This window comes from Parus major, chromosome 2 (assembly GCF_001522545.3).
Source record: "Parus major isolate Abel chromosome 2, Parus_major1.1, whole genome shotgun sequence".
In the NCBI taxonomy this organism is placed as follows: Eukaryota; Metazoa; Chordata; class Aves; order Passeriformes; family Paridae; genus Parus; species Parus major.
Window position 1 is genome coordinate 111,190,142 of NC_031769.1, and position 121,896 is coordinate 111,312,037.

The window sequence follows — 121,896 nt, forward strand, 5'->3', positions numbered from 1 at the left end:
GACACCCAGATCCTCCTCATGCAGGGTGAAGTGGTCAGATGAGGCATCCTTGGGTAGGTCGTGGCTCATGAAACACTTCTGCAGTTTCTCAGTTAATATCTCTGGTTCCACCACGTGAAATCTTTACATATGTAATGGCTACAAAACTGCTGCACACTGTGCCCATTAGGCAATGAACTGTGAAGAGCAGTTTTCAGCTGCTCCAGCAGCACTTTGCAAGTAAAGAAATGCACAAAACTCCACAAGTAGAAATAATTAATGAAGACAATTATAATAAATTTGAAGTTTTTTCAATTACAAGGGTTGAATCCAATTACTATGTTGTAACAGATAGTTAAACCAGTTTTGTTCTCTAGCCAGAAACCAGAATGGCAGCCTTTTTTCTAAAAACACAGCTCTTCTATAAATAAATAAATAGAAATAAATATTAATTAGCCACTTAGCAGGAGAACTAATTTCTACTAAAGACTAGTTAATAACCTTCCTAGGGCTATAGAAACAGACTTGTGTCACTAGTGAGTAACAAATTTGTTTAAACTTGTTTTGCTATTCTGGATGCAATTTTGAAGGTGTCAAAAATTCCCATCAGGTTTATAAGTTTATCTGTATTCCTCAGCCCACCATCCCTATCTTTTTCTTTTTTTTCCTCCAAATTTTGGTTGTCCTTCTTTTTTTCAAAAGTATTGTCTTAAACTCCCAAACTTCATTTTTATGGTAAGCAAGGCACTGTTTATAGCATACAAGGAAACTATATATCAAAGTTAGAAAATTACACTGTTACATCATGTGGAAGCTACTTAAACCAAGGATAGCCAGCTTTAACAGAACATCAAATTCAAAAGGCAGTGCTTTCCCTAAGATCTCTCTGGCTTTGGTTACTGGTATGAAATACCTGTGCCATTTTAACATTACTTCAAAAAAGATTAAGCAATAAAACTAGGTGTTAAAAAACCCAAAAAAATCCCAGCTACCAATAAAACAAAATGTAAATGTTTGTTCTAATTTTTGTTTTATAGAGAACAGTGAATTTTTTTTAATATGAGGTAACAACTAGCTGCAACCCACTTTCTGTATACTGAATATAAATTATTTTTTTAAAACCATACAAAGCTTGTGAGTATAAACCTAATTAAAACCTTTCAGAAAAGATTTTAACATGTAAGAAGAGGATTTTTGTATATGTCTCATTGGAAAATGATGAATCTTTATTAGTTCACTACAACAGGAATTAATTATCCTGAGTTTATAGCAGTCAGGTATTCAACATACATGGACCCATTTTTCTAGAGCACACTCTCACTCCAATTCATGGAATCAGAAAGCCTTGGCTTGGAAGGGACCTTAAAATCATCTAGTTCTAACCACTGATGTCCCTGCCATGAGCTAGGACACCTTCCACTAGGCCAGGTTTGTGCAGAGCCCCCATCCAACCTGGCCTTGAGCACTTCCAGCAGTACGACAGCTCCCCTGAGTGAATTCATCCCAGCCCAAAGAAAAGAACCCAACAAAAGTCTTGCCTGACAGACTGAGAGCAAAGGCTGGGCCTCCAGGAAACAATAAGATCTGTTCCTCACATAGCCCCAGTAACATCTTTGCAGCCAGGCAGTTCCTCTCTTAGGAGATACTTAGGAAACTAGTGGAGTTTTTTGGTTGACAGTTCACAATTTTGGAAATAACTGCAGGTTTAGACATTATGTAAATGCTTTCCCAACAAAGTAAAAGCAGGAAACAGAAAGGAATTTAATTCAAGATGAGGTTAACAAATCACTATATATTAAAGCAAGACTGAGGTAAAATATAATAGAGAATACCATGAAGTATTATGACAAATTATTTATAAGCCACTTTGTTAAGAATTTTTTTATGTTTTATAACCATTTTATTTACACCATCTTCATTCTCATCCTCAGAGATTATTTCCTCCTGAAACATCTCAATAAGCAATAAACACATGATAAATGAAAGTTACTGCAGCTGAAACTGTAGAAAAGTTGGTGCTTTAAAAAGCTGCCAGTCATAGTGAATAACTTCACACAACATGCATTGATTAATGTTTCTGTCAGAAGAGACTATTCCAAGGTTTGCTTTACCATCCAGCAGAGATCAGAAGACACTCTATGGTCTTTTAAAATATAGTAGGATGAGTTGAACTATGTCAAATGTTAAAATGAAAACTTAAAAAGCCACTAGAGATTAAAACAAATACTCTGAATGCTGTACTGTCCTTGGCATCAGCAGGAATTATGCATGTGAAATTTGCAGAATAAATTATTTGCACAGTTTTCAAACTGACTGCAACAAAGTACCAAATTACTAACATAAAATCATGAAAGGGGGCAAAATAAAGTTGTGATACCACTAAAAGTGGTAACTTTTAGTTCAATTAACTTCATCAGAACATGATGTTTTCTGAAATATGTAATCACCATGATTCAAAAGCTAGAAAATGAAGCAACAGATGTACTAAACTAGAATACAATGTAGTGTAATTGCAACTCACATATATGGCATACAAGAAAACTATATATCATATCTGCTAATTGACATATATTTTCAAAAATATTAGTATAGAAATTCAAGTAATGTGTCTGGAAATATTTCAATCAGTTCAATGTAACTGTATTTTATATAAATCTATTTTATTTATACATTTTAAATGGTATTTTAATGCTGTATAACATACTTTTTTGATGAATAAATGTGTTTCATGAAGATTTTCTTTTCAGTATATAATTATTCAGATAGCTTTCAGTAACAGTACCTCTATCTCAATCAAGTGTTAATGTTTCTATTCATACCTGCCAAGTACCTGGTCTGGCTGAAAATCTTACTGGAGTCAAACATAGTTCACAACTGATGAAAGAAGAGGAATGAAAAGAAAATAACCCCAAGCAATAAAACACAAAACTAGTCCTATCCTCTTGATTTTTCCTCATTAAACCTTTTAGACTGCCAAGAAAATTCTGTTTTTCTACTCTGATGACATTGCAGTAACAATAAAGTAAACACAACATAGATTAAATTCACCTTGGAGTGCATTCTTTGCACTTACTTGTATTTGCAAGCACCAGGGGATTTTATTGCCAACAAAAGAAAATTTTACTTTTCATGACACTAAAGCAAATCTGCTAAAGCTTGAAAGGAATATTACTTGATGAATCTGCCAATTTCATAGTTCAGTTATTTGTCCTTTTTCAATTGTAGTAGATGCAATTTGTGTCCATGAAGTTCTGTGCAATTCTATTTCACTCTCCTTCCAAATTCCTTATTCCTCTCAGTCTCGAAGTACTTTTTTGCATGTTCCCAAAGGAACATGAAAAGTTCCAAATTCCTTTGAAAATTCAATGTTGACAAACTAAACTTGATTATCTTGATTCTTTCTTGATATTTCAAAGACAGGTATGCTCCTAACACACAATAAATAAAAATGACACAATACATTTGGGTTGTTTTTTTAAAAAAAAACCCATTCTTTTTACCCAAATAAAAGGGTCTTACATTGTTTCAGAAGTCAGAACACTTACAAAAATGTAATCTTTTCTGAACAAGAATATTGGTGCTGTGGTAGTCTGTAATACAGAGATCTAACAGGATTCATTATCCCCAGGTCCAGTCCAATATTTTTGTACATTAATGTACAGCTTCAGAGGCATGATAAAATCATGCTTATTAAACTTTTCTATATAAAACCTATGATTTATCACACAGATTTATTTCCACCTTGAAATTGTATTGTCACAGAGAAAAAAAGTTCTCTTCTTCAACAACCAGATAGTGAATTAGAGAGCAGATGAGTTCAGCTGAGAATCAACCCTTGCAGCTCACTTTTATTAGCTGCACTAAAGACTGAAAGTGATGCTGTCAGCTGAGGAGGTTAATTGCACTGATAACAACTGTCTTCTGAGGCTTCCTAACATAGATATATTTTCTAGTGCTTCTTGAAGACTTACAGGGAGATTGCTAAAACTTGGCAACCAATATATAGCCTCCTTTACTGCATAATTTGATCCCTATCTTGCTTGGATTCTGCTTTATTCGACCCACTAAACTATTCAGTGCAATATTAGACATATTTAAGTATCACAAGCTCTTTGAACCCTACTGAAAAACTAAAGGAGAACTTTTTTTGAAGCGTCACAGATGGCCCAAAAGGCAAAGGTTTGTAAATAACAGCCCTTCTAAAAGCTGATGCAGTAGCTGTGTAGTTTCACCCACTCAGAAGCTAGTAATCATCTCCTTTGTGAATTGCTGTTCATTTCTAATACAGGGCTGATAGATATATATGTGAAAAAACTTTGTTTTTCCAAACAAAAGCTTTATAAGGCAAGCATGAAGCTAAGTGCCATTAGCATGAAGTGGGTGTGAAAACAGAGAAATTCCAATTCTAGTGAAATGGTTGTGTAGAGAAATGTATCACGTGACTTAATGACTTTGCCAAGAAGTTTCACAAATTTTAGACCTGCAACTGGAGTGGAATAGTACAATTTTTAAGGAATATTCCAGTTTAAGTTCAAAATAAACCCCAAACATCTGGTGCTTTTATCACATAGCCAGAGAGTTATAACAGGTCACAAACTGTAGGGAAAGGATGCCATTCAGAGGGACCATGGCAAACCTCATAAAGTTCAACAAAGCAAAGTGCCAAGGTCCTACACCTCGTTGTGGCAATCCCAGACACACCTTGAGGTTGGGCAGAGAAGTGATTGAGAGCAGCCCTGCAAAGATGGACTTGGGCACGGTGGTTGGTGGAAAATTCAGCATGAGCTGGCAGCATGAGCTCACTGCCCAGAAAGCCAAGGGAATCCTGGGCTACATCCAAAGGAGTGTGGCCAAGCAGCTTGAAGGAGGTGATTCTTCCCTTCTACTCTGCTCTTGTGAGACCCCACCTGGTGTCCTCAGAAGAAGGACATAGAACTGCTGGAACAACTCCATAGGGAGGCCAAAACATTGGTTTGAGGACCAGAGCACCTCTCTTACAAGGGCTAAGAAAACTGAGACTGTTCAACCTAGAGAAGAAAAAGTTGTGTGGAGACCTCACAGCAACTTTCCAGTGTCTGAAAGGGTCTTACAGAGAGGCCAGAGAGGGACTCTTCTTCAGGAACTGCAGCAATAGGACATGGAGTAATGGGTATAAAATGAAAGAAGGCAGGTTTAGGTTAGATATTAGGAAAAAATTATTTACTGTGAAGGTGATGAGAAACTGGAACTAGTTACCCAGGGAGATTGTGGATGCCCCAAACCTGGCAATGTTCAAAGCCAGGTTGGATAAGGCCTTCAGCCACCTGGTCTAGAGGAATGTGTCCCTGCTCCTGTCAGGTGAGGTTGGGACTAAATGATCTTTAAGATCCCTTCTAACCCTTAGCATTCTGTGGTCTAGACTAGATAAAGTGTTTTTCAAAGGATATGGAAATACAGAGTAGGTGAAAATTCTTCTGATGGGATTTATTCTTGAGGGATAATGAGAGATTTATGCTTGAAAGTTATTCTAACTTGCTTTTCTTTTGTAATGATTATAATATTTTTTAAAAGGCAAGTAAACCCATGCTTTCAAGTGTTACTTCAGTTGGAGTGATCTCTTTAGTAAACCTGACTTTTCACTGTGCTCATTTTACACTTTTTCTTAGCTTTGCATGTCTGTAATTAAGACAAGGCAAAAGAACAGTAAATGATACTGGGTTATTTTAATAAACTATGTATTTTTCACCAGTGCTGCTCAAATCAGACCCATTCACTGATTTGCTGTAGCTGTTCCTTCACATGCTTATTGGAAGGAAACCCTCTGAATTTATTAAAATCTGTCTAATTCACAACTTTAGTCTTTGTAAAGAGGTTCACTGCAGTGACAACCTTTATCCTTTTTATGCAGCAAGTGTACACAGACAAATCATGCTCATCAGAAGATGACCCTAACACCTTCAAACATATTCTTATGACTGAGATTAGAAGAATTCATAATTGTCTGGATGTAGATAAAAATCATGGTTTTTGTCATGAAATATCCATACATCTACAATAAACTAATTTTATGGAGGAACACTTCTGCTTCCCTGCCTTTTTAACCAAAAAGTTGTTTACTATTCCATTAACTGTAGGTCAGAGAACATTATGCAGTCATTAAGAAGCTACACCTCAGACATGTTTCTAATGGGCCTGTATTTATAGACAATAAGTTGGGCCAGTGTTTTGTCACAGTAAATTATACATGAAACAGTCTAGCCATGGGAGAAAAAAAGATGTGTCACAAATTGCTAGTAAAACTGCCAGAGCTCACAGCCTGCATTTTAATCAAGGCATACTTAATTTCATTACAAAAATCAAGTAAAAATGTGCAACTGAATGTTTTGAAAAAAATATTTAAACTGCTGCTATAAATGTGTTTTGGAACACAGATGGGAAATAAAAACAACTTTTAATTTCACCTTTGCCAGAGAAGACCATGTTTTAAGTTAACAGTACTCAGTAACCTGCAGTCCAACTAGAATAAAACAGTCCCTGAGAGCTAGCAAATTAGTATTTTGTTTCAGATAAGGTTTGTCAACAAAAATAAAGTGTAGAATGATGGTCCACTTTTATGTAAGTATCACAAGATGTCTCTGCTATTCAAGATGTTTTCAAATGTGCACAAAAGCACATACTTGAAAAATTATTTCAATATTTTTCAATAATATAATATTTCAATAAAGATTTTAGAATAGATGCTAATATGCACATTCGTTACTTCTGAAGCAGAAACCACCAGAATCCACTGAAAAAATCACAGCCTTTCTCTGACCTGTACAAACATTGAATTTAGCTCTTATATTTGACTTTGGCCTTGCAGTCAGGTCCACCAACCTCCCTTCCTTCAGCATATGGAATAGCAAAGTATACTGGTGAAGAAGAAACAAAAGTTACAGATATTACCAATACACCACTACAATCTTCTTGCCTGGAATAACTCATCCTGCTTTTTGATGCTTGTGGAAGCTGTTTTATGGTTTGTATTGCCATCCTTAAAATGGCATAGCTATAAAGTGTTACTACTAGTGGTGAAATTACGTCCTTCTATTCTCCTGAGGCAGTATGAGTAGTCTGTAGAACCTCAATTCACTAGATCTCACCATTAAGGCTGAAGAGTTGTCACTCCATGACTTTGGAAGTATTACAAAGCTATAACCTGCCAAGAATAAACCACTACGGAGTTGAGAGTAATACACAAAGACTGAAAAGATGCATTTCTTGCACTTTGTTAACACTGTGCATAAAGAATTGTCATTTAGTCCACATGCCAGTTGTAAGGGGCAATTACACACAGTTCTTGCTCCTAGTTCCTCTAGGAGTTGTCAAACAAGAGTCTCTTCTCCACGGCAAGGTAAGGCAAGCCTTGCCATCTGTCACCCTGCACTATCTTCTTTCCATTCCACTTCAGTGTGTTTTTTCTCTGCTGCTGATTTACACTGATTTTTTTTTTCCTGCTGGTACTGCTTTCTACCTCATTTTCAAAAGAGGTAGAGCACTCTCAGCTAAGGTATATCAGTGATCCCACTGGGTACCTTCCAACTTAGCAGATTATGTGGTTCTGTAATATGACAAACAATCCTTTCTACCCTTACTTTTTATCCTAAGAATTACATTGATCTTGGAACTTCATAAAATGTGTGGGAAATTCTCTCAGACTTAAAACCTAAACTCAAGAAGAATTTCCATCATGTTTCAGAGAAATGTTCAAGTTCAAGTGATTTAGACTTTGCTCTAATAATACTTTGAAGGTTCATGTATGTTTGAATTAATATACTAGTTGACCATACAGAAATACTAGTCTGTAAGAAGGACATTTTGCTGGAAAAACGTGTTCCCTCAAAGATTCCTCAAATGATTTAAATTGAAAGCCTTGATTGACCTCAGAGTTCCTTAAGGAAAATAACATTTATTAATATTACCAAGATTTGTAATGAACTATTTAATTCCAGAACTTTAAGTAAAGACTTTTCCCCCTCAGACCACAAAATCTGTTCTTCAATATCAGAGGCATCAGAGTTGGTTAGGCAAGCATATAAGAGGGAGAAAAAAGAAACAGAAAAAAAAGTTTCTACTCAACATGTGCTCAGAGTAGAACTGCAGGGCAAACTCTTTGTTGTAGGTTCTCCAAGTTTCTTGGAAAACAAGGGAGGAAGTTGACAGCTTTAATTTTTCATACGTTGGCCTCAATTCTCATCATACTGTAAGACAAGGGAAGCCCCTTTTCCCTATGCAGTCAATTGAAAACTTCCTGAAAAGGGGCATAAATGAGTGTGCAAATCCCTGTGCTGCTGAAAGAAACCACTGGCCAGTCAAACCAGGAAGGGATAAGAGGGCTTTTGGCAACACCTCCTTCTCCAATTTCTTCACTGTGGGCAAGTAAGAACCTTGAAAATTTCAGTGTCCTGCTGCAGCTAATTAAGTACACCAGTATATTTTCCGAAATGGTGTTTACAATTATGTTATGCCTACATTTTCAGTGGAAACCTTGCTTGCCTCCTGCTGTCCATGGTGACTCAGATACTTCAGGGTTATCTTCTAAAATCTCCTTAGAGGCATTTTACTGTTGAAGTCAAAGAAAATATAGTTCACTGAGAATTCAGAAGAGAGTGAGACAACATCTGGTCTTGAAATATGAGTATTTTTGATACCAGAGGAAGTTATTTTAGCTTGGCTTAATTTTGTTTTTAAATATATTTCCACTGTGGACTTTCTGTACTTGTGTACACATATATGTGTTTGTACATGCAAAGACACTTGTTTTTCCTATCTGGTGTGATTTAATTGTAGGATATGGGCAAATAAAGATGGCTTAAATGATAATTCAATGTTTTTTTAACACTTTTAAATTCTGATACTGCATAGAGTCATCCATATAAAACTCCACCAGTTATTCACATGATGCACATAACAATCTTTTGGTTGATTCTATTTATAACAAGAGTTGTGAAGAACATAAAATACAAAAGAAACATTACAATAGAGATCAGAAATTTTTTTCAAGGGGATTGCCATATATTTGTACCCATCAGCTATACACAGAAATTAGAATGAATTATGTTTATAGCTGCCTTTGAAGGTCACAATGTGAATATTTAAATGAGTTATTATTGTCACTCTCCTGATGTAAACTGACAATTAGTTTCCTAACAAAGCATTAAACATTTATCAACCAATAGAAATACAAGTTATTATGCACAGCAGTTCATCTTCTACTGGATGGGTTGGAACAACATTTTTGAGCTTATTATTTTTCTGTACTTGGAGAGTAAAATAAATAAAATAATGTATCAAAATCTACAAGGGATTATTACAATGAATTCTGTTACAGGGAAATTATTATAGGAATTATTATAGGAAAACTTCAATCTCATTCATGCACCCATTCAGTCAAACTGACCCTCTGTATGTCAATTTTTTTATCATCAGATGCTAAAGTTGTGCTCTGTACTGACACAGTTGAAATAAACAGCCTAGAAGTTCCAACTGTACAGGTAGATAATTGTTCATCAGTGTCATGAACAAACTACTTCATACAGGGTGACTGACTTCAAAATACAGAATCCCCATCTGGTGAGACCTAATGAGCAATGGAAAGGTTTGAAAGTAATGAAGCAAGCCCCTTTTTGGCAGATGTTACTTGACAGCTGCATCTTGGGATCCTAGCAACACTCCTGCTGGCTCATATTAATATATTCTTGAAGATATAATGATGAAACTTGTGGAAAAGAGAGGATCCTTTTCTCTTCAATGGGCTGCATTTTATGTCTCTCCTCTTCTATCTAATCCACTCAGTAAATTTAGATTTCAATAGACTGTTTGAAGTTCATTGAACTGTGTTTTTTCAAATGCTTTAGCTCATGCTTTAGCTCACATGCTGCAGGCTGAATCCCTGCAGAAAATAAAATTGACCTAACAGGCACATCAAGGTGTTTGTTTTTATTTTTTCCCCAAAGGCAAGAGAGAAGAAACATGATTCTGGGTCACTGCTCTTCGCATGCATCTTGTGGCATACACATGCCACACAGGGTCCCCAGCGAGCTCGACAAAGCTCTGTTCTCTCGACATCCTGTTCAGCAGATCTCCACTCTTCCAGGAGGAAAAGAATCCTGATACTGCTACTTGAATTGCATACATAGAACAAACACCTACAGAAAAAAGTCAACATCAATAGTTTTGCTTGTCCTGTAATGAGTATAAGATGAATACAAAGTTCCTAGCTTGATCGAAACTCTTGGAGCTAAAGTGGAATTTAAGAAAGAGGCAGTCTAAGCTGTAAGACTGCTAGAAGAGTTGTTATCCTTGGTAGTAATGAAAAAAGCAATAGGAAGGAAACACTGCTGGAGGCCAGGGACATTCAGAAGCTGTAGAATTTCCTGTTTAAAAAAGCAGAACTTTATATTTACTCAAAGGAACTGTGGTGTTAACTCATTCTATACCTGTGGAAAGGCTTTTTGGTGTAATACCCAAAGCTAATTCAAGAATTCTTGATGAGAGGAGCCTCTCAAAAGCCAAACCTTTTCCTTACAATGGAATTTGCCAGCTATCTTTATATATTATAGCTAAAAGACTTTTTTTTAGAAGAGGCATTCATTTTTACTTTAGGCTCCTTACATAATTTCTCCTCCTACTGATCTTTGAGCAGCTCTTTTCTATTCTTTCTGCATATAAGTTGGTCTTCAAGGACCTGTTTTTTTCTATCTATTTACATGATATCCTATGGAACTGCAGTTATCTGCTTCTCTAAGAAACTTGAAAATTGTTTTACATGTATTCTAAAGGAGATTATTCAATTATTTTTATTTTTTATAAAGACCAGTTTTGTGTTTCACTACAATGCAAGATGCACAGAATTAACAAAATAAATATTAGCTTTGTAAGCTTTAAAAGTGGTGACACTCCTGGATGTGGCTGTGGAGATATGGTTTAGTGGTGAACACAATGGTGCTTTGTTCATGGTTGGACTCAATAACCTTAAAAGTCTTTTTCAAGCTGAATGATTCTATGATTCTATGAGATACCAGTGAAGAGAATTGTGAAACCAAAGCCTCTCAACAAGCTGACTTTCATAAATACATAATTTACATGAAATTATGTTAATATTATGTTAATTAAAACAAAAGCATGAAACTGTCAGAGGAGGTTTAGGTTAGATATTAAGAAGAGGTTCTTCACCCAGATGGTGGCTGGGCACTGAAACAGGTCTCGTTGGGAAATGGTCATATATTAATATCATCAAGTTCATGGAAGTTGTCTTGAACAGTTTAGTTTTTCATCTTTATAAAAATCAAAGAGTCAAAAAATACACCTGGATTGTTCAGATGGAAATGATTATGCTTAGGCTAAGTTATGCTAAGTTACCATCCTCTCCATGGGAAAATTCCCTGGTTTTTTTTTAGATACACAGTCTTCTGGACATATCAGAATGTTTTTGATGATTTCTTGATTAATGGCCAACAGGGAACAGAAAGAGGGTCAGTATATGTTTGTACTTTCCCAACCTAGAACATGGCCAGGAACACCAGCTTCAGACAGCCATAGAAATATCACTCAAGAGCCCTGGAAGAGGCCAACACAAACTAAAAGAATGAGCAAAGCATCTCCTGAAAGCTAATGGTCCAGTTTCCCACAAGGAAAATTCACTTACTGCTTACTGGTGTGCAGGTGGCCACATCTCACACTGCACCATTTAGCAGCTTTAGGTCTACATCCTTCTCAGCTTCTCTGACCACAACTACCACCAGTTGCTGCCTTTGCTCAGACAAGAGGAGAAATTTCTAATTAGTCTTACAACACTTTTCATGAAAATCTGCAAATGGTGCCAAAAGTCCCATGCCAGGTAATACCATACAACAAAGAAAAAATCCTTCATAAGAGAAATGTTTTCTCATAGCCACCTAGAGATGGAACAGAGAATTGAGAACTATTCTGGATTTTACACCTGTTGATATCTCCTTTAGAACAAAGGGAGAATAAAAGACATGTTTCTAATGTATGACCTCACTTCTGTCCCAAATTATCTGCAAGATGAAATGATGGCTCGGTTGAAAAGATCTGATGATTTATTGCATTTCTTTTCTGATACCATCCTTTACTTAGACAACTATTTGCCTCTTAATCTATCAAGGGAATTCCAATGAGAACATTCAGTTCCTTTATTTTATTCCAGCACCTTCATAACAATACGCATGAATCATTGCACACATTACATTGCAGCCCTGCAACTTCGAGTCCATTTTTTTCACTTTGTTTTCAATGTGAGTCTACAAGGAAGTATTCTCTAAGTGCTGTCTCACAAATTAATAGCTACCAGAGACCTGCTTTGTTTCTATGCCTTTTTCTCTTCAGAATTCAGCTTTCTGCTTTTGAAGCGTTTTATGAGAAGGATCGTTTAACATTAAAATTCAACATATCCAAGTTAATTCTGACTCAGGGTGTATTAAATTCAGTGCACATTTCTACTGATGTGAATGTGTTTTAGGCCCACTCATTACTCTTTGAGGCAATTATGAGTTTTACAAGACGGTATAATCACGAATTCAAAAAACTTTACAGGTTTTGTAGTCCATTAAAACTTTCCTGCTGATCCCCATCTGTTCTAAAGATAATGAATACACCTTTCTTTCAAGCACTCTGCTTTATCAGCATAATATCTTTTTGCCTAAGCAGATTTTATCTTGGATTTCTGGAGAGACATGGTTTGGTTTGGAGTTTTTTGGTTAAGGAAAGGGAAGAAAAATAGCCCCTGCACCAAGGCTTATCTGTTGCTTGCTTTATCTTTCCCAAGCCAAGCATCTACTCAATAAAAAATAAAAAAACCCCCAAACTTAGGTTGTGTTGGCACTGTCAGTGTCAGAACTAATATGGTGACAGCTTAAATGACCTATGGCTGACAGTGTCTTATAAATCTACTTCATTTCCTGCAGCCCTCATTGCAAACCAAAGCAGACTCAGTTGCTCCAGTCCTGCTGGATTCACCAGATCAGGAGGAGCATCATGTCAGTGAGTTCTTGCCATCCTCAAACTTCTGCAGTCATCAAGCCCTGCTGGGCTGGCTGCCTGCAGATCACTTCAGAGCCTCATTGAATTTCTCTTCATGCAACTGCTGGGCCAGGCAGTACCAGAGCACAATCCAGCTCAGGTCAGGCACAGCAGATGCTGCACTAGACCAGGCTGGATAAGCCCATCCAGACCCCCGCTGGCTTCATGTAGGACCACTTGGATGTGGCTGCATCACTCTGCCCAGCACCTGTGAAACAGAATATTGCCTAAAGTTGGTGAGAAGCCTACAGCTGCAGCAGGACAGGCATCAGTTGTGCTCCAGTGCTAGCATTGTTTTGTAGTGCTGTCCTGTAGAGAACATTTGTCTCATGGGATTGCTCTTCTGACAGCAGGAAACAGGGCATGAATAACACAACACTTCTGCAGCAGATGCAAGGTTCTGCACTCTCCACGACCTCCATCCTCAGTTATCATGTAATTTAAGATGTTCCTGGGGAGATGATCTGAAGATGACACACTTGAACTATTACAGATCAAAGAAAAGAATATATTCCTTAGGGAAATGATTCTAGAAAAATAGACTGCTTTGTTAGCTGTTCTTTCCACTTTATGCCAGCCATGAATAAACAGACCTAGTCAGTTCTGTTTCCACAATTAGTAAAAGGTACATCTATACCAAAAAGTATGTTACAAACCTGAATTTCAAAGTTCTCAATAAAAGGCACATAGCCTGTCTCATTGCTGCCTAAATTAAAATGAAATACCTTGTTCAGCACTGAGAAAAAAAAAATACGAGTGGCAGAGAGAGAACTTTTTCAGATTCAGAGTGAAGTGCTCCATCCACTGAACCATGCCACATGCATCAGCTTGCTTTATTTCTGATACACTTGACCACTCAGCTGTTTCTGGTTTGTCATTTCCTTAGGAGACAAACAGAAATGGAGGGAAGAAAACAGCTGAGGAATAAAGCAGGCAGTAGCAATATAAAACTCAGGGTGAGCTGTGCTCTGAGAAGAAAGGTTAAGTAAGGAAAGAAAACAAATACTGGATGGATGTGAGGGAAATATTTTTGCTGTAACAGCTCTAGCTATACACAGAATACATTAGCCTGGCCAAAGCTCAGGGCTTATGCCATTAGCTTGCTTTCAGAGCCCAAAATAACAATGTATTTTGGAGACACTAAGGAAAAGCGCATCACCTAACAGCCCTCTGTTAATTGTTAACAAAGGCCATCCACCTGTGCTGTCCTGATAAAAAGCACTGCCGTTTCCTACCGTCTCAACACTTGTGTGTCAATGCAAAAAAGCTGACAAGCAAGTGTTTCTGGGCTCCTGGAAGCGTTCAGTCATGCATACATAAGTGTATCTTTAGAGAAGAGTCTTCTGCTTGCTCTGCTTGAATAGAGGAATATGGGAATTATCCGTGAAGATAACAGGAATACAAGATCAGCTCTAAATTTCCCAAGTATTCTCACCATGGTGACTGTGTAAATTTATTACAAGTTTCAGTAGTATCTTCATCCTTCAAGTAGCACTTAATTTAATATCCTGATTCATTACCTGAAACAAGAAGGAGAAGGCAGATTTTAAAGAAATACAGCTCACAGATGGTAGTAAAAAATGACAGTCTCAGTAGATTTTTCATGTCTAGGCCTCATAATTTAATTTTTAAAAAAGACTAAAGGAGACTTGATATCCAAATAAATCAAGAGGAATACTGAAGAGACCATGAACATTTTGGTGGTCAATGAACAACCCAAACAATTCAACTAATCAACCAACCAACCAACCAATGAAAGGAAAGTAACCATAGGAGCAGAGAAAATAAATTTCTATACCCCATAAATTTACTCCAGCTTTTCATTCATATTAAAAATATATTGACCAAGTTAAATTGAAAAGCACTGTTCTATCAATCTAATGAATCTGTTACTTTGAGTTATCTTCAGAAGTTTGATTTCCACAAAAATCTCCAAAACTACAGCAAAAAAAGACCCCAAACCTTGATATTTACTTTTGATCCAGTGAAAAACATACACACAAGCTTCATTTTCTATTAAGAATTCTTTTCCTAGATCAACAGATCCTAAAGTAAGAGACAAAACCCAAAAGTGATAATTAGAAGTTGAAAGATACATCAGCAAAGAAGAGTAAAATAATACCATTAGAAGAATTAACATAATTTTTTAAATGGAGCTTGTATTGTAGGCTCATTTTCAAACTACTTTGTATTGTGATTATTTTCAAGTAAAGATAAAAAGAAAGAAGCTTGACCAGGGCTTTGGCAAGATATGATTCTAAGTTTTGACTTAATAGGAAGTATTTTTGCAGCTGTCATACCTGCAATGGACCAGGCATGCAGCAGATACATTTGCACTCACCATTTAAATAAGCAAAATACAAGTTAGAAATCTTACCTTGGAGTTTTCTTGCTCAAGGCTTATAGTAGCTACAACATCATTTATTTGTCCCAGAAATACCAAGGTGCCTGAGATGATAATGGTGATGGTGGTTTTCTTATATTCCCTATTACTTGACCACATTCATGAACATACAAATTACTATTTTTTCAGTGGCACCTAAAATACTTTCTTGATTATAAATTAAAAACTGAGAACATAATTTAGCTATACCATTACATAGATATATGGTAATCTCAAAAATTGGAAAACCTGTAAAGTCATCTGAAATGTGTTCATCAACAGTCAGATAATTTGAATCTAATTTAAATCATACAAGTTAATCTAATTTTTTGATGCCTAAGGTTAGCAAGCCCATTAGTAAAACAGAGTTGGGAATCAGAACTGATTCAGGTAGTGTAATTTTTAAATGGGTCACAGGAAATCATTAACTACTTTTACCTTTCTGTAGCAGATAAGCCATGAACTGACACACATGAATCAGAGGAAAAAAAAAATAAAATCATGTTCTAAAATGGAAACAGATTATCTCCACTGACTCTTCCAGGCATACTTCCCTGCATTTGGAGAAATATTTTGTTATCTCTTTAATTCCTAGGAAAGTATTTTTCTCTAAACTGGCATATACAATATATGTTTACTATATATACAATATATATACAATATATATGCTATATATATATACACATATATATACATATACAACTATGTATATACAGTTGGCTTAGCTCATGAAAATGTCAATTGTAGATGCCCTGACAAAGGCTACAAAACCTGGACTTCAGAGCAATTAGACACATCACAGGTGACATACTTGGCTCTGGGAAGAAGAAAATTACATTTGTTCAACAAATAATCACTTTAGGCCAACTAGTTAATTCATATGCATTTCCCGCCAGAAAGCCTGAAAGGTGCTTTTTGTGCCACTTTGAAAAAGTTTGGGTTGCAGGATAGGAAGACAAAATAAAACAGAAATAAATATTATACTCTAAACTGAGAACCTTTGCTAAACTTGCATGGCTACTGATAGATTCTTGTGGTTTAGGAATGGTGCTCCAATGTAGTGTTCCAACAGAAACCAGTCCAAACCATGCACCACTCTCTCACTCCTCCCTCACTCTCCCTCTTTCCTGCAGCTGAGGAGAGGAGAATTGGAGGCAGAAAAGCTGAAGATCATGGGTTGAGACATGAACAATTTACTGGAAACAACGAGAGGAAAAAACAAACAGTAACAGCAGCAATATTAATAAAAAAAGTATTATTTTATGAATAAAGATAGGAGGCAAGCAATTCACATGCAAATGGTGACGGTGGAGCCTGAGCCCACTGTCATCATGCTCGCCCCAGCCTGGGAGAGACCCCTTCCACCTGCCCCCATAAAGTGAAGTGAGGTGGTATAGAAGAGACTGGGTTTCAGCCACTTCCCCTCCTGGCTACTGCAGAAATTGTCCTGGCCAGAGCCAGGGCGTAAACACAGGGTACAGGGCATACCTGAAAGACAGAAAATGGCATAAGAAGAGTTTTGTCACCTTGACAACTTCTTGTTTATTTCTGACAGTCCCACTTGAAAGAGAGCAGTCACAGAAATATTACTGCTGAAAAACTTCACACAGGTTTGAAGTCTTGAGCTCAAAACCACCCCACAGAGGAACACACACCCTTCAACAGCAATCTAGAGAGAAAAACAAAAAAATCTTCTAGCTCTCTGAACGTTTTTGACCCTGTCAAGGAAAAGAAACATGTTTTCAATTCTGTGACTTAAGAAAGTAACATTTTTGTCATCAGTGAAAGAAACTTCTCTGCTAACAGAAAATCTTGCTCTGCAGGGAGCAGCAAGATCGTAGCCAAAAGATTCCTGGGAAGGAAACTGCTCACTCTTGAGCACTGAAGCAGCAGGGATCAGAGAAAACCCCTTAGACATATTTTCTAACCAACAAAACTCAAACTGCAAACAGCAATTGCTTTCTGAGCTCTATTTTATCCTCATATAACTCCAGAAGTCTATGTAGTAAGTTCTGTAGTCTCAAATGTACATCCTACAGGTGTTTTGTGGTCAGTACACAAAGGAGCAAGAAAAACAGAAAAGTATGGCTAGGAAAGCCTCCACTGCCTCCCCACACACCACCCCATGAAAAGAAGAGGGAATTAAACCTCTTCTCAGTATAGTTCCAGTGAGTTCCCTGGATACATTTGCTGTCTGTTCAAACCACACAACTCTGGCCTGACTGTAGGGATCCCCAGCAGTCATTGTTCACCTTGCCTAGGACAATTCCTGAACTCCCTGGTAAGGGGACTTGGCAGTGTAGGTCTCAGATTGAGCAACATCACTTTACAGAGCCCACAGCTTCCTGAGATCTGGCATTAGGATATGAAATGCCACCGTTGTCCGCCATGGGTTGAAACTGCTATGTTTATATAATATACTGGGAAGAATGGTAGCTTAGATTAAAAAAGTCTCATGAAGATGTTTATGTGAACTAAAATGTGCAGAAAAGACAACAGTATACAAAATTTAAAACTTGGATTGCCAGCATACACATTACCAGAAGCTTATATTATACTTGAAAAGAAAGACCTGGAGCAAAGCTCAGGCCTCTGAATAAGCACCATTAAATAATTAAATAGCCAGTCTGGGTTTTGAGGGTTTGATTTTGTTGTTTTGGATTTTTTGTTGTTGTTGTTTTTTGTTTGTGTGGGCATTATTGGGGATTGGGTAATGTTAGGGAATCAGACTTGCTATTTTATTTGCAGACATACAGCTGCAACGGAGAAATCTCTTGGTTAGCAACAGAAGCTTAGAACCCTAAATTTTATGGGGTTTTTAATATAACTAATGATTATTCAGTGGAAACAGATCTGGAAACCTCTCGGGTTTATAGCGTACTGGAAAAAAAGCAACAAAACCAAAACCCAAAAGGGTAAAGTGACTGCAACAAAAACCCTCATTAGATTTGCTTAACCTCAACAGCAGCCACTACTTCCCTTGTGCATATGGAAAGAGCACAAACTACAGAGGGAAATTTCATTAAGGGAGGCACTGGGCTGTCCTTGACAGAGAAGCAGGTGGTGGCTGCAGACAACCCTCTGATCACATCTCATCAGGATTTATCTTTGAATTTAAGGACTCATACAACTCAAAAATGGCATGTACAAGATTAGAGGGCTTCAGAGCCATCCTTGTCTGTTTACAGTTCCAACAAAGAGATATTATATATATATATATATGTGTGTGTCCTAACTGTGCAGGAACCCTCCCCAACAATATACAGCTTTGAATCATTGAAACATCTCAGGGAAATGTTTTAAGATAATTGATTTCTCATTTTTGTTTGCATAAGTCTTTTTTGCCAAGCTTGTTAGCAAGGTACTCTGTGAATATAAAGGGAGACTGCATGGGAGTCATGGCTGTTTATGGGAAGGTTAATAATGGAACTGATCATGTCATCACTGACATTTTTCCTGTCTTTATTCATTTAACATATGGGAAGAAAGCCAAGGACAGAAAATGAAATAGGAAAAGAATAGCTGAGCTCCTTCCTTCTTTGTACTTAGATGAGCTGAATAATATAGAGTCATTCACTGTGAAACAGGGCAAAAAGTCAACAAATGCTAATGAGTCTCCATAGGTTTTATAACATTCAATTCTCTATAGTCTTTATTGGTGTCTCTTCTGAAGCCTCGTGCTAGCAGTAAAGAGAGAAAACAGCAGTTTGAAGCAGTAATAGAGGTTGGAGCCTGCTGTGTTGAACTTCTCAAATTGCTGGGAATGAGAGAGCTTTAGTAGTTCCTGTACAAAATTTAAATCTATATTTCAAGTGGCATTTCAATTGCCACTGAGCTGCTGCATGGACTGAGTGGACAGAACATGAATGCTTCATCTCCTTGATTATTTCCTCAATGGCCTTTGAGACATTCTGTGGAGTATAGCTGAACATTTTCAACCTGTGGGCAAAACTGAGTACATAAATAAGAATATAACAGTGAACAAACATTGCCAACAGACCGTGTTTGTGAACATGCTCAGTCACAAGGACAGAATGCTTCTTAGAGGAGAAATAAGTTAAACTGAAATTGGAAGGGAACCTCAGACAATGCTCACTGGTGTGTGTGGAGAACAACTTCTTTAGAAATCTTGATCATGTACCCGATGACCTCAAGGAGGGGTGTAGTAACCCTGCTGCCCAAGGTCTGCAGTGAGCATCTGGGCCTGACAGTGTGCAGCTGCCTGCACCACGCAGCTGCAGGAGCACCTTTTAGGATGGAATCCTTCACCTCTGCCAAGACAGTCTGGTGTCTCCTAAAATTGCACTCCACTAGTTCTGCACCTGAGCAAAACAATGCTGAAAAATCAGCTGCTTAGAAAATAGGTTCTTAAGATACACACGGTGACCTAAATTTCACAAGATGAGACAAACCATTTAAATCTTCAGCTCTAAACCTGTTTTAACTCTTCAGCAAGAACTCCATTTTCTGAAGAATCTCCATAGTCCTTGGTCCTTACACTGGGGGAAAACTACCACGCTGTGTTCAGCAGGTTCTCCTAACCATTTTCTAGTCAAAATTCCTATTCAAATTTCCTTTGGGAATCTGGGATTGGTAGACAAGACTAGCAGACCTATTTCACAACAGGAACAATTTAATTTTTTTAAAAGTGACACTAGCAGTCAGCCTACATGCATTAATTTTTCATCTCCCTGTATGCTCTGCCATGAGACCAAAGAAATATCTCTCCTGTGGGGATAAGGGAGGAAAATAGCATTTATCTTCCTAAAACCTACTCTAACTTGCACATGCACAACTGTCCTCATGCCAAATTTTTTGTTTCAAACTGTTTTGGTGACTCATCTGGACAGTGGGACAGGATAAATGAAGATATCTGATTTCCCTAAGGATTTTACTCCACATAGAGAGACAAAGTTCAAAAATCACTGAGCATATGCTGAATGATAATACATGCAGAGCATACAATTCAGCCTCACAGAGGTAGCCAGTCATACATTCCAAAAACTATAAGGCTATGTTTTAAAGGTGATGTGCATAAGCTAATAAGCTCAGCTGCTCCCTTGCTTATTAGAAGTTAATTCAAGCATCTATGCTGTGCTCCTGCTGAGCTGCAACATTTGCCTGATTAATGTTTTTTCAGTATGAGCTAGTAGGGAGTGATTACTTTCCTCTGTTTCCTTAGGCAGCAAGTCTACCTCTGCAACCAAGACATCTGTAAGTGTTTAAGGAACATTTCATCTCAGGGAGAGGATCCAGGCAATCTGTTCATCAGAGTGCTGTTAGATTATGGCCTCAAGGTCCCACTTACCAGCTCAGGTTAAAATTCAAGCTGTCCCAATGTTACTTAGATCCAGACTTGTGTTAACGCTACCTTGAGAAAGAAAAAGGAAAAAAAAAGTAGTCATTTATGTTACATAACCACCCCTTAGCTCCAACTCTGAAACACCAGGAATGAATGCTGATCACAACTTCCTAGCAATGGCTCCTACTTTGAGCAGAGGAAAAGCAATCCTTCCAGTGGCAGCAGCTACCTGAGTACCCTGGAGCTACCTGGGTACTCTGTAGTGATCCAGGGTTTCAGGGCTCCAGTTCCACTGTAGGAGGTTATGGTCCCCAGGTACAAAACTTCAACAACTATTGGTGAGACACTGTCCTTCAGGACTGGAGTCACCCAACACACAGAGATTTCCATAGTTTCCCACTGCTCTTCAGCTTTCCTCCTCAACTTTAATTTCATTGGCTATCTACACAAGCTTTCCAACTCCTCAGTCTGATTTCAGTACAAGGATTTAACAAGAATTCAAACAGACACAGTATGTTTTACCTCAGACCACATACTCCTATGATTTATCTACTCTCTTGAAAGGAAACCCAGCACAGTCTCAACAATCCTTTGTGAGGGAAAAAAATCTAAGAGAAGAATGTGATATTGTCCATAAAGCTCAGAGAAGAAAAATAGAACACATAAAAATATTATGGAAAAAAAGCATTAAAAAAAATAATGTTCCCAAAACATACTGCAGTACATTTTGTTCTTCATATATTAGGACCAGAAAGTTAAAAGCATAACACTAAAACTACATAAACACCTGGTTTATAGAATTTACCTTGCTTTAATTTTAGCAATATATTCCAGTACTAACAATTATTAGGAAAAAAAAAGAAAAAAAAAAAAAAGAAAAGATAACTGTAGACTGGAAGCATTTCAAAATTAAAGGGAAACTTGGTCTTTATTTGTTGGAGGGTGCTGGCAAGAAAATATAGCATTAATGAACAAAACTGCTTTGCATTAGACAGCAATTTCTGCTACAAACACAAATTAAAGCATTTGTTTCTAGTGTAGAAATCTATCCTATCAATTTTTCCTCAGGCTCTGTTTACTCACTCCTCAGGGTGTCTGGCTGTTGGGAAAGAAAAAGCATTGATTTAAGACTCAGCTCTGCAACACTGTTAATTGTGTGAGTGGATCTTACCCACAAGTCATCCCTATGAAGCAAATGGAAATGCTTTTATGCATAGGAATTAGAGCTGGGAATCTCTTCCTCTTCTCTTCCTTTCCCCTTGGAAACAATTTTTTTGCATAGATACTGCAACTTTTGATGAAGTATATGAGCTTGGCTTGTGTCTGCTTCTTTCACAGGCTTGGAAAGGGATTTTCCATGCAGATTTGCACATAGAAGCTTGGAGTCAGAAGACAGCTTTTGTATTGCACTCACATAGTGCACACAGTCCAGCAAAGGTCTCCTCCTGGGACTAACATTGCTGCCCTAGGAAAACCAGTTACATGCCATTTCTGTAGGGTCAAGAATAGGAAATTTTCTAGGACAAGAAGTTCTGCTTGCTCCAAAATAAAATTTTAAATTATGGTGAAGAGTAAAATACATCCATTCCTGCTCTGATCATTCTCTTGAGTCAGCACCTGCAATATGTTTTTCCATGCCTGTGTGGCAGGCACAAAAAGCCAGACCACCGCTCTTCAGCAGCAAGTTCTTCAGTGGCTGAAACACCCTTCCACTGATAAACCCAACTCTGTAAATTCCTTCTCCTTGCTTGGAAAGATGGTGACATTTACTATTTGACTCTAATCATATAAACAGACATTTATTTTACTGTTTGTCACTAAACTGCTTGGGATTTGACCTCCCTTATACCCGCAAAACAGCTTCATACGTAATCAGCAGAGAGAGGTTCCATAAAACAGTGACTGTAATTGTGAGCCAGAGAAAAATTCAATTTCATTTTGTATTACTATGTACTGTCAGACAACTTTACTGTTGCCCTTACTTATTATGTACTGGTCCAAAACATGCTCAGTTTGAGATGTAGCACAGCATTGACAAACCAGGTGTAACCTAATTTATTATAACATGTTTGTGGGCTCAGCCACAGAACTAAGAGCACACCAGAAGTCCAAAATCTTTCTCTGCTGCTCCAGCAAGTCTTGCAGGCTGAGCTGGTCCAGGTCTTCCAGCTGTGCCCAAGCCAGTTAGATTAAAAATAGGAAAGTCTCAGTATTGTGCTAAGTCCTGCATGTATATATATATACCTGTATGTACACATACAGATTAATAACATGGCTTTGGGGATTTTTTCTTGAATTACCAACCCATGCAGGAAGCGAAATTTTAGTACAATTGGAATTTTTCTGAAGATACGTTCATCTTTTAATATTTTATCATTAAAGTTAAAAGGTCTCTTTGCAACCAGATTAAACTAAGCCCTTGTATAAGTACAGATTTTTTGTGGGGAAAAAAAAATTAGGATTACCCCGCTGTTCCTTTTATAAGTCAATTCACTGTTCAATGTTATGTTAGAGTGGCTTTAGAAGCAAAGTACATTTCTATAAGCCTGGCACACAGTGATAAACTGAGTCCTATTCAAGGAGAAACACAACTTCATCAGCAAGGACTTGGATCAATGCTAGTACAATCAATCCCTTGGCAGGAGAACCAGGGGGTTGTTATGACCATCACACACATATACTTCATACAGATGAGGTTTCCTATCGATGTCTGTTGCAGAGGAAAAGGATTGGTCTAATTAAAGCTGAGAACCTGGGAGAGATATATTCAAGTCTCCTCATCTGGGATAGATTTGCTGCGGAACCTGGCCTATGGCAAAGTCCTGTGCTTAAGATTCCCATTTATAGAAAGTGCAAAAGTAGCTTTTTCTTTTCTTTCAGGGATTTTGTGCAGATAAATATGTGGTACTTACAAGCACCATGTTAGAATGTAAAACAGAATCTGAACAACAGCCTCAAGAAGATGAGCATGATACTTATTATTTTAAAGCAAGGGTATTAAACCAGCCAAGCAGAAGTATATCACTAAACTATTCTTCTTCCCAAGGTTGTAAGTAAGCTCATTCCCCTGATTTGCCAGGAACACATGCATTTTCTGTAAGATACTGATCTCTACTTGCAGTTTGTTAAATATTACTGGGAATAGAATTAAGGCATTTATGCCTACAAATGTGGTATTCTCAATGGCTACACACAGAATCAACTACCTGTCCAATTTCCCCACCTTGCACCAAGAAGAAATAAGTTAAGAGGAATGGGATTTTTCTTCCCTAATCTAATAGCACAGACATTTAAATCTAAGCTAGTCACCCCAGGCTCCCTCTAAAGTTCATGTTGTGAATACATTCCTTCTAGCAGGTGATTCATCTCATCCTAAAGCAGACAACTAAAAATAGGTTGGGCTTCTACTCCTGTCAACTGCAGCAGCAGATTAACATGAGAAGCTTACCTAAAAAGGTCTATACAGTGTCCCACCATGTATCAATTTTCTGCCTTTGTATTGTGTAGGCTTTTTCTCATTTCTGTGGTGTGTCCTTAGAAAGTCTTTTAGCATAGTCTAAAATAACAGTTTCACAAAATAAAGCATGTTTAGAAGGAGTGTTAAATCCAAATTGTACCTCTTACATCCTGTGAGATGAACACTTGTCCTGAAAATTAATTGCACTAAAATTTTCTGAAGCTTAAGTTTGTTATCTACAGCTAGGTGAAGAGTAAAGGAAGCTAAAACTCTCACTAGTCTTTTTCTTTCTCCTAAAATAGTAGACATTCCTGTTTCCACAAAAAATGTGAAGCTTCATACATCTAGGCCATACAAACTATGGGAGAAGAAAAGAGTATCTGTCAACCCAATATGATTTGATTTGTTTTTTAACATATCTTTTTCTAAGTTCCTTAAAAATATATCAGTGATTTCTCTTCAGAGGACTTACATGTGTATATCTTGAACCTGTTGTGCAATAGGAAAGTTCCTTCACCATTCTGCAAGGGAAAGCACAGCTTACCTGCTGGATCAGTCCCACATAGGATTCAAAGTCTTGCTCAAAAATTTCATAAGCAGCAAAAAGATACTTACACAAGAATAAAGCTCCAGTAATTAAGAATAAGGTGATAGTTTAAAAAAAAACTAATGCATATATTTTGCCCATGAACAGCAGGATTTAAGACAGCATTTGTGCCTTAAAAAAAGAACAGCTTCCAGAAGCTTCTAGATAAATTTTCCTAATTTGTTTTCAGTGATCAATAACGTGTTCAGCAGAGGCGTCTTGGGAAGAGTTACTAAATGATCAGTCACATTCACCAGATATACTCTCTTATTAGTGGTTACTTTAAAAAACATTGCTTCTGAAATGAAAGATGAGTAAAATTACATTTAAACTATTGCCTTTAATACACCAAAGGGGACCTTAAAATGAACTGAAGAGGAAAGATATTGTTTGATTTTGTGGCTTTTTCACACAGCACTAATACAAGAAAGAAAACAGAAGTGCAGTTACAGAGCAGAATTACAGATCATCTTGTTGTTTTTATGGTATCAAAAGGATGAGAAAAAAAAGTGTTTCTAAACCACTTCAGAATAGAAGTGAGAAAAGGAATGGATCAGATTTTTATTATCCTTGTTAAATGTACAATTTATCCTTTTACTCTCAACCCTCTTCCATTGCTCAAGAGATCATTGGGACTTGCGAGCTTCCAAGAAAAAGCAATGTCACATCCTGAGCTGCATTAAAAAGACCATTACCACCATTTTTAATAGCCAGATGCAAACAGCTGAATTTTATCTCTAGAATTCAGGCCACATCAGGAGGTGAGGACCTGACACATGACACCCTGGGCAGAGGAGGCACCCGGCATGTGGAGATCGTTCCCCATGCATCCCAGATGTGCTCCAGATGTGCTACTGACTGCAGGTGCCCAGGTGCTGGCAGTCAGGAGCAGCAGAGGTGGCTTCTGTGAGGAGAGGCCAAGGCTGTCCAATGCCAGGCACTGCCATCTCCAGGAGACCTACTGCAGGGCACAGCTGAGCCCATCAACAACACTGCTGGCTTCTCTCCTGTGACATTTCAGGCGGTAAAAATGCTGCAGAGCATCTGTGAGAGAGGAGCAAGAAACATGTGAGAAACAGCTCTGCAGATGCCAAGGCCTGAGAAGAGGGGAAGAGGATGCTGCAGATCCCCCTGCAGCCCCTGCAGGACCCACACTGGAGTCAGTGGACATTCCTGAATGTCTGCAGCTGATGGACAGTTCATTCTGGAGCAGGGGAAAACAGTGGAGAGTAAAGAGCAGCTGTTGTGAACTGAGCTGCATTGTGAACCTGCTGCATTTCTGTACTGCTGGCTAAGAGCTGATACCACATGGAAATTTCAGTTCATGACTCAAACTTTGACCATCACCATTCATTAATTTAGGATTTGGTCCTTTCAGTCTTGAGTAATAGGAGTAGTACTCATTAAAGTCCATGTCCACAGGCTGTGGTAAGATAATAGATACAGTACTTTGAACAAACCCTGTACAAATGGCACAGAGCAGAGAGGTAAAACAGTGTCTCTATCACTAAAACTTCATCCAGGCCCTTCAGTTAAAAGAAATCTCAAAGGTCATTTTGGTCAAGGAACATTTTCCAGAGCTTAAGAGCACACTGTTCACTTACAATTTTTCTACAGTGCTACAGAAGAGGCAATAGAGGTATCAACCTGGGAGACTTCTACCTTTTGTGCTCCACCAAAAAGCAGTCAGTGAGGTGGGCTTAGTAGTGGCCCCACTGGAAAATCCATAATAGAATATTGTATACTGAAAAGATGTAATTATATCAGCATTAAAACAAAAGCAACAGAACCTTTCTTCTTGAAAAGTCTGGTGTTTTCATGGTGTGAAGACACATGAGGATGCAGAAAAGGATTCAGACATAGATATCTTTTTAAGAACCCAGTGCTCTGGTCCAGTATTTCACAAAAAATAAGTCTCATAAACATGCACAAACATCCACAGGCCTTGTACATTTGTTGATCTCTAATTTCTTTTTCCTCTTAACAGAGCTTATAATAAATCAGAAAGGGTAACAGGCAGAATTACCACACAAGAGAAATGAACTGGAAAAAATGGATAATAGTGTTTATGTTCATAATTTACATTCCATTTGCAGCTTCATTCAGAACTGCAGCCCAGTAGCCAGTTTTAGTCTATTCAAGTGAGTCAAATAAAAGACTTTTATTATTTTTGTTGAACAATCTCTCGGTTTGCCTGTAAATAAAATTATTTTTGTTAAGAACTATTGAATTTGCTCTAGGTAATGAATCATTTGTGGCACACTCTGAGCACACTAATACAGAGAGATGCCTGGTCAGGAAATTTTTATCAGAATTGGTAGGAGAGCAGCATCAGTTCTGACACTTCTCAAGTTTGCAATTATGAAAAAGACTTTGTCTGGGAAAAAACCTTTCAAAGTTAAATTTAATAAAACTGAAGAGAGAAAGAAAACAAAACTCAACACACACCTCCACTCTCTTACAGAGTAAAAAAGAATTTCTGGATGATTTCAACTAGGTTTCAAAATGCACTTTGGTAATTTGTTACCAAGAAATGTGCAATACTCCTAAGCGTATACAGCACATTACCAAATAAATAGGTTTTCTGACAGTTTTTCAGGCAAACAGATGTATTGATCTATGAAAAAACATAATAAGTTATGTCAGATATTAAAATGTGAACAAAATATAATTTGTCATGAAGCTACATGGCAAGTTTTGATCTCAGCTGGTTTTAAAATGAAACCTTTTTCAGAAAGAGCCATGGGCAGCAAAAATCCTGAAACTGTAAACTATACTGCAGCCGGGGTTTGTCATAAATACCTGTGTTGCAGAAGCAGCACACAACTCAGCTCACTAGCTGACCAGCCTTGAGAAACTTTTGTCGTTTCCATTGTATTTTCTTGAGAAGTGAGACTGAAAACTCTTTTGCCTCACAAAGTTCCTGATGATTTCCACAGCCAAGCCACAGAAGATACAGTCAGGTGTCCTGCACCCTCTGCAGTTCGACTACAGTACAATTCTAGAAAATCTAATTTTCAATTCTCTTAGGGGAAAAGAAGCCAATACTGTCAATCAAAATTTCAGTTTGAGAAAATATGCATTAATGCCTAGCATTCCAATGGAAAATTTTTGTTCAGTTTCACTTTTCATCCGAAAACATCTGTGGGAAAACCTTCCTCCCTTAATTGCCAGAGAGATTCATAGGGCCCCTTAACCCACTGCTATCTTTCCACCCCACACACAAGGGGCAGACACACAGACTGTAATCCTCACCTTTGCAAAACATTCCTGGTTTTTCAGAAATTCCTTGGACTTTGAAACTGCTCCTTTAGCTTTCCTTCCAGACCCATCATCTGCAGCAATGGGAATACAAAAAGCTCTTGCTCACAATGAGCCATACATTTCACTCCACATCTTCTGCCTGGAGATCCCCTGTTCCTCTCTTTCCCCTTAGCTTCCTTCCCACATTTTTGTTCTTCTTCAACAATAGGCCAAGCCATAAGTGACACATTTTCACTATTGAGAAGCCATTTTCTAGTGAAATTTTAGCTAAGAAAACTTTACCATTCAGCCACTTAGAGCGGTGGTGGGACCTAAACAGGTGCTTGCTGCCCATGAAGTCTACACTTTCTGTTACATACAATATTTTATCACAAAAGAAAGCATTTTGCTTCAGCTGTAGTCATGAATCTGTAATAAAGGGCTCAGTCAAGCTGTGAATATGCTACATTAGCTACAAATTATTCCTGATCTTCATACATTCTCAGGTGTAGCACTCAGTAGATAGGGAATTTGTCATATCTCCCACATAACTGTGCAGCTAATGTATTCAAAAAAATGTTGCCTTTCTGCTCCAGAGACAGCCTGTAGGGTGTTCAAAAACATGTGAATATATCTAAAACTTGGACAAGAGCTATAAACATAAGTGGAGAAGTGGTTGGTTGGAGCACAGTGATAAAAAGGTTGTGGGTTCCATCCCTGTATGGGCCATTCATTTAGGAGCTGGACTCCATGATCCTTGTGGGTCCCATCCAACTCAGACCATTCTGTGATTCTCAGGTGAGATTGCTAAAAGTAAGAGTTAGGTGAACAAAACTTCCTCATTTCCTGAGAACTTATTCTGGCAAAACATTTTCTTGCAAGTGTGAACAGCAGGCCTAAAGCTAACTCTCAGATCTCACTGCCCATGTGACACATGAGAATGAGCTCAGATACTCTGCATAAAAGCCAGATCCATTTTCCATCCCTTACACAGAAATACAAAGCTACTCATACTCCAAAAGCCGAAGCTCTAAATGATCAAATCCAGCAAATTGTCAGTGGTCCTAAAGCAGCTTCACTAAATCCACTTCAGTAACACAAAACTTGCCCTGAAGTTCAGCTCCCAGCAACAGCTACGCAGCAGAGCCCTGTATGTACTTATCTGGGGAAAACATATTGCATATAGCACATTGCTATCTCATGGTCTAATTAAAGGAATGCAAATATACCTGCAATCTTGCCCTAGAGACCAAATCATTTGCATTTTTTCCTCATAGACTCATTTTGACTTATTGGCATGAGTGTAAGTTATCTGAAACATGAGGTGATATCATGAACTCTTCCTCAAAATTGCTTTCAGAAACTAGAAGAACCTTTGATTTGCCCCATTACTAAGTACCTGCTATGCAATCCACAACCATCAATTTAGAGCAAAATTCTGGACCTGAGGTGAAAATTTATTTTTTCCGCCATTCATCTGAGGAGTGCACTTCACCATACAATTTTCTTGAGGTCAAAAAGAGCATACTTGTAAAGGCAAAGCTTTTAAAGAGATGCCTTCTATATGTTAGTATGAATTCAAGAATTTATTTATAAAATTTTAATGTTAATTTTATACTTTAGGGTCAAATTAGAATCTTCTCTGTATAAGAAAGATACATCTTATATCGTTCGGTCTTAATTTGTATTTTAACATACAATCCTTCATAAATTGACTTCAAAATTTGACTTTAAAAGAAGAGTTCACTTTATAGTGCATTAAACATTCTTGTGGCTTTTCCAGCCCATGTTTAAATTTTTAACATTGGTCAAACTTGGAAAACATCTTAGTTTTTCATCATATCAGAATTAAAGTTACTGGATACTGCAGTTCAAAGGCAGCACCCTTCAGACCAAAATTAAAGGACCCCATTTCTATTTAAGGAGAACACAAAGTATGAACAGAGTCAAGACAAGAACATCTCTTCTATGCTTGTTTCACAGCAAATGAACACTTAGGACTCTGTTAAAATAAACAGTACCTGTAGAAACAAGTAGAGCTTGGTGTTTAAGCTAGAGGACCAAACACAAACAGGCACAGGAAACAGTTTTATCTTTTCTCTTCCCCCTTATTTCTACCTGCATGTGCTGTATTGTTTAACCTGTTCAAGCTGCATTTCTTTAGCTGATGACATTTGGATTGTGCTGGTAATTAGCCTGGGGAGGAACTGACTAATGACCCCAATTATCGCTGGAGGCACAGCTGGAGAATCTTAACAGCTAAAGTTTATCAGTGAGTGTGGGGGTGGAAGGTGTTCCAAACGGGAGAGCTTTCCAGAACATAAGATATCTAAATAGAGTTGCAGTGTTCTTGCTCTGTACTGCAAATTGAAGTCCTTCATTGGTAAAAAGTGGGGGTTTTTTCTGCATTGTTATTTTATAACAAGGAGAACTTTTGAGAAGTATAAGCACCACATTAAAAAAGCCCACGTGTGTTCAAAAGTGCCTTTTATTTCTATAACTGTGTAGCCCTGTTAATAGAGAATTGCCACTATTAGTACCAGATCACATTGTTGTAGTGAGTTTGAACGGCCTCTGTTGGCAGAATGAGATATTTATGACTCACACACAATGTGGTAGTGCAGAAAATGCAGCCTTGGAATGAAAGCAGAGTCCCTGTGAACTAAGGATGCAGGAAGTGGCATAGGTAAATGCTGACATGGCGTGGCAAGAGGTGGGTCCAGTGTTTGGTATGGTTAACCCCACAGCTGTGCCCAGACCTTCATAGTTTTCAAAAATTTCTAAGAGTTTTTTCTAAAAAAAACTTTAAAACAAAAAAGTTTTAAAGGTTTTTAAAATTCTCAAAACATGCAATAAAAAAGAAAAGAACACCTGAACCTTGACAGAATTGGTCTTTGGGGCACCAAACAGAACAAAGAAATAGTGTCTAATACATGCAAGGAGTACCTCTTATGTACAGTAAATAAGGATGTAGCCTGGCAGTGAGGAGCAATGAAGAAAAAAACAACATGTGTAAGCAAATACACAAATGGTGGATCCCAAGAGGGTCATGGGAGTAGAAACCAGTAAAATGAACACCATATTCATCTTGGGAAAGGACTCCAGACACCAGTGATGCCTCCTAGCACTCCTCCACACACCAAGCCCCAGAGTGAAGCCACTGACCTTTGGATCTGATGGAATAAGGGAAGGGTGAACATTAGCCCAGGAAAAAAGGGTAGAAGCATCTATTACAAATTTAGCAGTATCATTACTATTGTTGTAATTTTTCTGTGTCAGTACTGTGATTACACTATTCTTTAACTGTACAATTAGACACTAATGATGGTTCTTGAATCAAACTCCTAATATTTCCACTATATCTCCACTAAACGCTTTACTTTAGAGATAGATAAAAATATGCATATGTTATATTTTCTTAATACTTATTTATATACGGCATGTTCGTGATGCCCATGATCAGGGTTCTGAGCACGACACTGTGAAGTTTATCAAACATGTGAGTGAATTCCTCACTGATTGTTCTTTGCTTCACTACACAGCTCATGATAGCTCAAATCAGCTAATTCTTAGCAAAATGACATCTCTGTTATGGTTGCCCTGTTGGACATTCTGCCTCTCTGACCATCTGAAATGTATGTCTTGCCCTTATGATCTCTGAAAACAGATCCAAGGACACAGAGTGTAAAAGCCAACTAGAAGGAAGGAGGGGGCTTGCAGCAGTTGCTCAAGACTGGCACTCTCAGTTTCTTATAACATCATATTTAAAGACGAGGGTTATTAGCAGAAATCATTCACAAAACTTTTCTGAAGAGCAAGACAGGATTCCGTTTTCTCTGAGAATACAACTATTTTAATAAACAAAGCAAGCAGCCTTCTCATTGTATCATAATGAAAATCTAGGTATAGTGTTATGTGAGTTTGTGTGGGACTACGATCTAAAATATTTTTGCACAACATTATCTGTTAATATTCTTCTAAGAACATTGAGACTCACCCCTCCAGATTTCAGTCCAGCTGGGTGCTTTGCATCTGTTTCTGGAGAACTTTGTAGTGTCCCTGCAGACAGGGGCCAGCCCTGCCTGTTTGGGGAGCTCAGTGAGTACATGCTCTCCTCAGGCACATTGCACACGCAAAATTTATGCTCTTTAATTTGCTCAAAGGAAAGATCAGTCCAAGCCAAGGACTGTGGTGAGCTCTCTGTGTGTCCTAGACCTACCTACAAGGATCAGACGGGCACCACCTAACTCCATTCTAGAAGTCCATTGAGAAAGCTGCTTTTGGGAGAGTGTCTCTTCCATGGTCCTCAGGCTCCGTTAGGGCATAAATATACGACTGAACCATCTTCCTGGCTGCATTTTTCATTTCACTGACAGAAGTATAGCTTTCCTTTGAAATACAAAACTATTTTCATTGTCTATGAGACTCTTGTGTGAGAAGAGTGCATGGACTGTAGACAAGCATAAGCAGTAATGGGGTATTTCAAAGGTAAGAGAACTTGAAGATATACCTCAGTGACATGAGGTGAAATTCCACTTGGTGGAATGATAGTAATCCATTTCAAGACCCAGAAAAATAATACAGAGACAGCTATCTTTTTATTTTCCTTTTGGAGAGAGAGTCTCTCTAAGTATTAATATACCTAATTAATATACTTTGGCTTACTGAACTTTGTATTTTGTAGGACAAGATAGACCTCATGCATGCTTAGTTTTGTAGTTACATACATGTTCAGTTTTACAGATCATGGCCAGAAATGTCCAACTTTATCAATGAATTAAAAATACACTATTCAGACGAGTCCTGCCTCTGAATTAACCTCTCCAGGAATGAAGGTATTGCAAATAAACAAATCACATAATTAACAGACAAAAGTGGGGGGAAAAAATCCACATTTTCTCTTTGCATTGGATTAGATTGCATTGGATTCACACAGAAGTGTGAGGAGAGGAAGTCAATGAATACTTATTTATGAACTGCATCTGCCGAAGTAACAAAGTTAGCTAATGTGCTCCTATAATAGGAGAGCTTTCTCTTCCTGACCTGCCCAGCTCCCCCTGTGTCGCTGAAGGACACAAAATGATTTGCACAACCACTCTCAGTGTCAGAACAAAACCTGTCCCTTTATTCTCTGGCTCCAGTATTTATAGATTCTTCACAATGACCAGGGATTGGATAATTAAGTTACCTTCCCAAGCACACTGGTCATGCGAAACGTCCATCAAAAGACATTTTTTCGAAGGAATGTGATAGACAACTTATGTTTACAGAACTTTCATGGGAAAGTAACTAAAACTATGAAAACATTCTCAGAAGGTTTCATTTTCAGGGTGACACCCTGTGCCACAGCCCCTTGGCCAGCAGTGTGAGAGCCGCGCTGTCTCTGCAGCTGAGCCGCTCATTAGTGCAGGGGTGGATAGCACTGCACACACCAGCGCACACTGTGCTGGGGAGCAGGATAAGAAAGAAAATGAAAGTAGTAATTTTCTTCAGCTCAGGCTTTTTCTCCCCTTTGATGTGATTTGTTAGAACGCACTTAGTAATTTGAGAGCGTTCCTTTTTTCCCCAGCCAGGTTCCAGCAGTACTTTCAGGGTGCCCTGGGGTGCCTGTCACTCTCTGACATCTGTTAGAGTCGAAGGCCATCAGCTGGGTTTGCATGTCGAAAACAAATTCTCAGTGGGGTCCACAATTTCTCTGCGCCGTTGCTGTGCAGCAAAGTAGTATCTATTGATCACTGACTGTAACTGTGGTAGGTCAGCAATTACTGCTGATGGGAGCTCTCCCGCGCCTCAGTGCAGCAGCACGCATTTATGTTGCTCTAAATGAGCAGGTGGAGGGGAGGGGGCTTGGGTAAGTAAGACAAGGAAAGGCTCTGCTCCTGGGCAGAGCTTTTATAAACAGAGGAACTTTAAAGCACTTAAATGTATAAAAATAAAAGCACATTATCTGATACAGAGTATCCATCTGGCACAGGAAAAATAAAATAGGAAAAAAATGCCAGGAAAATTGAAGCATGCACAAGATTAAATGTCTGCATCAAAAAGTCAGAGATGATAATGGAGTATTCCTAAACTCTCTAAATACTGCATCCTACATTTGATGTTTCAAATACAAACACACACACATAGAGAATTAAAGAACTAATGTATTTGAGAATTATTAAAATAATTTCTGCATAGAAACAGAGCTATTTTAGAGAGTATTTCTTCCCTTACTTTTTAAAACATGACAAGACTTTGAAACTTCAATCAGTTCAATTCCACACTGTAGGCAAAAATCACTGTGCTAATTGTAGGTAGGAGAAAAGCATAGGTGATAGTACACTTTTAAACAGCCCTACACATATTTAGACATTTAGGGGTTTTTAGGAGAAAATAGCATAGAATTCAAGCAAGAAGTTTGGTAATGCTGTGGAATAACTCATGTTGCTTTGTAACAGAGGTAAAAATACATAAATGTGAATCTGGTCTCACTGCCCTAAGCCTTTGTATCACAGGGATCAGATTTCCCAAAACTAGATCTTGTTTCAACCTTAATTTCTAAGACAGAGCGCAGCTGGCCACCGACACAGACCTGGAAAGTGTGCTGCTTCTGAAAACTCCCTGTCATTGTCAAATTCCCTGTTATTTGTCAATCATACAAATAAAAAATCTGACTTCTATCATTCTACCTCTTTCAATTCAGAAAGACACAAATGGTGGTTTAAGTATATACTTTACCAACCATGCCAAATGCACTGCTGTCAGAAACAGGGTCAGGAAAGCTGTTCTTCAGTTCCCTAGGCCATCTCACACACTGTTCTGTGTCTTCTCCCAGTATGACCAAGGTCTTTGTTTCTTCCCTCCAATATCCCCTGGGTTAGAGATACTTCTCATTCCAGGCTACGTGACCACCAGTTCTAGGAGCTGCTAACTTCTCCCTGGGGAAGAAGGTCTGCAGCTCTAATCTCCCAAATACACTTGAAATCATGAAACAATGCAAGTCCTGACCTGTCTTAGCAGAAATGATATTTTGTGTCTGAAATGACCCATAACACGCCTTGTATGTTTGGTAAAGGGGCTCAAATAACCCTGTCTTAATCTTATAAACCACCCATGAGCAAAGCAAAGCCACTCTATTGCATTCATGTTTTCATCAGCTCAATTACCCATCCTGACATGAAAAGGAGACTAAGGAACAAACACACAGATTGACAGATCTTATTCTTTTTTGCAAACAAAAAAATCCCTTCATCCAGAGGAAAAAAGCCTTTACCACACTTACCATGACACATTAAAAATTAATTTGTTTCACAGCACTAAAACAGAGACATGGGATGGGTGGAAACAGGAGTTAGGTGCTTTTATTTTTCCATCAACAAGAAAGAAAATAGGAACCAGAAACATAGGTAAACGGAAAACAAAAACAATTATTTGTTTTAAATCACAGCAGACAGTTTTAATGTTAAAGGCTGCACTTGAAATATCAGAATTGGCTAGAAAATAACAGGACAAATAACTGAAAAAATTAAATCTAATCTGAAACTTAAGAAAGTGCAAATGAAAGCTGTAAGAATTACTAACGCCAGTAGGATGTAGGTGAAAGGGCTAAAGCATTTCCTCTAATTACAATGATTCTCCATGGAATTAAACCATGGCAACATTCTTGTTCCTTTCAAACAAAGGACATGATTTGAAACTTGTGATAGGGAAGCAAGTAAGGGATAGAATTGCAAATGAAGAGGATTGGAAAGGTTTCTGGATTCATTCATACCCAAACAAATAGTTTGTGATAATTATAATACTTAAGATGCTGTCTTTTGGAAAAATAAGAACACACTGCTTCCTCTGAATTGCTTAAAACTTTGAAAGCACAGCAGGGGAATAAAGTTTTTTCTCTTATATGTATTTATTTTTTTATATTCAACAACTCTAAACAGTGATTGAGTACATGAGAACTTTTTTTCTGTATCTCTATAAAAGTTGTTTTCCCTTCCTGTGCACAGAAGGATGCAACAAATTACAAGTAACTCGGGATAGAGATTTAGCACCAATGGCCCAATGGCATCAGTCATGGCAAATACAATCATATGATTATAAACTAAGCCAAATGCAGAAAAAGCTATTCAGAACTATATTTTTCTCTTTCGGTCTATTAATTTCTGGAGCTTCTCTCTTACAAGAATAGGCTGAGAGAGTTGTTCAGCCTCCAGAAGAGACAACTGAGAGAGGAACTTATCAATGTCTGTAATTATCTGAAGAGAAGGTGAGAAGAGCATGGATTTTCTTGGTGGTGCCAAGCAATAGGGCAAGAGGTAATGGGCAGAACCTGAGGCTCAGGAAGTTCCACCTGAGCGTGAGGAAGAACTTCTTTATTGTGCAGTAACCAATTACTGGAAGAGATTGCCCACAGAGGTTGTGGAGTCTCCCTCACTGGAGATAATCAAGAAGCATCTGGATACAACCCTGTGCCATGTGCTTGAGGATGACCCCACTTGAGCAAAGAGGTTGGACCAGGTGAACCACTGTGGTCCTTTCCAACCTGATCCATCCTGTGAATCAGTGATTTCTGAAGCAAGTTTGCCATGTTGCCATGCAACCACAAACACTACTTTTGCAGCCTTGAATTGTTTCACCTCACGCCTTTCCGCTTCTAGACTATAGTACTTCCATTTCACTACTATGTGTCCAGTATAAAAATGCTTCAATTTACTATAACCTGCTTTTTTACAAAAAATTAACCTTCTTTGTCAAACCTTACCTCTGGATGTCACAGGAATCTATCATGATAGATCAGCTGCACTTCTGTATATGTTGTTTTCTTCCAGTACCATAAAACTATCTGAAAACATGCTTATAAATTTCATATTATATGAAAATCTGTGTTTTTCTGGATCTCAGAGTTAGGTATCAGAAACAAGGACACACACTCTGTGTCTCAGACTCCAACATAAACAACTTCACTTTCAAAATCTTTTACTTTCTACCTCTTTAAAAAATACTTTATAAATCTTACTTTTTTGTACTCTGAAGCTAGGGTGCTGTGGTGCGTAGAATATCATTGACTGGGGTATTTTCATTGTTGTTACTTTTAATTCTTACTCAATTTATTAAAGTCTCTCTTGCTCAGTTGAATAAAAATAAAATAATATAATATAATAACCCTGGAAACATTTTTACTGTTGTTGAAACCTTGTTCTTTCATTCAGGTTGTTACTTCCTGTCACCCAGGAGCACGACACATGCTGATTCACCCACTGCTCTAAATACATCAGAGGAGAATCTGCAGCAATGAAGGAAAAGCTCCAGATTCTTCTTCCTTCATGTGCAATGTGATCAGCAGCACTACATTTTAGAATGTAGCAAATTCCCTTTTTTAGCCTATGTTTGGAAGCTTCTTTTAAAAGTTTAAACCAATCTAGTCACTTGATAAGGAATTTTAAAATATATTAATAAAGGCTATAGTGTCATATTCTCATATAATACACTGATAGAAGATCTATTTATTGTATTTAGGTATGGTTGCTAAACTATTATTTCTACTTTCTTGACTCGATCTTCTCGAGTGTGGCCCGGCTAGCTCAGTGATGAGGTTTCTCTTCACTCGACTTTCGAGCCAGCATATGTTTGTGGGGTTCACTGATTTCCTTCAAGAATCCAAGTCTATAGAGCGAGTAAAGAAATCAGGGGGGGACTCTTTCTCTTGTTTGCATTCCACAGTTTATTTCTGTGAAGGGGAATCCAAAGGATGAGAGACAAAGGATTTGGGGTCTGGGGGGTCTCTTTTAACAGGGTTTCTAGGAGGGAGGGAACATCAGAGAAAGAACCAATTATTTTCTCAGTTAGTACATCTTACAAACTTTCTACAAATCAAGGTTACACACACCAAGATAAGAGATAACAGACACCAACTTCTTCAAATGCCCACAAAGATGTAGGAGTATTCTCCACAGAGGGGCAGAGGGGGAGAGAGGGGGGGCTTGGTTTCCTGGCAACACAGGGGGGGAAGCAAGGGAAGGGAAGGTAAGCAAACCCTCTCAGCTTCCATAGCTCAGAGGCATGCTGGGACAGGAAAAACAGAGTTACAAACTTCCGTGTTGGAAAGAAGGGTTCTCTTCTCCCAACCCCGTGTTTTCCTGGGCTAAAGAAACTTCAAGCAGCTGGAAATGCCAGCAGGGTCTTCTCTTTACTCTATCCGGCCTCTCGCCGTGGGGCTGAGGAGAGAAACTTCGGTAACCACGGTAACTTGACACCAGGTAAACAGTTAGGGGAAAGAAAAACTGGGGGTGAAATCGCAACTAAAAGATGGGAAAAGATACATTTCAGGCTATCAGCTACAACACTTTGTCTAACATTTGATTGATTAAAAGACCTGGCAGGTTATGTAAGTGTAAGCCTTCTGAGTGGTGTAAGAAATGACTGGATTTCTCTTTTTCAAAGCAGAGACAGAAAAAGAAGGTTAACAAGAGTTTAATTGCTGTGTGGAAACAGGTTCTGTATGGACACTGATCTAAATTTCCCATTTAGAACCCTAATGAATGAAAAGGAAAAGAATTTGAAAAACCAAATGCTTATCAGTTAACTAATCTGCATAAAACGCATTTTTAGGTCTCTTCAACATTGCAAAGAACTACCATATGGACTAATGCTGCTAATCCTACTTGAGACCACAAACTTAATGAGACAATTTAAGTAAGTCAGGAGATAAGCTGTACTTTTCTGCTTGGTGTTGAATTTCATGAATAACAAGAAAGAATTATCATTAGCAGCCTTTGCAAAAGTAGCAGAAATACAGCTAAAAAAATAGAAGCAATTGAAATTGCTCAAAGTCTATGTCATGAGGTAGATTAAAGTATGTCTGGGAAGAACCAAAAATTGTATTTAAATTGTATAAATGCAGCATACCTTCCTCTTTTGCAGTTTAAATTGCAATTCAGTTCCTAATCAGTCAGATAATTTCAAATTGGAAATAATAATGGAGTCTGTTTCCATATCAGTGACTACATGCAGAGCAAATTTTGCTGAAATAATCCAATTATTCTTTCTATTTACTTTGATATTATGCTGCCTCCAAGTAATTACCAGAAAAGTTGGACAGATGTAGTTCCATAGGAATTACACTGGTACCAGCAGCTAGCACTCAAATACCATGTAGGAACCAGCAAGTGAAACACCTAATTCCTGGATGGTGCTTTAACATAAAGTTTTTTGCTGAGAGTTACTCAGCAAAACTGCTCTGGCAGTTCTTTTGATGACTCTTATTCCGGTGATCTCAGATTTTATATTCTCCAAATATTCAGCAGATGTGGTTTGTGCCAGAGGTGACCAGCCACACCTCAGCAACTCCAATTCCTTGACTGGAATTTAGGGCAAACAAACAAAAAGGGGCTTTGCTGGTCCATCAGCAGGTGAGGTGTAGAGACATCCCACTTGTTCAGTTTGAGCAGCCAGAGCATAATCGATCAGGTGCTGTCTGTGATGCTGGGAGGACACTGGAGATAGTGCTTGCTGCAGTGGCACACAAGCACTTTTCTCCCCTAAGCCTGACCTTTCAGTACTACTTGACATGTTAATCCTGGCTGCTTCCAGCAGAGGAAATATAGAAAAAAGATGTATGAGCTCCTCAGTGACTGTGAATATTTTATTTTTAATATCACACTTACTAGAGGGACTATGTGTATGTAGAACAAATAAAAGCTGTCATATTTATTTCTCTTTGGGATCCAGCATGACTTGTACTAGCCTCTGACAGTTTCCATTTGACAAAACAGAAGACTTGTGTCTTATTAGTGGCATTTTTTGTTTTATTTTTTTTCCTTTTGGCATAAATAATATGAGGCTATACTTTTAAACACTTTTGGAGACTGTATCTTTTTCATAGGTTTATGGAAGAGAACTGATTTATCAAACTAGCTAATAAGTCAGAGTTCTTCAACATTTTTAAAAGAAAAAAATTGAGTTGAAAGGAAAAGGAATTCCTCACCCTACACTAAATTAGAACATTCTGTTAAGAAAATGGGAGTGAAATGTAACAATTTCTTGTATCACAGAAACCAAATTTTCTGTCATAGGTCTGAAATATCTCTCTTGCCAGATGTATAAGGGAGATATTTGTTGCTCGAGTTGTGCTACGTACAAGGTGTTCCTAAATAATTCAAGAAAACAGTTCATGCTGAAACCTTACAAATCCACTTTTTAATTCCCTGTCCATATTAATCAAGTCAGTTCTGTAATTCACCTCCCTGTTAGACTGCTACTAACAAAGAAAGCAAATATTGTGGCAGTGCTACTTTCATGAAACCTTTGACTTTTTAAACCCTTCAAATCCAGAGGACTGATACATTTTCTTCTCCTTTACTTTTTTATATATCCAAATATTTCTTTCTGAAACTTAGGGAAACAAATTCTTTTAGTATTGCTTAAGACAAATTTTTCCTAACAACATTCTAGAAAATGTAAACTTCTGTTTTTATACAGAAGTTATCATTAGGTATTTCCCATTGTTAATCCAAACACAAATTCATGACTACCAAAAATACAGGTTTCAGTCCAAGAGATCTTCAAGTAAAATTCTCCACAGTAAACTTCAGTGTCTGTCTTATTTTGCTTCCATATTTCTCTCCTACAAGCTGATGGTGGTGTTTTTTTTCATTAGGTGAACCTGTAAATCCTGATGAACTTTATTTGCAGATGCAGAGATGTTGCCCTCTGTGTTGTGTGCTTATGCAAAGCAGTCATTTGCTCTTTGGTACACATGTTTTTAGGAGTCTGATATCACATTTGCTGTCCCCAAATCTGAATCGGACTCTAAAAGGTCATTAAAAATGTCACCAGGAATAAATAAAAAGGAAGAACAACAAAATCATGGTGCATTTGGCCTTTCTGAAAACCAATGGAGGTAGAATCAGTAAGAAAAGATTCCTCACTTTCAATGAAATAAGGCCATGTATTTAAAAAAAAAAAAGTGAAGTACAAGGCCACTTTGCACAGACCAGCATCAATATGGTAGGCCTTGAGACGACCCTTTACAGAAATCAAAGGAAACAGAACCTTCAGTATGCTTTGCATTTCCTTCTTTGCTTTTTCTCTACGTTGCATTTTTACCATTTGAACTTCATTCAGAACCAGGGATTTCCTTCCAGACTGACTTATCCGTATGGGTTAAGTGAGTCTGGACAAATACAGAAATTTGTAAATACAAACAAATATAAAATAGTAAGCATGGCAGTCATTACAAATTCCAGCCTATCAGGATAAACTGCCTTATAAATAGTCACATTTTCTAAAAAAACACCAAAAAAACCCCAAAACCAAAAAAAAAACTAATTTGGAAGCAAATTCCAAATCACAAACTCTACTCAAACCTTCCTGTGATCTCTGAATATGCTAGTTATTACCTCAGGCAGAAAGCTGCACTGTTGCTCAAAGCTAGAATTAATTATCAGGCACTGACACCACCAGCAGCATATATTTATGAGATCTATACTTACTAAATCTGTTTTGATCATCTCCCATTAAGCGAAAGGTGAGAACCTAAGAAAATTTCTACATGATTTTTTGTTCATTATTATTCAATAAGAGAAAAAATTCTGGAAATATTTTACAAGCTACTGAACCAATTAGAAATTTAAAAGCACATTTTTCTAATATAATGGTTTTGTAGTTCTTTATTTTTATTTTTTCTTACATGACAGTGAACTTATTAACGCTATTCCTTTCCTGATATAAAACCTCTACGGATACTTGTTAACACCTGCTCAGAAATCTTGCCGTTAAATGCAAAAAAATTGAAAAGCTTGTATTATATAGGAAAATATTCAATATCCTTCTTTATCCTTCACAACTATTACCCAGCTCCATGCTTTTGTAAAGAGACAATTCTCAAAATAACTTGTTTAGACTTCTGTTGAGCCTCAGGGGAAGACATGGCCCATGAAGCTGCTGGTGAATGTTCCCATCAACCATGCTGGAGCCCATCTGCAGCACCATCGACCCCAACTCCCCAATACATTTGTAGCCACCAAGACAGCAGCAGAACCCTCTATTGTGGCTCCCATTCAGTGAATTTCCATTAAAAAAAATTCAGACACAACCAGTTTGTATTAGTTTTGCAGACAAAGATGTTTGAAAATAGGCATTCACTGTCAGGTGTACTGCAAGGTGACTACCCAGTCTTCAGCCAAGGCTTGAAGGTGGCTTAGAAACATGAAATGGGAAGACCTGTAGGATCAGGCTGACCAGGCAATCTTTACAGGATTTAGCTACAATTGGGCCATTATTATAAAAAAAGAAAAATAAAAATCTAATAAAAGACCAGTGTGATAACCCATCTGTCAATTTCTAGAAATTGGATAACAGCCTGATGTAGTTTTCTCGCTCTTCTTATACCAAAGAACAGCCAGCCCGAAATCATCCCAAGAACATTTATTTCATTTATATATTCTGTGGACCTGTTTCTCTGCTACCCAGGAATGACCTAAGCATAAACAAAATCCTGACAAAGAGGAACTTACTGAACAGTTCATGAACTTCATGAATGATCAGAACAACGTAACATTGGTACCTATAAACTGAGAAGTTTATAATTTTATAGATCATTACCAGCTATCATTGTAACTGACAATTTTTGAATAGTGACAAATTTTGAATTTTTGAATAGCATTTAAATAATTTCAGTAAATTATATAAAAAACAAAACAAACTATACTTCTCCCTATTCTATACAATAAAATCTGTTCTCAGTTTAGCACACGTAAAAGAAACAGAGTGTAAAAATGCAATATATTGCCCTACAAGCTAAATTGGAAAGTTTTGCTAAAATATTTTTCTTTTTCCACTAAAAGGATTTTCTCGTGAAGTCCTGAGATTCTTCTGCTATCCATCCCTCCCTGCCTATTTACATTAAACTTTTCTGGCTATATATTGCAAAAGGAAATGTGTCATTAAATGCTTTTCAAAGTGCCATTGCTGAGTGTGTTGGAAGTATTTTCTGTGCTCTTCATGAATGACAGGCTGCACATCCCAGGCATCAGCTGCAGTTCATTAGTGCTACAGCGGCAGCAAACCAGATGACTGTTCCACAGGGCTCTTCAAAGGCAGCGATAAGCAGCCAGCTCTCACTGATGAAGGAAAAGATTATTCCTTCAGCTTTTTTTCAGGGAAACAAGTTGTCAGCCCAGGAAAAGCAGAGTGAAAAATGGATTTCTAAGAAACATGGAAGCACTTACAAGAAACTTCTCTAAAGTGAAGAGTGGGGAATTGTCAGCTGAAAACTGTTCTGGAAAAAAATCTCTATTTTTCCTTGATGCCTTGATTTATAATGGAGGTTTTTAGGGAATTCTAACATGGGCTCAGGAGCACACAATACCTGGAAAGGGTGCACAGACTCTTTTCTTGCAGAAAGTATACTTCAAGTTCCCTCACAGGTATTCATATTATGCACTTTAAATTTGACTAGCATGAGTGTGTTCATTATTACTAGAAGCTCAATTTCCTCTTATGGTTTCCTGCATAACTAGATTTTCATCAACAGAAATTGAAACAGTAGATTAAAGTCTTGCATGCGCCACAGTATTTTTCAGGTATGGATTGGGAAAGGTAGGAGCAGGAGCCTCTTAGGTCTTGTTTATTTAGAACCATTCTGATTATTAGTTATCTTCACACTAAAGAATTGGATATTCCTTATGAAAACAAACAAAAAATATCAACAAACAAACAATCCAACCTCAAAACAAACCCCAAACCAACCAATCAAAAAACCTCAGAAAAAGGGTACAGGGAAAGTTTAACAAGATGCTCAGTTAGTTCTCTAAAACAAAATTGCCAGTTTTAAACCTGATGTCACAAATACTTCCAGAAAGCCTTAGAATTGGCTTATAATGTTGAAAGGGAGAGAAAACAGCTCCTCTGCCAAATCTTAGTGCTACAAACTACAGAATGAGATGTGAACAGGTACCTACAGAAAATTTAAATTTTTAAATCATGTTTTTAAATAAACATGACTGGTTTCTGCAGGCACTGCCATAGCATCCCACATCCCCTGAGAGATGTCTGACAAGCTGTCCCACAGTCCAGGACACTGGCAGTACCAAAAAAATTTGTGCAGCCACAAGATACCATAAAACTAAATAGACAGTGAAACAACAAGAGCATGCCACTTTTGTTTAGCATGCTCTATTGAAAAAACAATTGGAATCAAACATCACTTGATCTTCCTGATGGACCTTCAACCTGAGCATCTGTCACTCCTACCATAAAATTCTCAGGTCTTTGCTTCTTCCTTTCAATTTAGAGAGGTAAGACATCAGGAACGCTTGTAACAAACTACAAAATGCAAAGAAAAAACTTTCAGGCTGGATAGACACTATCCACATTTCCTTTGTTTCTAAAGTCAGTTCAGATAAGCTTGTAACAAGAGATTTCTAGCTGCAGGAAGATTTGTAATTAGACATAATTAATACACTAAAAAATGCCAAGACATTCTTGAATGGCTGTTGGAGAGCGGCACATTTGACAAGACATCAAGTAAAGAAGGATGGATGAAGAATGAAGACTTTATGTGAGAAACCAGGGATGAAATCGGGTCTAAGCCCACAGCATTTCTATTACTTGGTGCTTTCATCTCATATGCACAAAAAATGTTTGTTCATGCTGAAAAGGTTTCCAGCTCAAAGAATAAAAACACACAATAAAAGAAAGAACCCCCTTCCACAGATGATCACAACTTCAGGTGCATCATCTGAAACATGAAAAACAAAGTTGTATTTGATGCTCATTCCTGCTAAGGAAAAAATAACTACTAACTGGACTGAGAAATGCCAAGTCTCAAGAGAAATATATTTTGTCCTTGACAAAAGACATTATTTCTTCAAAATGGAAAGTATCTTTTTGACTAGCCTTACTCTTTTCACAATTTGTATTATTGCTTTACAGGAATAGTTAGCTTCATTTCTACAGCAAGCAAAACATGCCATGAATAGATAAAATATGAGTTTGACACAATCCAAGAAAGAGGAATACTTCCTACAATATATGGACAGAATCCTAAAATAGGAAAAAAACCCAAACTTTTAGAAAAGGTATTTAAAATTTATATCTGACGAAGTACTGACTACATTCAAATGACAACCAAGTATTGATATTTTTTACTTTAGTTATTTATCTTCTGTACAGATTCCCATCCAGTTCACTAGAGAATTGAACAACATATTGTAACAATGCAGAGCACTCATCTGAAACAGCTGAGACAATGTCAGTCTCTGTTAGCAAGCAGCTATTTTGCATCTAAAAACCCTGTTTATTACCAAGATTTTTTAGATCTTCCAGTTTCCTGATCCATTGGAAAAAGCAGATGATTTAGGCATCTTTTAGGTTACTATGGGAGTTCATGCTCTTTACTGCATGCAATGTGTATGTGTAACTAAATTAATACTGAAGATAAAGGATAAAATCTCAAGTGAATGTAGTTTTACATTTAATTTTAGTTTATTTGGCTTATATTTAAACAGCCCTAGTTTTGTACACTGAAACAGAATAAGGTTACAGCTTATTTTAATGAATAAAGTAAACATGGTCAATTACATGCATACAAACCCTTACCTAGGGTGCTGCTGGGTATTTTTGCAGGGCTTGGTGATTTTTATTTTTTTTTTTTTAATTTATTGTAAATTGATCTATTCCAGACCAGAGGTTTTACCACTTGTTTCTTCTTTTTCTCAGGTCACAGGCCTGAAAAATGGCACACTGTGGGAGTTCAACACATTTCTTATTATACATTTCAAACCTTTGTTGCCATTAAGTTAATTTAAATATTTTCAAATAAATCTCTCTGTTCCAAGAGGTTTCCATTTTCTATATGTATTCCACCTTTTCTGGAGAACATAGCCTTAATTATCTTTCAAAATCCCACATTAATACTGTGCAAAGCACTGATTAATTGTACAGCACCAACAATAAAGAGAAATGCCAAGATAAAACCATGTTCCCTCTTGTGGAAGGTATGAACCAATGATGATTATTATGCTAGGTGGTAGATCCCTCATGTGCAGCAGCCTGGAGGGGGCTGCTGCCCTCCCAAATGAAAACTCTTGACCAAAAAAGCACTCACAGAGAAAACATTTCAATGATTTTCTCAACAGACTTTTCTACACTGCATCATACGTAGTGTCTTCCCAGTGCTCTTGCATTCCCTGTACTACACATTTCCAGATTTCTTTCAGCTGTGGACAGCACCTCACCAGGTCCCTGGCTCTGACAGGGCAAATTGCATTGCTCAGGACACAGGCAGAACTCCCACAGGAAATTTCCACAGAAGAGGTTTCCTCATGCAGGAGTGATGGGCAGGGTTTGACTTTAAGCTGTCAATTGGTGCAGGGGCTGTGCAATGAGCTTGACATGTGGGCCTTTCATGAATGATCAGTGACTCAAACAGTATCTGTTTTTGATAATCATGTTTTAATTCATCACTTAATGCCACTACAATCCGCTTACGACATAACTCTTTAACTAAGGCCCCCTGCACTCCTCTGTACGTAGATGCTGTGATGGTGAATTCCCCTTTTCTTTTTCAGGAGAATTAAGTGGGTGTGAGAGGGTGAAATTTTCATTGATCTGAGCTTCAGGAAAGAGATTTTGAAGGAACTTCCCACAGTGTTGTGGTTATAAAACTTACTGCTTAACAGCTTCAGGTAATAAACTCTATTTGAGAAGATTAATTCAGATCAAATCCACCCCAAAGTCCTTTCATTCCCCTATCATTTCCTGCCCTCCATTTTTCACCCTTCTAACAAACTACTGCTTGCTTCCCAGGCTCAAAAAAACAAAGCATCAGACAGGTCCCTATCAAGGCTATAAAGACAAGAACAATGATTACAAAGTTCTCAGAGATGCTGTAGCTCTTTCCTGAAGACAAACACCTGACTTGGATCATTTTAACTACACACACAGAATTGGTCACAAAAACAAGGAATATTTGACCACAATTGTTTTAATCAGTTACAATCAAACTAATTTTGATTATAAACAGTTCACAAGGAGGTGGCAGGATCAAAAGTCTAATTAATTACAAACACACAGTCTAAAATAATAGTAATTTGATAATCCCCATGCTGCTGTAATCATTATCCAGTGTTCCTTGTTCATATTACACTCCCACATAACAAGCATTTCCAAGCATCCCCTTCTAATGTACAAACATAAGGAGTACAAAAATTACATGTGGGAACCTTAACTAAATGACAGTAGAAGTAATCAAGCTGAAAACCATCTGCCATTACTGGCTGTGCAGTGAAGTTTGCTCTGAAAACTACAGTGTGGGAGGCTTATCTTGTGAGCAGAGAAAAAGGTATCCTGGCAAGGAGAGCCAGCGAATCCCAAACCTTCAAATGCACATCAGCCTCCTCCACCAGCAACTGCACTGTGTGGCCTGAAATCTGCCATCCTCTATGCTTCATCTTCCTCGGACATGAAGACATTACCTGCTATTTATATTAGCACAGTATCCAGCAGCTTTTTTATTCAGCCACATGGTGCAGGAAACAAGCACTTCTCAGTTAAGCAGACAATATTTTGTCCTCTTGCTGCTGCTTTTTATTCTGCTCAGAAGTCCTGCCAGCACTAGGACCTTTGGAGCTGCTGCACTTTCACCTCTGATATTTCCAGAAATCCAAGCATTTCAAGGTTCTACTGTGACTTTTTAAAGGGAAAGAGCAAACAAAGGTAGAACTTCTACTCCCCTGAGAAGTAATGAAAGTCAGGCTGGACAACTCAGCTGTGCACACGCCTACAGGAAAAGGGGGAAAATATTACTGATGCCAAACTGTCTTGTAAGAGGAAATCTGCCCAACACAGTCTGATTCCAAAATTCCTGAGAGATAGTGTCAGTCTGAGACTGTGATAAGGAAGAAGCTATCTAGATTCAGAGCCTAAAAGCTACATCACATTCTTTGTAGAACGGGCAGGTAATCCCTGTCTCTTTTGCTCTTGCTCATTCTTGTCTTTCACTGCTGCCTTTCCCTGTTCCTTTCCAATAAGAATTCAGGAAAGCAGGTCTCAGTTTCTCCTGCACCAGGATCTAGGGCCAGCTGAGGTCTCATTTAAATTAAAAAATGCTTCTCATAGAGAAGAAATTCTCTTTGTAAAGGCATTTGCCAAAGGGTCTAAGTGACACAAAACATGTTTTCCCAATGGGTAAACTAAGGCACGGGTTAATGACCGTATGTATGGTAACCTACAGACCAGGAAAGGAATCTTCAATGCCCCTCAAATTTCTTGGATCCCTCTTAAGACAGGCTGTTTTCCCAGATCTGCTGGCAGAACTCGAAATTTGTGCTTAGATCCACTAAACAACTTAGATCTCACAGTTTTAGCATAAGCATTGTGTAGTACTCCCTAACTTTTGGACATCTTGCCTGCAGATGATAAATGTTCCCATTGCCAGGCAGCTTTTAAAGCTTGAAGAAAATTTTGGAGACGAGCTCTTTGTTTTCAGCTTTGCATTTTCATGGAAATAGACTGGCATCTTCAGAGGAAATTAATAATTGTTCCCTTGGATTGCAGCGTAGAGCATCTATATTTATTCACAGACTTCTGTTGTGCCCCATACCAAAGAGCTAATCCAGCGCAGCACTTTCGCCACCTCCAGCCAGCTCCTGTAACAGCAGGTTTTAGGGTACACATGCCATACACATTAAGCAGGCCCCCTCCCTCTGTAAGGCCCCCAAACTGAGGCTGGGGCCGAGGGACAGGGGAACTGCAAAGGCTAGGGAGAATATTCAGCTAAAAGCAGATGCTGAAGAAAAGGTGGGCCTGGAAGGCAAGTCTGAAATATTGCAGTTCTAGGAACAGGGTATTTCATTGTGTCTGACCATTTATCTTCATTGAAACTGAAAGGGCTGAGCATTCACCTGATAGAGGCTTGTACTGCTCCTTCCTCATGAAAAAAGTGCAAATGTCAGCACTTTCTTTCCTCAGTAGTTGAATTACTGCAGGAACAATTTTCTGATATTTTCTCTGCTCTCCTGAGGGAAATATGCTCTACTGGTGTGAGATGGCGTGGTCACTGTGAGCCCTGGCTAGTGAAGGGCTGGCCAGACCCTCTAATAAAGCTGGAACTGGTGGCCAAATCAGCACTTGGTGATTGTGAATTCGTACCAATCCTCTTTTGGGGGCATCCACAACCCTTCCTTCCCCTCATTTCTTCATCTTTTAAAACCCCATCTTTTACTCCCCACCTCCATCTCCTACCATTTACCTGTTTGCAGTCAAGAGGCAACAGCAGAGTCTTTGATTGACTTCAAGCAAATCAGGACTTCATCTTTTTCAGGTGCTCTTAGGTGGACTGCTGCTTTTTGTTCTAGTATCATTGATGTTATAGGTAAAATCAAAGTCAGAAATTTCTACACTGTCTATTCTACTCTGAGGGAAGGTTTCTAAAATATTTACTTCTAGGATGTCAGAGAACAATACAGCGAGAAGCTTACTGTTCAGCTATTTTCATTAAAGATGTTTGTAGCCATATCCCCAAGTTCTAATTAGGAAATGGCTTTGACACAGAGCTTTAAAAATTGTCAAAGCAGCATAGTTGGTGTTTTTGCCATTCTTGTTTGTGACTGAATACTTTCAATAGCTTTTTCAATCTCTCTTTTTTATTATTGATCCCGAAATCTCCGAACAGCTTAGCAGCAAAGCAAGGCTGCATCATTAAAGGCAATTGACTTACAAACACTATAATCTCTGGAGAAACGGGGGGGGAATAAAATTTGAACCTAACACAGCATATGCAAGCAAATGTAAGTTTTGCTCTGTGGTGCCTAGGCCATAGTGGGGCTTCTTTTCCTCAGAAGGGTTAAACAGATGAAGGAGACCCAGTGTCCTGTTACCTGTCCACTACACATCCAAGATAATTCTGGGGGCAGCATAGGATTCACAACAGTCAGCATGATGGCATGGGAACTAATAAAACCATCCCCATATATTGAAGCCTAAGAGAGGAAAAGATGGTTGTCATTCGCTTCCATAAATTCTCCCAGTGTAGAATTTGGATTTCTTACCTATTACAAGGAAACTTCTATTGAAAACCTTTGTCTTTCTGGCTTTGTCAGAGCACTTGCACCAATATCTTGTGTTGTTTACAACGGCTTCATTCAAGGCCTAATGCAGCAGGAGTGCTTTGTGCTTTCAGGACAAAGCAAACCAGGGGACGGCCACTCCATGACCCCTTGTTGGGACTTGGGTAACAATTAAGTTACATTAAATCTCAAAGCAGGAAGGTGGGAGAAGATATGGACATACAGGATTTTACTTGAGGTACCTCAAGAGGCAATGGACATTTGAACACCACTGTGGACCTTTGCCTATATGATTTATTTATTTTTTAAAATTCAAGTTAGTATCACATCATTAGCACTACCTTATCCATGAAAACAGAAAAACTTGAAAAAAATGGGATATACTTTTGTGATCAAAAGGAAAATAGTCTGCTCTATTTTTAAACCAGATTTCCTGAAGCAAGATAAGGTCCTGGAATTGAATGTCATAATTAAAAAGATTTAGTAAGAATTAAACCAAATGTAAAATCCTGGCTCTTCGATGTGCAGAAGTCACTTACTGCAGGTAGCTAAAATGATGATCCTGTAACACCTTTCTACAACGCATTCACACAATCCGTATTTTGGGGAGTAGAAAAGAAGAGCTGTGGAACGAAGCACTAGAGGTTTTCATAAGGAGATAGCTCATTACCCCCTTTTCCACATCTCACATGTTGTTTACTGGCATTTTGTGTTATTTGGGCTAACAAGCCTGACATTTGTGCCCATTCAGATCCCTACTCTGGCCTTTGAACATTCAATATTCAGTATGTCCTTCCTCTGCTATTACAATTGTTTCGAAATGTGTTTGCTTTATTGTTTTTTTCAAGAAAAGCTGAAACTGCATCTGAACAAGATTGTTCCCAATGCTCATCTAGGCACTGGAATCACTGGCAAAGCTGAGACCAAGCTGTGGAAACACAATGATAGATCTGGTTTATGCCTTAAATATGACACCTGCTTTTTTGGCCACCATTTCATATATTGCCCAATTTTCAGAAAGTAAATCAAAACTTCCAGAGACGATAAACACTCAGGGCTGAAAAGTTGCCAGTTTGCTGGATTGGTTGGTTGGTGCTGTAAATGCTGAAGGTAGGGCTAGCATCTGTTTGTGGTGTAGCTCGAGTATCTGGAACGGACACAAAAGCCTTGCTGGGGTGCTGGGGAGCAGAGTGGCAAGCACAGCTCTGAAGCACTTTCTGTCAGGTTACACCTCTTTCTCTGAGAAAGTCCTGTGGGGTCCAGGCTACAGTGCCACAGGCTTCAGAACATGTAATGTGTAATTGTTTCACAACTTGGGCCTCCCAGCCTATGCCTCTGCTCCAGGCAGGAAATGAACAGCAGCACTGTACAGCAGGAACAGCAACTACTGCATCACACATCTGTGTGTCATGCACTGGCATGGGGTCTGTCAGCCACAGAAGGTTTCTGCACAGCCGTACTTTCCTTGAGCACCCAGTTCTCAACACAAGGTCTCAAATAAGCATTAGGATGAAGTCAAAAGTAACTTAGGCAGCTGAAGGCATCAAATGCCCAATTACAGAGCTAGTCAGACCCTTACTGACCCTTTTACAGAGTAGCACCTTGAAGGGTTATGAATGAAAAGCTTTATGCACACCATCAATTCTGGAAAGGTCTCAGATTGTATTAAAGCACAATTCAGGAGAAAACCTCATACTATACACCTAACACAAGAATTTCAGAAAATTATTTCAAAAACTCATAAACATTCTTCTGAGAATTATTCTAAATTTTACAAATGTGTATTTGTTACTCAAAGAAGTATTTCATTATGAAAACATCAGTGTAGCTTTTTTGTGTTTCCTAACAGCTGCCAGCAGCCAGCCTTTGTTCCCGAAAGACAATGCTGCCCTCTTCTGGTATCCTTGATTACACACAACGTTTCAGATAAAATTCTTCAGCAAGGTAAAAAAGCATTTTTTAAGGATGTGCTAACTTTGGACTGTGTAGAAAACACACGCCAAGTTTTGATTAAAACAAGCTAAAACAATCAAAGTGCCACAAAAAAAACCAAAAAAAAAAACCCTTAGTTTTTTAGGTTGTTAATCTAAAAAGGGCCCTACTGTTAAGGAATTACTGAAAGTCCATCTTACAGAATTTGTTAGATGTGGAGCAGAGAACAAAAGGAGTGCTTTACAGTGTTCTTTTTACCGACTACAGCACAAAACCACACTCTGCAATTTAAAGGGCAAAACCAAAGGCCAAGATAGGAAGGCTGGAAAGATTTAAGGTATTTAAAGTGGTTAAAACAGAGCACAATCTCCTTACAAGCTAACATATACAAAGACTATGTATTGTGCAGAACTGGTAAATGGCAGAAATTAAATATTTTTAAAGAGGAATCAAAATTTACAGCTAATTTTATGTAGTTTATATAAAGTGCTCTGTTTATTTACCAATAACTTCCCCATACAAATTATCCATCTCTCCTTTAGTCCTGCTCCTGTTCCAATCCAGAAAAAAAAATGCTTTTGATCACTGAGTCAAGATGTGAAGATTGTTTTAATGGCTGTGTAGCTCTGCCTCATGTGTATAGTACTGACATCACCCACGGCAGGACAAAGACAGGCAGTCTCTGCTTGACCTGTTGTCTAAAGGTAACCATTCACTCATCCATGCTTGTGTGCTACAAGCCTGCCTTTATACATGTGCTTTATATGCAGATTATCACACACAGATCACTTGAATACAAGCTGGAGAGGCAGAACAACGAATAAAGATGCAAAAAGCACATTATCCAACATAAAAATTACTCCTGAAGTGATCCCAGGAGGATCATCATAAGAAGGAACCATTAACATGAACAAAATATTCTGCTCATGAAACATGTCAGAGGTGCAGAATGCTGTGTTACCCTCTCTAGCTGTGGATCTAAAACTCAAGGGAAACAAAGGGAGATTGAGCATAACTTCAAGAGGAGGATTAGAAATAAAGAGTATGTGCTATGGTTCTAATTGCATTACTGTAATATAAAGAACTGCAATTTGACTCTTCATATCTATTTGCCTGCAAGGAACATTCTTCAGTTTGTGGAGATTATCCATGGAACGCATCCCTGGAAGCAGTAGAGCAGCAGGAAACCCTAATGAGTTATTTTTCAGCCAGGATAAACAGGCTACCAAAATGGAAAAAAAACACATAAAGCTCATAAAACAAAACACACCACATTTAGCATGCATTGATACCTATTGCTTTGCTGTTTTCTCTTTATGCTAAAATCATGGTAAATCATGACTGCATGAAGAAAAAGTAACAGAAAACAATGCAGTGCCTTCTTTCTAGCATAGAAGTATTTTGCAAAATATTGCAAGGTATTACATATATTCCTTGTTTGCAGTAGAAGAGGATAGAGCTTTAAAAAGGATGTGCAACTTGCCTCTGCTCCTCTGACAATTCTCTTAAAAGCATCAGAGAATATGAAGAATGACAGAAAACTCAAGAAAGAAAATGTTACCATCATGCTGATAAGCACTGATAATCAGCATTAAATTCTTGCTTCCATACTGACCATGAACATGGTTAAAGCCTTGTGGATAAACAAGCCAGCTTTACTAAAACAGGGTAATTCAACAAGTTGACAAGTACACTGTGAAGCTACAGAAGTAAGAGACAGGCAGTGATCAAGCCAGTCATCTAGATTTGACTGAAGTTGTTTTACTAAAACATCTCAAAATTAACACATGCCTTTAAAGCCTCACTGTTCCAGTTACACTCCAATGACCTTCTTAGAACAAGTTTATGGAAAACGCCTCATACATGATTCAAGTGTTGTCGAAATAAGTAGCAGCTCATTAAAGTGAAATTCTGTATATACACCTCTAAGAACACAGAACACCACTCCTTTATCTTTTATGACTGATTAGTAAATCACAAAGCCTTCAGTTCTACTCAATTACATGAATGATGGAAGGAGACACTCTTAAGGACATATGGATAAATATTTAATGAGCTAAAATAGCTTTAATCAGAACATAGCACATTTGATTACATTCCCTATTTGTTTTCAAACTGACAGGCAAAGATGCATTTTAAAAAGTAGTTTAGAGAAAAAAAGTAGAGGATTAAAAAAAAAAAAAAAGACAAGTTGCCAGCACCTGAACAAGCAACAGAGTCCTCAGCCAAGCACAGCTGTTCATGTTCACTGCAATGAAAACTGCTCTTTTCAAGTTTTTGGGAGGTAGCTGCTCAGTTTTTCCTGAATGATACATGATTAAAAATTCATGTCTTTTGAAAAGACTGCATTGGTCTTGGGTCCTTGTCCAGACCAAAGAAGTTAACCCCGCCTGAAGTCCCAATTCATCTCACCCTTGCTTACAGTGATCACAATTATAACACTGCTCATCAGCCTACCTGACCCACCTTGAATCTTTCCTCTAACTGGCAATAAAATAAAGCTGCATCAAGAAAGAGTTGCAGTACGAAGTGTCTCAGTGATTGCTTACCACCCTTGCAGTTCTTACCTCCAAGTTTTCCTTATTTGTTTTGACCCAGATAGCTGCTCAGATGAAGATTAAAAAAAAATAAATTCAGTATTTAGCAAAAAAAACCAAAACATGGGAATGTTCTTTAGTATATAACTCAAGTTTAGTTTCTGGGCTCTCCAGAGGAAACTCTTCACATGAGTACTTCAAAAGTAGTGCTGGAATTAAAATAGCTTTCCCTGTGTCATGAATAACATCTCATCTTTCAACCTTTGCAAAAACTCACAATTTAGCAAGAAGGTATACTTCTGAAATTCAAGAATAGCCTTTATTAAGAGATTACTGATCTAATTATGGAACAACCGGTACCTGAATTTCCAAGTAACTGAAAATACTTCCACAGAAACACAGAAATTCAAGCAAGCAGAAACCACAAAAAACCATTTTATTGCAACAATGTCCCCATCATCAAGTGAGATGGCAAAAATTAAATTTTAATTAATTTTGAGTTTCTACCTTTTTATTTATGTAAATATAAATTCAAGAGTGTAAAATAAATCCACATATAAAACACAGAGGAAACATTCTTTCAGTGACTCCAAAAAAAACTCACATACTGAAGATTCATGACAAGTCATCCACTGTCCATTTTTCCAAGTATACAGGCATGAAAGAATGCAGAAATTTATTCTCAAAAAGCATCCTGTATAAAGTCCTTGAAGTACTTAAGTAATATTTAGTCATCTCATTCTTGAGCTCATGGATGTAGATTCCAAGAAAAGAAGAGACAAACATCTCGAACTTCAGATTATTTAACCTCCATCTAAAATAACCCATTTAAAACAAGATTATGTTCAATTCTTATAGCTGAAGCATCACAATTACTTTATTAGTATCATTATTTTGGAAAACTATTTCTTATAAGGTTTTCCTGCTTTTAAAATAAAGTCAGAATATTTATTTCAAATACTTTTGCTTACTTATATGGTAAATATATTGCGGAAAGTAACTCCACATGCTGGTACAACAGGCCTTCATGAAATTCCATTTAAACATTACTATGATGTACCTTAGAAACAGGGATTACAGCATGAAATGCACCAAAAAGAGTCAGTGTCATGGGATTGTGTCTGACCTTCCTTCTCAGATGCAACAAAATGCTAATGTATTTTGAAGTAAAAATTGGACTTCTAGACCATATGAATACTAGTTGGTTATAAATATTCGGAATAGGAACATTTACTGCTTTAGAAACATGTGATTATTGTGTTCATTGTTTTACACAAAAAGAAGTGTCACCAGTATTATAAAATGTATCATGGGGATATTTCAATGGGAATGTTTTTCACTGGGTCTAACAAGCATACATTTCCACATTTTCAATGATTGTGGTTTTTAATACATATCATGCCAAGTTCTTAATAAACTGTTTACCCTCATGGTTATGTTACAACAGAATGAAGAAATTAAGATGGTAAAAGCAAAGTTAAAAATGAGAACTGCAAATAACTCCACAACTAGAAGAGGAAAAATCATTGAAGGATTTAAATCAGCACTATTGTGGGTCCCCACAGTTGCACTGCTACTCTTAGGTTTCCAAAAGATGCATATGATTTTATAAATATTTTTGTGCTAAGAGCCATGCTCAGAAACAAAATATAGGCTGGCACAAGTCTACCTTCTTGGAGATGCATGTTAAGTATAAAATTCACTTTACTAAAGTGCATTTGCAATTCTAACTTCTACTATTATAGCTATCCCAATAAGCAATACAAACTAAACTTTGTTGAAATTCTACCTCTACTTAAAAGCAGTAAATATAGATGACTGAAATCTTAATTACAATCTTGAATTACCAAACTTCTTGACTCAATGCTGTGAGCTCTAGAAATAAACAAAATGTACTGTCCTATACTTCCCACAAATGAGGAATTGCCTCTAGTTAGAAATACTGACAGTGTAGAATGGAGTTAAGTATATAAGCAGAGCTGAAGTAAGCATTGCTTTGCTTCTTATTCAATATGGTGTTTCTTTAAGGCTCTGAGAGAAGCTGTTAGTTGTCACAAGATCTTTTGGCAAAAGATAAATGCAGAAGTAGCAGGGTCGTCTGATATTTCAGAACTTGTATTTTCATATTTCACTAAAGCCAGCTCATTCAGTGTCTGTATACATTTATTGCACTTGTGTTGTTGGAATACATCTATACCAACATAGTAATAATGATTGCAACAAAGCCATAGTAAAATAAATTTTAAAAGGGTCTGATTTGGACATTAGAGGATAAGTGTCTGCATGTTTAAAATGTTTCCCTAATAGTAATAAATACAGACAAATTGCTCATCAAGTCAGATGAACAGGTTTAACCAATTATTTAGCATATATAAAATTTCACTCATCCTTTTATCAATACAAATCTGTTAGGGATCCAAAAAAGACTTACCATGCAAAATATTGATTAGTGCTGCATAATGGAATATATATTTCTATCAGAGTTAAAACAGCATTTTCAAAATTTAAAGAAAAATAGACTTTTAAAAAGGGATTCTACTGTTGAATGCAAGTCTTCCTTGTAGCAAAGACAAGATAGAGACAAGTTACCATTTATCGCTGTACTTCAGTCTTGATGAAAGACTAATAATAATTTGTCCACCTACTTCTTAATAAATGCTACATTTTCAAGAATAAAGGAACTATCAGTAGGCATTATTTCTACTTAAAACAAGTTATTTTTCTCTGTAATAGGTCAAGTATGCTTTTAAAGATTCAGGTAATGGTAGACTCATAATTTTCTCTCTCAGCAGATTTCGAGGAGGCTCTTCTGGCTTCAAGGCCTCACTGTGATCTTTATCTTCCTCCTCTTTATTATCATCTTCCATTCTTTCATCTTCTTCACTATCTACAGGCTGAGGAATGAGCTGGTTACCAACAAACACATAGGTGTTAATCCTGCGTCTACGGCATCTCCTGCGTTTGCGTTTTGGAGGAGCCTTCTGAGCAATACCCTTGGCTTTCATCTCCTCGTTTATGAAGTTTCTAAGAGTGCGTCTGATATATATTCGAGCTAGGTCCTGGAGGTTCCTAACAGCACAAGGAGCTAAAATGAAAGAAAAGTAAGTTATACTACATGAAATTTCCCTGTAGCAAAAAAAACCCTTATCTAGCTGCAAGGCAGTGAGACTAATGTTCAAAAACAATTCAACTGAAATTTTAGTAAATGATAAATATGCAAATGACACAAGGTTAGAAAGTCACCTTGTTTGTTAGTCACAAGTAAGATTTGTCACTTTGACAAACCCTGTGGCACAGTCCAGGAAACAAAGAAGTCTTCTAACACATGTGCAAGAGATGTAGAAAGCATGAACAAATACAAACACTAAAATAAATTTAAGAAATTATACAAGTACTGTCACCTTTTAGCACCTGGCATGCCTTGGAACCTACTGCTACTACTGTTAAGATCCTGCTGTGGGAAAACAATTTCTACCCCTGTGCCACATTTGCTTAGGCAAGTGCCTTTCTTTGCCTCCTTCTTCTGCTCACTTCCTACTGAATCTAACTGATGAGGGAGGGACATGTCTAATTCACAGGTGATGAAGCAGATAAGCTGTTGCAGTCTGCTTGTTTAATTTTGTTAAGTGTTCAGTTGGTACGTTCCTGTTGCTCCCCTATCATTATGTAATGGTTCTGACCCCAAATGTCAATATTGTTAACCCCTCCTCTTGTTCCTGAAATTTCCTTGCCAGTCACCTTCACCCTGCCCCTTCTTCCTGTCCATCAATGTAAACCCCACCTTTCCTTCCAGTTCCTTCTATGTTTTTTATCCCTTACCCAGTACCTGATTCGTTACAAGGTTGTTGTCCCACCTCTGTTTAGTTCCATTGGCCCAAAGCCAATGTGAATCCCTCCCTTGACTCCTCCCTGTGTAAGCCCTGATTGGTCCCTGGATTGTACCCACCCCTGCTTAAAACCCAACGCAGAGAGGTGCTCGAGGCTCCTTCCCTTGTTCCTTCGTCCCAGCCCGAGCCCTGTCACCATTCCCTTCTCCTCGTTAATAAACTTGTTCCTGGGAAGTACGAGAGACTGAGCCTCCTCCATCCTTTCGCTGCGACCTGCGACGCCTGGGACTTGCAGAGCCCGAGTGCGAGCGGGGCTCTGAAGGTTCAGCAGTGGGGCATTTATTCCCCTGCTGTTCCCCACTCCTGACTGCTGCCAGCGCCAGAGTGGAGCAGAGCTAGCCCGGAGCTCCGGTTAGCTGTGAGGAGCAGCGTCAATAAGCCACCTGCATCTTTGCAGCAGAAGAGGAATCAAAATTACTTAAGTTCTACAGGGAGAAAAAACCAATTCAACAAGTAAGAAAAAAGCAAAAACTTTGTTTTCCAGTGATAGCCAGGTGATGACAGAATATTGGTTGGCTGCTGGATACCTGCCCTAGATGAGCTATGGATGGCTGTTTCCAAGGAAAACAAAACTAAAAAAGTACAGCAGCCAAAACGGAAGCTTGTTCAACTTTACTTGTCCGTGGTCTGCACTCCTTATTGTGAAAATTTAGGAATATTGATAGAAAGTCCTCTTTTTTTTCTAGGGAATTAGACTGTATAAAATCATTGCAAAGTTTGACTAGCCACCTCTGTATTTCATTGTTAGATATGACACAACCTACATATTATGGATAGAGCAGAGGAAAAAAAAATCTTGAGTTAGTAAACTAATTTCATGAAATTATTTCTGAGGGCTCAAACCAAGCATTAAAACAACAAAAAATAATTATTTCTGGATAGGAATAGATTACATAAAGGAAATGATCTTCTATGCTTTGCATAGAAAACATAAAAGTACCTATCATAGCAAGTTCGCATACGCTCAAAATTAATAGATCAGCAGTTACAGGCAATGCAAGCTGATAGGACATCCTGGATTCCTGAAGGGCATAATACCAGTTTCACATGTTTCAGTTAAAACATGTTATCTTTCAGTCTCTTTGTTACATTTATTTCATTTCCCACATGCTACCATATCTCTGTGATCTACTTCTAGCCCTGACAACTCTGACAGAAAATTTCCACTCTACGCTTTTCTTTGTCAGCTTTTTCTCCTTCCGTGATATCATCTTACCTTACCATTTGGCAACAGGTGTACTTCCAAAGACTTTCTAAATACCTTCACCACCTCTGCTCAAAGCACTGCAGCTAGAAAGCCAATCCCAGTGACTAATAACAAACAGCTAGCTATGACTACATCCACTGTAAACAGACAAAGCACACTTGGGCTAATTAATGTCCTATCATACCACAGCCCCAGTTTAGACCTCTTCCTTCCATTTCAGGGGGAAGAGAAAGAAAAAATTTCTCTAGTGGACTATGAGAAAGTTAGCACTATAAGGGACCTAATATTAGCTGGCTATTTTATCTATACCACTGTAATAGAGAAGCTGAAACAAGCTGGAAACATTGAATTGCTTAAATTCAGAATATGAACTGCAAACCAACACAGAGCATGCACTGGGAGCACAAAAACGTATCAGTGAGCTACTGCTTTGCTAGAAGGAATGTTTCTACAGCACAGCCTCTCAACCTCCAACATCAGGCACTGTTAACATCTCAGCAAGTCAAAGGGAGGGAGCACAAACTTACGGAGTCCTACAGTGTCATGTTTGCCGTTGTCATTTCTGTTCGGTTGCACTAGTGGAGCAAATGACACAGCAAGAATATTCTTACTTTCCCATGTGTTCTGTCCTGTTCTCAAGATCTGTGTTAGCTGAAAAACAAAACCAAAATAAATCAGTGGTTAAAATTTTGTCATAGTCATAATACTATTCAAATTGGTTTCAAACATACTGCTATTTTTTTTTTTACTTCAAAATTAATTTATTAAGGCTGTTTTATAAACAGAAAGGACTTTGATAATCCTTGAAATATCACTTGTTCACTCGAGTACTGAATAAGACTCTTTGCTAATGGGAAGAGATGCAGATAGAAAACAAAGGCCCTAAGGTAAAAACTAAGGCAATTTTTTTTGGTTTTTTTCTCATTTTCCCAAAAGGTCAAAGAACAATTTAGATTGGAAGCAACCTCTGGAGTCCTACCCTCCTCCTTGAACAGGGACAACTTCAAAGTTAAATCAGCAGCTTTTCCGATTAAGTGAAGAAAGATCTAGGACTGAGATTCCCCACCTGCCTAGGCAATCTACTGTAGTGTTCAACCACTCTTACTATGAAAAACTGTTTTCCTTATTTTCAGGCAGAAAGCTCCCTTGCTGCCAATTTGTAATGCTCTTTCAGTATGCTATGCACCTGTGAGGAGAACTGGACTCTTGTCTACCAGGTAAATTCTCCCCCACTTCAGGAAGACAACAGGAATAAAATATTTCCTCGGTGTTTTTCTGCAAGCTAGATTACCTCAGATCGTGTAGCTGTTCCTCACAGTTTACATGTTCTAAGTACCTATCCATTTGTATAGAAGGCAAAAAAAGTCACAGTTTTAATTTCTCTCTAAAATTGTGACTACTTTGAAGTTGGATTCCTTCAATTTCAGCTGATAGTATCTTAGTTGAATAAATAATGAAATTATTTATGGAACAGAATCATGCAGGCTATGCTTAAATCCATTTGGTATTTTAAGAAAATAGATCATGTAAAAACTCTTTTTTGAAAGTAAAGTAACTAACATGCTTATCAACAAGCATTTTAGTAATTATCTTTATGAGGACATCAACTTAAGTCACATGATGTGCCTTTCTCAATTTCCCTATTAGTAAAACAGGGAGAATACTACTTACCATTGAGAAGCCTTTTGAGGTCTAAGAATGAAAAGTGATAAAAGTGCGAAGCATTATTAAAATAATATGCCCCTGTCTGAAAAGCGTTAAATCTAATATGGAGAAGCAACATTGAAAACTGCTGCGAATACAGACATATTTTTCCTTTGGTTTTTTTTACCCCTTGCAATGTCCCACTAATCATAGTTATTTTGTATTATTTCAAACCAATTCTCCTGGTTTACACGTGGTTTCTTTGTTTTGAAGTACTGACTGAAAATATCTGCGTGGCAGGTAGATTTCAAAGCAGTTCTGGTATAACACACAGGAAATAGTATGAAACAGACTTTGTTAAAAGCAGAATATTGATGCTTTCCTACAAATTTAAGGGAAAAAGTTCAAGACTTCATTAAAAAGATTACTATCTGCTTAGCTGCAACAATACACCAAATTAAAGTACCGTTAGTTGAACATTAATTTAGTCAAATATATACTCAAAAGCATTCTTTAAATTACATATTTCTCATACTAGAAGATAAGAAGGGGAAATCGACACTAAGTCACCTGATCTTCTATAGGCATTACTAAAATGCCTCCAACTTTCAATAAAATTTTCATGTAGTTTTCATGGTCTTTCTGGACTCCAGCTCCACAGTAAATCCGGTCATATTGATGACTGTCTGAGGCTATTTCCAAACAATTACCAACCACAAAGGCAGGTTCACAGAATTCAAATCTAAGGGGAAGAAAAAAAGAAAGAGGGGACACATTTAAAGTTAGAATTTTTAAGAAAAGACAGTCCAGATAAAGACATAAAAATATATTTCATATCTTCCCATATATAATGAACAATGATTAGCATACATAGTTTAAAAGTTTGTATTAAGACATTACTTTGAATGTAATCTGTTTTTTTTCTGCCACACCAGGGACGACTGAAGGAAAAAAAAACTCTTAAGTAGTTACAATTACATATTATGCAAAAAAGAGAATCTTCAAAACATCACCTTCCTAACTACAAGCAAATAGATTAATCCAAAGAAATCTTAAACCATGTGGTACAAGGGCCACTAAAACAGTATGAGATAATAAGAGATATCTGGGCTGCTGAATAAACATTGAAAAATTTAATTTCCTAGTAGCTCCCCTCATTTTTCTATCAGTTAAGGGTCTTTTTAAAGACTCATTTTCTCTACCTCCCATTTTTTGACCTTGAACCCAGTCCACTTTTCCCCAAACAGGAATTCAATGGAAAAGTCTGACATTTTCTTGACCACATGCAAAGCAAAAAACCCAAACCTTTTGTTATCTCAGAAACACCTCATTTTTGTCAGTGGAAGTTATACAGCTGCATTTTAGTGGACCCAAGCTTATAACAAAAGTTGCAAGGGCTCTAAGTGTTCTCTGTCACTGCATAAAATACAAAAGGAAAAATGTACAGGGCAGTACTTTATTGCTAAAGCTGTATATATTCTCCAAAACACTGTTATTTTCTGACATTTTTTAAATCTCTGAAGCATGTTACTGCTTCAGCTGTTAACACCGTAAGAAAATTTACCATTTTGTAAAAAAATTCCTTGAGTAACTGTACATCTTCCCCAATTACTTTATGTATAAGAAGAAATGTTACAAAGTAGCTCGTAGAAAGTATTCATGGTTTTCTTTGAAAAAAATATTACATAAAACCTAGCACCCTTGTGGAATGAAAAAGTTCATAAGCATCATCTAGTGGTATTAAAGTCCAATGCATCTTAAACAGCATCTAGAAAGAATGAATTTTTCTAAAAACTTCCAATACATGTAAACATTTTATGAACTTAATGGCTGACTGTCAATGGAAAGTAATTTTTCTTTTTGCTTGGCTAGCATTAGCAAATCCCAGTACAATACCTGACAACATTCAAATCCATATTTTTTCAGTTACAGTAAAGTTGGCAGCTTTCACTGCTTAGGGATGAAGCCTGTAAGGCTCAGCTGGCTTTCTGATCTAGCATGCTGCCATTAACAAAGCAGGAAATTGAAGTTTTTGCTGGAAGTGTATCTTTCCCTCCAAGATGGGATGCTCGGTCTTGAAAATACTCCAGTGCTTCTTTCTTTGACTAGTCCAGATAGACCTCAGAATTTTTAAACAATTACTGCATGGTTCTCTCTCATGCACTTCTTGTGGTCAACAGTCCATGCTTTCTCTTCCAAATCCACAAGTGGGGGTGGGGGTAGGAGCTACAAACAACACGGGTCAATTGAAGAGAAGAAAGGGAGATGGAAGTGGAGGAGGGATAAATTGCCTTGTTGCACAAAATTGAGAAGGTGAAGCTGGCCTGAAATGTGGCTGAAATAATTCCAGATTAACACAGAAACATCAAGAAATACATTAGGCAAGGCTAAATGATGGGAAGAAAAGGAAATCCAACACACTGATGAATCTACTGAAGAAGCAAATCTCATTTCCTAAGCACTTGGGCTATTGTGTTCTTTCCTACAGTTTCTACATTCCACATACAGGTCTATCAGGCAGTTTATGTATAGTTTTCATTTCACATTGCCTAAATGATTAAATGAAGGATTACCACATCAATTTAATTTGAAAGTTTGAGCAAAGTACTTCTGTGGGCTTAAAAAGTAAAGGAGGAAGGGGGAAGGGGCATGGAGAGAATAAATATAGTACTTTTCCAAAATGCAGTTTTAAACCTTGACACAGTCCCTCGTTAGTTTTAGAAAAATGAAGATGTCTGCCTGTCCCCACAGCTTTCACAACTTCCTTATCTTCTATGCTCCTCTAAAACCTACCCAATTTATTACCAGAAAGTCTTGTTTCCTCTACTAGAAACCACCCTAAAAGCTCTGGTCACAACCTCTTAAAACAAGGAGGAACTCCAAACTTTCCAAGGAATACAGGACACAACAAAACCCCATGAAACATTCCCGACACAAAATACTCTATACATGAGCTGAGGACAAAAATCCACAGTAGTCTTTACAAATATAGTAAAAGCTGAAGAAAATTCATCATTTAGCTCTGCAGCTTGCAACCAGAAGGGCACAAAATACAAATAAAGACACAGAAGAAACTTCTTAATACACTGGTAAGAATAAGATGGGTTAAGCACTAGAGACCAACTGTCTACAGGCACTTTAAATTGTCTGGACTGTGCTCCCTCCAAACTATTGGTAGAGTCTTGTGAAGTTACAAAGCTCATGACCCAAAACAGCTGCTCATATATTATTCCATTTACTCAAAAAAAAATACCTTCTTCCTCCACATAGTTTTTCAGCTAGTTTTAACTTGGTCTGTCAACAGGTGGTCCTCCTGACAGACTCATTTTCCACAGCAAAACTAAACACTTTATGGACTAGGTTATATGTAACTCCTGAAGACACCTCTTTAATCAATGTCAGATGAAAAATGAGGTCTAATCAGCTCATCTGGCCATGCAATGCTTACCCCCAGCTGGCCTGAATTGGTGTGCTAGTTCAGGAACTGCCACATGAAATTAGTTCCCTGTTATCCAGAAAGGTAAAAGTAGGTAGAAGAAATGGGAAGAAAAGGTGATAAACTGTCTCTGGTAATAGCAATATGCCTGTTTAAAATCCAATTCCTCTTTGTTTATGCTTCTCACAAAATTATTCAGATATAACTGCTTCATGTGTTAGGGCATGAACAGTGACTCATACCAGAAATACAAGAAAAGCATACTGCTTTCCTGCTTTTCATGGACTAGTTCAGTTGTAGAACAGTGAATCTTGCTTCTCCACACTCCCATGAAACACCGATCTCATTAGTGATGCAGCAAGATCCTTCCCAAATCCCTGAATCTAAAAGATGATTTTGTTTATATACACAACTCTATATCAGAAAGAGCTGATAAAGGTATGTACTATTTTCTTGTATTTACCCAGTAGTAAGAGATGACCTTAGATGATTGACTGAAGTATAATTGTGAAAATTCTTCCTGCTAACTTGCCTAAGTAATTTTCAAAAAGAGTAAAGTTTAGATTTGTTTTACTCAAGTATATGAGACCCCATCAATTGATCAGGAAATTATTCAAAACTTAAACACAAAGGTTCTACAAATATGAGAAAGTATTTGATATTAAGAATACCTACCAGGCACATCATAAGCATTTTAATCTTACAGTAGTATCAACCATATTAGGTCAAGTTCCATTTGAAAACAATCAAACCCCAATTCTTTTAGTACTAATTGTCGCTACATCCAAAAAGTTTATTTTATTCCTACTGCGTCTGGGGTATCAAAACAGACCACATATTACAGTTTATTCTTTGTTACATGGAGCTATCTTTTACTAATATTGATGAAAATGAGATTGTTTATTCCTTTAACATGCAGTATTGATAAACATGTAACATAGCTATCAAGAAGAGCTAGTATTTCACTTAAATATTTTGTTTATTTCCCAGCTGAAATGGAACTAAGAATTATTAAGTGTTCTTTAACGTTTCTTCGCCTCTACCATGTGACCAGAGTGGCTTTACAACACATTATATATTGGTAGCTTGAAAAAAACCTATTTCACACATTACATAACAAAAAGAAGGAAAAAAAGGGTGCTGGAACTATCTGGAAAAGTTTAGTCACTTCAGGATCTTCAGTTGAATCTGCTACCTCGATTACAAAAAAACCAACTGTCAAGAACACAGAAATTAAGAGTTCCCATTACAGATAACATGGAAACAGAAAATCCCTGTTTAAACAAACACTTGCCACAGAATAAATTTAAGCACACACAGATCACATGTAGTAAATGGCCCAAGATAACCAAGCAGTTTCAAGCATCTAAGACTTTTGCATGAAATGGGCATTTCAAGTTCGTACTCAGCATGGCCAAGGTACCTTTCTTCCAGCTAAATTAAAAAAAAAAAAAAAACAAAAACAAAAACAAAAAAAACCAAAAAACAAAAAACAAAAAAAACCTGTAGAATTTAAAGTGAGTTTTTACGTTTGCTGCAAATACTTCAGAAAATTATCAAGTAATAGATTGTAACTGCCCATATTTTAAGTTAGATTCCCTATAAATAGTAACACAGCGAAGTATTACTACTGAAATAAAACAATCAACCATTTAAAACATTTACAGAAAAGACCTAAGGTTAAGTTTGTTGCTCCTGTATCCATATCCACCAATCTAGTATATGTGTCATAGCAAAATACTAAATAAAGAAGCAGGAGAGTATAGCACTAACCTACCCTAGCAGCTGGGATTTTTTACAAGGGGATTTCACTGGTTGGTTCTAATATGATACCCACCCATGAACCCTACCTTTAATTATTTCCAGCTCTAAATATGTACAGGACACTTGGGATAAGTTTTTCTATACAACCTCCATGAATGCAGGATGTTATGCTGATGTCTTGTGAAGATGAAACTAGGTGCAAAGAGGTATGGATTGTCTCCTTTTTTCTTGTCTTAAGTAGTGAACATACTTAATTTTTTAAAAAAAGAACAAGGTAAATAAAATTAGAGAAAAGTATCAGGTAATTTGAAGGAAAAAAAACACCTGTCAGCATCTACAGATTTGTATCTGAAAACATGTAATGAAATTTAAAAAAGCAATACTGAGGAATCACTTAAAAAACTGTTTTTGCTAACAGAAGAATTACTTACTTCTTAAAACTAGCACCACTCCAGCTACATTTTACACCTCTCAACTACTACATTCGCATCAAAATATCATCTGACAGTACCCTTCTGCCTATCCCCATAAATACTAACCACACACATCTCTCAGCATACTGTTCACAGCTCTTATAGAAAAAAAAATCCATGTCAGCATGAATTTAGTATGATTTAGTATGCTTTTTTCCCATCCACACACATTTCCTTTAGTTGGTCAACTCAAAGCTATAAAACGCTGAATTTATATTCAGTACCATTAAACTGCTTTAAGTAATTCCCTTCCAATGGGAAATTTATTTAAATTTAGGGCACAAAGGACTACCCGTTGAACTTAAATAATGTATAAGAAAAGGTTGGCAAGTTGTTAGCATTTGTCATGTGAACTACAGTGACACTACATTGGAAGAAAGAATTTCATACAAATCTTTGTGGGAAAAAAAACCACAACAAAACATAACATATCTTAATAAATATTTCAAAACAGAATAGTAAATCCAGCGTAAGAACTCATGGAATTAGCTTTATATCAAACTACCCTTAAACCATCAAATACATTAATAACCAGACACTGAAATGAATCTGCAAAATGCGTAGAGTCTGAAAATATGTGATAATTAAACATTAAACAATTTTCCTTACTGTGATGAGGAACTAACACTTGCTTTTGTCCTATACTACTGCATTTTTGTCCTAGTTCTAATATACTGATGGCCATAGTTTCCAAAAATGTACTCCTAAGGACTGTGGAAGAAGAGAGGAAAGAAGAGAACAAAACCCCCACCAGTTCTGACACATTTGCTGGTGAAGAAAAACAAACCCAAAAACTGGTGTATAAAGCTACAGCAGTTGCAAAATGAGTTCCCATGCTGACTTGAAGACTCAGACTGAAAAGCTACACATCATTTAACCTAGAAAGGTGTGGCTTCTTTGTGCAGTTGCATGAAGAATACAGTCTCAAGAGTTTCCTTTATATCAAACAAGAATTTCCTAAATCAGTAATGTTACTCCAAGCATTCCAGAACCTAGTGTTTAAACACTAATGTGTTCACTGAAAGAAACTTTGAAGAAGTTTTCAAATTATTTAGTAAATTTTTTACGTTTTAAAACTTTTGTTCTTTGAAAACAACAGATGAAGGTTAATATTCATAGAGCTTAATGTGATATAACATGCCACAAGAAGATGCAATAGATTAATTAAATACTTTTTGACTTCTATGACTCATTAGTCTCTCTCATTTCACTTGACTGTGAAAGTGCTTTAAAGCCAACACCAGTCAGATAGAAAGGTAAACAATTTTTGGAGTTAATTCTTTTCCTATGAAGTGGGGCAATATCAGGGTAAGATAGCAAGCTCGTTCCACCTTTTCTCTAGTTCTTTCTCCATTGTTCATTCCATCTCATTTAAGTATTTTTCCAAGCTCTCTGAACTGTTCTTTGATTCCTCTATAAATGCATATTTACATATTTCTAGCATGCTTTGCTGAAAAGTTACACACCTTTCACCCACCCGTATTGTTGATACCTTTTTCATGTATACTAGAAAAAAAACCAAATTAAAATATTGCATTTTTAAAAGCTCTCATTGTAGATTTCTTTTTAAGTCACATCAAATTACAACAGTAATTTTAATCAGCATTACTGTAATAGCCAAAAGTGATGCTGGAAAAATTTCTATTCTATACTTTTGTCTTGGACATTTTTTCAGCTTCAGGCAATGCTGTAGGGATATAGTAGGGAATCAGTATTTCTACCACACTTGTACTTGTCATTTTTCCATCTCTGAATAAAACTGTCATGCTTCTTAGCTATCTTGTTCATGATTTCTGATATTCTCATCAGTTTCACTGAGTGGACCAATGCACATTATTCAATCACTTGTGAAGAAAAAGTCAAACACTATTTCTTAAAAATACTTATGACTCATAACACTCTTCCTTCAACACAGATTTACAAAATCTAACCTTAATAATATTCTTCTTTATATTATATCCAAACTTCGGTAGTAAAATTAAAAGTAATACTGAAGCAATACATTTCAGCAATTCCATAGAGAATCTTAAAAAAGTGAATGGGCATAAGGAAGCAAGAAAAATTTTTTCAGTACAGTTTATCCTTAAGGCCCTATGATACCCATGGAAAAAGTCAAGAGAAAAATCTGTCTGTTAACAAAAACTAGAAAAGTATTTTCTTTCTATTTTTACTGAAGCAGAAAATGAATTTATAGGTTGAAAAAGTCATATTTTCTACTGTGGATTTTTGTGAAACAATAGCTTTTATAGGAGCCATACACCAGGTAGTATCATCAGTTGTTTTAATGCAACAAAAATTTTAAGTACTATCAAAACTTGTAGACATAAGAGATTTCCGAAGGCAATGTCCACCATGGGATTTATTTTTAAAAGGTATTTTACTTGTTCTAAGGGCAATACCTATTTTTGTTACTATCAAATACTTGGAAAATGGAGGTTTAGTTCCTCCCCAGGTAAGAGTAGATTCAATTGTTTTGGAGCCTTCTGATTCACAAGGTAAACAACAAGAAGCAGTATTTCCCTCATACCTCTAAATAAAATTACTGTGTCAAACCCCTGCTTTCCTTTCCTTTTTGTTTAACATAACCTCTGTCATCAAAGAACCCTACTGCCTGTGTTGGTCTGATTAGATTAAACCTCAACAAGAATTCGCTCACCACTAAAAAAGCATTATTTACAATATCTGAAATTAAGTTAATCAGTAAGATTTAAACTGAGAAAGCCATCAGTAAGTTTTGGAGACAGTTGGCTTTTCCTGCAATCACCAGCTGACCACCAAGGAGCTCTATCTTCCTTTGTGTGTACATTAGGGACTCGCCTTTCAAATCTAATTTAATTTAAAAAGTTTAAGTCTTTAGAGTCCTACCAGTAGCCTTACATTTCAATGACAAAACATACTCTGCTGGAAGATGTTCTTTACTATTCTTTAATGCCAACAGAATCAACTACAAGACTTCAGGAAGAAGTATCACCCATAACAGTTATCCCAGAATTAGTACTGGTTCTTGTCACTTACCATTGAAGTGGATTCTTTTGATCCTGAGAAGGGTTGGTGATTTTCTTTCACAGCAGGGACTTCACCAGCTTACCCAGGTTTGGGTTTTGATAAGGTGCTAGAAGATGGGCAACCTAGCCTTGCCCTGTGGCTCTCTCTCCAAGCTGGATATTCTAGGTCTAGAAGTTGAATGGGAGCAGAAAAGACAACACATTCCCCTTCAATAAACAGGTGAAGCGGGGCCTGGTACTTGAACATACGTGTTTTAGATAGAGCCTTCTTAAGGAATGATTCTTTTCCCCTTAATTGGCATGCATTCTCTGAAGGTTTCAAGAATGAAAGAGAGCCTTACAAATATTTCAGACTCAAAGAATTTTCTTTAGTCTATACCTAGAACTTTGTACCTCAACCATCATGACACTTTCAGATGTTTTCAAGAAAGAACTTCTCCTTTGCTTTTACTGGCAAACAAACATCGTATCAAGTAAATCAAGACAGCACTTCATCTTTCAGAATGCACAACTCCACCTCCATTTAGAGGAAAAGTGTTTTTATAGATTGGTGGGATATGGATACAGATACAAGTAATTACTGAAATTATTTGAAACAGATATCAGAGAACTCTTCTTCTGATGAACGGTTCCAGAGCCCAAAACTGAGATAAGACCAGCTATCAGATTTAGACAGCCCTCTCATTAGGCTGAGAGTCTCAAATCCTTCTGGACATGCTAATTTTATATACTGTTGGGTCTCTGGTGAAGTACCTTACCTGAATCATAGAAAAGTAAACTTTCAATAGTACTTACTATCAGGAATCATAAAAGCAAGTTAAACTGTATCACGCAGCACTGGAACATTCCCCCATACAAATGGCATCAAACAAATATCCCATCTTATTTTATTAGGCAAGAACCCACCTAAATCATCATGACCCAGCTCCACGCAAAAGTCAGATGTAAAACCAATGGCCTATTACTACAATCAAAGGAACAAAGTTACAAAGTTACAAAGTGTTTATTTATGATCCATGCTGAAGATTTCCAAGCACCTACCCATAAGGTTAAAGTCATGGCTTTTGTTTCAAAAGCAGAATGCTTAGAACATTCAGAACAGACTTCAGAACTTAATAAACTAAAGAAAGAATGCAGGGAAGTGGCAAAGCAAAGCTTCACTGAATTTCCCATTTACATAACTCCATTATTGCCAGGAATACACATCATGGTCTCTGTGCTCCTTATGTCCCCTGTGTACCTTGTTAGAGGCTGCTGGTCAAGTGAAAGTTACTTTCCACACACATATTCACTGAGACAATTAAGTTCATTCATACCAGTCTGCCATGTAATCTACTTTCCAACAGTGAGGACTCCTGCTTGGAATACACCAGTGTTCAGAAGCAGACAGATATCACACATCTCTTCCCTGGGTGGTATTTCAGCCAAATACTAAGCTGACCAAAGTAGTAAAGTTCAGATGCTTCAGTCCTGTAACTTTGGGTAAAAATTACTTATAAATGAAGAGGAAGGAAAAAGTTACTGAAAAAAGGAGCAAAACCAGACTTACTGAGTTAGAGAACATTACTTTGAGATCAGCTTAAAATTCAAGATATGACAGTAAAAATAAATATAAAAGAACCCTACCACAGAAAAAAACACACATATCATTTTCATTAACTACATGAAAATACAGAATAATTACAAAGAAAACAGTCAGACAGAATCATCTATGCAGACAACTTGGAAATTCCCCCCAAAACATAAAGATCCAACCAGGAAACCATTAATGTATCAGCAGCACTGGAGCTATTACAGGCAGATTTGTACCAGAAAGCACTTTCACAAATGTCTAATTTTTGTTATGTTGATGAGGAGAGCTGTATTTCCTTGGAACATACACAACACTGACACTTGCTTACATAATGTTTAACAGTTTTGTTTTATTTGTCTCAAGTTCTTGCATATTTTAAAGCATAACCAATCCCCCCCAGTGTTCTGCTATTAATTTACTAAACTATCCTAATCAAATTTTGTTTCAATAATGATAAAACTTCATTGCTGTCTCAGTTTCCTTTAATTTCTATACATAAACCTATCACCTGATTGGAAAGACATTCCAATCAAAACCAGCTTTTCTATGTCTTATACAGACAGCTACAGTAATACACAAGTACAGGTATGTGCAGGAATTCACTAGCTAGCAGGTACATGTAACTTAACACAGCCATTAATGCAGTATTATTAGTGATCACAAATGACAGTATTTCACACACATTTTTTTAAAACACATAAATTGCATCATAACGCTGCTCACTGAATCAATTTTTATTTATTCCAGCTTGTTTTATAGATTAACCTCAGCAAACATAAATGCTTGTATTAAGACAATAGTAATGAAAAGTTATGCATATTCTCCTACATGATTTTATTTATTTTACTGGGCTAACATTATACGAAAATAATCTAGCCAGTATCAGAATTACAAAATTGACTTCAGACACAGGTAGTACTAGGATGATACCCTTCTGTTACTTAGTAGCATGAAGAGAAAGGCTTGTGGTCAGACACGAGCTCCTGAAGTTCGGGGTATAGGAAAAAGTGGATTGAGCTCCACACAACATAATCAAGAACTTGACAGCTATAAAGCAAATTACACAGGTAGAAGGATAGCAAGAATTTTCTTTGCTGCCCACAGGGGAAGAAATATGTAGAGTGTGCAGTTTTTAGGCTACTCCTACAATTCAAAAGCTTTTCTGCATTTCCAGAAGTTACCTTATAATCACCGTTGGAGAATTTATTGCCTGCAAGGAAGTAAGTCTACGAAGAACAGCCCTAGCCAGAACTTTGCTTTCCCCTCCACAGATGGAGAGGCACCCAATACTCTTACAGACCAACTTAAAATAATAAAAAATTGTTGAGTTGGTAGAAGCAGTCAGGTTCAAAGCCCTGGAACCAAGAGTTATACCCAGAAGTAAAAATGAGTAGTACTATGAACACAGATGATGACTCTTAAGTCCATGTTGTTGGGAAGTAAAAATGAAGGCAATCAGAAAAAATTACTCATGTCCAGATCAACAGGGGTAGATTAAAAAGATCTAATTACAGTTAATACCGTACAGAGAGATAATGAAAAATTACATAATAAAAACTGACTTAATGGGTAAAAATTTCTGGATACATGCAAGGATACCCATGTCATGTCACTCTCCTAAATGCATATATGCGCACATACACTCATGTGCCCATGTGTACATACACATCGTCAAAGTGCAGGACTGTGCTGAGCACTGCACAGCAGAAATACACCCATACTTCCAAAAAGTGCTTTCTTCAGCCTCAACTTACCTCATGAAGTAGATCCACAAACTGGAAGTTTTAGATTTTGGTTGTGTGATACCATTCTTCTCACCTCCCTAAGCTCATAAGCAATGACTCGCTGAGTTTAAAATAAAAATTGTTATTGCAAAGCAAGCTAGACAAATTAGATACTTACTTATCAAAGCTATCACTGTATTTTATGAAGCTCTCCAACTTTTCCTTGGCATATTCTACCACATCTGAATGAAGCTCTATTCCATGATTTATCCCGAAAGGTCCTGTAAATAAAAATAGCATGGTGTGTTTTTATTATGTTTCTTTTCTAAGCACAGCAAAGCTGCATGGAACAGCATTATAGTGTGAAAACATTAAAAACACATAAAACAGAAGTCTCCAAACACTGCTAGAAGTTATTTTTTTGCATCTGCACCAGTGCCTAAAGAGGCAGGTCAAAGGTTCAATAAAAGAACAGACACAGACCTACAACAAAAAATTACAGAGCAAATTTTCTTTGAAAGCATGCAGAAAATAAGTTGACTACACTGAAGTCAGTCTGAGCAAACTCTTTTCAAAACATTACTAAACTGGAATACAACAAAGAAAAATTATAATGTAGTCTGTATTTTGATATTTAGATTTTGAAGCTTTCTTATGGCAAACTTTTCATCTTTTGACAATTTAGGGATTGGGGGATTATATACCTTCAGCTACATATGCTCTTCTATTTTGCAGGTTGCAAAATAAAAAATTTGTTCTTAATTTAGTTATATATAATAATTAATTTCCACCTAGAACAGTGAAACTGCCCACACATTATGTTCACTCATCACAATCCCATCACAACTGCATTGCCTTCCTGTGATCAAATCCAAGTATAATTTCAAGTCAAACTGTGTGCCAAAAGTTAATGCTATATTTCAGGAACAAGAAGAAATCATGAGACAGTATTATGAGGATTATCCACATCAGGAAGGACTCTGAATCAGACAGTCACATTTGCTGTAAGGATTCTAAATTTAACACGTACTCATAGCCCAGGGTCTTTAGTCACTGGAGCATAGAATTGGAAAAGGGAGAGGGCAGGGGAAGAGGGAAAGTAAACATCAATAAGACTGGACAAAACTTTTATTTATATCCTCTACTGCATTCTAAATCTTTCCTAAATATTTAGCTCCATGATGTTACTTCAGTGAAACAGAATTCAATTTGTCTTTTCTAGGACACAGATTAACAAAACAGACCTAGGATTAATATTAGAGGTTTTGCTTTACTGCAACAAAAATATAGCATATTGTATACCATTAACCTGATCAATAACTGCACTCTTAACATAGCTTAGAGCATTTTCTGCTGGGTGAAATAAATGCAAAACTAGATTACCACTGGCAGTGCTTGTAAGATCTCATGGACTGCAGGCAAGAGATAGCTATCACCAAGGCATGCTCTCAGAACCTGTGAAAACATTTACCTCCTGCTGACATGCATTTTTACTGTAAATTCATTTTATTATTGGTTTTTTTAAGAAAAGTATTGTCATAGGCAATCCCTTTCTAGCTGTTTAATATTCTCTTGTACCATGATAGGCTATGATGTTTCTATCAGCTCTACAGCATACAGCAGCATTCAAGGTGTCTTCTTTACCTAAAAATTAATCACAATTTCTTTAAACTCATAATCTAAAGTAAATAAAAAAATGCATAAACATCATCTGTCCAAAAATTCACATGTACAGTTCCTTCAAGCACCTAACTCTGAAGACAACTAAAACATCCTGCAAGTGCCAGTTGCTCCAACAACCTGAAATTAAAACTATGAATGCAGAACATTACCACATCATCATACACCCCAGTATCCATAATTTAAATGGAAAGATGAGAAGCATATTCTCTTTTTTCACTGGGAAAGTCACAGCTGGACATGTAAGCAGAGTCAGCTATTCTAAAAATGTGAAACCAACTTCTCTACTCTCTGAAACCAACTGGCCCCCTTCAGCATAATGAGATAGCAATTTCACCACCTAGTCTGAACTTTGTTTACATTTTAACAGCATCAGCAACAGTTAACTTAATCTCTGTGGATTAGTGTGTGGTCTTTTTAGTATGTTGCTATACTTTGAAGTGATCACTAGCTTCAGATTGTTTGATAATTTAACCTAGTCATTTTGACATTGCCAATGTGCCAGAAGCATTACTCACGACATTGTCAAATTGCAAGATACCCAACTCCTGTCAAAACCCACATGGTTCTGCTCCTCACTGCACTGTGCACTGAAATTGGTTTGGAAAAAAAAAGTGAGCTTCTAAAAATGAGTATGGTTTATTTGTCAGAAAATTACATCTGTTTATTTTTCTTTGTTAAAACAACTGTTCCCTGTTTCAAAAAACACTAAAGTAGAATTATTATATGTAACTAATTTTATCAGAAGGAATATAGTAAAAAAATAAAGGCACATAAATTTTATTTATACCTTCTACACCTTGGCGTAGAACTCAACGCTTTACAACACTAAGACCTTGGTGACAGGGTACAGCACTCCAACACATGGAAAGTCTACTTCTGCAAGTAGCTGGGCAGTTGATTCTCCAGGCTGCTGAGCCCTGCTAGGAACTATCAGCACCTGAGATGCTGCCTTGGGAATGTCTGCAGGGTAACTGTGCTCCTCGGGGGCGGTCAGCCAACCTCACCCTCGCCACAAGATGAGTCTTGTTCAATTCCCTCAACTCTCAATATACTACTCTGACACATAGGAATTGTGTTTCATATGGAGAGGTCAAACCCAGGAGCATTCAACAGCCATTTGAAATTGGTTAAGTACAGAGATACAAATGCAATATAGAGAATCAAGTGCAATAAATATAATTTTCTTTTCTTTTTTTTAAACATGGAAGTTAGGAAAGAATAATGAAGTAACTAAGCTTTCTACAAGACAGAAATAAACATGTACCATTACTCACTACCCTGTATAAACATTTTAGAGAAAAAAATACTGCAATATTAACTAATTATTTTAATACTGAATTTAAAATATTAAAATCCAATCTAAAGTATCTACTCTCGATTAGAAACACCCCCAGAGAAAAGCAACAGTCTAAAAGAGTAGATAGCTATACCTTATTTTTACCTGTGAATCACCATAATTCCTGTTTCCATAAAACAGTGGAATCTCTTATGTATTAGTATTAAGTAGAACAAAAGATACTGCAGATACCAACAAATGATGTTTGTTACACACTATTAGCCATAATTTCTTCCTTCCAATAAATCAAATTGATGACAGAAAGCAACTAAATTAATTGAAAATGAGCAAACCAACTCTTGACACCTTAGTTTTGTATAATTAAATGTAAGCAAAATCCGTATATTACCTGTCAGCAAGATTTCTGCAACCAAAGAAAAACTGCATGTAATATGGTCAAGAAAACTCTATCTATAAAGAATACACATTAAAATAACTACAGCTGTTTTATGCAATAAAATAATTTGTAAAATAATTAGTTGTTGGTGCATGTGCTCTGTAATCCAAATGTTGGGCATGAGGAGATTTAATGCATTTTTCTCTCCAGGTGTTAAAGTTTAATTTAGGAAACAATATTTAGTTCCATCTTTTTTGCTACAGGAAATGTATTTGAAAACAAGAAAAAACACAGTGCTAGTGTGTTAAAATTATTTTGAAAACCAACAGACCTGATTAAAAAATCTCAACAGTCTACATCCCAAAATTTTCTAAAAAACTGACTAAATGTATTTTAAAATAACTGTTTGCATACTGACACAGATTTCTTTTTCAGTTAATTCTCTCCAAGATAAATTAGCCTTTACAATTTAGATTTGCCTTTCCGTAAACTGAAGATCAAAACAGTAACATATAGTGAAGGTACAATAAAGAATGCAAATGCACATGAAAATTTTAGTCTTCAAAAATTGTTCCACTCTGCCTTTCCGTTTTAAACAAAAGTAAGGATTATTTCCTTTCAAATGAGAATTTTAGGCTACAGAACACAGGAAGAATTGCCTTTTCCAAAACACCCATGAAATGTCACCAAACTACAGCACCAGTGAACTGCTTATAGACAACAAACAATATTTTAACAACACATCTCAAAGAGCCAGCCTTACATATGGTACTATCATTGTTAAAGAAGTAAAAGTAAAGTTTTACAGGGCTTGTGTAATCTCATAAAATATGCAAACACACTATATCTGAATAAAAATGCTCAAGTTATCTAATATTAATAATTACCTAATATTAATCCCACCATTGTACTCAAGTATCCGGTTCCACTACCCAGATTTAGAAAAGACAATCCGGGCTGAAGTTTCAGTGCTTCCATGACTTCAGAATAAATGCAAGGTGCTGACAAGTGTATATTTCCATGCTTCCAGGCCAAGTCTTTGTAAGCATTGTCCCTGTATCCTTCCAGATAATAATCACCACGATCAATCGCTCTGAAGGCTTGCTCCACACTCTCAGTGCGAATGTACTGAGCTTCCTTCAAGTTATCGATTAAGTCATCATTGTCTTCTCCAGCACTCACAGCTCCTCCCATGCTGAACTTCCCTGGTAATTCAGTTAGTTTGCAAAATACATTAGGAAGAGTTTTCTCAACACTGTACGTATGTATTGGAGTCTCAGCTGCTTTTTCAGATGGACATCTCAAGTGAATCCTGCAAAACAAATATATTTACAGAACTTGAGTTTCAACAGACAAAGAAACTAACAACTATTAGCAGGTAATGAAATATTGATAGTACCGGATAAGTTTACGAAGCAGAACTAAGAGTCAGGACAGCTAGTATTCAATCAAAATTCTGCTCCTCATATTTTGACTCAGAGCTGAGAAACATCAGCTTAATATGTCAACATGGACAGTTTACAGTGTGCAAACCCTTACACTGTGTTACTTGCTAGACACTGCAAACACTACAGTGCTAAGAACTCATCATCCTTGTTATATATTTGAGGGGGCATGGATGGAACAGCAACTGCCCTTCAGTGAGCTCCAATCCCACCCTGAGAACTAAGTGTCCAACAGCAGGTGGAGCTTGTACCAACTTAGATAATTTTTAAAGAAAATAGGTTTCCATGCTCTAAGATCACCCCATAGGGGGAAAACAAAGCCCAGTAAGGGATGATGCTCAGGAGATGCTTTTCAGATGTTCACTATTTAGCTGAAACACAATACTAATGCAGATACAATGGCACATTGCTCTCTTCTGGAATCAAAACAGTAAAGCCCAAAAAGTGTCAGAGTGCCTCCTAATGCCTGCCATATTCAGTAGAATAAAAGTATCTAGAAATTTTTAACAGCTTGCCAGCTCATAAGTGTAATTCTACACAGAACACTGCAACAACACTTCAAAATAATTCCTTCAGATCTGTATTTTATCTGCAGTTATTTCATTATGAATTACTAAACTCAAAATCCAGATGTAACATTTTTCATGTTTCATGAATTACCACTAAAACAGCAACAGAAGACTAGGAGACAGGAAAACAGGAAGTTTAATGCACCACTTCTTGGCAAATAAAGTACACAGTGAGTATGAGAAAAATGTTGACAACACACTGAAGTTTTAGTTGTTGCTCAGTAGTGTTTAGCTTAAGCAAAGACTTTTCCATTTCCTACACTCTGAAGTGAGCAGGCACACAAAAAGCCAGGAGGGAGCATGGCCAGGACAGCTGACCTGACATGACCAATGGGATATTCCATAGCACAGGGTGTCAAGACCAGTATATAAACTAGAGGGAGTTTACTGGGGATGGGGATGGAATGTTCAAGGCTGTTAAAGCTCTGGTAAATCAGAGATGAAATGATGACTGCTTGCCATTCAGCCGTGTGTTTCCCTCTAAAGCAAAACCAATTCCCACTGACATGCAGAAATGGAAAGATGTAAAAAGTCACCACATGCAATTATCCAGTAACAAAACCTTTGATTAAAGTAGAAAAACCAGACTTCTGAACACCTCATGTGTATCCAACTGCACAGGAATATTTCTTTCTACTTGTGAAAAAACTACAGGGCAACTTAGACAGAAAATATGAAACCTGAGACATTCTAAGTATAGATTATAAAAATATTCCAGCCCTCCTTGTTTATCTGAAGTTGCACCACACCTGAAGGTTCAGTGAAGCAAATTACGATACTTCAGTTAAACAATCTACAGAGACTAAAACAATAGTTTCTGCCTTCTTTCATACTAGGAAGCTCACTATTATCTTGACATATGTTTGGTAATAAATTTAACTAAAACCACAATGGTAAGAACTGAGGTTCCTAAAGACTAAATTCAGCTGCTTCATTTGAGAAATGGGAATGCTGCTTTCAGCTCTTCCTGCAGGGTGCATCCACCACCTCGCACCAGCAGATGGAGAACTCGGCTAGCCATCAGCAGTGCGCCAGCAAATGTGCAGAGCTCGCGGATGGGAAAACATAAAGCTTTAGCATTTCCATCAACAAGTGTCTTCACTCCTTTCACATAACACTTATTCCCTGTAAATAACATTTTTCGACAATCACAACACTGAAACAGAATTATTTTAGGTATTTGGCAATTTTGTGTTCTTGGCATTATATGATGGCTCAAGTCATTGCAGTATCACAAGACTTTTTACTGATGACACCAACGAAGAGTCTCATCTTCATTAATGGTTATCACACAAAATCTCAAAGGCAAGAACAGAAAAGGTGTGGTCAACACTGTAACATTGAGGAAAGTAGGGGAGAAGAGAAATGGAGTCTCCTCTCAAGAATGAGACACAGCAAAATAGCATGGCTATGTGGCAGTGCAGTTGAAGGCTACATCTCATTCTACATATACTGCCCTTGTCTTAAGAAGGTGACATTAGGTAGATGACGTTTGCTTTTTAGGCATCTTGTTTTGGTTTACTTCCATTAGTCATCTACAGTGCTCTACTCTGCACTCTACAGATACAGGTAGGCAAAAATGCTGCTCAAATGGAAAGTATCTTTGCTCAAAACCAAAAAATGCCCTAGGAAGTGAAAGAAATAGATCTTTTCATGAGAAGCGGCCTCTTGTGCTGCAGAGAAATACTTTTTGATCGCTCACTTTCCTCCAATGCTTTTATGTTCACAAACTTTTGCTCATGAAGTACAACTACTACTAGCAGAGATGATAGATACTTTAAACACACAGAAGAAAACATCTCAGAAGCTGTTTTAGCAGAGGTGAAGAAAAAAGGCAAATTAGTCAAATCTTCCGTGTGACAGTTGACCCAGGACCAAGATAAAAACAGCAGAGCATACTATGATAAAACTTTCTACACAGCTGAATACTCACCAAAAACATCCTGTGAAGCTCCCTGATATTAAGACTGAAACACAAGCAGTTCACAAAGAGCATAAGCAGCATTCTGATACTATTACACCAAGAGGTAGAGAAACTTCACAAGAAAGATGAAGGTTTATCACATTAACAAAATGCAGCTATTAGGAATATTAGCCAATACATATAGCAATATATATATATATATATATATAGCTATTTGCTTAGGAATCTCTGGAATACAGAAGCCAAAAAAAATTACAGTATAGGAGTTAAAATTCCAATATAGTCATTATAAAAAAAGTTAATTCACTTAGTAAAACCAAATGCAATTAACACAATCTTCATTTCTCATTCCGCACTACTCATGGATTTATTTTCCTAAGTTGGAACCCTGTCTTGAAGTTTCTTATATTCAGGATAAAAAATGAAATGGACACACACTTTCTGATTTCCATAACTATCTACAAAAATGTATAATACCACCTCTGAACTGTTTCTGACATAACTTGTAACCAGTTTCAGTGAAATACCTTAAATAATTTCTGGGTGTTTTTTTGATGGTTTTCCTTTTTTTTCACCTTAAGACTGCCACATTAATGGAACACATATTTTTTGGCTATGTGGCTAAGAAGCGATGACAATTTGAGTGTATTTTAATTCTTCACTATTTTATGAGATTTGTAAAACTCTTGGCTGAGAAGTTAGTAACAAGGTACAAGGTTAATCAAGAATTTTTGCCAACTTTTAAAAGGACACAAGTTTTGCACGTTTCAGAATTTCTACAAATGTATTTGCACTTCAAGTTATTTTCCTGGGCCACTAAGGACTTGCACACTCTCTTAAATACAGTTTAAGTACCATGTTAACAAGGTATTCAGTGAATTTGCCAGACAAAACCTCACTGACATTGCTACAGCCATACAATTCCAAGTATCTTAAAATTTAGTATCTTGCAATATTGACATGACCTGACTCCACACAGATTACTCAGAAATACAAATGACTTGAGCCAACTAACTTGATCCCCAACTTTGTTTCAAAGAATGGAAAACAGAAAATAGAATAATACTTAGAATCAGCCACATTTGAAGTCTCCTCACAACTATTTTCACTAACACATCAGCTTGGAGAAACATGACAATGAATCAGGAGTGTGATACATTACTTTAAACTCACACATAGAATACAACCTTGCTTGGTGAATCCTCCCTCTTTCCTAGGAGAGGAAGAAGACACTGAGCTGCACATTAATATCAGGATTCAGCTGTTCAGTTTCCCCAGAAAGGAATATTCTGTGACTAGCAATAGAAGGGAATTAACGATGAATACACACACAGACCTCAAACACTTCAGTGAATTTAAGAATTTTAGTTTACTCATGGCAAAGATCAGCAAAATCACTCTGATCAGCAGAGATTTTAAGTTCCCCAGGCTACAAATCAGATATCAGACCTACTCCTTTCTGTCCAGACTCAATACATGAAATCCCTGCAGCTGTTATGAACTCAAGATCATGTTTTGCCTGTTGTCATCCCATCCAATGACTCCTTCAACCACAGGACTCTATTTTCAGTTTAGCTTCCTTTCTTCTCCCAAATATCATAGTAGCGACTCACACAAGGGAATTCAACCCAAACCGCAGAGCTGAGCTTAAGATTTCAGCAGGAGCTTTCAAACAAACAGTGTGATTGATTAAGATCTGAAAGGAAAAGAATAATTCTAATATTACTGTCACATAGCAAAGCCTGGAGAAAAACCAAAATATGAAGTATGTGCTGGCACTAACTAAAAGTAGTAGGTGACTACAAAATTAAGAAAAAAGAGGGGGACACAGAGGTATTTTAGAATGAAGTCTTCATAAATATTTTTTAAAATTTTTACACCTAAACCTTGCTGCTAAACTGATACTAAAGACAGCAAAAAGTATAAGTGCTTTGGAAACCCAACTACTAGAACTACCTTCTCTTTAATGGCTACTTGTTTTGTCACTCCAAGCAGCTGTGAAAGAATAAAACCTGTTGTTTTTAGGATATATGATGCTACTTGGTGCATTAAGGAAACCTGTCGACAACTCTGCACATTTTTGAAGTCTGCACTCTAGACTAATCTTACATAAAAGCATTCACTCCTAAACTGCTGTTCAGTGGATCACTTCAAGAAGCTCGTCAAGTTAAACAGACACAAACACAAAACCAAGCAGAGGCAGCTCCCCAGTGCAGTGTACTCCACAGAGCATACTTCGAGGTTCTTTGCAATATAGCAATGGAACAAAAAATAGACCACAGGATTAGCGTTAAGTCAAATGAATGTAAACAGCTACAACTACTGACTTAACCTGAATTGCATTGACCTACTTGGGCATGAAAATGTTTGTCAAGTCTGATGTAAGCTTAAGCCCTGATCTTCCTGTTTGAGCTTTCAACAGCTGTTTATACAAGATTCCAGGTATGTGCCTGCTCTCACTGTTCCTCCACCTCTAGTCACCTGAACACACTGAACAGCAGACATGGTACTGCATTTCTCTCAGAGGAGGTACTGTAACTTATGGAACTCCACAAACGTATGAGCAGTGACATGCATATAAGCACATGATCAAATGAATTTAACCTTGGTAGCTACGCAAGGGCATAATTTTGGACTAACTTGCTGAATAGCTACTCAACTTTTTTTTTTTTTTAATATTGAGATAGTTCACAAGACCTTGAGTAAAAAAATAATAAAACAACATAGAATTTTGTTAGCTGCTTTTTTTGTTTGTTTGTTTTTCTCTTTTCTTTGAGCTAGGAGACATTCCTTTCATGGTCTACACACTGTCTCTTGTACTTAATTTACTCTTTTCATCTGAAATGCTGCCTACCCTCTGCACACCACACTAAGGACTGAATGCTGAAAAGAACATTTTTCTGTACATAGTTTTTATGCCAGACCTGTTCTCAGGTATGCTGATAAAGGCTTAAAAATTCATTATCTGTTACTACAAAGTAAAGCAAACAATCCTACATACTTCTTGGACTAAAATTTTAATGTGCAGATTAACCCCACATCCTGAGTTAGCTCTCCTTATTACTTAAAATCTGGACAATCAAATCATTTTAGCAAAGCTAAGCCCCTCAGGCTTCAGGAGCAGTTTCATCTTCAAACACAGACTCATTAATTGCTGTAGGCAAACTGGCGATTCCCTCTCAACAGGTTGCATGTATACCTTAATGACTGAACGAAAACTAGCTCTGCCCTAGTTCTGAATACCATCAACTGCAGACTTCAAAATAATTAATATTGCTTCGCTATCCACAGCAGTCTGAGCTGCTTGTAAGACAATGCACAAAATGCTCTCATCTCTGGGGAGCCTAAGATGACTTAGTGACCTTTCAAAGCTCCATTAAAGATCTCCTAAGCAAAGGATACCAGTTTAACCCAATGTCTAACATGCAGACTATTCCCTATCCTTCCCCTAATACCAGTGTCCATGACAGAACCTGGCAGTCCTCCTCTAGCACATTTTGTAAAGGTCTCAGCTCCTGAGAGGTGTGCCTACAGCTCTGTCTATTCCCAGGCCACAACTATTTTTAGTTTACCCAGTATAAACTAGCCAAAAAGCTTTTATCAGACCGGTTGGGAGAAAGGGGAAAGATGAAAAGCTTTTCTCAAGGGCCTAACAGACCCATAGAAACAGGAGGTACCAGGTAATAGCATTTTGTTCATTGTCTAAAATATCAGGACTTCAGGGCAGATACGAATTGATGACGTTTAATACATACAGATGTCTGATACTCACTGAGCCTGTCGCATGCACCTGTTTTGCACATCAGAAACTGCTGTCTGTGCACATATTTCACAAATTAGTGAGCTACAGAATGATCAGGCTGCAAAACTCATTGCCACAGCTTTGTACAAGCTACAGCTGTAGAAGGATTGCTAGAGCTTTGTAGAAGGATATTTAATGGAGAGTATTTATTTTGAGCAGGTTCACATAAGCCACAACAGACAAATGTTAAGAATCGGGAGAGCTGTCGAGCGATGTGTAAAAAGAACTGGTTCTCATGTATCTAATTCTATTTAGACTGAAAAGGAAAAAGGCATAAAAGTGACACACTTTCTGCAAATTTTAATATTGTGATCATTTTCCATCTAAGATAATTTGATATATACATATATATATATTTATAAAAACAAGTGAAATAGTCAACATTTTTAAAACAAAACTTGTTTCTCTTCATGAAAGAAGACGGTTAATAATTGAGCTTGGGTGACCAGAATATAAAAATCATGCTCCTTTACTTGGAGTAACCTTAAGAGAGTAACCAATAACTGTGGGATGGGGAGGGAGAATGCTCTTTTATAATGAAATACAAAACTGATTTTGCACAAGAACTGAAACATATTTTCCTAACCTTTTACCATAGAAGTTACAGTTCTTAAGCATATCAAGTCACACTTCATATAACTTTGACTAGGCAAAATGTGCCTCATGACAAAACTTTCACTATTTCAGACAGTACTAAAGTTCAAAAACTTACTGCACATAAACATTTAAAGTTATTTAAATAACTCACTTCTAGCAGCAACAGAACAACATACGCCTGTTGCCTCTAGCAAAAGAAAATAAAAATGAGGTCAAGTGTAAAAATAGAAGATAGTTGCATTCCAGACACTTGAAACCTCATCTTAGAGCTATGCATTTACTTCAGTCTCTACAAAAAAAACCAAAAAAACCAAAACCAGGTCAAATTAAAGTCAAAAAAATCAATCAACTTTACCAATCTCCAAGTACACTGAAATTTTTTTGTTTCTAATCTTCAGAAGTGTATCTCAAAGCTTCAAAATAGCACTCAATAATCACAGCATAAATGATTTAAATACTGTATTATCATATTTATTTTCACAGCCTGAGAATCTCAACTTTAATTTATTATGCATCCTTTTATGAGAAGCTAAATGGATAAAATTAAAGGAAAAAAGAAATCCCAATTCTTCTTTGCTTGACTCTTAAAACAGTACAATGCAGTACAACATTATGTTTTGAGAAGTTATTTTATTACTTAGTCCTGTAATTCTCAAGAAGGAAGAATGAGAAAAACCTACTCCTGTTTCCTGCTTCTCTTCCTCAGAACCATGAAACAAAATTCTTTCACTGATGCAACCTTCCAGAAGCATCACACTGGAATCACCATTTTTTTCAAAGGTAATTTGTTTATTAACATTTGCATACTAAGCTAGTTTTATCTTGTCAAAGAAAGCAATGGATATCTAGCCCACATTCTTCTTTTTAATCCCCAAATCCTACATATCCAAAAACTTTAGACTTTAAGGATCCATATCATAATTTGTCTCAGTATCCACACATACCATAAATCCATAAACAGCACAGCCTAAAAGGATGTGACTTTGTCTATAAATCTCTGCTATTTAAGATTTTCAATGCTTACTTTATATAAATCAGAGATCAACTTTCCTTTCATGGCTCTAATCAAAAGAGATGATTTATCAAAACTTTTAAAACATTTGAATCAAGCACCAACTAAATATATTAAAATTCTACCAGAAAGTCTACTGTCATCCAAGAAAAAAAATCAACACTTTACAATGTAAAAGGTTACAGCATTAATACTGTTATCAAAGCCTGTTTCACAAAGTTTAATATAAATACTTTATTATTCTCCCTACTTTGAGGTAATGTTTCAAAGTATTACTTTTGTAACAGTATCACTTTAATTTACACCTCTGTGGCCAGTCAGTAGCTACTACCTTAAATTTTCCACAGTGCTTGCAAATGATTAAACAGGTTATTTGCCTGCCCATATCAAAGTTGACCTTGCTAGGTTATGTGATAGAAAGCTGTTCTGCACACAAAGGAGCAGGAATGCACTTACAAGTGGGGGAAACACTTTAATACCATGAACTGGGCTAGGATCAGCTGCCCCCACACTCCCACCAGCACTGTGCCTCTCCACGGCATTTCTCATATCCGAAGGTGTGACTCTTATGGAGTTACTAAAGCTGCCATTGAGTGCAGGGGAAAGGGTCATTCCCTGTGAGGGGATGCATGGGGGAGAAACCAGAGGCAGGAAAAGGGAAAAATCACAGTGACTAGGAGAGAAACAAGCCTGGGAAAGTCAGGGCTATGGTGACAAGTGGGACAGGTCACCTGTGAGCAGGCTGCAGGTCAGTATGTGTGTCCAGCTGTGCCTTGCCTGTCCTGCTGGATTGTTAAATCTCCTTTTGCAGCTCTTTCTTGGGCCTCTGTCTAGTACCCATGTGCATCTACAAGACATGGATACAAGTCACAAGGGCTGGTGGGTCCGTGGTACCAGTAAAGCAGGGCGTGAGCTTCTGCAGGTCTAGGTGTAGTCATATGGAGTACCAAACTGGACTGGCCAGCAAACTGGCAGAGTGGCCTTGGAAATGGGATGGGACACATTGGCTGAGTGAGCTGGCTGCTGGAGAAACAAAGAGGGCTGAGCTGCTGGAGAATCTGTGGTGTTCAGGACTGGCAGCTGAGCATGTGTGTAAGAGGCAATGGGGCATAAACAGACCGGAGAGCTCCAGGGTATAGAATGAGTGCCTAAACCCAGTAACTGGAAAGATTCATAATACACAGACAAGTGTTTGCAGACCAGCCAGTTCAGCTTGGCCATCTAGAAAGAGTAAAAGGATGAGGCCATTGGTGTTGTTTGTGCTTGCATTTAATGCCATCTCTGCATTAGTGTTGGTGTGGTGGCAAATTATGTATGTACACGTTGAATACATGTGTTTGTTTGCTACTGAGAATACGTGCTTAGCCTCACAACTCACTGGACCTGAGGACATGGACACCTAAACTAAAAACAAGAAATACTTGAACTAAACTCTTTATAGGCCTTCTTTAAAAACACAAACTAAAACACATAAGCACATTTAAAACTTGAAAATGTTTCTGAATTATTGGTTTTCTTTGTCTTCAGGTATGAATCAAGTACTACTGTAAATGTGGCTCCAAACTGATTATTTACTTAAAAGTACCAACAATGTAATGTTCCAGATGTCATCTGGAAGGGATTTGGAGCATTTGTGAAAGCTTGGAGCATTCCAAGATATTCATGCAAATACTTCAGTAAGAAATGGAAGTTGAGAACCTTTTATCATTGCCCGTATAGCAGCTGTGCACTTGCACAGCTCAAGATAATCATAATTCCCACAATCTTACTGCATCAGGTTTTCGCAGTCATACAAAGCACATGGTTTTCACCTGACAGAAGTGTAGTTTACAGATATAACACAAGAGGCTGCTACACTCACACAACCTGATGTAGTTATACCATGGACAACTACAGTTTATCCAGAGCATGCCAGAAGGGAGAAATCAAATTTTACACTGACTTTTTCTGACAACTGAATTACTTCAGAAAATATCACAGAATCTCAGGAAACTTGGCAGTAATGAGTCTTAGTCATGATGAATGCATAATTAACTGAAGCAAATAATGAGAGACTAAGGCCTATGGGATTTTATAATACTGCAGATGTCAGCTCAGCAGAACTCAAAGAAACTCGGCAGCTCGACTTTTCTATGTCCTTCCAATTTCATGGACCTTCTGACTGCAATAACACCAAATTTAGAGTTTCTTGAAGGCAGAACACAAAGCTTAACAAACTGGACTACACTGAATGGAAGGAAAACCACAGTTCATTCTCAAAAGGGTAAAGGAAGCAGTTTTGCAAATAAAGAGCAGAATCACATGCCCAGCAGAAGAAGAGCCAGCAAAACCCCACCCACCTGAACACAACAGAAACTACAAGAGTATGAAAGAACTTCATCAGTCTCAGGCAAAAATTTTCAAGTAAAAATCAAATCCTGTAATGGCAAACTGATGTACCAGTACAAATACAGTATTCCTGATTACTTGAAGTTATTAGTACTACAGAAATATTAACCATTTGTCGAAATTCAGCATCTCCTTTAGCAACTGCTTTGGAGTTCAGTCTTTCAGCAATGCCAACTTGCATTCATTTCAGTCATGCCTATTGAGCAAAAACTTTTCTGAAAATATGATTAAGAAGATAATGGCTCCCACAATCATGTCTTTTTTTACTTTGATACACAGACCATGATATAACAGCACAGTCATCCTGACTGGGTTGAGTAGTATTACTTTCCTTTTTCTTTTATATGTCAAGAAAACCATAGGCAAACTCCCAAGTATCTGCTAGAAACACTTGCTATAGAAATAAAAAAATATCTCAGAATAGTAATCACTTCTCATTTTCTGCCAACCACATAGTCTTAATTCCTCTTTCAGTGTTAAAACAACTACTTATAGGAATCAAGCCTTTCCTTTGGGACAGGGATGCCACAGCACATCAGTTGCTGACTGTGATTCATTATTAGCTGGTTATTACTATAAACAATTCCAATTACTATCACTTCACTTTCAAAAACCACACATTGATACAGCAATCTCCTTTTGGAGAGGCAGATTTGTCTTTTTTAAAATATGAATAAATAATTAGCACATCACCTCTGAGCTGATCTCTTTGAAATCTAGTTCCCTTTCACTCCTCAAGACAACTCAAAACAAATTTTGTTTGTTTTGCCTGTAGGATGGTATCAATACACACTTTAAATAGTTACATTCCTTTTGTGTCTACAATATTACTGCCTTTCACTACATCTTCAACTAGTATTTTAGAACAACTCTGATTTGACTCTAACTCTTACCACTAAATCTAAAATGACATTTGTAGACATCAGCTGGGAAAAAAAAAAAAATCTTCCCAGTGACAGATGCCTCCTGAAGGAACATTATCCAGTATTACAAAGTTGTCACTATTCATCCTGAAGATAGTTTTCAAGATTGCTTAATTTGCCATTAGAAATATGCACCTATCACTAAAGACTTTAACAAGACAATTGTTAAAAAAAGAAAGAAATAATTATGATTACTGTCAGATTTAGTAAGACTTACCTATTTATAAATCATGCAAAGAAAAGTTTTTGTAATAAAAACAGCAAGCTTGTGGTACTTGAGTGCTCAAACACAGACCTCTAGTGCTATTTAAGGTGCTCATGTTAACTATTGGCTATTTGGCTGGTGCTACAGCAACAATTAGTGCTAAATAAAACAGAAAATTCTTCTGCCCACATCCTGTCTTTGCTTCTCTGCAAGTAAGAGCAGCTCTTCTGACATTCTGTGTGACTTAAGACTGCTTTGAAAATTAAGACTGGAAAAGCAACCAGATAAAAGGCATTATTGGCTGAAAGAGAAACAGAAGAGCAAACCTGAGCCACTGACTTTTACCCAGTCTCTCATCACCTAATGTTCTAAAAAACATTAAGAACAAAGATCCTGTTTACAGTGTCTCCACTGCCACAGAACTGGTTGGTTGTCCACATGTTCTTTGTGTATGTGTGTCTCTAAACACATGCCATCTCCAGCAAAGCAGGAATGTCATCAGCCAAGACAAGAGCTCTCTTCTCTAACTGCTTAGCTACCTCTACTTCAGATTTACCCTGCCTGCCATCTTTTTTTTTTTAATACTTCAAATAATGTATACCTTCAGTAAATCCTCTCATATCTAACAGCTCCATGCTGACAACTCTGATGCCCTGCAGCATCTCCATATAAATGTCTTTCATTCAGGATTAAAAACATCCCATGTCTCTATCAAACCACTTGATGTAAGCCTGTTACCTTTTAAACCTGATTTTAACGTTTTGTTGTCAAATTCTGTTTCCTCAAACAAGTTTTTCAACGTTCATTACAATTGTACTCTTTTACACCCCAGAAATGCAGAAAACCCAGCTTTGTTTTTCAAAGACGTATGTACAAATTTTTTTGTATGCTGAGCAAATACTACCTTGAGAAAATCAAGTGAAATTAAAATACCTGAGAGGCATTCCAAACCTCACCTGTTATGTCACCTTAACAACACTCACAGTATCTTAAACCTCCAATTGCCTGCAACTCATAGAGCTCAATACTCTGCACTTATAAAAGCAAGATCTTTACATCCTTTCTTCATTAAACATTAACAGAACAAGCCTTCATTAAGTGCATTTTCTAAGAAGCAGGCTTATTTTTCTGCCCCAAAACAGCCCTTCTAAGAAGAGGAGTTCCACAGTAATTCCCCACTCTAGAACTTCACCATATGAGAATACACCAGAACCTGTACCCTGTGAGTACCCAAGGTGATTCCTCATGTCACATCTAATCTCCTTTAGGGCTGTGGACTTTGTCTTTTTTTGTTTATTTTAGGTGTTCTGTAATGACCTCTAAACCAGTGTCTTTCTGACAATAAAGGACAATTTATATGTTTGTGTTTCAATTTAAAGGACTGATAAAATTAATTGAGAAATTTGTCACATACCAATTGTAGTCACAAATGTACAAGTCATAAAGATCCTACAGTTGTTCTCCAGATCCGTTTCCAATCCTACAGGTTCCAATCCTTTTCTTCTTTCCAAAAAATAAGTTTCTTTGGACTAACTGCCATTTTTAAAGACATCTTTGCTTACAGTTTACTTTTATTTCTTACTTTCAACATTTCCAATAAGCTTCTGACCAGAAGCAGATTCAACAAGAATCCACAACATACATTCCATCAGTATTCCAACCTCCTTGAGGTTAACATCACTGTCGACTTTGCAATAATATTTCTGAAACATGAAGTAGGCATGACATACCAGGACAAAAAGGAGAGAAAACCAATACCACTCTTCTGAATGCCAGCCAGCTATCTTTCAGTTCTGCAAAAAGTCATATTCACCATCCTGAGCTGCTATAAATTCTATCCTTTCTTCAAAGACCAGAAGCCCAGCCCAAATTTCTTAAATAACATAGCAGCAGAAACTGCTTTATAAGCTTGCATGAAGGAGGCCTAAAGGCTTTCATTAACATCCAGTGCACACAAATAAGTCCCAAAGGAATTGTAGCACAGTAGTTATTTCCTGATGCTCTCACGTAATTATACCCATAATATTTGATATAACTACCACACTTCAGTCCCTATAACTCCATAAATGATGAAGCAGAATAGTGTGAACACAGTTCTGCAAAGCAGATACATTTAAACAATTCTCCATTCAAAAAATCCGCACTTGGTTGGAGAGGATGAAGCATGCAGATCAACTTCTGATCCTACCAGAAGATTCCTGGATTGCCTTAGGCCAGTCACATACCCCATTATTCATCTGCAAAACATAATTGCACATATATCCTACCCACTTTTGCTTTGAGGAGTTTACATTCTAAGTAGGTAAAATAAATGAGATTATATTAAACAATGTCTGCATTTAAAAGTGCCAAGTGCTGGAGACTTCAAGGCACTTTTCTTACACAAAGAGCTAATTAATCATCAGCTACAGAACATCATTTTCAGTTCAGCAGGGTAGAATAGCAGATCTCTGTGACATTCCTACTGAAAATGGGAACAAAGCAGGAAATGACAAGAACAGGTACATGTAAAGACACTTCTCATCCAGGAAAAAATTACTGTCTTCTCAGGTGTTTCTCTCCATGCACCTGACAGTGGCATGAGCATTATGATAATGCTTCATGTTTCAGAATTGCTTTTAATGTATTTGTTCAGGAGAACTTTTAAAACACCTGACATCAACATTCTGAGACACTGCATGGGGAAATTTTATTGCCTGGTTCTGGGGAGGAACAAAACAAGAACCATACACTACAATGTCTTGCAAGTTTGCCTTAAGACTTCCACCTGCACTGGTATCATGCCTAAGAAGCCTACCTTTAGCTTCATAATACATGCTTCCCGTCTCAAGGCACTTCAAGTTTACAAAAACAGCCAAGTGACTGCTCTGGTATCGTCCAGAACAGGCATGGAAAACTACAATACATGCCTGACACTGAGGTCCTATTCTTAGGTCTCCTATTAGACAGCAGCCTCTTCAAAAGGAGCTGCAGGTTGGGGCAGTCACTGACAGCCAAACAGAAGACTAAATAATAAAACCACTAAACTGCCAAGATTATGTTTATAAAAATGGCAAAATTTCATAATTTACAAATAGAATACTGCAAAATTCAAACTGGCTAATCACATATGTAAAGCAAGTCATGACTCAGATTGATGAAGAAAATCCAGAGAATAGACCAATAAGAGAGGCAGGAAGATATGTACAAGTATTCTGGACTGAAGGTAAGAGATTATGCAGGGAAGGAACTTAACCCTGCGTGGACAGAGCAATAAAATTTGGCCATCCAGGACTGTTCAGTATTATATACTTTTTTCTGTTTCTGCGATTTCATCAAATCCTCCTCACTGCAGACCTTTCAACAACATCTAATTGTATTTTCTAGCATTTCTGAGGGACACTGACTGTTGTAAAGAACATCTGGCTAAGTGTCCATCTCCAAAGCCCTCATTGTGGCTCTCTGACCTCACTCACATACTTCTAACATTCCTATCATTATATTTATTCAACCAAATTCAGTTAAAATACCAATAGATGTCACACATTTTTCCACCTACATATCCAAAATACTTTTCAAACTTTCCCAACAAATCAGGCAGGAGTTCTGCAGAAGACAGCTCCATTTATCCAAGCCTGATTCCTTCCAGAGATTGTCTGCCCAGAGTAAGGTAATGGTCCTGCTGGGGAAAAAAAGCATATCACACATTATAATTCATTTTCAAGCATAACTGATTAAGGTTACAAAGATATTGTCACCACACATTATTGTAATTTACTAACTCTAAGCACTGGATGTTTTGTGTCTTGCATCTTAAAAAGCATTCTCTTTAACACAGATGTCATAGGGTCAAGAGGAATTGGGTATCTTCATTAATTTGCTGAAGTGCTGACTAGCCTTATTCTGGGTATTTTTTGTGTGTTTCTCAACGTTTGCTGCTGTTTATGAGACAAAACCTTACCTTCTTGCTAAAGCCTACAGTTCAACTGTACTTGACTTATTGCTTGACAGGAGTAAAATACCCCGTAGGAGAATTAACTATGTTGGCACTAGCAAGTACTGCAAGGACACAAGTATTTTCCACACACTGGAGAAGTTTAGTAGTTTCATGAAGAATTTGCTTTCAGATACCCCCTCACTCTTCCACCTTAGGTGTTTTTTATAACTTTTGTTGTTGTTGATTTGGTTTTGAGTATTTTTGGGGTTTTTTTGTGGGGTTTTTTTTTATATGACAGAGCTGCACAAAGCAGGCGGCTGACCGAGTATCAAATAAATGCCAAGATTCCTTCCCCCTCTGCCCTCCCTTCCCCTTCCTGCAACTTCAGAGGGAGCCGCTGATTAACTGCGGAGGCAGGGGGGAGGACGGCGGACGGAGGAGAGACGAGACCCGCACATGCACTGCAGAAGGTGGCCCGAGGTTTCGGGCCCAAGAGGAATCCCATTAACACCGCAGACCGCAGCTCAGCTACAGACATGACCCCAGGACGCCTCCTCGAGCAGATAACAACAAAGAAAACAGACGGGAGGAGGTGGCAGCCCTGGAGCCAGTTCCTGCTCCTCCCCTTACTCTTCTCCCAGCCAAAACAGAGACCACAACATAAACCGAGACAGAATGTGCGTTTATGGCAAAGCTGGGGACACAGGCAGCCCTTTCCTTTTCCCCCAGCGGCTGCCGCCAGGAATGCTCCCCGACCGATTCACCCTGGCTTACGGGCGAAAAGTGAAGTTATCGCGCATTTCACACACTTTATTTATGTAAACAAAGTATCTCGCTCGCTGCAGCCGCACCACCTCCTCCACTCCTTAGCCCACGGGTTTTCCTTGAAACAAAACAAAATGTTGTCTCACGCACCCCTCAACGATGTCTCGGCCTAGAAGACGCAGACCCCAGAAGCCCCTCTGGTTGTAAAGGCTCGACAGCAAGAAAAACAACCAAACAAACCAAGCCCAAACAAATCCCCCAAAACGCAGGCTAGGCTCCCCTTCTCACTGCATTTCCTCAAAGGCAGAAAGCAAACGCAGAGCCGTCATGGGGGCGGGGGGAGGCAGAGCGCTGAGCCGCAGCGGGGGACAAGCGCTGCTCTCACCTTGCCTGTACCAGCACCCCCCGGCTTGGATCTCGAGGCTGGAACCTTCTCTCTTGTCCCCGTCCTCTCACAGCTGCTCAGGCCCGCGGCAGCTACACCAACCACCTCTCCTCCTCCCAACCGTTTTGGGCCAGAGATTATTTATTACGCGGACGGCGCGAGGGGTGGTAAGGGTCGGGCAAAGGAGGAGAGGGAGGAGGAAGAAAAAAAAAGGGCTGCCAGGAGCGTACGCACAGAGCCCGTCCAGTCCCTCCCCAGGGCGAGCCCTCACCCAGTCCCGGCTGCGCGAAAACAACCACCCCCCCACCCCCACCCATCCCCCTTCCCCGCGCCTGCGTGTGGGGCCCGCGGACAATGGGGATCGGAGCGCCCGGGGAGACAGCGAAGGGCAGGGGCCGGAGGGCCGCAGTCTCCCCCCTCCCCGCTGCCACCCACCGTCCCGGCCGTCCGACGGGGCCTCCGCATCGCACAGCGCGGCCGGAGCGCAGTTCTGCCCACGCCCCTACAGTGCGGGACACTCACCCGTTCTGCAGCGGGCCCCGGACCCTGCGCTGGGCAGCACCGGCGAGACCCGCCGGTGGGGGGGAGGGAGGGGGGAGAGGCGAGAGGAGAGCAAGAATTGTAGGCAGGAGAACACGCCGGCGCTGGGCAGCCGCAGGCCAGGCTTCAGGGTCGGTTCGGCGGCCGGTGCCCGTGCGAGGGACGGGACGGGACGGGACAGAGGGGGCGGGGCCCGACAGCTGAGAGGATGTAAACAGAGCGTCACGTGACCCCGCCCCCCGCGCGCGGGGCCGCCGGGCGAGGCGAGGGCGAGCGCTGCGCCGCTCCGCGCCCGGCCCTGATTGGCCGCTCGCCCCCCGCCCGACAGCCAATGGGCGGCCGGCGCTCGCGGCACTCGTCACCAGTCGCTCAGGGGTCGCGGGGGCCCCGCGCGCTGATTCCCCCCTCACTCGCACTCTCCTTCCCGCGCCCCGCCGGCTGGAAAGCGCCGGCAGTCCCGTGTCCCCGGCCCCCTGCTCTCCCGTGGGCCGCCGAGGATGGACAGCAGGACCGTCTATTCTGGTTATTCCGCACCGTGTTCTCGTGCGGAAGGGCCGAGCCGCGGGGGGAGGAGCGGCAGTGGCGGCGGCGGCACCGCGGGTGGAAGCAGGGGTCACGCAGCCGCGCCTGAGGCCCGGATTTAAAAACATGCGCAAGGTGCCCCTGGGCCTGCCCGAAATAGCTCCGCTTTCCCCGGGCTTCCGCGCTTTGGGCCGTTCTCGCCTTTCTCAGGGGATGCGGCGGCTCTGCCCGTAGGGCCTCTGTCAAGGGGAGCCAGAAAGTTCCCCCCACACCCTGAGAGAAGGGGCTTCGGGCTGTGTTGTCGATGCTCCGAATGATAATTTGAAAAACCACAGGAAGTAAGATCATGGGGAAAGCTCAGAGAAGTCTTTAGGAATGTCAGAAAACGTCTGAAGGGGGGCTATAAAGATGGTAAAAGGTCTAGAGGGGATGTCGCATAAGGAATAGCTGAGGTCGCTTGGCTTGTTCAGCCTGGAGAAGAGACTGGGGGGAACCTCACAGCAGTCGAAAGTGGAGGGGTGGCACTTCGTTTCTTTCTGGTGACCATTGAAGGGCCTGCGGGAACGGCATGAAGATATGGAGGTTTTGGTTGGATATTAGGAAAAGATTCTTCGCCCTGAGGGTTGTTGAGAACGAGGACAGGCTCCCTAGGGAAGTGGTTAGGGTACTAAGTCTAACATTAGTGTTTGGACAGCACTGTCGAATCAGCATAGTGTGATTCTTGATGTGGTCCTTTGCAGGGCCGGGAGTTTGACTTTAGTAATCCTTTTATAACCTTTTCAACTCAGGATATTCTATGGTTCTATGAACTTGGGAAAGGAAGAAGTACTGCGGAAGGAAATATACATAAATAAGTGGATATAAATAAGCCTTGGGCCCCGGTGCAGACTTGAAGCCCAGAGTGATGAAGAGTGGTTGGGTCATTCTGAGCTGGTCTCAAGTGACATTTCTGAGGCATTTTCTCTGGTTTGGTCTAGTAAGGAGGAATGATGTGGGATTTGGAGAGTCGGTGGAAAAAGTAGGCTCAGCTGGTGTTTGTGGTAACTAAGAGTTACACAGGTGTCAGGACTTGTAGCAACTTGACTAATCTGTTTTCCTTGTGGAAAGGAATGAGAAATGCCCGAGGTCAGTATCAGAAAAGTGATGACATTCAAACTTCATGAACACTAAGTTCATATTCACCAAACAATTAGAGAAAAGGTTTTGTATTTAAGGATTTCAGGCTAATGGATATGAAAACCTGAAGATGTAGAGTGGATGTTATAATAAAACTAATTTAGATAACTTGTAGTCATTTACAAGGACAATTTAATCTGGAGTGTTGTAAGCACTGAGTGTTTTGTGAAATGCACCTAAGAGGCATAAAGTTCTGAGCTTTAGCCAAAGTTTGAGTAGTGGTGGAACAGGATTTCTAACTAAAAGTCTTGAGAATTGAAGGACATAAAAGTGTAGCTGGTAGGAAGCCAGGAGTGAGTATTACTCTGTTGGGGGACAGGATTAGTTAATACGTGGAGCAGAAAATGGTTGTAGATAGCAACAACTGCAGTGAGATAATTGGCAATATAAGGGGAAGAGTTTCTGTTAGGTTGGTACTTATTTCTAAGTCTTCTGTCAGTTGTACTGAGTGATTCAAATAGTGCTACAAATTGCCATCCTATTAGTGATGTAACTGATGGCTCCTTGAATGAGAGAAATAGAAGGGAGAATAAACACATAAATTCAATATTTACATTGAAATATGCCTTACATCAGTGAATGGATAATTTTTGCTGGCTTTGAGTACTGTAAGAGTTGGTACTGGCTTTGTTTCTAGTAAGAATTTTTAGCCAGATGTAATAGGTGTATATTACTGTATATATTCTTACCTGTTGCATGTGTGAGGGTTTCCTGGTTTTAATTCCTTCTTTATCCATCAAATCCTAGATATTCTTGTGCCTGAGCAGCATGTAGATAAGGTACGCTTAATCAATACTCAGGACAGAAGTTATGGCCATGTTTTTGTTCATTGAGTTTTAAGAGAATTTTAAAGATAGTTTTTTTCCTCTGTAAATTACCATGCTTGAACTGATACTATTTTTTTCCATTTGTGAACACGGATGTACAATTAGGAAGGCCATTCTGCCATCTTTTGTAGCTGAAAAGAAGCTTCAGCATTCAGGTCTAGCAGAAAATTCTACTCAAGCATGTATGGTTCTCCAAATCTGTCCATCCATTGTTAAAAAAGAAGTAAGGTGTGTATTTTCTGATATAGTATGTAACTTCTGCATCTTGATGTGAAATATATTTATTGTCACATTATTTTAGATTTGAGATGTGCATCATTTGGGCAACTTTTGTTTTCATTTGAATGTAAGTTAATAGTCTCAAAAAAAGCTAAAGCATTATGTGACAGGCCCATCAAAACTCCATAAGCTTTCTGAGTTCAAAACCCACATTTGCCACTTCTTAACTGAATGAAACTGAAATACTGAAACTTCTTACCCGAATCACAGTGAGCATCCTTTCAGCCTCATAAAACAATGGGCTAGGCTAAAATTCCCCACAGACTTCATTATTCTGTGCAGGCTTGGAGTTGTTTTATTGTATCTACAGATATAAGCATAATTTACTTTTTTGGTAATTTGTCCTGCTGCTTTGTTATTTTTTTCATGATCTAGATAAAGTCTGAACTATGTGGAAAACTTCAGTGAATCTTCATTCTGTGCTTCTGTTGAAGGTTATAACATTCAGTTATCTAACAGATAAGTACTTAAGACTGCCATTTTTTTGATACATTTGAAATTTGCTACCAGGGGTCATTAAGGTTAAGTATTTAGACTTAATTGTTGCTATAATGAACAGAAAATTGGATATACACAGAAATTTATAATGAAAACTGTTTCAAATAAAGATAGATACTGAGTAGTCATATTATTAGGCATATTTAATTTATTATTTATGTAGGAAAAAGTTGTCCTTTAGACATATTTGCCTTCCTAACAGTGGCAATTGTTAGGAAAAAGCTTAGATAGAGTGGTACAAATTACATTCCCTGAATACAATCCAGTTGGCATAAGGCTAACAAATAATGTTTCATTTGCACTACTTATATTTTTTATATAGCTCTAATTAAGGAAAACCATTTATATATCATTGCATTTAAGGTACTTTGACTTGAATCAGTTTCAACTCTATGTTCTGTTGTTGAATAAGCATTTTAAAATATTTTTAAATGCTACAGAAAACATACAAAACAAGTATTAAAGTATTTTTATTCAACATTTATTTTTAGACATATGTGCCATTTTCATAATAAATCTTAAATTTGTAATATTTTGGTGAAGCTTAAGCTGATACTGTTTAAAATATTTTTATGTTCTGCAATACAAACTAATTTATATAAAGTTGTGACAGTATAATGTTTTGTAGGATTCCTTAAGGCTTAGATTATTCCTACCAAATAAAGATCATTTTTACTTCATTGCTTAGCTGAGGAAATTCAATGCAAGGATAAGGATATTAGAGACTTACACTTTAGCTCTATTTGTAATTAGCTATTTGACACTGTGGCACATACATTTGTATGTTGACACAGCTTTTCAGAAAATATTTATTACTCACTGTCATTTTGAAGCAATCCATTTTCTGATTCTACTTTTTTCTCATTCATTTTGCATATAACTATTTTTTTTCTGTAGTTTCCACAATCTTATTAGATTTTCTTTCCCCAGACAAATTTCATTCTATACTTTTGTTTCATGTTTAATTACAAAGCATTTTAAAATTATAGTTGATTTCCTATGTCTATTTTATATACTCTCTCATACTGATAACTTCCTGACAATTAACTTTCATCCACTGAGCTCTTTCTCTGTGTTTTTAATTTTTCTTTTGATCACCTTCTATCTTTTCCTTTATTTTTGATAAATTTTCTTTCCTGGCAGACTTTGACTGGTTGGTTTTACAGGTGTAGAGCAAAAAAGATGTGCTACAGAAGTAGCAGCTTCAGTTTTCAGATGTCTCTCTACAACAGATAACACTTCTGGCAGTTGGATACGGTGAGCACATACTTCACACTGTGTCACACATTCCATTGGCATAGCTTGTTTCAGGAAGAGAGCCTGAAATGGAGAAGTGATGCAATGGCTTTCCCTGTCTTGTAGCCTTGGTCTTCCTACATTACTGTATTATCTTAGAGTAAAAGTACTGTGTTCTTGAAAACAACACAAGGAATATAAAGGAAAAAATAATGAAATAACTTCTGGAAACAGTTTAATTTGTTCTGGGTTTTTGGCCTACCTTTCATATTTTTAAAATGTTCTGTTTTTGCATTCTTTGCTCCCAGATGTTCAAATGTACCTTTTGTGGCTCTCATCTGTATCCCAGCACTCATCCTGCCATTTCCAAAGATTTGTGGTAAGTAATGTTCACGTTTCCAGGAATGGAACTGGGTTACCCCCTGGAGAGTGCCAAGCCCAAGCTGAGTCCCTCAGGTTGCATGTACAGGATGAACACATCCTTAGCTAAGCTGTCATGGACTGGTCAGAGTGTAGCCTGCAGTCCCCATGAGTGGCCAGACACCAGCCTGGCAAATCATCATCCAGGCTGTTGATGTGGGCATCTGGAACCAGCAGCTGCACTTCTTTGAGGTGTGGCCTGGCTCTGAAAGCTTTTTAGTCACATCTGTACGAAGTGTTGCTTTCACAGGTGAGACTTGAAAGATTTCACCTGTAAAACTGGTAAGATCTACATATGCAGTGTATAGTGTCTCTGCATCTTTGACTTTGTTAGTCTGCAGTCTGGATAAACAAACTCAACATTACTGTCTTAGATAAAAGTGGTTGTATGCTAATCAAGCTTTAGATCAGAACAATTCCCAAAGCTCCAGAGCTAGGTGATTGAAAAGGGTGCCTTTAAAAGGAGTAAATCAACCTTTACTACAGACCTTGTCCGTGTGCCAGATTCCTTCATTGAGTATTCCCACTGGTCTTTAAGACTTGCCAGTTTTTCTTTGAGATTTGCACATTCTTTCTGCTCTCTAGCCCCCTTCAGAGAGGCAGTTTGTTACTGTAACTTGCTAAGGCATTTTGAGTTTTTAGGGATAGAGATTTTCATTACTGTAAATTTTGAAATACACTTTTTGCAAATATGAATTGCATTAAGCAATTGAACAATGTTTTTAATGCTGTGGATCACAATCATACTCCTCTGGATGGAGTTATTCATGTATTTATTTGGGATGCCTGTAATTTTATCTGTGCATCCCACCTCTCACAACCGATTTAAGTAGTCACAATTTTTATCAACTTTGTTAAAAGAAATGTAATACAATGGTAGCAAAAGCATCTTCTTTTGATGCACTGGGTAGGCAGGAATAGCAGTGATAATCTTCAAAAGTAATATGCCTGCATACATTTGGTTAGGAGAGTGCATGAGGCTTTTTTTTCCTTGCCATGAAATCCTTTGCTAGGGTGGTATTAGCACTCTCAGCCTTGCTGGAGCAGTTTTTGGGAGAGCTTCTGGCAGTGGGCAAAGCATGGCTAGAAGTAAAAAGTAAAAGCTAGAAGTATCTTAGTTGTCAGAACGTAAGCTGAGCTCAGTTCAGATTTTAAGACATTGAAAGCACATACTAGAAAAAAAATACCAAAACAATGAAACCTGTATTTTAACTTAAAGATGCAAATGAGTGAATGAAATGGAGAAAGAAATTAAATGGAGTCTGTGGCCATAGATATTGGTCATAAGGATGTGTCTCTCATGATGAGCTGTTTGGCCTTCTTCAGATTACTCTTCCCATGTCTTGTGTGCGCCTTCCTTTTTTCTCTGTTAAGAACAAGCTTGAGGTTGTAGCAACAGAAGGGTTCCAGTGACCAGTAGTCACTGCCAAGTGCTTAACCAAATGTTGCTCATAAATATAGCAAACTGAGCACATCTAGATAATGCCTGACATACTACAAAATCTAGTCACACAATCAAATCTTAAAAAATCTTTCAGAATTTGGTACTAAGCAAGTGTCAGTTATGTAGATTTCATGTATATTACTTTTTACTTTTTCCGTGATCTGTGATGGAAGAAATGTCTTCCTTCAGTATTTCTGCTTTAAACCATTTGTAACTTGTCTCAGAGGTATATTAGGATACAAAATGAATATGTAAGCAGAAAGTGTCATATATTATCACTTCTGTCCTCCTTATCGATTGTAAACTGCAAGCACGAGACATTCTCCATGGAAATATGTTGATTTGTCTCTAGATGTAGCTGACAGTGAGTCAACAACATACTCTTTATGTCATCCTTTTCTTAAATCAATAGGGTGTTTTTCTAAATTTATAATGTCCTTTTTTTAGAAGGAACGCAGTCCTTCAAACCAAAAAAAATTATATGCCACCATGGTTAATACTTTAAAGACAGTCTGAGCTTCCCTTGGATGAGTCATATTTAAAGGAAGTTGCTGTATTTATAGCAAATAAATAGCAGAAATACTATTCTGAAAATAATAAATATTTTCACTTTATTTTTGCCTTATTTTGTTAATCAAATATGTAACAATATGTAATTTAATTTGTATGAATTAAAATTTTACTTGTGGAGCCTCTCTTCTGTATTTGGGCTGATAATACCCTGAGGTGTATTAGTGTATTCAGTGTACACTAGTCCTTTTACTGATAGTCAGCTGGTCTGCATTCCATAATTTCAGAGGCTTTTAAGATCAACTGATTACCAGATACCTAATAGTCTCCAAGTACTCTTTCTTACATGAAATCTTTGAGTAGGAAAGATGATGAAAGCTATCTGCATCTTGTAAATGTGTCAAAAAATACTTCTAGTTCCATTTCTACATTTCTAACACATTTAATATTTTGGCAAAGTGAGAAGGTTATGTTTATATATATTTTTTTCCCTCTAAGTGAATTTAAATCTCTTAATCAGTAGGATTGAGTTGTTCAAGACAAACTTTTTCTTTTTTTATTGTATGAAAGCATCCTTTCATACAAGAGACATACATACAACAGACTACCAGAAAGACAAGGAAAAAGTAATTTATTTTATAAATATTAAAATATATTAATATTAATGAAGTTCAAATTATATAATATCCTATAGTTTAAATAATTTTTCTGAGACATTGACAAATATTACATTATGCCCCACAGGCTTGCCAAAGGATTTGTGCTTAAGATGCAGCATACAGGTTGCTCCTGAAAAAACAGTGTTCTAACAGAGCATAGTCTTTTCATTTAGCCTCCTCCTGATGCTTTAAAAAAAAAAAGTAATTGATATTTTTCTCCAAATTTGGCAGAGGTTTAGCACTTTTTTTTTTTTGCTTGTTTTTGCCTTTTTGATGATGCAATTGGCTATTCCTGAGTCTTTGATATATGTGCAGATGGCAATGGCACTAAAAGTGAAACTTCATAACTGTGTCTGAGGAGCACATTATTTAGTAAGTCAGATGCAACTTCATTGTTAGGAGAGCTGCAAAGTGTCTCTAGAGCAGATCTGTTCCAAGCAGAACCACAGGCTTAGTTTTACAGTAAAAGGAATTAAATGGCCTGAATATTCTCCCATTTTATCCTCTGGCTCTTGGACCAATTGTGAGAAAGGCAAGGTATTTTGAGATGTTAGCTAGGTAAGATACCATCATTGAAATAAATTAATTGACTATGGCTATGGGGAACAGTATGCATTTCTCTTTTTGGCTACATGAGGCTCTCTGGCCATTGCTCCAGCTGTTTCCCCTAGCACTAATGACAAGATCTTTTCTGCCTTCAGCTGTTCTCATACAAAGGCATATATATTGAATCACAGCTAGACTCTTTGTTGTGGGCAGTGGGACCTTCATCTAAAGTTTATTAAAGAAGCCCTACTGTTGAGTCACAGGATGCAGAAAGAACCCCTTTGCTCTCTAGATCCCTTAAACAGGAGCCTGGGTGTGACTGGATCCAATCTTAGTCCCAGATTTGTCAACCATTTATGTCTAAAGGACATAATATGTGTAATTGAGCTTTGTCCTGCAAGATTAAGGATGACAGACCAGATGTATTTATATAAATATGTATGGTTTATTATAACAATTACACAAAAAGATTTAGTCACAATTATTTACTAGACAGTGCAGAAGCTATACAACTATGATAATATAGTGCATTATAAAACAATGTTGAAGCAATTATATTAAAGCACGTGTATTAAAGCTAGCAGAAACAATTATTAAATAGAGATTAATGTTACTCACCCACACCAATGACTGTGGGCAAATCTGTTTTGCTAAGCCTGGAGAAGTAAACTTGAAGGACATCTCCACTCATGGGAGGAACCTCCACATGTATACTTCAAGAAGGCATGTGTTAGAAGACTTCCCTGCTGAAATTCAGGACTGGGCTTTTATAGTATAGAGTGTCTGGGTGTCTGTCAGTCTCCAGGTCGGCTGTGTCAGTTCAGTAGCTTTAGATAACTTGTTGGTAGTATCACTTGTTTATTCCTTTATCTGGGTACTTTAAAGTCGTACCACATCTTCATCTCACTGTCAGAATGCTTAATTTTGGGATTGATGATTCAGACTGGTTTCAGCTTTATTCAACACCAATAGCAGTGTGATGCCCCCTTCTTTATTTACCACTGGTAGCTTTGCAAATAGGGCATTGTTCAAGTTGTTGTAGCCCCTTCCAGGCAGAGCATCCTGCAAGTGCATTTGCACGTTGGAGGAAAGAGTTACTAGTGTATTTTGGAAAGGAGTGGCTAAAGTGGGAGAAGAATGCAAGATACTGAAGGCAAATCTCGTAACTGAGTATGCTCATAGTGAGTGGTAGATTTGAGCTGTTCCATGCACAGCTGTTTGCATGATATGCTGAATACTTTCAGGGGCCTCACTTTCAAGAGAGATTCATTTTGACAGGAACAGTGGCCACTGAGTACCAGTCAGCAGCAAGAAAAGGACTCCAAAGCTAAAGGGGAACAAAGAGCTGAGAGCAGCAGGATGAGTAGTGCTCTCACTGCCAAGGCACAATCTGGTCACACTTGAGCTGGATAAGCAAAGGAGAGTGGTAATAGCAACAGTTTATGGCGAGATCATAGAACAAAAGCAAGGCAACAAGCCAGAGCACCAGTGTGGTAACACAGGTAACACCAGGGAGGTAACACCTATAGGATAGAGCAGCGTGAGGCTAAATGAATCTTCTCAAGCAGGGCTTGTGAGTGGACTCCCATCCGGACCATTACAGTCTCTTGGTGCACTAGACCATGACTAAACATTGAGCTTTTTAACTGATCAAGCCCAGATGGAGCTCTCAAAAGACATAACTCGGCAGGCCAAACTTTGCAGTGACTTTATACCTAATTAAAGGGTATAATAACCAGATGAAGATTGTACTGATTTGTCATGTTTAAGGTATGCCAAGTTAAAAAGCTTCTGATAGTTTCAGCAGCCTTTTTGGTCTCTTGTAAAAATTGTCTTACTGTTGTGATAAGAAATAGGTTTATGATCTCTCTCATTTTTTTTAATTGGCCTAATGCATCTATCTTCATGTGCAAGACAAGGATGAGTAAGCTTGTGTTAAGCCTTGAGCAAATGCTGAAAGACACTATTTTCCCCTTAGTGCATACTGGTAGTAGTGGAAGATGGTGTTAAAGCCAGCTCATTCTTGCATGCAACTACAGGACTGAACATTCTGTACTCCAAAAGATCTGCATGAGTGCCTAAATCTCCACCCTTTAAATCATGTGAAAGTTTATATCAGGGTGAGATACAGGAAGAAGTTGCCCAGAGAAGCTGTGGATGCCCTGAACTGCTCAGAACCATCATGAATGGGGCTCTGAGTAACCTGGTCTTAGTGGGAAGTGTGTCTGCCCATAGCAGGGAAGTTGGACTAAGTCCAATTAAGTTCCCTTCCAACCCAAACCATTATATTGTTCTATGTTTGTTTGATTTTAATTCTTGGCAATTCTCAATTTTCTACTAACCTAAAGAAATAAAAAACCTAAACAATCAGCTATTTGGCAGTAAAAAACTATAAATCTTCGTAGGGGTCATACGCCTTTAACTGTATTACCCAAGCTCTAATTTTTTCATGCAATTACATTAAAAGAAAATGAAAAAAACATTGAAAAAACACAGGCATGAGAGAGTGTGAAAATTACTCTGCTAAAGTCTGTGACTTCTCAGGTAAAATAACAGCTTGAAATCAAGGGAGCAGCACACAAGTGTGAGGGTATGCCTCACATAGCCTTTCTTCTTTGAGTGTGTGTTGAGACTTTCAGTGGCAAGAAAATGTTCAGGGGACTCTAAGTGAGAAAAGTAAAAATGTTTTCTGCTAACAGTATGCTATATATTATAATAGTGGTAGAATCTGGTCCTGAAACAATTAAAATCTCAGTACATTAAAGAACACAAGTCCTTTGTTTTACATGCTAAGTTTGCCTCTGTATTATTTGATAGCCTGCTACTGTAAGAGATAAAAAGACAGTGATAATACAAACCTCATTTTCCTCCCCCAAGGTATGAACTGTATTTAACTGATGTGCTTTTTTGCATTTTCTAGCATATAATTAATTGGAATTTGCACTCATGAAAATGTCTTACAGTGCATAGGTAGCAACGTGTTATTGCTAGTGAATGCTCACTAATTATCTCTAATTGGACTTCCTGTTTTTAAAGTCTGTATCTAGATAATTTTTGGGTGCTTCAGTACTTCACATAACCATTTCCTATTGAAAAAGTAGAACTCAAAGCATACTCTAGATCACAGGTAAATCTAGCAGTGGCAATTAAACATGCGTATTTAGAATGTGCCAGCATCAACTTAGGTCAATGAACGTTTACACTTAAGTCTCACGTTGGCTTCTAAGTAGTTGTAATTGAGAACTCTGCTGATTTGATACTTCTGTTCTCTGAAAAGAAGATTGGTGCTGTAGAATAGAAAATGAAGCTTAAGAACTTTATTTTCTGTGAAAAAGTGTAGAAAGGAACAGGCTGGCCAGAGAGGTTGTCCTATGGACATTTCAAAAGCTGTCTTGACACAAGCCTAAGTAACATGGTTCATTCCAATCTCAACTGTTTGATGAAAATAAATGGTGCTTTTTCTTGCTTTTTTGTTTTACCTGAATAAAGCTTCTTGTATTTTTGGCATATAATAGAGAACTGAACTCATAATGTGCACAAAGTTACTAATTAAGGCCTATGAATAGAATTATATCCAAATTATTATCCAAAGTCTCTAGAGCAATAGAAATCTTTAGGCACTACCCAGCATGTTAAGTAACCACACAGGTCAAACTTGTATGTTAAATGAAATTATTTGGTATCCAGCTGGATTCATGGGGATTCTTCAAATACATCTGTATTAAGGGTAAAATTCCATAGATACATTAAGAAATAGATATACAATACATGCAATGGCAAACCAAAAACACCCCAGAGAACCAGGCTAGTTTATCTTGCTCCATGTTGTTCATACACATCTTTAACATTAAAAAATTAGATGCAGGCTACTGCATATCTCTTCATATCTTTTATTATAGTATTCTGCCTTCCAAAACTTGCCAGAATCTTTAGATGAAGTTTTAGAACATAAGAGAAAAAGAAATAACAATAATTCCCTGAACCTCAGCTGTAAAGAGGAAAGAGTAGAAGCATCTTACTTTCTGGAATAATTCACAGAAACAGATTTTAGAAAGCCACAATGGAAAATGTCTTCTAGATACCGAAGAGTTGTTCTGAATAATTTTACAAATGTCACATTTCCTTGGATTCTAGTTTAGGATCTTTTCTTCCCTGTTATGCCACAGAAGCATCTTTTGACTGTTTAATCCTACTTTATTACAGATACTTAAAAATTTCTATGAAATCTTCTACTTTTTTGGGTCCTTTAGACCTTGACTGTCAGAGTAGCTTCAGTTTCTCATGTAATGTGGGTATGTGTCTGTTAAAAATTTATTTAGCCAAGTGACCCTGAGGCTTTTTTCGTTACCTTTCATTTGGTATCATATACACTATCAGTGACATTAATAACTTTCTAATAATAATAATATCACTGACTAATAATAACTTTCTTTATTCTGACTTTCCACCTGCAGTCAAGAAGGGTCATTTCACATAATAACAGTAACTCATCTTTATTTTGGTGTTTAAATGAAAGGGATGTCTTACAGATCCCTCATTTAATTCATTCAGTGACCTCCTTTGAACATAAGAATTTATTTTGTCACATATTAAGTAGTTTTCCACAAGAAAGACAAATTAAGTATATGGTTTATATATAAGGGTTTGTGGGGCTGTTTAAAACTGATTTAGCTGTTGCAGAAGAGTGGCACCATTCATTGCAATCAGAACTAGGGATCAAAACACCATTGGATACTGAGAGTCCAGACTGCAATAAATACTTGTTTTTTGACTCGGAGCTGCAGGTGACTGTAATGTCTGAAGATTTTTATGGTTAGAGGATTAAACATGCTCTCATTCCATAGGAAAAAAAAAAAAGACTTGGAAACTCATAAAGGTAGAGGCCCAGCATTTGAATAATGTTGTCTTCTTAGTAAGTCATGTTGTAAACCTTTCAGCATGCTGAGATGTGACCTACTATAATCAGTTTCCAGAATTTCAAGCCGACTTATTCAATACCTACATTTTATCCAAAACCATAAAAGCTTTAAATATCAATTAAAAAATAACTGATAAATTTCTTTCTTGATGGTTACTATTTAAACAACTATAAATATTCTTAGGGTTATTGTAGCACACTTGTTTTTTTCCGGTAGTCACAGGCGTTGGTAATGCCCAAAGATGGTGTTATTGCAGAGTACAATAACATCCAGAATATCTTCACTATTTCCTCTGCCTAAAACAGTGTAAATTTTTTGGGAACTGGGGATGTCTTTACATGGGTTTATTACTGCATCTCACCTACACAGCTCAACTATCAGAATATTCCCTTTTAATAGATCATTTAGCTTCTGATGTCATTGTCAGAAGTGACTTTTCTGTAGTCACCTTTCTGCTGACAACTCTTCTGATTTTGCAAAAGTTTTCTGAAGCACAGTCATTGGTTAGTACAAAGGAAGGAGGAAGTTACATAGCACTAATAATTGTTACTAATTTTCAGAGAGCCCTTAGACCTGATTTCTATTTGACTGGAAATTCTCTGAAATACCTTATTTAAGTCACCACAGTATTGAGGAAATTTTATTAAAATTCCACATGGAGATTAGTGTTTAATCCCATCTGGGACATTAACACCAGGGAGCTTGATTTCTTAAGATAATTTTTAGATAATTTTTCTTTGCAATATAATTATTAGAGTAGCACCGTAATGTTTACAGAACCAAAAAATTCCCAGACCTGAAACACTAAAAAATGACTGAAGAACCTAAACTGGTGATACAAGTTTGATGTCCTTTAGACAGAAGATAGGCTCTGTTTCCTCTAAAAAGACTTGGCTTTGCCAATCAATTCATGTAAATACCTTTACCCATAGAGAAAATAAAGGACTATGGTATTCATTACTTCTTCTTTCTCTTGTTGTATTAAATACCGAAGACTTTAATGGAAATTGAAGGATAATTTTTAATACAATTAAATAACAGTGAAGTAATGATACTTTTCATTCCCATAGCTTTGAAATGTAAAGATAATTATTTTCCCAGTTCTCTGTAGAATAGGCATGTATCATTAGCCTTTGAGTACAGTGAAGTACAGCAAGGTTAAACAATTTTTTCAGAACTAGAAAAAAATAAGGAAAACCAAGAATAGCACTCTAATTTCTTGTCATCTTGTTCTGTTCTGTTTTCACGAGATCAGCCTTTATTAAGTTGTCATCTAAAGCACCTTTAACAGGTTATACCCATGAAGAATTTAAATTAGAGGCTTGGAAAGTTTATTTAGGAAATTAACTACCAAGACAGGGGATATAAAAAGCATTGCACTGATGATGAGTTTTGTCAAGTGTACACAATTTAAAGTCCCTGTCATGCTGCTTGCTTGGATGCAAATTTCTTGTGGTTTTTTGGGGTTTTTTTTATGTCTGGAGTGCTTACCAAAACAAAATCTAAAATGTCATTATATAGGAGAAGTACCTAGGCTGAGGTACTTCTGGGTTCCCTTAAGTAGAACAAGTTTCCTGCTGTTGTAGGGGAACCTGAAATACTGGTAGTGCCCTCTGGTAGCTTTTGCACTACAAGCCTTACATTTTTCTCAAGGCAAAGGAGAGTGATCTCTGATTTGTGGCATGCAGGGATGGAGCTCTTGGCTTTTCTTTGGGCACACTTTTACTTGTTCCTGTCTGATTATGTGGTGGAGTTGGGCAAAACAGGGATACCCAGCATTTATGGTTTTTTATTCTTTGATAGATCTTACCAGATTTTGTAGACTTCAAGGTGAAATTTCTAGAAGCAAAACAGTCTCTTGGCAAAATTGTATGATAGATACCCAGTCTAGGCAGCTTTACAAGAAAAATAAGTCTTAGAGTGTTTTGTTTGGTTGGTTGTTTTGTTTTTTTTTCTTCTATGGGGAAAAAAAATTCAGACAAAAATCAGCTTTAATATTAAGCTGTATAGCCAGTATTCCAAATAGGGTTCCTGAAGTGAGTTAAAAACTACAATCCTGATATTTCTATTTAGATTTTTCTTTAGGGAGATCACATTTGGATGAGTTCAAAAGCTGTTTGCATGAGTTTTTGCAATACTCTTCTACAGCAAAATTTAGCTGTTTTCACCAGGCATCACTGCAAGTTGCCAGGAAAGTGTCAGAATTCCTCTCAGTAAATCAGTTTCTACAAATTTGTCCCAGGTAGAAAAAACATTTGCAAAGAAAATGAGTCTTATGACTAAAGGGAAAAAAAAAGTAACAAATCTAGTGATGGGGAAAGAAAAACGGTGTTCTTGCTAAAGGCTATTTAATTTTATCTTTTTAAATTTTAAAGACTATTATTTATATCCTTGTAGGAAGCGCTCTTGTTTACTGATCTAATCATTGGTAAGAAAAAATGCTTTATGACCTTCAAAATATTTCTGTGATAGATGAGGATAAAAAGGTTGCTACACTCTATGAAAGATAATTTCTCCCGTGTTCTTGCTGCCTGTTTTTCATTTGTAGGTCAGTGAGTTCTCTAGTCTGTGCTTAAATAAGTCTGTGCTTAAATAAGTCTGTCTGGTTTCACCTTGAACCCTAAAAACAATTGTTCAAAATCAGTTCTTCCTTCAAGCCCCAAATGGCACTAGTGAGGCATACACTGCCAGAGTAGACCCCACCTTCCCATGGTGGAAGGAAGGGTCAGAGCTGCCACCCTACTGAGCTTCATCCCTACACTGGCTTCCCAAAGTGGCAACACTAGGGAATATTCTGATTAAATACTAGAGTAATTTAGGTAAGACTTGAAAATAAAATCTGTTTTTTTAACTTATTTTTTTATGAGAGACTGTGCCACGGTAGTTCAATTTTAGGACTGTAAACATGTAGTGCTGTTCTGGCACTGGCTCCAGATATATTAGAGTTTTGTTACCAGACTGTACATCTTGCCGGAGGTCTTAAGACTCTGCTGTTAGAATCCTTGGCACTGGAAGGAGAGGAATGCCTGGTACTTCAGTAAACATGTAGACTGTGCTTGAAACATCTCCAAGATCTAGACTGAGGTTCAAAGCAAATGCTGAATTCTTAATCGATAAAAAAATTGTGATGTTGCATTTGCATCTCTCTCTTTCTTGAATAAAGCACTCTCAGGAGGATTCTTATTTTGGGAAAGATGTTTTGAGAGGTTTAAGAGATATCTTGGCATAGACAAGAAAAGAATTACAAGGTTAGACGTTGCTTGGAAAGCATGCATTCTATAAGAATGCAATTTAATGAGAGAAAAAATGGCATTTTCTGTTGGGATTTGTTGTATCTACCTCTAACATAACAGACCTGAGTCCAGAGTACGTTGCAGAACCTCAGCTGCTGGATTGTTTCTGTCAGAATTGATGTTGGTGTTTTCTGCAAACTTATGTGGTAATCTTTCCATTTTCCATTAATGCACGAGCTCAGAGCTTGCAGCTCTAGAGCTAGTCAGGCTTCTTGTCCAGGGACTTAATGAAGGTCACTCAGGATCCATGTCTATAATGCACACTAAAACATGTCACAGATGAGAAGAAATATGTAGACACTTCTGTTCATTTAGAAAAGGATTGTGTCTGCAAGCATAATGCCATTAGTTTTCTTTCCGAGATGTTTTCTAAGTAGAGAAATGTCAAAAGGCAAAACCCTGAGGGAACCATTGTGCTATCATTTCTTTTATATTTAAAGATAGTGTTCAGGAGAAGCAGTACACTTGTTAAAAGGGTAGGTGTTTTAATCTGAAGTGAAAAATGGAAGGCATTCTGTAAAAGACTTGAAAACAAATTCATCACTTCACACATTAGGCTATCTAGAGATGAAATTTTGGCACAGTGTTTGAGGATAAATGGCATGTCTTTTTGATCAAAGTTTTTGGAGATTAGCTGAATATTAAATATGTAAATATACTCGCCTCTAACAGGTATGTAATTGGAAAGAATGATCAAAGTATCCTTTCAAATCTCTAGACAGATACTAAGTATGTATTTTCCTGTGTTCAGAATTTTACTTTTTTTTTTTTTTTTCCTTTTTACACAAGCCTCTTCATCTGCTTTTCTTCAGGAAAAAAAAAAAAATACTGACAAAAAAGACTTCTTTTGAAAAGCTTTAAGAGGAGCATTTGCTTTGACATATTGATCCTTTGGAAGCAGCTGATAGTGGCAAGGCCCACTCCATCACTTAGGAGGCTGACAACCCTGGAAACAGGCTGGCCAAACTGCATTAATCTGATTGTTGCATTGCTTACATCCCTGTACTAGCAGCTGTTATCATAGTATTAGCCTTCTGTGGTCCTCATGTAACCTCTTGAAACTTATATGGGCTCCATACTCTGAGATTACCTGCCAAATATTTAAAAAAAGAATCATCATCACCTCTTTCTTTTCATTTTCCACCTGGGGAGAAAATAGCTTGATTAGTTTGGGTGATGATAGGAAGCTGGAGGAAATCCAATCATGATTTTTCAATCTGAAGGGTTTATTTCCTTTCATTTCATTCATTTTCCATTCAGCTGAAGGTAATGAGGTTATGCAGGTCTGATTTCAAAGGGCACAGTTTTGAAATGATGGGCTTTGCTTAGGTACATTATAGCTTTAAATTGCTGATTTTGATGAAGTTGCATAAACTAGAGTATAATGCAGTTTCTTCCATCCCCCCACCCCCCCAAGAGATATGGTGGCTCAGCAATGAAGACACGCAGTGGTTTGTTTTGTTTGGTTTTTTTTCTCTCTCCCTACTAAAGCATACAAGAACAGATCTGCTGAGTAGGAAGTGCTATTTTTACATAATCACTTTTCAAACCAGAGCCTCACTGTAGACATTTTGAAGACACCAAACTAAGCATTCTAGCAGTCACTTCTCCAGCTGCAAAACTGCATACAAGAAGCAGTAGTGTAGGTCATTTAATAATTTAATAGTCTCCTCTTTATCTATTCTGCTGTCAACTAGCTGTTTACCAATAAGCATTCTTCATGTTTCTGGGGTTAACCATCCATAAATTCCTTGCTTGCATAAAAACAGCTTCTGATTTAAAAAAAAAAAAAAACTTGAAATCAAGGTGTCTAAAAAATAATGTAAATGTGGTCATTTTGTTCTGAAAATTCTTTTTAATTTACTGGGACTCATTGCTTTAACATCTCAGCATCTAATTTATTTTCATAATCAGCCCTTTGAGACAGAGAAATGTTATTGTTGTCCTCATCATTCAGATGAGAAGTGTTTTGCTTAAAGCTGTCCAGGGCCTGCATAAAAGAGAAGGGAGATAAAACCATCTTTCATATTTCAATCTGAATTGTTCAAATGCTAATGAAATGGCAAACATGATTAAAGTGCTTGTTTACAAGTTGTTGCAGAGGCATCTCTTCCTTGACCATACAACTTCCATCCTCACTTTTTCTGGACTCCTTCTAGCTGCTCTTTTTATTCTTTGCACCAGTGATAAGGGCAATATTTTCCCCCTTCTGATTTGAGGCTAAATTTCTTTTTTTCCAGGCTTTGCTATAATCTGGGATGACTCTTAGCAACTCCTTTCTATCTGTTGTTTTCAAAAAGAAAAAAAAAGTTACACGAAGGACAAACAAAGCCAGCCCAAACACATTCAGAAATCATAGATCAAGTAAACAGGTAATAACCCATAATGATTCGAAACATTTTTTGAAAGCCAACCTTTCTAGCCTTTCTAGTCTAGACAGCCTAATTTTGCAGTTAATTAACTACTGGTTAAGATATGGATGCATCCATAATCCTTCTTTATAATTTCTGCAGAAGTTATTACTTAAAAACTGACTCACATCAGGCAGATTAACCCTTTGCACCCCAGCTGGGTTACCCTGTGTTTGTGATAAAAAGCTGACATTGTTAAAAAAAAAAATGTCAGCAAAACTATTTCGAAAGTTTTCTGACACCCATTCTTTCCAACATGAAGCAGAAGAGGGTTTTTTCAAATTCCTGAGAGCGGTCTCCTTGACTTTGATAGCTCAAATTTCAGAGCACCTATGTAAGTTTTTATAGCACCATAGCGAGGGACTGCTGGGCCCGTATCCAGAAATGGGCTTTGAGCCAAGTTCTAGTGACTTAGGGGCTTTGTGGGTAGGAATCAGTGTACTTAAACTCAAAGCACTTTTTATTTGTGTTAGATACTGTCCTTAATAACATTAGAGTTTGAATTAATATTGCCCCGTAGTTTTCAGTTAATATATATTCTGTCAACCAGAACATCTGTTTTTCAGACAAATTAGCCTTTGCTTCCTAGCACAGGAAGGCTGTTCATAGACCAGCCTAGATGATGCTGAAAGTTGAGATCATTTTAGGCTTAGCTGGACAAGGACTTCTCTCATCTGTGACCAACAAGGTGTTTTGCTGACTTCTGAAACAACCAGAAGGAAAATGTACAGGAAGTCTCAGTGAGTCATTTGTGTACATGCCTCTGAGCATTTAGCCTTCTCTTGGAAGGGCATTTTTCCTCTGATCCACTGAAGCAGAAAGAAATAATATTTTAATTTTAGGACTGGACTTGCATGTAAACATTGTACTTTGAAACAGTACATTATTATAAGCTGGTAATTGGCTATGCCAGTATTCAAGGAAGCAAACTCACACTGGATGAACAGGCAAGTGAGTGCATCCTACCCTGTAATGATATTCTAAAAATCACTTTGAAAATGACCCAATGGGCTTCTGCTATCCAAGGAATAGATTTAAGTCACTGCACACCCTTGCTTTGTAAACACACAAATAATTATTACATTATGTGTACATTCTGACATCTGAAGTTAGGTACTTACCTACAAACCCAAAAAGCTGGATGCTTTGTATAATGTAAAGATCATTGCCTGTTATATTCTTTACCTCCTTGTGTAAAAATATGTGCTGAAGAAAATACTTTTCATTCTTATAATTTGATAACTTACTCACATTTTAGATTTATTTTTTACATAACAGAGTTTAATCAATGACCTCAATTATAATTCAGTATTTTTGTAAGAAAAAAAAAAATATTTTACATAGTTTATTCAATATTTCATTTTACTGCATTTCAGAAATTTAGATGATTTCAAACTTTATCTCATAGATCAAATAAAAAAAAAAAGATTGTTTATTCACATTTATTTTTTAAAGAACATTTTGAAAATTGCTAGTGTGCTACACTGAAGAAATAGCTATAAGAGTATCTGGTAATACATAAAACATATAATTACTCATTGATACATTAGTATGTGAATTCTCCTGTTGTATTGCTTTCCCTGAAGGCCCTATTTTTACCTGAATAACAGAAAAGCAATAATATTACGGAGTAGCAAGACATTATTTGGTAAAAAAGAGTTTGTGAGATAACTTAGTTTTGTATCTTGAGATGGGCAATAAAGTTGTTTTCATGTGTGAAACTAAGGGATCGTGACAAGTGCTGCTAAAATTATCAGGCTTTGAAAAAAAATGCAAACATTATGCCAATTGCAATGAAAAGCTGCACAGAGCTATGAGGAATGCTGTTTTCTTTGTCTTTTCCTCAGTCATTTTCTTTCAGTTTTAGTGACAGCATTCATTTTGCTTGATGTATAGAAAATTAGAATTTATAAGTATCAATTTAGAGACCGTCTACATTTTAAGTTCTTTGAGATGGAAAAAATGATCAAAATCCTTATACAGGATTGCAGACCTGTAAAATGAAAGCATATTTTTCTAATAAAATTTTTAAAGGACAAATGTACTTCCAGCTGTGCCATACTTCTGTAACTAATAATATGCAAAGGGCTGGCTCCTCAGCTGATATAATTCTGTATTACTTGACACTAGTAAGGCAAAATCTACATAAACACATGGCTCACTAACTAAAAAAAGCCTGCAATGTGTTAGCTAAGCATTAGGAGAAATTAAACAACAAATCAACATGCTCTAAAGTTTTTCCTCATATTAATTTGTTGTGATGGGAAAATATGTCTTCAGTTATAATAGCTTTAGTTTCCATCTTTGTTTACAAGTGAGAACGAATTAATTTACTATTTTTCCCAGTAAAGGAGCTACTGGAATGAAAGAGCAGTTGAGAAGTACATGATAGATGCTGCACTTGGGACAATTAATTTTGTAGTACGCTTTTGATTAGTAATATGGAATGCCCAATATCCTAAAAAGACTAGAGGAATTATTTCCCCTTGCTTTTGAACTGTTTACCAATCTGCAGTTTATTGAGGCATGGAACGCCCTCTGGTGGCGCACAGGCTTTATGGCAAGTTAAAGTACTGGATAAATGGGAATTAACAGTTGAGTGTGCAGCGTCTCTTCCGCTCTGATTTTTAGCTCAGTGACAGAGCCTTCCTAGCGATCTGCAGTTGTGGTAACTTTTGGCAAGTGGCTGAGGTTAGTAGTGAGGATTTATTGAGAGCTGCCTCAAAGAGCTACAAAGTTCCTGCACCCCTGCTGTGAGCAAGTGCCACTGCCCTTGGAATAGGTGAGAATCCTGCCAGTGCTGAAGCAGAGTTAAAGTCAGATTGTACTCTGAATTGCTCCACCACAGGACTAGAAATAAAACACGTATCTTACTCAGAATTTAGTCTTGTGTATCTTTATTGCACCTGGAGAATTATACATCAAAGAAATAATTTATCTTGGTAATATGCACAGGGGCCTGTCTTTAGCATTTTTTCAAAGTTCATCTCAACCTGGAGCATAGAAGTTGAACAGTTCTGTTGCTGCCAGATATAAGAAATTTTTTAAATAATTTTCTAAACCTTATTAATGCTTTATACACTGATACAGTTTCTTAATATCACCTGTTGTGAATCCATATCAGTCTTTTATTAGCACAGTTATTGGAATCAGATGGTGTAAATACTTCTCTACCCCAACAGGTAAACACATGGGAAGAAGAGTAATCTAGCTTGTGTTCTTGTGAAGATTTCAATTTTTTTAGGAGATGAAAAGATGATTGAAAAGATGATGAATAGAGAATGGATATAGGCAATCTCTTCCCCTACCCTTCCCCCCTCTGCCCCCTCCCCCCCCAATCCTATCTACTTGATACTGTCTTTCTTTGAAAAACTGTAAGTAAAAATAGTAATGGAAAAAGTAAAGGAAAATACATTAAGTGGTAACTGGAAATGAACTTCAAGCTGCAAGTGAAAGTACTTTCTCTGGCTGTTTTATTTCTTCTGTGTTCCAAAAGACAGTAGTTTTTTTGCTCTGTCAAAATTATAACTGAGACATCCATGATAGAAAAATAGATACTTTTTCTTGACCCTGTTGTTAAGTAAGGAATTTTTATACAGCTTTATAAATCTACTGGCTTTCTAATGGAGAAGTCACTTTCCTATGGCAAAGACCATCAGCCTTCAAAGTTTTTAACCTTTACACTGAATGCAAAACACCAAGTATAAGCAAGATATAGAAAGAGGATGAAAAGAGCCCCCAGCATTTATAACTTACATGATTCCAGCAGGAAGAAAAGAAGCATGAATGTATGAGGCTTTTTAAAAATTCAGGCATTCTGTTTTGTTCCAATCCAGCTGTATTTAAATACTACTGCTGCTGAAAGGTGTTGAGATTATTCAACATAAACTGATCTAGACATTAAAGAAATTTTTGCCTTTGGTTAGATTGCTAGTGACAGTGTTGTGGGTTGCAAAGGGCTGATTGTGAAATCAGGCGAACAACAATAATTCAGAAAGTTCATTTTAACATGACAGAGCTGACTGGAGGCTCATTATAAATACCAGCTCCATATAAAGAAAGGCAGAAGGGAATTGACTGCAGTGTTTTTATTCCTGGAGGTGACAGACACACACACGCAAAGTGAAAATAAACAATAAATAAAATAAAAGCAACTTTTCTTTGTAAAAGGTCAAGCTTGTTTCAATTTTGATTTAATATTGTTTAAAAACCCCACAACATTCAGTTTACTTCAACTTTTACATCCCTTTGACTGAACACCATTCCATCTATTCAGAGAACAATCTTATTTCAGATCATGACTGTTCTGTTACTGTGAGAATCCTGCTCATGTCTTTTAAGATCTCAAAAAAATTCCTGTGAAAGCCCTATTTTGTCATTTAACCTGTGCTGGGAAAACTACAGTCCCCTTTTAAGTGCCTGATTGTACTTCAGTTTTCAAAAGCCTTAAGGTATCTTTCTGCTAGAGCTGTAAATGTAGATAGCTTGCGCCTTACAGCACATCTTTGGGTATTTCAAGGGAGGCACAAGCTCAGTCTGACTGCTCTGAGCTGAGTAAAAACTGCATATCTCTTAAGGTGAAGACAAGATAGTGTACAATTCCAGAGCCAACACAAATAAATTCTCACTGCATGTTCTCTACACATGGCACCTGAATAGTTATTCAATGCTGGCACAGTAACACTGGATGATGCTTTCTTCCTCCTGAAAGCCTTCAGTGATTTTCTAAATGTATAAACATCAAGTAAAAAATGTGCTGAATGATCCATCTAGCACATTCCCAAGTCATTAACTCTGTCTTTTTGTGGGGATGACAACAGGAGGATCTAGAACTTCCTACCTGGAAAGTGCAAAACATTTTTTTAAAGAGATGTATTTGAAGGTGCTCAGTATTACCTACAGCAGGCACGAAGCCCCAGAAATCAAAGGCATGTCTATCAGAGTTATGTGGATAACATTTGGCATGGCAATTTGAGCAGAATATGAAAACTCAGGAAGCTACTGGGATAGTAGAACAGTGACAGATTGATGGTATGGTAAATCCCTTAGTCAAAGGCGATCCTAATAAGCCCTGAAGAGACTAACTCAGAAAAGGTTAGGGGAAACAGAAACCCATGGCACACATTAAAGTTCAAATGAGTAATTGTCATGTGGATTCTATTTTGTGGCTTACCAGCTTCTCGGGTTTGGAGCAGAGCATTTTTTGAAAAAGCTGATTGAATTTATAGGGCATTCTGTCCCTGGATAATTTTATTGACAACAGGTATGCAGCTAAATCTGCAGTTTCTCAGACAGTACTGTATTGATTACCTTTCACCTTATATTGTATACTCCTTAAAGATCAAATCACCTAGAGTACATTAAGGAGCAAACCAGTTTTTAATTGAGTGCCTTTTTATTATACTAGGTAGTTTGGATTAGTGGCATGTCAGTGTGCGGAGTAAGTTTACAGCTTCCTCCGTTACTGTGCTTCTATAATAACTAGAGGAAGGGAAGCTGAGGCCTTAAAAAAACTAAAAAAAGGAAATCAGTTTAGATAGCTACAGAGAGCTTCACTGACTAAAATATGATTAAATTAATGGAGTGAGGTCAGACACTAGTACAATAGATACTTGTTTAAAACTAAACAGTGTGCAAATCAAATCTGTGGAACAAAGAGAAACAAAGTGCAGGTTTCCCTGGACAAGAACAAAGTATGATGTGAACCAAGAGAATTACAGGTAAATGCAAAAAAAAAAAAATAAATAAATAAAGGAAAAAGAAATGGGGAAAATGCTCACAAATAAAAATCAGATTTGGCTTAAAACAGATTAACAGGCAGGCCAAAAGTGATATGAAAGGAAAAATAGAGCTATATATGGTGCTCTGTATGGTGAGTTGTACTTTAATCACAAAATCTAAAGTGTAGGAAGACAATATTCTTGTCAAGAATTGATTATTTTTATTGCTTCCCAAGTCTTACCCTTTGCCCCAGCCATGTTTGTTTTCTCTTCTTTATCTAGCTTTCCTGACCTATCTCATCTCATATTCTGTGGGAAGCAATGACCGTTGCTTGCAGGGCTCTCAGTTCATCCCAAGAGGAGAGAAGGCACAAGAATTGCCAATACCTGAATCAAGGTATTGATCTGCAGGGGGATGTGTTTTGGCCAGGGTTAAACTTTCCATTTATGCAGCATCCTCAGACCAATGCTATACCCATGTGACACCTTTTCTACTCAGGAGCTCAATAAAGCTGCAATAAGTGTTCTCAGTCTCTTTCAGGGCTGATGTTTCTCCTTCAGCTACTAACTGCACTAGGTCCCAGCAGGTGACAGAATGGAGGAGGAAGATGAATCACTTGGATTCTGCTGCCATGGACTGACTTATCTCTGACTTAACTGTGAAACAACTGATGTGTCCTCCCAGAGATGTAGCCAGCAGCCCCCGCTCCAGGGCACATCCTAACAAGAGACCTCTGCCTCCTCCACCTCCTGTGTGCATCAGCTTTGTCAATGTGCAGTCCAGCGCTCCCCCAGCTGATTATTGGTAAAATGATTGAGGATGCATTAATCCCCAAAGAATTTGCTAATGCAGTTCATCATGTTGCAAATTATTTTTAGTCTCTCTTAGCTGCTTCTGGGCAGACCAATCATAAAAGCAGAACTGCAAAACTTACTGTTCTACTTGTGCTTATTTATTGTTTCTCATCTGCTTGGCTCTGTGTAAACAGCACATGCTGATGAACATATGGCTCAGGCAGAGTAAGACTAGAAGGTGGAAGAACACCCCAGCAGAGCAAAATGCTTCCTCCTCTGGAATCATCACAGAATCATAGAATGGTTTGGGTTAGAAGGGACCTTAAATATATACTTCCAACTCCCTCGCCACCTTCCAATAGACCAGGTTGCTCCCAACCCTATCCAGTCCTGGACACTTTCAGAGATGGGACATCAGCAGGTTCTCTGGGCAACTTGTTCCAGTGCCTTACCACCCTCACAGTAGAGAATTTCTTCCTGTTTAAAGCTGTTGTCCCTTCTCCTGTCACTCTATTGTCCTTGTAAGAAGTGCCTGTCCAGTTTTCTTGCATAGTCCCTGGAGGTACTGAAAGGCCACAACCATCTCTCTGGATCTCATTGAGCCTCCGAATAACAAAATTCCTAACTAATTTACTAATAGTCAGAAAACCTTTTATTTCAAATTACTTATTTTTGTTTGTTTGTTTTGTTAGAAAGGAAAAGTTAACAAGTAGCATAGATAATAGACATGTGCTCCTACCTGGCAGCATTTTTTAGCCTATGCACAGGCTGGCTGACTGGCTCCGAAATTCCATTTTGGTATCTTCCATCCTGTTCAAGCTGCCCCTGGTACCCAGCAGTCCAAATTGTTCTATCTTGTATTGGCTTGGAAGTTGTGCCCTGACACCCCTCTGCTCCAGTCATGCTATGTTCAAGGAATCAGTGAACACCCATCCTGGGACCCTGACAAAAATACAAAACTCACACTGATATTTTTTCAGCCAGATCAGCAGGCTGGAGATATTAACTTCATTACAAGACCACTAGGTGGCAATTTAGTAGCCCTGTTTTAGATGTTTAATATATTTGATTTCTGTTTTGCTTTAGATGCAAACTTGATGAATGGCAAATTGAACAGCATTCTGGAAAACCTGTACTGGTTGTTCCTGCCAAATATATCAAAGTCTTTCTGCTTATCACACCTCTCCCAGAGATTCATTAAATTCAGTGAATGCCTCTGAGCACACAGTGAACACCTCTGGCCAGGTGGCAGGAAAGTTAATTGATTATCAAGAAAAAATAGGAGTTCTTCTAGGTCTTTAATAAGGAGTCGTAGCTGTATGTGCCATGAGCTTGACCCTGTCCACAGCTGCAAATATATAACATGACATAACTATCTGCATACACTGAAGGTGAATTTCTGTGGCAGCACACCAGAGTCAACAGGAGAGCTACTGTGGCCTATGTGTGTATCTGCCAAATGTTTTTGCACTGATCCCACAGTCCCCTCGCCTCAATAACTGTAGATCAGAAAGATGGTATAAACAAATTTCCTAGAAATTCAAAGTTCATTTCCTAATAAACAACTTTTGTATGGT

General features: G+C 37.6%; 1 protein-coding gene and 2 long non-coding RNA genes across 27 annotated transcripts; 1 reads left to right on the forward strand and 2 right to left on the reverse strand.

Moving 5' to 3' along the window:
- Positions 1–16,929: 16,929 nt before the first annotated feature.
- Positions 16,930–28,436, reverse strand: LOC117243944. 2 transcript variants are annotated; one of them, XR_004496088.1, is made up of 3 exons: positions 28,022–28,431; positions 20,730–20,792; positions 16,930–17,090 (listed from the first exon to the last, which is right to left on the reverse strand). It is a non-coding gene; the product is annotated as an uncharacterized LOC117243944 (long non-coding RNA). The 2 variants fall into 2 exon arrangements; XR_004496087.1 differs by lacking the exon at positions 16,930–17,090 and adding an exon at positions 19,046–19,372 and having other exon boundaries at positions 28,022–28,436.
- A 26,393-nt stretch (positions 28,437–54,829) lies between these two features.
- PCMTD1 (protein-L-isoaspartate (D-aspartate) O-methyltransferase domain containing 1) lies at positions 54,830–95,243 on the reverse strand. Of its 5 annotated transcripts, XM_033512258.1 has the most exons (7): positions 95,047–95,159; positions 77,481–77,905; positions 74,621–74,692; positions 73,416–73,518; positions 61,833–62,004; positions 60,146–60,269; positions 54,830–57,609 (listed from the first exon to the last, which is right to left on the reverse strand). In XM_033512258.1, the coding sequence occupies exons 5-7, from the start codon at positions 61,884–61,886 to the stop codon at positions 57,239–57,241; spliced, it is 549 nt and encodes a 182-aa protein (XP_033368149.1). In that variant the 5' UTR covers positions 61,887–62,004; positions 73,416–73,518; positions 74,621–74,692; positions 77,481–77,905; positions 95,047–95,159; the 3' UTR covers positions 54,830–57,238. The 5 variants fall into 5 exon arrangements, with proteins under 5 accessions (XP_033368149.1, XP_015472756.1, XP_015472757.1 ...); XM_015617270.3 differs by lacking the exon at positions 74,621–74,692 and having other exon boundaries at positions 95,047–95,243; XM_015617271.3 differs by lacking the exons at positions 74,621–74,692; positions 95,047–95,159 and adding an exon at positions 94,525–94,779.
- A 174-nt stretch (positions 95,244–95,417) lies between these two features.
- On the forward strand, positions 95,418–121,591 carry LOC117243945. Of its 20 annotated transcripts, none has more exons than XR_004496094.1 (7): positions 95,418–95,924; positions 97,510–97,541; positions 97,695–97,817; positions 98,244–99,623; positions 99,911–99,981; positions 119,807–119,921; positions 120,056–121,591. It is a non-coding gene; the product is annotated as an uncharacterized LOC117243945 (long non-coding RNA). The 20 variants fall into 20 exon arrangements; XR_004496098.1 differs by having other exon boundaries at positions 95,418–95,721; XR_004496097.1 differs by adding an exon at positions 113,634–113,765 and having other exon boundaries at positions 95,418–97,817.
- The last annotated feature ends 305 nt before the right edge of the window (positions 121,592–121,896 follow it).

What these genes read in the sequence shown, in the direction of transcription:
- PCMTD1 (XM_033512257.1), bottom strand. An exon ending in TACAGTGATAGCTTTGATAA is followed by an intron (nt 62,005 to 73,415) that starts GTAAGTATCTAA and finishes TCTTCCCCTTAG; the next exon opens with ATTTGAATTCTGTGAACCTG. An exon ending in TAATGCCTATAGAAGATCAG is followed by an intron (nt 60,270 to 61,832) that starts GTGACTTAGTGT and finishes TTTGTTTTTCAG; the next exon opens with CTAACACAGATCTTGAGAAC.